We start from the raw sequence: 144,179 nt of genomic DNA, 5'->3' as shown, positions 1-144,179 counted from the left end.
CAACTGCAACCGGTTCCGTGTCTGTCGCAACCATTTGAAGTCGTTGGCATCGGTCTGTGTGGTGCTCTTCCTGTGACTCTCACCGGTAAACGATGGATTAAAAATTAATTAAATTAAATTATGGGGTTTTACGTGCCAAAACCACTTTCTGATTATGAGGCACGCCGTAGTGGAGGACTCCGGAAATTTAGACCACCTGGGGTTCTTTAACGTGCACCTCAATCTAAGTACACGGGTGTTTTCGCCCCCATCGAAATGCGGCCGCCGTGGCCGGTATTCGATCCCGCTACCTCGTGCTCAGCAGCCTAACACCATAGCCACTGAGCAACCACGGCGGGTTAAACGATGGATTGTGACAGCCGTTGACCACTTGGCACGCTACGCCGAAAGAACTTGTGTGAGTTCATCCTCAGCCTTGGAAGTTGCTGCATTCGTACTTCAAGCCTTTATACTGCATCACGATGCTCCTCGTGTCCTTCTGAGCGACCGTGGAAAAGTATTCCTCTCGCAACTAGTAGACGAAGTACTCAGAGCCTCCGGAACCACCCACAAGACTACCTCCAGTTATAATCCGCAAACCAATGGCCTAACAGAGCTGTCAGACATGCTAGCCATGTACATCGAACCAGACCACAGAAACTGGGATGCAATATTGCCATTCGTAACTTTTGCGTATAATACCGCCATTAAACGCACGGCCGGTTACTCACCACTCTACCTTATCTATGGTCGTTCGCCCTCTTCCTGTCTTGACGTCTCTTTTTTCGCGCCAACTTTCAATCGATGTCCATCCTCCTGCGAAGAATATGTGTCCCGCATTCTGCGTTGTCGCCAGCTCGCCCGCATCAACATCGAAGCACGGCAACAGGACCGCAAGCAGCATTACGACGCCTCTTATTGCGTCGTGTGCTTCCGCCCTGGCGAGGAAGTGCTACTCTGGACACCAGTCCGTACTCCTGGCTTGTGTCACAAGTTTCAGCTGCGGTTCATCGGCTCCTACAAAGTTTTGGAGCAGACCTCTCCGGTTAACTATCGCGTGGCACCAGTTATTGTTCCAAATGACCACGGCTGCCGCGCTGCTGAGGTTGTCCACATTTCCCGTATGAAGCCTTTCACGAGGCGTCCGCCGCCCCTTTTAATTGCGGCCAGGATGGCCGCTCTCGCGCGAGGGGACATTAGTCTGGGCATTTATAAGCTATTCTTTGTCATCTGTGCATGATCATCGTCATGTGGGGTTCATATGGGTTTCTTTATCATCGCTTGTGGGGCTTGGTCATGAGTGGGATCCGTACTGTGGGCGTGGTCGGTTATATATATATATATATATATATATATATATATATATATATATATATATATATATATATATTACTGGGCTAAATTATCGCATAGGAACAATCTCACTTTCAAGGTGAATGATGGCGCAAGAGCAGAAGAATAACAGCACAGGCAATGGCTCAGATCACTGATGCTCCCACGGGGGAAACAAGGATTTCGGTCTTATATTGCCGGTACGCTGCAGTTGACTAAACGTCGAGAAGCTGAGGCTGACAGATAAGGTACAATCTGTGAGTAGCGAATGTCATTTTAGTGCAGCTGGGTACGTGTTCCCAGAGAAGGGCCTGCTCGAAGCCAGAGAGCCTGGACAATCTGATGTTGTTGCACAAGAACATGCAGCTTTGTGCTTTTTGCTGCCCTTTTCACGGTCCTGTTCTTATGGCGTGGTTTTCGGGTGCAATCATTTTGTGTCGCTGCGGGTTATTTTTTTACGAGTATTTCCTATATTTATTTCACAAAAAGGACAGGAACTTTATATCTTGGATCGGCAGAAGTGTGGTGTGTGACAGCATGATTATATTATTTATATTACACGTCGTGATTATGTGCTCGTGTTGAAGTTGGAATATGAAAGATTTACTTTTGATCTGCTATAGTTTGCTGCTCACCATATACAACCTTAGACCTTTTCTCTGGCGGCACCAAATTATTAATCATAGGCCTCTTTTAAAAATTTGCGTAATCATTATTGTTTTCAACGTGAAGTGTAGACAAGAGCACAAAAGAAAATGGCCTGGGTTTGGTTCTATCCGCTTTTTAACATCAGCTGTAGACATTGTTTTAAAAAGATTTTTTATTTGTTCTATTGTCACCTGTGTTTTAATGGCTTTTTATGTATCTCATAAGCAACATTTCATTTATATTCTGGCGTATTACGGGCGAAAACCACGATATGATTACCAGGCACGCCATAGTGGGCAACGGATTAATTTCGATCGCCTGCAGTTATTTAGCGTGCACTCTTAAATTCGAATCCGAAAAAGTTTTGGCGAGTTATATCACCTGACCGTGACTCTAACCGGATAGCCTTGCATAGCGGTACAAATACTCCCCTCCCTGACAATGAGTGCCCCTCTGCGTTTAATACGCTTTTTTCATCGATTTTCAGCCGCGAGGATCATACCAATGTACCTGATGATGCTGATTATGACTGGCAATTCATGTAAAGTATTGAAATCTCGGTGGAGGGAATTGCATGTCTTATTAATAATTTGAAGTTTTCTACTTCATCTAGTATTGACAATATTAGTTCCAAGATATTACAAAACACCATTTCTATATCCAGTAACATTCTGTACCATATATTCAAGCAGTCTTTGTCATCGGGACAGCTGCCCAATGACTGGAACATGGCCAAAATCATACCCATATTTAAAACTGGGAATAAACGCTCTCCGGAAAATTACCGTCCAATTTCATTGACCTGCATTTGCTGCAAGATGCTCGAACATATAATTGCTTCTCATATTTATAATCACCTAGAGTCCAATAATTTATTTTTTCGCCATCAACATGGTTTCAGGAAAGGATTATCATGTGAGACACAGTTACTCGAATTCACGACTGACCTGCACCTTATTGCTAAATTAACTGCACTTCGAATTGACTCCTTCACTCTAACATGGCTTCGAAATTTTCTTTCGAATCGTCAACAGTTCACAGTAGTTAATAATATTGCTTCGTCTCCTACTTACGTTACTTCTGGTGTGCCTCAGGGCAGCGTTTTGGGCCCTTTACTCTTCCGAATTTACATAAATGATTTGCTACTTAATGTTTCTTCTCGCTTACGTATTTTCGCTGACGACTGCATTATTTACAGATCAATTAACAGTACTGACGACCACCTGGCCCTTCAAAATGACCTTAACCTAATTCATAATTGGTGTAACACCTGGTTAATGGCTTTAAATGTATCAAAATGTCAGGTAATTTCTTTTAGCCGTAAACGGGACAACTCACATTTTTTATACAACGTCAATAATAAAGAATTGTTACATAGAGTACCGTATAAATATTTGGGTGTTCACCTAACCGAAAACCTCTCCTGGACAGATCATATTGCAGCCGTTTGCGCAAAAGCTTCAAGGACTTTAGGTTACCTACGTCGTAATCTGGGTAATTCACCTTCCAACATCCGCAAATTGGCCTAAGCATTTGTTCGTCCACAGCTCGAGTATGCATCATCCATTTGGTCCCTACATCCTACATACTTAATCGACATGCTTGAATCAATCCAGAACCGAGCTGCCCGTTTCATTTCACGTAATTATAGCCATCACTCCAGCGTAACGCAAATGAAACTCGATCATTCCATACAGCCTTTAGTTATTCGCCGTAATATCGCTCTGTTATCCTTGTTTCACAAATATGTTTATAATGCCACACAATCCACACTACATATCCAGACCGCCTCGAACACGCCTCGTCGATTAAATAACCACTTAAGTTTTGCGCGCATGTATGGTACGACACATGCTTTTAACTTTTCCGCACTCGCTACGGCCATTCGCTTGTGGAACAATCTGCCTGATCACATTGCTTCCGAGTCAGAACAAGAAAAATTTCGTCATCTCCTACACGAGCATTGTTTATAATAGCACTTACAAATCACTTTATCTTGTTTCTTACACTTGGCAATCTGCTTCGAACTTCTTGTGATATATTTTTTTTGATGCATTGCTATCTCGCTCTTGTGAATTGCTATTTTATGCTGCGTCGTGTGTTCACTTGTATGCCCTGTATATATTATTGCTTTTTTACGTCTTTTTCCCTGAATATCACTTCAAGAATTGTGCTCCCTGATATGTTCATTTTTTGTGTATTTTACTTTTTAGTATTAATGCCTTACGTTAAGTTTTACTCATGTTATTTCCTTAAGTGTACCTTTGTGGCCTCTCATTACTTCAGTTGTTCCGGTTTCATGTTTTAATCTTGGTAGTAATGTTGATGAGCCCTGTATTGAGGTGTATCTTTTGTATACCACTATAGAAGGCTGCTTACTCTGTAACCCCCCTTACACAATGCCCCCATGGGGCCTGTAAGGTATCTTAAATAAATAAATAAATAAATCTAAGTGCACGGGTATTCCTTGCATTTCGACCCCATAAACATCTGACCGCCATGGCCGGGAATCGAACTCACCTCCTGGAGATTAGCAGCAGAACAGCTTAGCCGCTGAGCTACCGCCGCGGATAAAGCAACATTTTAATGGATGTACACTCCGGATTTTCCTTCTGATTACTGGCATAAAAGACCAAAGAAACAAGTATCATCATCATCACCAAATTGCATCTAGCCTGCCCGGCCGGGCTTGGTCATGCACATGCGGACCCTGGCTAAGCTTAGTAATGAAGGCGCGGGCCCGGACTTGGCTTAGGCTTCATAAGCCTGGCCCAATCCGGGCCCGGGCCGTAAACTTAGGCAGGTGCACTGTTTTAACTTGAAACGAAAATGAAAAAAAAACGGGATCAGTCGCTCAAACGTATCTGATTCTGAATAATTGCATATCCCGGAATTCTGGACATTCTCTTTCGGAACTTCAGGGAAGGAAGGAAGGAAGGAAGGAAGGAAAAACTTGATTGCTCTGTTTACAGCTTGCAGCGGCTAACAGAGCTCTTCATGTTTTACTAAAGTATCCGTCGTCTTGAGTGGTCGGCGCCCCTATTCGAGAGCACCGCTGAGCCTGGCCATCTTGAGAGCGTGTTCCACCAATCCTTTTTGGACTGTGAGCACGCCGCTGGTGAGCAGGCCCTCCCAGTGTTCCGCACTGAGTTTTTTTTTCTTTGTGGAAAGAGAAGTTATTTCTGCACTCCCATGTGATGTGATATAGTGTTGGGATGGCCCCACACCATGGCCTGTGTCCCTGTATTGACTGGAAAACATGTTATGTAGAATGTGTAGATTGGAGAATGTTCCTGTCTGCAGCCTTCGCCAGCCGACTGCTTCGTGTTGTGTTAAAGATGGGTGGGGTGGTTGATATATTATCCTCTTGCCTCTGTGATGGTTTGGTATTCCGCGTACGTTGGTTCCACCATCATAGTGGTATCCGGGTCCATTGACCGTCCCACTCAGTATGTAAGCTTGCGAGCTAGACTGTCGGCCCTCTGGTTACCCTCTATTCCGGTGTGACCCGGCACCCAGAATATCGTATGGAGTATCTTTTCGTTCGGAAGCCCTGCCTCGAGGAGGATTGGCAGCGCCCCTTTGTTGATTCTACCTGCCGTGTAGTTTCTGCATGCTTCTTTGGAGTCTGTGAGTATTATCAAGGATCTGTTTCTACGGTAACCCTCCGCCGCTGCTAGAGCCACAGCTGCTTCTTCCCCTTTTGTTACCGTGCAGCTCCTTAGGGTTGCGCTGCTTATCAGCTCTCCCATGTGATACACGGTCACTGCCGCAGCTCTATGTTCTTTGGTGTTGTGGTCCCACGGGTATAGGGCTGCATCCGTGTAGACCACATTGTTTTTAGAGGCCAGGTGTTTTTCTACGTATGCTGCTCGCACCTGTCTTCTGGCCGCATGCAGATTCGGGTCCATATTCCTCGGTAGGGGGCTAGCTTTCAGTGTTAGCCATCCTATCCTTCGTTGCTTCTATGTTTTTATAGCCTAATCTTTTAAGGAGCGCCCAGCCGATGGCGGACTGCTGGAGCCTGTACAGCTGCGCACCCAGTTGTGCCTCCTTGAGCTCTTCAAATGTCTTGTGAATACCTAGCTTGAGTAGCTTGTCGTTCGACGTGTTTCTGGGCAGAGGCAACGCCGTGTTTTATGCGTTCCTTATGAGAGTCTCGGCTTGTGCTCTCTCTTGTTGCATCATTTTGTGGTACGGGAGTGAGTACGTGATCCTGCTGACCACTAGGCTCCTGACCAGCTTGATCGTGTCCCCTTCCTTCGTGCCGCTCCGTCTTTGCGACACTCTCGTGATCATCCTGCTGACTTGCTCCGTCGATTGCTTGAGCAGGCCTAGCGTGGGTCCGCACCGTTTGCTGCTCTGGATCCACATGCCGAGGATGCGTATTATGTCCTTCTCTGGTATGACTTTACCTTCCAGATACACTCTATCTTTTCTTGCTTGTGTTCCTTCCAATCCTCAGAATTTCTGATTTCTCGGTTGGGCTCGCGAGGCCTCTCTCCTTGACGAATTGTTCGACGCATGTTGCCACCTTCTGAAGCTTTTCTTCTTTTTGGCCCAATGATCCCTGATTTACCGAGATCGTGATGTCATCCGCATACATGGCCTGCTGGATGCCCTCGATCTCGTTCAGTTTCTGGGCTAGCCCGATCATCGCGATGTTAAAGAAAATTGGCGAAATGACCGAGCCCTGCGGCGTACCCTTGTTAGGCGTGTCAAAGGCATCACTCCGGAGGTCTCCGAGTCCTACTGTCGCCGTGCGCTTTGACAAGAATGCCCGCACGTAATCCTGGACTGTCTTGCCGCAGTTGGTCTTGTTTAGCCCTTCCATGATTGCTCCGTGGCTGACATTGTCAAAAGCCCCTTTGATGTCTAGGACCATGATGATGTTTTCGCCTGCTTTGGGGATCTTGTTAAGGATCTCTTCCTTTATTTGTAGCAAGACATCCTGTGTTGTCAGGTTCGCCCGGAAGCCAAACATGCTGTGAGGGTACAGTTTGTTGTCTTCTAAGTGTCGCTGTATTCTTTCGGTGACCACTCTCTCGTAAAGCTTGCCGAGACACGAGGTTAGTGAGATGGGCCGCAAGTTTTCTATCTGTAGCTGCTTGCCGGGTTCGGGTATCATGACCATCTCCGCGTACTTCCATTTTTTTGGTACCGTGCCCGCTTCCCACTGCGTATTGAGGTAGTCCGTGAGTTGGGCCACCACTTCATCGCGGAGGTTGCGGATCAAGGAGTTCTTAATTTTATCGGCTCTTGCTGCCGTATTTTTGGTAACTGCTCTGATGGCGGCATGCACCTCTTCTCTTGTAATTGGCTTGTCGAGTTCGGGATTTTCCGTTCCCTGGTAGTCCCCTTCGTATTAATGCGGCTTGTCGCGGCCATAGCATTTGATCCGGACTTCCTCTAGTAATTCCTCGGCTTGTCCCTCATATTGGTGGACGAGCTTTTGAAGTGCCTTGTTGGTCGCAGCTTTGGTTCTGGTTGGGTCCATGAGTGCCTTGAGTATTCGCCACGTTTTGGCTGTGCTGAGCATGCCGTTTAGTGAGCTGCTAAACTGCTGCCAGCATTGTCTTGCCAATTGCGCTGCGTATTCCTCTGCCTTCTGGGTGGCTTCAGCGATTTTCTTCGTTAGCTTCTTGTTTAGCCTCTGTTTTTTCCATCTCTTGGTGAACCCGCGTCTCGCCTCCCATAGCTTGAGTAGTCGCGGGTCCACTACCGGTGTTTGTTTGGTTCTGTCTATTTCTTGCGTGTATTGTTTTTGTAGTTGCTGTAGCTGTTGGCACCATTCTTCTATTGAAGTAATCTCCCCATTCATGTGTTTACTGTTCTTCCGAAAGCCGTTCCAGTGCGTTATGTGGGTTGTGCCAATCTTCCTCTTGATGTTCTCGGCTTCTACAGTTATCTTCAGTACGTAATGATCGCTGCCTAGGTTCTCCAGCAAGTTTTCCCATTCGACCTGTTTTGCTCCTCTAACGTACGTTAAGTCGGGGCAGGTATCTGGGCTAACGCTGTTGCCTAGACGCGTTGGCTGATTTTCGTCCGTTATGAGGGTGCAGTTTGTGTCCTCCGCGGTCATGCTAACTAGCTGCCCCTTCCTGTCTCCTGTCTTATACCCCCAGCTGGGGTCCCTCGCGTTAAGATCCCCTGCTATCAAAAGGATGTTGGATTTTGCTAACCTGCCTGCCCCTGCGAAATGTTTGCTAAAGTTGCCATCTTTTTGTATGAGCGGGCTGTTTAAGTTTACTATGAACGTACTTTTTGCATTATGCTTTTTCTTGGGTATCACCTCAGTTATCACGTGTTCTATCCCGGTATCTGATATTTCGCAATGTGCTATGGTTACTAGTTTGTTGCTAATTAGTGTCGCCGTGCGGCCCTTCTCCTGGCATGTATATCCCCTGAGTGTTGGCGTGACATTTGTCTCTTGCAACATGATGATGTCTGGTGGTGCTGTTTGTGTGTTTATGTACTGCTGTAGGAGTCCCTGCTTGCGCCGGTATCCCCTGCAGTTCCATTGCCATATGCTTAGTGTGTTTTGTCCGGCCATGTTGTATTGTTATTGTTGTTCTTTTGGCTTTCGGATCCGAATATTCTTTCGTGATAAAGCCTGTCCCTGGCTTCGCTCGTGATTTTCTGTGTGTTTTGACTATTTATGTAGCTGCGAAAAGTCTGTTCCTTCGGCGCCATTTTTTGTTGCATCTGTGCAATCTGCTCCTGCATGGTGTGCATAAAGCTTTCCATCTTTTCTTCTAGGCTCTTTTCCCCTGACTGTGTTTGTTGTATCTGTTGTTCGGGCATGGGGCTGGGTGGCGATATCGGTGGGGTGCCCTTTCTTTGTGCCTGTAACTTTCTTATTAAATCATCGATTCTTTTCTTTAGTTGCCTGGTTTCCTCTCGGCTTAGCTCTAGCTCCCTTTTGAGTGCCTTGTTTTCCTCTAGTAGTTTCGCGTAATTCAACAGCCGAAATTAAACACACACACACACACACACACACACATATATATATATATATATATATATATATATATATATATATAATATTGTAGTGTTCATAGCTAGAACGGCATTAGAAAAGACAATCTCAGTGAGACGGGTGTCTTCCGCCGGCCATTTTATTATAACTTCTTCGCCCTACCTTCTGCCCTAGCCCACTTCTTTGTCTTCTTTCAAGCATCCAGCGCAGACCACTTCACTCTTCCGGATTTGTATTGATTAAAGCTCCTGGGCTAATACTTTAATGTGTTTCCAATAGAGGCGCACTCATTTTGACCTGAGGCTCCGGTTACCAGTCGTCCTTCAATATTGGTGGGATTAAGTTTTGATCACTTGAAATTGTCCGCACAATTTAGAATTTAAATGTACAGCTTCTTTCATTACGAGGACATTGTCTCCAGGTTGTGTGTCCGATATCTCACTACTGTGCCTTTTATCAAAGTTTATCTTCATGCGGCGCTTGTACACCTCCTATTCTTTGAAAGTTTTCCTTACTTCAGTGAGTTCGAGGTCCTCTAGGAGGTCTAGCTCACGAATTGCAGGAAGTATGGGTGCTGTGACCGAAATGGCGAAATGATGACTGCAACCTAAATCAGTGGTGTACGATCTGATGTGATGTTTCACAACGGTCTCGAGACATCACTTCCTGCTACCTGCAAACACTGGATTCATCTACAGATATGGCTTGACGTTTCGTATAGCCCGTTCCGCTAGGCCGTTTGCTGCCGGGTTGTTTTGAGAAGTATTCTTGATCATTATCCCGTGCTCCTGTGCCCATTTCGATAACTTGACACTCTGTAAAGCCGGCACTTTGTCGCACACTAGCGTCTTTTTGTGTTTAAAACATTCGGCCTTGAAGAGATCTATTAAGCGGTTTGCGTCTTCTTTGCCAGCTTTAGCCGCAATCGTCCTTATGCACTCATGTATGGAGAGCAAGAAAGCTTGCGTTCACTTAACTCCTTCCTCATTGTTACTGAGCTCCGCGAAGTCCAAATGAATTATTTCGAACAGGATGCTTGAATATTCAGGGTTTGTCATAACGTTTGTCGATTGCTTCAATTTAACTTTGTTCACCTGGCAGAGGTGGCATGTGCGGATGTAATTGCTGATGTTTTTCATGCTCGGCCATGCGAATCTCAAGAGCAATCTCTTATAAGTGCGCGAGAAGCCATCATGTCCGCCCGATCGGGGAGTGTCGTGGTGCAGATGAAGTATCCTTTGAACCATAGTTGGTGGTACGTGATACATTCCATTGATAAACTGGAGCTCTTTTGTACCTTCCCAAAGCTTAATATGATTGATTGCCTATGGATTCTTGTTTTATTCGTTTCCAAGTAACCTTGATAGTGCGTCAGCGTCAGTGAGGAGTCAGCCAGGACGGTGCGAAATACGAACTTAAACCGTTGCAGATTGTTAATCCATTTAGCAATGTGGCCTCATGGCTGTGCCATGCGCAGAAGTTGAGTCAATGCTTGATGGTCAGTGAAAAGTATGAATTTGGCACCTTCCAGGTAAGTACGAAAGTATTCCTGAGCTTTTTAATACGGCCAGAGCTTCCTTTTCAGTGGCAGAGTAATTGATTTCAGCGGGTTTCAGGGTATAGCTATAATACCCCACAACGTGGTGCTTGGTTTGATCAGGTTGTTTTGGTGGTTTCTGGTATAGAACTGCACCGGTAGCATAGGGTGATGCGTCCATGTTCAGCACGAAAGGTTGAAAAAAATCCGGTATTCTAATGATGGAGTCCGATGCTATTAGTTTTACAAGCTCGCAATAGACACATTCGCACTCTTCGTCCCATTGTAACGGCACGTATTTCAGAGTTAAGTGTCTGAGGTACCGTGTTCTCAGTGCATATTCTTTGATAAACGCCGTGCAGTGTGCTGCTAGGCCAAGAAACACACGCAGGGAGTGCATGTCATAAGGCTTTACCAGCTTGGAGCTCCTCTCTACTGATCCTTGCATATCAAACACCCTGCCAAGGAATAGTACTTATCTTGAAAGAACGCACTTTTCTTGAAGTAGATATTGAGTTAGGTAAGACTGAAGAACTTTTAAAAGATGACAACGGTGCTCTTCCTTTGTCTTTGAGCAGATAGTGATGTCGTCGATGTACACATTGCAAAATTTACCCAAGTAAGGTTTCAGAATGTCGGTCATAATGTTCTCAAGCCACGCAGGCGAGTTTTTCCAAACAAATGGTAGGCGGTTGTACTAAAAATTTCTCTATCGACACGTCTACTTTTTCATTTCTTCACTTAGTGGAATCTGCCAGATGTCCTTGCAGAGATATATTCGTGTAAAACAAAGGCAACCACCAGTTCTTATTTCATAATTTCATTATTTATTTATTAGTTGAAATGCACATAATTACATGCGCGTAGTAAACATAAGGAGGTCCTATGGTCAAAGACTGTATCGGGACCTCCGTCAATGATGTCGCTGATTCCCGGCATTTGATAAGGTATCAATTTAGTTTGACGATTGACAGTCCGGTAGTCTGTACCAAGCCGGAATGTTCCCTCTTCTTTTGGTGCAATAGTTAAAGGAGAAGCAAATGCGGATACAGAAGGCCGGATGATATCTGCATCCAACATTTCTTGCTACTCCTTTTTCAGACACATTTTTATCACTGGACATATTATAGGGGGCCCTAGGAATCATTGTTTTATCTGCGAGCTCGAAAGGAACGATATGGGATTTTATTGCTGGCGGATAGCTCTCTATGCATGTGAGCTCTGGGTACTTTCTCTTGATGCCTTCATGGTGAATAATCAGCCTTGATACACTAGGTTTTTCACCAGGATCTTCTGTTTTCATAAAACGCCCTAAAGACGAAGACGGAGGAACACATACCGCAGGACTGGCGCTTCCTGTCGCCAGTCCTGTCGTGTGTGTTCCTGCGTCTTCATTTTAGCGCGTTTTTATGACTACGGTCATCACGAACCAACTCGCCCAAAACAAAGTACTATCTTCTGTTCTTATGTTGTCTTCGGCCATTACCTTGTGGTCCCGATAGAGGTTTATCATAAGTTTTTTTATGTCTCGGCGAGAGAAAGAGAGAGTGAACTTTAATGAGCACCAGCAGTTCAGTTTGCTGGGCCTAGGCCTCCCACGATCGGACGTCGAGGTCTCGCCTCTTCGCCGCTTCGTAGGCCTTCGTAGGTATTTTAAAAATAACTAATGCTGGAATACGGCAACACAATGTATAAGGTGTCTAGTCTTTATTATTGGATGATTTTTGTGTTCTTTCCTAGTGTCCATTTCGGTGCCTATGTATGTTTTCGATGTTCTTTCCTGTAACCTTTTTACTGCCGCCTTGTAGAGGGGGCTGCGGGCCCCTGTCAAGCTGTCGTTTGTTCGTGCAGCTTTTACCTGCAGCCTCCTCCATCTTTCTTGATGGGAAATAAACATTATTATTATTATTATTATTATTATTATTATTATTATTATTATTATTATTATTATTATTATTATTATTATTATTATTATTATTATTATTATTATTCTACCTACCGCCTGTGCACTGCTCGTATTTCCATCGATGGACTTCTGCATTGCTTACAATTTGCAGTGCGAAGTTCGTGAGCACAGCAGCTCATATTGGGATGGGATTTTCTTTCTACGGCCTCCGCCTACATCTGCTGCGGGCAACGCGTTCTCCACATGACTGACACGACCTATTCACTTCATGCAGATGACGCACCACTTCACTTGCTTGCTGCAGAAGATACCGCGCTACCTCATCGCCATCAAAGCATTGTTACTATCATGTGTGATGTCATTGACTGCGGCGACGTGCTCGTATTTCCCTCTGCACGCTGTCTCGCAAGATGGATAGCCTTTGCATCAGGGCTGGTTCGGTTTGATCATGGCTCGGCACTTCTCTATGCTACAAGCCCTACATCCGAAAATATTCTCATCCCTAATGGCACTATATTGGCTTGCGCCACTGAATGGGAGTCTATCTCTGTTGTTTCCTTTAAAGCAGCTTCCTCTGAAGTTCCTTGTACCGGACGGGCCGCATCTCCTTCAGCTCTTGCAGCTGCCATCAGTTCCGACCTGACACCTTCGCAGTCACAACAGTTGCTTGATTTGCTCCAAAAACATGAAGCTTCCTTTGACGCGCATTCAGCTTCGTTGGGAAAGACTTCGATTACGACGCATCGGATCAAGGCAGATAGTACATCCATCGTGCGCTGTAGACCGTAACGCGTATCGCTAGCCGAGAGAAAAGTCATTGACGAGAACGTCCCGGACATGCTCCAACGGAACATAATACGCCCCTTTGCTAGCTCTTGGTCTTCCCCCGTTGTTTTGGTACGCAAAAAAGACGGCTCTGTTCAATTTTGTGTCGACTACCGAGCACTTAACACGATCACACGGAAGGATGTAAGCCCTATGCCGCGAATAGACGATGCCTTGGATTCCCAGCAGGGTGCCGAGTACATCTCCAGTCTCGATCTGCGTTCCGGCTACTGGCATATTCCTATGCATGAGGGCGATAAAGAGAAAACAGCGTTTTCAACGCCAGATGGGCTCTAGGAGTTTAATGTCATGCCACTCGGCCTCTGCAATGCACCCGCAACTTTCCAGCGCATGATTGACACCGTTCTTCGTCGCCTGAAGTGGAAGACTTGCTTGTGCTATCTGGACAATAGTGTTGTTTTCTCGTCAACCTACTCTCAGCACCTGCAACGTTTAAATGAAGTTGTCACGTCCCTTGCGAACGCTCGACTTCAACTAAACACCAAGAAATGCCATTTTGCAAGCAAGACGGTCAAGGTATTAGGTGACATTGTGAGCAAAGATGGCATTCGCCTTGATCCTTACAAGATTTCGGCAGTTCGATACTTCCCTCGTCCCGAAAAGACCAAAAGTTTGTGTAGTTTCCTAGGCCTCCTATTTCCTCGCTTCCTATTTGCGCCGATTCATACGAGGCTTCGCCTCAATAGCGTCACCTCTGCACAAATTACTGGTTTCTAATGTTCCCTTTGTGCGGTCTCCCGAATGTGAATCAGCGTTCGCCCATCTGAAGCGCTCTCTCACAGATGAACCAGTACTTCGCCAATTTATGAAGCAGCTCCTACCCTCCTGCATACGGGTGCAAGTAGTCACGTGTTCATGGCATTGGTGGCATTCTCCTACAGCGAGACGACACTTTAGGTGAGAGGGTCGTCGCGTGCGCAAGTCGCGTTCTGACAAACACCGAAAGGAATTACACCATCACGGAGCAGGAATGCCTAGCTATCGTTTGGTCCGTGCAGAAGTTTCGACCTTATCTTCACGGCCGCGATTTTACCATCGTTACAGATCATCATGCATTATGCTGGCTTTCAACACTGAAGAACTTGTCTGGACGACATGGTCGGTGGATTCTTCGTCTGCAAGAATACGACTTTACTATTACCTACAAGTGCGGAAACTAACACCAGGATGCTGACGCGCTGTCTCGCTGTCCGCTTCCTACGACACCATGCAATTGACCTCCAAGTACCATCCGTGACAAGCATTCGCACGGTCCCTCTTCACATGCTTTCTTGTTGGCCACTCTCGACGAGATGCCACCACACGACAATAGATTCTTCAAATATCATCAACTTGCCGACTCTCACTGTCGGCGCATCGTAGACCGCCTTCAAGGAGCTTCGTGCCCGCCTAACGCCCGCCCTCATCGACAGCTGACGCAATTTAAGATTGACAACCGCGTCCTGTACCGTGGTGTCTATTACCCTGACGGTCAACGCTGGGTTCCTGTCCTGCCACGCTCTCTGCGTGCTCATGTCCTGCAGGCTCCTCACGAGGACATGATCGCTGGTCACCTTGGTTTCCGGAAAACCTATGACCGCATCAAAGGTTGCTTCTACTGGCCTGGCTTGTCCGCCACTGTTGCGAGGTATGTCGCTTCCTGTGCCCTATGTGAGCGTTGAAAGCTCCCTACAGCCGCTCCAAGCGGACAACTGCAACCGGTTCCGTGTCTGTCGCAACCATTTGAAGTCTTTGGCATCGGTCTGTGTGGTGCTCTTCCTATGACTCTCACCGGTAAACGATGGATTAAAAATTAATTAAATTAAATATGGGGTTTTACGTGCCAAAACCACTTTCTGATTATGAGGCACGCCGTAGTGGAGGACTCCGGAAATTTAGACCACCTGGGGTTCTTTAATGTGCACCTCAATCTAAGTCCACGGGTGTTTTCGCCCCCATCGAAATGCGGCCGCCGTGGCCGGTATTCGATCCCGCTACCTCGTGCTCAGCAGCCTAACACCATAGCCACTGAGCAACCACGGCGGGTTAAACGATGGATTGTGACAGCCATTGACCACTTGGCACGCTACGCCGAAAGAACTTGTGTGAGTTCATCCTCAGCCTTGGAAGTTGCTGCATTCGTACTTCAAGCCTTTATACTGCATCACGATGCTCCTCGTGTCCTTCTGAGCGACCGTGGAAAAGTATTCCTCTCGCAACTAGTAGACGAAGTACTCAGAGCCTCCGGAACCACCCACAAGACTACCTCCAGTTATAATCCGCAAACCAATGGCCTAACAGAGCTGTCAGACATGCTAGCCATGTACATCGAACCAGACCACAGAAACTGGGATGCAATATTGTCATTCGTAACTTTTGCGTATAATACCACCGTTAAACGCACGGCCGGTTACTCACCACTCTACCTTATCTATGGTCGTTCGCCCTCTTCCTCTCTTGACGTCTCTTTTTTCGCGCCAACTTTCAATCGATGTCCATCCTCCTGCGAAGAATATGTGTTCCGCATTCTGCGTTGTCGCCAGCTCGCCCGCATGAAGATCGAAGCACGGCAACAGGACCGCAAGCAGCATTACGACGCCTCTCATCGCGTCGTGTGCTTCCGCCCTGGCGAGGAAGTGCTACTCTGGACACCAGTCCGTACTCCTGTCTTGTGTCACAAGTTTCAGCTTCGGTTCATCGGCTCCTACAAAGTTTTGGAGCAGACCTTTCCGGTTAACTATCGCGTGGCACCAGTTATTGTTCCAAATGACCACCGCTGCCGCGCTGCTGAGGTTGTCCACATTTCCCGTATGAAGCCTTTCACGAGGCGTCCGCCGCACCTCTTAATTGCGGCCAGGATGGCCGCTCTCGCGCGAGGGGACATTAGTGTGGGCATTTATAAGCTATTATTTGTCATCTGTGCATGATCATCGTCATGTGGGGTTCATATGGGTTTCTTTATCATCGCTTGTGGGGCTTGGTCATGAGTGGGATCCGTACTGTGGGCGTGGTCGGTTATATATATATATATATATATATATTACTGGGCTAAATTATCGCATAGGAACAATCTCACTTTCAAGGTGAATGATTGCGCAAGAGCAGAAGAATAACAGCACAGGCAATGGCTCAGATCACTGATGTTCCCACGGGGGAAACAAGGATTTCGGTCTTTTATTGCCGGTACGCTGCAGTTGACTAAACGTCGAGAAGCTGAGGCTGACAGATAAGGTACAATTTGTGAGTAGCGAATGTCATTTTAGTGCAGCTGGGTACGTGTTCCCAGAGAAGGGCCTGCTAGAAGCCAGAGAGCCTGGACAATCTGATGTTGTTGCACAAGAACATGCAGCTTTGTGCTTTTTGCTGCCCCTTTCACGGTCCTGTTCTTATGGCGTGGTTTGCGGGTGCAATCTTTTTGTGTCGCTGCGGGTTATTTTTTTACGAGTATTTCCTATATTTATTTCACAAAAAGGACAGGAACTTTATATCTTGGATCGGCAGAAGTGTGGTGTGTGACAGCATGATTATATTATTTATATTACACGTCGTGATTATGTGCTCGTGTTGAAGTTGGAATATGAAAGATTTACGTTTGATCTGCTATAGTTTGCTGCTCACCATATATAACCTTAGACCTTTTCTCTGGCGGTACCAAACTATTAATCATAGGCCTCTTTTAAAAATTTGCGTAATCAGTATTGTTTCCAACGTGAAGTGTAGACAAGAGCACAAAAGAAAATGCCCTGGGTTTGGTTCTATCCGCGTTTTAAAATCAGCTGTAGACATTGTTTTAAAAAGATTTTTTATTTGTTCTATTGTCACTTTTCTTTTAATGGCTTTTTATGTATCGCATTAGGAACATTTCATTTATATGCTGGCGTATTACGGGCGAAAACCACGATATGATTACAAGGCACGCCATAGTGGGCAACGGATTAATTTCGATCGCCTGCAGTTATTTAGCGTGCACTCTTAAATTCGAATCCGAAAAAGTTTTGTCGAGTTATATCACCTGAACGTGACTCTAACCGGATAGCCTTGCATAGCGATACAAATACTCCCCTCCCTAACATTGAGTGCCCCTCTGCGTTTAATACGTTTTTTTCATCGATTTTCAGCCGCGAGGATCATACCAATGTACCTGATGTTGCTGATTATGACTGGCAATTCATGGAAAGTATTGAAATCTCGGTGGAGGGAAGTGCAAGTCTTATTAATAATTTGAAGCTCTCTACTTCATCTGGTATTGACAATATAAGTTCCAAGATATTAAAAAATACCATTTCTATATCCAGTAACATTCTGTACCATATATTCAAGCAGTCTTTGTCATCGGGACAGCTGCCCAATGACTGGAAAATGGCCAAAATCATACTCATATTTAAAACTGGAAATAAACACTCTCCGGAAAATTACCGTCCAATTTCATTGACCTGCATTTGCTGCAAGATGCTCGAACATCTAATTGCTTCTCATATATATAATCACCTAGAGTCCAATAATTTCTTTTTTCCCCATCAACATGGTTTCAGGAAAAAATTATCATGTGGGACACAGTTACTCGAATTCACGACTGACCTGGACCTTAACATGAACAATAACCAGCACACCGATTGCATTTTCCATGACTTTTCCAAAGCATTTGATCGTGTAGCTCATTGTCCCCTTATTGCTAAATTAACTGCACTTCGAATTGATTCCTTCACTCTAACATGGCTTCGTAATTTTCTTTCGAATCGTCTACAGTTCACAGTAGCTAATAATATTGCTTCGTCTCCTACTTACGTTACTTCTGGTGTGCGTCAGGGCAGCGTTTTGGGCCCTTTACTCTTCCTGATTTACATAAATGATTTGCCACTTAATGTGTCTTCTCGCTTACGTATTTTCGCTGACGACTGCATTATTTACAGATCAATTAACAGTACTGACGACCACCTGGCCCTTCAAAATGACCTTAACCTAATTCATAATTGGTGTAACACCTGGTTAATGGCTTTAAATGTATAAAAATGTCAGGTAATTTCTTTTAGTCGTAAGCGTGACAACTCACATTTTTTATACAACGTCAATAATAAAGAATTGTTACATAAAGTATCGTATAAATATTTGGGTGTTCACCTAACCGAAAACCTCTCATGGACAGACCATATTGCAGCTGTTTGCGCAAAAGCTTCAAGGACATTAGGTTACCTACGTCGTAATCTGGGTAATTCACCTTCCAACATCCGCAAATTGGCCTAAGCATTTGTTCGTCCACAGCTCGAGTATGCATCATCCATTTGGTCCCTACATCCTACATACTTAATCGACATGCTTGAATCAATCCAGAACCGAGCTGCCCGTTTCATTTCATGTAATTATAGCCATCACTCCAGCGTAACGCAAAGGAAACTCGATAATTCCATACAGCCTTTAGTTCTTCGCCGTAATATCGCTCCGTTATCCTTGTTTCACAAGTATGTTTATAATGCCACACAATCTACACTACATATCCAGACCGCCTCGAACACGTCTCGTCGATTAAATAACCACTTATGTTTTGCGCGCATGTACGGTACCACACATGCTTTTAACTTTTCCGCACTCCCTACGGCCATTCGCTTGTGGAACAATCTGCCTGATCACATTGCTTCCGAGTCAGATCAAGAAAAATTTCGTCATCTCCTACACGAGCATTTTTGATAATAGCACTTATAAATCACTTTATCTTGTTTCTTACACTTGGCAATCTGCTTCGAACTTCTTGTGATATATTTTTTTTTATGCATTGCTATCTCGCTCTTGTGAATTGCTATTTTATGCTGCGTCGTGTGTTCACTTGTATGCCCTGTATATATTATTGCTTTTTTGCGTCTTTTTCCCTGAATATCGCTTCAAGAAAATACTCCCTGATATGTTCATTTTTTGTGTATTTTATTTTCTAGTATTAATGCCTTACTTTAAGTTTTACTCATGTTATTTCCTTAAGTGTACCTTTGTGGCCTCTCATTACTTCAGTTGTTCCTGATTCATGTTTTAATCTTGGTAGTAATGTTGATGAGCCCTGTATTGAGGTGTATCTTTTGTATACCACTTTAGAAGGCTGCTTACTCTGTAACCCCCCTTACACAATGCCCCCATGGCGCCTGTAAGGTATCTTAAATAAATAAATAAATAAATCTAAGTGCACGGGTATTCCTTGCATTTCGACCCCATAAACATCTGACCGCCATGGCCGGGAATCGAACTCACCTCCTGGAGATTAGCAGCAGAACAGCTTAGCCGCTGAGCTACCGCCGCGGATATAGCAACATTTTAATGGATGTACACTCCGGATTTTCCTTCTGATTACTGGCATAAAAGACCAAAGAAACAAGTATCATCACCATCACCAAATTGCATCTAGCCTGCCCGGCCGGGCTTGGTCATGCACATGCGGACCCTGGCTAAGCTTAGTAATGAAGGCGCGGGCCCGGACTTGGCTTAGGCTTCATAAGCCTGGCCCAATCCGGGCCCGGGCCGTAAACTTAGGCAGGTGCACTGTTTTAACTTGAAACGAAAATGAAAAAAAAACGGGATCAGTCGCTCAAACGTATCTGATTCTGAATAATTGCATATCCCGGAATTCTGGACATTCTCTTTCGGAACTTCAGGGAAGGAAGGAAGGAAGGAAGGAAGGAAAAACTTGATTGCTCTGTTTACAGCTTGCAGCGGCTAACAGAGCTCTTCATGTTTTACTGAAGTATCCGTCGTCTTGAGTGGTCGGCGCCCCTATTCGAGAGCACCGCTGAGCCTGGCCATCTTGAGAGCGTGTTCCACCAATCCTTTTTGGACTGTGAGCACGCCGCTGGTGAGCAGGCCCTCCCAGTGTTCCGCACTGAGTTTTTTTTTCTTTGTGGAAAGAGAAGTTATTTCTGCACTCCCATGTGATGTGATATAGTGTTGGGATGGCCCCACACCATGGCCTGTGTCCCTGTATTGACTGGAAAACATGTTATGTAGAATGTGTAGATTGGAGAATGTTCCTGTCTGCAGCCTTCGCCAGCCGACTGCTTCGTGTTGTGTTAAAGATGGGTGGGGTGGTTGATATATTATCCTCTTGCCTCTGTGATGGTTTGGTATTCCGCGTACGTTGGTTCCACCATCATAGTGGTATCCGGGTCCATTGACCGTCCCACTCAGTATGTAAGCTTGCGAGCTAGACTGTCGGCCCTCTGGTTACCCTCTATTCCGGTGTGACCCGGCACCCAGAATATCGTATGCAGTATATTTTCGTTTCGGAAGCCCTGCCTCGAGGAGGATTGGCAGCGCCCCTTTGTTGATTCTACCTGCCGTGTAGTTTCTGCATGCTTCTTTGGAGTCTGTGAGTATTATCAAGGATCTGTTTCTACGGTAACCCTCCGCCGCTGCTAGAGCCACAGCTGCTTCTTCCCCTTTTGTTACCGTGCAGCTCCTTAGGGTTGCGCTGCTTATCAGCTCTCCCATGTGATACACGGTCACTGCCGCAGCTCTATGTTCTTTGGTGTTGTGGTCCCACGGGTATAGGGCTGCATCCGTGTAGACCACATTGTTTTTAGAGGCCAGGTGTTTTTCTACGTATGCTGCTCGCACCTGTCTTCTGGCCGCATGCAGATTCGGGTCCATATTCCTCGGTAGGGGGCTAGCTTTCAGTGTTAGCCATCCTATCCTTCGTTGCTTCTATGTTTTTATAGCCTAATCTTTTAAGGAGCGCCCAGCCGATGGCGGACTGCAGGAGCCTGTACAGCTGCGCACCCAGTTGTGCCTCCTTGAGCTCTTCAAATGTCTTGTGAATACCTAGCTTGAGTAGCTTGTCGTTCGACGTGTTTCTGGGCAGAGGCAACGCCGTGTTTTATGCGTTCCTTATGAGAGTCTCGGCTTGTGCTCTCTCTTGTTGCATCATTTTGTGGTACGGGAGTGAGTACGTGACCCTGCTGACCACTAGGCTCCTGACCAGCTTGATCGTGTCCCCTTCCTTCATGCCGCTCCGTCTTTGCGACACTCTCGTGATCATCCTGCTGACTTGCTCCGTCGATTGCTTGAGCAGGCCTAGCGTGGGTCCGCACCGTTTGCTCCTCTGGATCCACATGCCGAGGATGCGTATTATGTCCTTCTCTGGTATGACTTTATCTTCCAGATACACTCTATCTTTTCTTGCTTGTGTTCCTTCCAATCCTCAGAATTTCTGATTTCTCGGTTGGGCACGCGAGGCCTCTCTCCTTGACGAATTGTTCGACGCATGTTGCCTCCTTCTGAAGCTTTTCTTCTTTTTGGCCCAATGATCCCTGATTTACTCAGATCGTGATGTCATCCGCATACATGGCCTGCTGGATGTCCTCGATCTCTTTCAGTTTCTGGGCTAGCCCGATCATCGCGATGTTAAAGAAAATTGGCGAAATGACCGAGCCCTGCGGGGTACCCTTGTTAGGCGTGTCAAAGGCATCACTCCGCAGGTCTCCGAGTCCTACTGTCGCCGTGCGCTTTGACAAGAATGCCCGCACGTAATCCTGGACTCTCTTGCCGCAGGTGGTCTTTTTTAGCCCTTCCATGCTTGCTGCGTGGCTGACATTGTCAAAAGCCCCTTTGATGTCTAGGGCCATGATGATGTTTTCGCCTGCTTTGGGGATCTTGTTAAGGATCTCTTCCTTTATTTGTAGCAAGACATCCTGTGTTGTCAGGTTCGCCCGGAAGCCAAACATGCTGTGAGGGTACAGTTTGTTGTCTTCTAAGTGTCGCTGTATTCTTTCGGTGACCACTCTCTCGTAAAGCTTGCCGAGACACGAGGTTAGCGAGATGGGCCGCAAGTTTTCTATCTGTAGCTTCTTGCCGGGTTTGGGTATCATGACCACTCCCGCGTACTTCCATTCTTTTGGTACCGTGCCCGCTTCCCACTGCGTATTGAGGTAGTCCGTGAGTTGGGCCACCGCTTCATCGTGGAGGTTGCGGATCAAGGAGTTCTTAATTTTATCGGCTCCTGCTGCCGTATTTTGGGTAACTGCTCTGATGGCGGCATGCACCTCTTCTCTTGTAATTGGCTTGTCGAGTTCGGGATTTTCCGTTCCCTGGTAGTCCCCTTCGTATTAATGCGGCTTGTCGCGGCCATAGCATTTGATCCGGACTTCCTCTAGTAATTCCTCGGCTTGTCCCTCATATTGGTGGACGAGCTTTTGAAGTGCCTTGTTGGTTGCAGCTTTGGTTCTGGTTGGGTCCATGAGTGCCTTGAGTATTCGCCACGTTTTGGCTGTGCTGAGCATGCCGTTTAGTGAGCTGCTAAACTGCTGCCAGCCTTGTCTTGCCAATTGCGCTGCGTGTTCCTCTGCCTTCTGGGTGACTCCAGCGATTTTCTTCTTTAGCTTCTTGTTTAGCCTCTGTTTTTTCCATGTCTTGGTGAGCCCGCGTCTCGCCTCCCATAGCTTGAGTAGTCGCGGGTCCACTTCCGGTGTTTGTTCGGTTCTGTCTATTTCTTGCGTGTATTGTTTTTGTAGTTGCTGTAGCTGTTGGCACCATTCTTCTATTGAAGTAATCTCCCCATTCATGTGTTTACTGTTCTTCCGAAAGCCGTTCCAGTGCGTTATGTGGGCTGTGCCAATCTTCCTCTTGATGTTCTCGGCTTCTACAGTTATCTTCAGTACGTAATGGTCGCTGCCTAGATTCTCCAGCAAGTTTTCCCATTCGACCTGTTTTGCTCCTCTAACGTACGTTAAGTCGGGGCAGGTATCTGGGCTAACGCTGTTGCCTAGACTCGTTGGCTCATTTTCGTCCGTTATGAGGGTGCAGTTTGCGTCCTCCGCGGTCATGCTAACTAGCTGCCCCTTCCTGTCTCCTGTTTTATACCTCCAGCTGGGGTCCCTCGCGTTAAGGTACCCTGCTATCAAAAGGGTGTTGGATTTTGCCAACCTGCCTGCCCCCGCGAAAAGTTTGCTAAGGTTGCCATCTTTTTGTATGAGCGGGCTGTATAAGTTTACTATGAACGTACTTTTTGCATTATGCTTTTTCTTGGGTATCACCTCAGTTATCACGTGTTCTATCCCGGTATCCGATATTTCGCAATGTGCTATGGTTACTAGTTTGTTGCTAATTAGTGTCGCCGTGCCGCCCTTCTCCTGGCATGTATATCCCCTGAGTGTTGGCGTGACATTTGTCTCTTGCAACATGATGATGTCTGGTGGTGCTGTTTGTGTGTTTATGTACTGCTGTAGGAGTCCCTGCTTGCGCCGGTATCCCCTGCAGTTCCATTGCCATATGCTTAGTGTGTTTTGTCCGGCCATGTTGTATTGTTATTGTTGTTCTTTTGGCTTTCGGATCCGAATATCCTTTCGTGATAAAGCCTGTCCCTGGCTTCGCTTGTGATTTTCTGTGTGTTTTGACTATTTATGTAGCTGCGAAAAGTCTGTTCCTTCTGCGGCATTTTTTGTTGCATCTGTGCAATCTGCTCCTGCATGGTGTGCATAAAGCTTTCCATCTTTTCTTCTAGGCTCTTTTCCCCTGACTGTGTTTGTTGTATCTGTTCGGGCACGGGGCTGGGTGGCGATATGGGTGGGGTGCCCTTTCTTTGTGCCTGTAACTTTCTTATTAAATCATCGATTCTTTTCTTTAGTTGCCTGGTTTCCTCTCGGCTTAGCTCTAGCTCCCTTTTGAGTGCCTTGTTTTCCTCTAGTAGTTTCGCGTAATTCAACAGCCAAAAGTAAACACACACACACACACACACATATATATATATATATATATATATATATATATATATATATATATATATATATATATATATTGTAGTGTTCATAGCTAGAACGGCATTAGAAAAGACAATCTCAGTGAGACGGGTGTCTTCCGCCGGCCATGTTATTATAACTTCTTCGCCCTACCTTCTGCCCTAGCACACTTCTTTGTCTTCTTTCAAGCATCCAGCGCAGACCACTTCACTCTTCCGGACTTGTATTGGTTAAAGCTCCTGGACTAATACTTTAATGTGTTTCCAATAGAGGCGCACTCAATTTGGCCTGAGGCTCCGGTTACCAGTCGTCCTTCAATATTGGTGGGATTAAGTTTTGATCACTTGAAATTGTCCGCGCAATTTAGAATTTAAATGTACAGCTTCTTTCATTACGAGGACATTGTCTCCAGGTTGTGTGTCCGATATCTCACTACTGTGCCTTTTATCAAAGTTTATCTTCATGCGGCGCTTGTACACCTCCTATTCTTTGAAAGTTTTCTTTACTTCAGTGAGTTCGAGGTCCTCTAGGAGGTCTAGCTCACGAATTGCAGGAAGTATGGGTGCTGTGACCGAAATGGCGAAATGATGACTGCAACCTAAATCAGTGGTGTACGATCTGATGTGATGTTTCACAACGGTCTCGAGACATCACTTCCTGCTACCTGCAAACACTGGATTCATCTTCAGATATTGCTTGACGTTTCGTATAGCCCGTTCCGCTAGGCCGTTTGCTGCCGGGTTGTTTTGAGAAGTATTCTTGATCATTATCCCGTGCTCCTGTGCCCATTTCGATAACTTGACACTCTGTAAAGCCGGCACTTTGTCGCACACTAGCGTCTTTTTGTGTTTAAAACATTCGGCCTTGAAGAGATCTATTAAGCGGTTTGCGTCTTCTTTGCCAGCTTTAGCCGCAATCGTCCTTATGCACTCATGTATGGAGAGCAAGAAAGCTTGCGTTCACTTAACTCCTTCCTCATTGTTACTGAGCTCCGCGAAGTCCAAATGAATTATTTCGAACAGGATGCTTGAATATTCAGGGTTTGTCATAACGTTTGTCGATTGCTTCAATTTAACTTTGTTCACCTGGCAGAGGTGGCATGTGCGGATGTAATTGCTGATGTTTTTCATGCTCGGCCATGCGAATCTCAAGAGCAATCTCTTATAAGTGCGCGAGAAGCCATCATGTCCGCCCGATCGGGGAGTGTCGTGGTGCAGATGAAGTATCCTTTGAACCATAGTTGGTGGTACGTGATACATTCCATTGATAAACTGGAGCTCTTTTGTACCTTCCCAAAGCTTAATATGATTGATTGCCTATGGATTCTTGTTTTATTCGTTTCCAAGTAACCTTGATAGTGCGTCAGCGTCAGTGAGGAGTCAGCCAGGACGGTGCGAAATACGAACTTAAACTGTTGCAGATTGTTAATCCATTCAGCAATGTGGCCTCATGGCTGTGCCATGCGCAGAAGTTGAGTCAATGCTTGATGGTCAGTGAAAAGTATGAATTTGGCACCTTCCAGGTAAGTACGAAAGTATTCCTGAGCTTTTTAATACGGCCAGAGCTTCCTTTTCAGTGGCAGAGTAATTGATTTCAGTGGGTTTCAGGGTATAGCTATAATACCCCACAACGTGGTGCTTGGTTTGATCAGGTTGTTTTGGTGGTTTCTGGTATAGAACTGCACCGGTAGCATAGGGTGATGCGTCCATGTTCAGCACGAAAGGTTGAAAAAAATCCGGTATTCTAATGATGGAGTCCGATGCTATTAGTTTTACAAGCTCGCAATAGACACATTCGCACTCTTCGTCCCATTGTAACGGCACGTATTTCTGAGTTAAGTGTCTGAGGTACCGTGTTCTCAGTGCATATTCTTTGATAAACGCCGTGCAGTGTGCTGCTAGGCCAAGAAACACGCGCAGGGAGTGAATGTCATAAGGCTTTACCAGCTTGGAGCTCCTCTCTACTGATCCTTGCATATCAAACACCCTGCCAAGGAATAGTACTTATCTTGAAAGAACGCACTTTTCTTGAAGTAGATTTTGAGTTAGGTAAGACTGAAGAACTTTTAAAAGATGACAACGGTGCTCTTCCTTTGTCTTTGAGCAGATAGTGATGTCGTCGATGTACACATTGCAAAATTTACCCAAGTAAGGTTTCAGAATGTCGGTCATAATGTTCTCAAGCCACGCAGGCGAGTTTTTCCAAACAAATGGTAGGCGGTTGTACTAAAAATTTCTCTATCGACACGTCTACTTTTTCATTTCTTCACTTAGTGGAATCTGCCAGATGTCCTTGCAGAGATATATTCGTGTAAAACAAAGGCAACCACCAGTTCTCATTTCATAATTTCATTATTTATTTATTAGTTGAAATGCACATAATTACATGCGCGTAGTAAACATAAGGAGGTCCTATGGTCAAAGACTGTATCGGGACCTCCGTCAATGATGTCGCTGATTCCCGGCATTTGATAAGGTATCAATTTAGTTTGACGATTGACAGTCCGGTAGTCTGTACCAAGCCGGAATGTTCCCTCTTCTTTTGGTGCAATAGTTAAAGGAGAAGCAAATGCGGATACAGAAGGCCGGATGATATCTGCATCCAACATTTCTTGCTACTCCTTTTTCAGACACGTTTTTATCACTGGACATATTATAGGGGGCCCTACGAATCATTGTTTTATCTGCGAGCTCGAAAGGAACGATATGGGATTTTATTGCTGGCGGATAGCTCTCTATGCATGTGAGCTCTGGGTACTTTCTCTTGATGCCTTCATGGTGAATAATCAGCCTTGATACACTAGGTTTTTCACCAGGATCTTCTGTTTTCATAAAACGCCCTAAAGACGAAGACGGAGGAACACATACCGCAGGACTGGCGCTTCCTGTCGCCAGTCCTGTCGTATGTGTTCCTGCGTCTTCATTTTAGCGCGTTTTTATGACTACGGTCATCACGAACCAACTCGCCCAAAACAAAGTGCTATCTTCTGTTCTTATGTTGTCTTCGGCCATTACCTTGTGGTCCCGATAGAGGTTTATCATAAGTTTTTTTATGTCTCGGCAAGAGAAAGAGAGAGTGAACTTTAATGAGCACCAGCAGTTCAGTGTGCTGGGCCTAGGCCTCCTACGATCGGACGTCGAGGTCTCGCCTCTTCGCCGCTTCGTAGGCCTGCTGGGTCGCCCAGAGTTGGTCGTCGAGATGGGAGCTGCGCAGGGCGGCGTGCCATCTTGACGAGAGGGTCACGGGATTAAGGTCTGGGTATATGTTTGCACTCCCATAGCATGTGGGGGAGTGTTGCTGATTCAGTTTTACAGACCTTGCACGTCTGGCTCGGGTAGATGTCGGGGTATATAGGGTGATAGCGTGTGAGGGAGGGGTATGTATTCGTCTGTAACAGGCGAAGGGTGGTTGCCTGTGCCCTGTTTAACTTGCGGTGAGGGGTGGGGAAGGTTCTTCTTGCGAGGTAAAATGACTCCAGCTTAGCATATAAAGGTGGCTTATTGCTTGGCTCAACGATACACAGAAAATGCCTCAATCAGGCACTGGTTTTAAATAACAAGGGCAACTGGTTAATAGCGACCATTTTTAGAGCGTCTGGTCAATCTACTCCTGTCTTTCAGTGCACTTCTGCCATCGTATTGGAGGCTTAGGCGCCGCTGATGTCCCAAGTTCAATTGCAGAACCAATAGCTTGGTTACCATAAGGAGGGTCATCACCAGAAACTTCTTCACTTTCGCTGACATCCGAAGGTAGTAGTAGCCTGTAAAAGCAGATATGAATTGGTGAAGTTCCCCAACGCCATTAGTTAGGGCAGTAATATTATAAAAAGAATCCGAAAAATTTATTGAATAATTATCACTTAATATTAGGTCTACTAAGTTTAACTAAAATTAAAGTGTTGTAATCAACTGTCTGTATCATCAACAAACTGATTTCGTAAGGCGACCATCAAAAGCTGGCAATATGGGGCGTTTTAATTTTTATAGTTTAATTTTGTGTCCTGAGCATAATAGCAAGAGAGAAAAAATATGTTTCTGAAGGAAGCTATAGAAACTATCTCGCGCACAAAGCTGTCAGTTATAGAGCAGGTATCTGAAGCATTCTTCATTCGTAATCAAATTCATGGTAAGAAAACAGCTCAGGAAGTATGTGTTGCCAAAGATACATCATCTAGAGCACAACGTCATTCCGAGCTGTTTTCTTGGCATGGATTAATTTGAGAAGGAAGGATGCTTTAGATACAAAAAAGCACACAAATACAAAAGCAAGAGTACCTAAACTTGGTATTCCACGAAGGTGTTATGGTGATGTTCGTGTCGAATAATGGCCATGTTGTTATATTCAATAGAGTTAGGGCGCGCAAAATAATTGCTCGCATATTTGATGAGCTGAGTAGGTATTTAAAACTACCTCACATTACAGGACTGAGTCTTCGTATGCACGACAAACTCCTTTAAAAAATGTTTCATGGCGATGCATTAAAATGTGTGAATGACTATGGAAGCATTTAAATTCCAACAAGACCTGCGGTGAAGAGCAATTAATTTCTTGAAACGCCAAATTTCAACAGGCATCCGTGTAGAAAATTCAACTTATGAGTGGCGCTATGCTGGATTCTTCTGAAGTCCATGCTCATTGCGAAGGTGCACAGCGAGAGATGAGGCTGATATATTAATGCCAAACTGCTGGTTACAAACGCCACACCTTGCCATGGTGCCGTCCGAAGATCTTTCGGCATGTTGCCATACCCAGCTCCGTAATCTGCCCACCACTAGGGATCACATGGGCCCGCACGCCGCTATGGCAGCTAGACGAGTAGATGTGGGTTTCGCAACCGGCCGGTCGGGAGCATAGGTGGTCGCTTCTCCGCATCATGACGTAAAATTGGCGTACGCTCAGTAGAACAGTTCTTAGTGGCGCATGTCGTTTGCTACTTGTGGCAGACGGCGCGCCACAAAGGAAAGCATGCAGAGTGAAAAATTGTCATCTGTAGCCGTCATTTTATGCACTGGGGCGATATAGGTCTGGGTCATTGCGTGTTTGCAAGTTACTAAGATGTGCTGAAGCTCCTACAATGAAAAGCTGAGCGGCATTGTTAGCGGAAGCTCATCTCCGATGGTGAATAACTGGAGCCCACACCAAAGAGTGGTAGTATTTCTGCTTCAGAGAAGGTCAGTACGCACATTTATTTAGTCAGTCTGAACTATAAATAATGGGGGCCTAACGCAGCAGCGGACACCACCGAGACTTTTAAGAACATTTCATCCAGCTCTATTTCACCCATGTTGTCAAATAAGAAACGTTTACCAAATGTCTATGTCTATAATGTTGCTAATTTCTGTAATATGATTCCTGAAAAATTAAGCGTGAACGTTATTTTGGAACTGTGATTACCCAGCGTTATTATCACCGCAAATCCTCGGAGAGATCAGAGCACGAAGGTGCGAATGAACCCTGCGCAAATTACGACGTCAATATTTCTCTGCCAGCCCTTGGGAAGCTTCTAATCGCGTAGCTGTTGTAGCATACTTGGTCACTGCACCTAGAAGTGGAAGGTTCTACGGCAGCCACATTTTCTCATTGGACGAAATTGGTTTGGAACATCACGCTCCGTAATTAAAGTTCGGCTGGAAGCGTGTGAATTTCTGTACAAGAAACTGACGGCTGCACCCCATACCTCTACAGGAAAGGTAAGTTGGCTTGTTCCTGAAATATTGCCAGCTACGTCGTGAACGACTGTAAGGATATATTTATGAGCTTTAAAAAGGCGAACGGCAACAAGGCCTAATTACGCGGGAGCTGTAAATTCAGCATCAAGTGCTGCATCTTTGCTCCAAACAGAGTTCTTACCCGCTGTGATGGCTCGGTGGTCATCGTTCTGTTGCTGGTGATGAGACTGTGGGTTCGTTGATGTGCCATAGCGGTCGCGTCTTGATTGGGTTGGAATACAAAACGGTCGTGTGCTTAGGTTTAGGCCGACGTTAACGACTCTCAAGGTATTCGCGAATGCCCCACTGTGGCGTCTCTCATAGCTAGCCTGTGTGCTTCTGGACGTTGAACATTATTGTTTATTTGATTAAAAGAAAACTGGGTTGCGCCAAATGTAAAAAAAAAAGTACTCAGAAGTTTACAGCCTAAAACTCCAAAATAACTCCGCACACGCTGAAAACCTCGACAGCTGGAAGGTTCTTGCGTAGGAGCTGAAAAAAATAGTTCCAGCGCTTCGTGTTTTCTGGCAATCAAAATTACGCATGCAGCTTTGCTTGCGCTTTACAGAATGGCATTTGAAGCATAACAGCGATATACTCGAACACGCATTTGGCTTCCATGCGTGCACACGCTCTTCCCAGCGCACGGACGACGACGCGTCAGGAGAGCCATTCTACTGACTGCAGCGCCATTTTTGCATCATGATGCGGAGAAGCGGTGCACTACGGTGCACATTGCAACGCTTGTGATGGGGTATTGTGTTTTTTTCTCTCCATCTCTGTCGCGATATGCCTTTTGAATAGCTATGAACCTGCTGTGGTGTCAGCCATCATCCTTATTCAGAACCCACTCTCACTTTGTCGTCCTCGTTATGACCCTCTCTAACGTCTTCGCCGTGTCCACGTGCACTTATCAGTGCGTATTAAAGGAAGGTCATTCTGCAACTGGCCGTCTCGTACGCTGTAGCGGTTCACTTTGTGCGGAAATGAATGGAACGGATGCCAAGCGCCTGAGACACGACGTGACTAATCGTCATGCTCGTCCACATGAAAAAATGTATACTTCGGGTATGTGCGACGGTATTATACGCGGAATGTGCAAATCCTACTCTCCTCCGTCCTACGTTCACCCCCTCTGCACCCGGGAGTGGTTTCTCTCCGTATTCCTCAGTGTCAAGGCCCTCTACCATGGAGCAAGAGAGAACGAGGTTACCCAGATGATGGAGGGTATAAGAAGGCCAGCCAGAGGTCAAGTGAAAACATATCTCTGCCCTTGCGTGCAGGTGCACGCACGCTGAACGTTGCTGTATTTTTGCCTCGGTGCAAACCGCTCACCCATGATGATGTATTCGACTTCTATTATTTCTTTTTACAACGCCTCGTCTTGCCTACCTAACCCTCTCCGGTGGCCTACCTGGTTCGAGCTCCAAGCAGACGCTGTTGAAGGTTCCAGAACCTCGTCCCCGTAATGACTGGTGGCCGCCTTAACAACTGCTAAGCAGCGGTGGGAGACGGATCTACTAGCCTCGTCTACGAATGCGCAACTGAATGCAGCGTTTGCGATTGTCTACGCCGAATCCTTGGCTGCAAGGTGGCGAGTGTGGGGCTTGCTCTGCTGGGTTTGGCGAGGTTTTGTTGAAGGGTTAGAATAGAACGCGTAATTCAATCTATTGATCACACCTAGTTGGGCTGTGGCAAGACAGTTGTGTACAGGCGAAAGAGCAGCACCGAAATCACCATGAATTTGAGCTTATTGCGTAAACGAGAATTGTTGGAGCTGGCGAAGGACTTGCACCTCGATTTCACTGACGCCCTCCAAGGACCACAGTTTATTGAGACTATTCTTGCTCAAGAGGCTGAGGATGATGAGCTAAAGGAATGCCTTGAGATCATTAGAGTGAAAGAAACTCTAAATATCAGGCTGAAGAGCCTGGACAACAAGAACATAAACAACAGAAATGAACGTGAAGAACGGGAACGCCAAAAACAGAAAGAATGTAAAGAACGGGAACGTAAATCACAGAAAGAGCGTTAAGAAACGTTAAAAGTGTTTCGTCCTCAATAGAGCTGTACGATAACCGACGACGACTACAAGCACCGACCTGCGTCATTCCTCTCGCCAGCGAATGTCTTCCCCTGCCCATAGGGATCTCCTTTGGCGGCGGGGCCGTCTGCTACGGTTCACATTGGTAGGCAATGAATGGAACGAATGGCAAGCGCCTGAGACACGACGTTTCTATTCGTCACGCTCGTCAACATGAAAAGACTTGTCCGTCGGGTGTGTGCGACGATATTATGATTGGAATGTGCAAATACTACTGTCCTCTTTCCTGCCTTCGCCCCCACTACGCCAGGGAGTGCTTTTTCTCCGTATTCCTCTGTGTGGGTCAACCCGACGTGACGTTTCTGTACTTTTGTCTTCGATCGATCGCACTGCTCACCCGTAATGATGTATTAAACTTCTGTTATTTGTTTTTACATCACCTTTTCTTCCCTGCTGAACCCTCTCCAATGATCAACCTGGTTCGAGCTGCAGACAGATGCTGTTGAAGGTTGCATAACCCCGTCCCGTAACAACTGGTGGCAGTCTTTACAGCCCATAGAGTCAAACATCCATGACGCTTTCATTCACCAGCAGTATTTCGTGTCCATATTCCACGATATCGAAAAGGCGTACAGCTCGACTTGGCGCTAGGATATATTGTGACGTTTGTCGGCAATGGGTGTTCGCAGTAACATGGTGGTCATAATAGAAACCTGCTTGTCGAATCGCATATTCAGTACCACAGTGGGTAATCTTCTCTCAAAGAAACGAGGCTACCGCAGGGTGGAGGACTAAGCTCTACTTGTTTCATTGTCAAAAATGAATTGCTTACGCTCTTCAATTCCGCATACCATAGTTTATTCAGTATACGTTGACGCTGTGCAAATAGGATTCAGATCGTCTTACCTCGCAGTTTATGAGTGACATGTTAAGTTGGCCTGAAAAGGGTGACGAAATGGGCTAGTGAGAATGAATTAAGATGAAATATCTCGCAATTGTCCTGCGTCATTTTCACAAGAAGAAGCCTGGTCCTAGATGGTGATATTGAACTCGATAGACAGCGCTTACTTCTTTTTGGGCGTCATACTTGACTCGAAACTATCCTCCACTCAGCCCTATAAATCTATTAAAATTAATACTTATGTCGCGAAGAAGAACAACGCTATAGTGGGCCATCTTCTCCAGCGCCTTTGCTCGGGGAACGCCGCTCGAGCAGGGAGTCTGTGCTCTGCTCTGACGGTCGGCCCAGACGCTGGTGAATAATACACACCTTTACAAGTGGTGGAGGGCGCTTCGGCCTACAACGTCAATCCTGGAACTTTGATCCTGTACCCTAGGCTCAACCATGCCTGAGGACACGTCTCATCAAACACCTCCTACTGCATTCCAGCAAGCGCCTCCTAAGTCAATCATGTGCTCAGGTGCGCCTCGCCACATGAACCCTGCCATGTTCAGTGGCGCGGACGACACCGCGTGAAGGACTGACTGGCGACATAAGAGAGGGTAAGCGCCTAAACACTGAATATCGTTATAATTTAGTCGCACGTAACATGGAGCAATGATAGCAAATGCCTAATAAACCTGTACAAGAGCCTTATATAATCCCGTTTGGATTATGGCACTATGCGGTATCGCTCCGCCGCACCGATTACTCTAGTTTCACGTATTTATTGAAAGTCTATTCGAACCTACAACATCCTTTTTACGCATCTGTATATGACATGAAGTGTGCTACACTGTTTCATAAACGCCCCACATTGAGAGAGCCTCGCTCGTTGCGTGTTAGAAGGCTTAGTGACGAAATGAGTGTTTCGCTCCTAGAACACGGTGTAAACCCCCAGCAAGGCCGTTACCTTCATGGCCCTGGAAAATCGTAGACTGTAACACTTCATCTGTAAGAGTCTGGAGCATGCTCCACAAGAACACATTTGAATGCGCTTTCTAGAACTGGAAGCAAACTATTCGTTCCAGGAATTTTACACGGATGTATCAAAGTCGCATGCAAATGTGTCTTGTCCAACCGTTAGACCATAATTTCCCGAATCTGATATTCTGCGCTCACGAAGAATTATCTTTACGGCTGACGCCTATGCCGTATTGTCGGCTGTGAAATTACTGTTATTTTTCATTTATTAGACCAAAGCTAGAGCATGCATGTACGTATATGCTCGGATTCTTACACTACGTGAAATATGATGCGTCTTTAAAAGTACAAAGAAGGGCAGTTAGGTTTATGTTTCATAAATTTTGCACAACTGGACTCTCCCTCTAAAATTATGACAGAAAATTCTATACCTAATCTTGAATCTCGCCGAAAGCAGCTAAAGCTTGATTCCTTTTCCTTCCTTCTCAGGAAGAAGCTTGAAATGAAGCCGTCGACTTACATAACGCCTGCAATAACACGGCACACAAGACAGCATCATCCTGTCTCACTAACACCCTATTATGCTCGAGATGATTTATTTAAATTTCTTTTTTTTTTTCCGAACATATATCGGACTGGAACAGGGGTTTACAGACACAGGGCGAATAAAAATTGTATAACTTTGTACTTGTTTGTTCATGATTTCTTTTCCATTGTATGTTTCTATGCTATAGACTCTCTGCTTGGACCGAAGGGTCTGGAGCATGTAGTAAATAAATCAAAATATATTGTGCAGTCAAAGTTACAGAGGTCGAATATATCACCACACTAAATAGGCGTATTTGAGGTTTCAATGTGTCTATGAAAGCATAAAAATCCTGTAAATACTCAAATCTATTCGCTTCTGCACACTATTTATGCAGCTGAACAGTGTATCGTAATATGCTGGGTTCCTTGCCACAGAAGGATAGAGGGTAATATGCTCATTGATGAATTCCCTACGTCTATGGCAACGAAAACTCCCAACGCTCCCATACTGTCGCAACTATAGATATGAAACCCTTCCTCCGGAGGAAACTAAGAAGCTAATAGGAAGACCTTTGGGCTGCTGAAGCGCCTAATAAGCTTCCTCTAATGAAACCGCAGGGCCGCAGGACAACGAAATCACGAGAATCCGATGCCTCCTAACTTGGTTTAGGATACGACACACGTACGGCACACAGAACTACTTGTTTGCTGTGGTAAATGTACTGAAGGGTTTGCCGTCAATTCACGTCTTAAGGGAATGCTGGGAAGCAGATGTTCAAAGGAAAAAAAATATTTCCTCTATATTACAAAGAACATTTCCCTCTTTATCCGGCAATGTTTCTTCTTAAGGAAGTGTTATTCAGCAGCAAATCAGATTTAGGATTTTTTCTGTGAAATTTGCCTACTACATGTTATCAGCCCAAATAATTCATAGCGCGCCCTCTCTTGAGAGGCCGCTGTTGCGATGGCAGTCTTTCTTATGGTGCACGCCTCAAGGCCGGTAATTTCGAACGGCCCTGATTAGGAAGTATTGCTACTGACAGTGACACATTTTAGTACATCACCCCTTTGTAACATAGCTTTTTTCCATCGGATATATCATTGTGCACTCTGTGTGTCATTGTCATACTTCATTTACAATGTACTTTGCGCACTCTACACCGAATGTTTTTTAGACTATTATACTGCCGCGTCAAAGATAGTCTATAACTGACAATAGCATCGGCTACATCATACTAAGTTTTGGTGTACTTTGACCATCGTGAGCTCTTGAGCCATAAAACCCCAATAATCAAATCAAAGTGAGTATGATGCTAAAATGTAAGTACTAAGGCCACATTAAATAAGGATAATTTGGGTATGCGGATTATTTACGCATAATAAGGTTCACAAGCATGGTATTATGTAATATGCAGCGCACGGGCGTTATCCCAGAAGGCCGGCCCGCAGTGATTACATTTGGAAAAGAATTTCAAAATTGCGGTTCGCTAGGATTGTGGGTACGATGACTTACTGTTGAAAACCGCTCAGAAAAAGAGTGGCGACAAACCACACCACAAACTTAAACTAATGCGAAAGTGCAGCCGCCGCTGAGCGCTGTATTAGCGGTGGCAATGGCGGCTTCGAAGCCCTATGGAAGCCGTCTCTTTCTATTGCTAGCGAGACCCGTTTCTACCAAATGCGTGATTCGTATCGCGCCCGACAGGAGCCGCAAGACTTGCGAGTGGCGTCTGGGGACCCTAGTGGAAGAGAGTCACCCAACATAGATGCGTGGCTGCCGAGACTTCTGAACAGCACAACGAGCCTCTCCTGCATAACAGGACGGCCAAGGACATCCGATGGGCATCATCGTAATTGCTCATGAAATGTGATATGATTAAGATTAAAATCAAATTAATAATAAACATGAAAATTAGGCAGGATAGAGACATATAATCAACATTTATTGAAACATTTAAAAACTGCGTACGACGACCTTGTCTTCTTTAGCGCTGGCACTTGGTGGACAATTTCCTTTTTTCGTGTGTGTGTGTGGTTGTTGGGAAGCCCATGGACACGGCCGGAGCAAAAACTCTAAAATGGTGCAATCTGGGAGGCTATGGCTGACTGCAGGAGTTTCTGAAGCTGGCGTATGGCAGCGCTCAGCAGCACGTGACTTCTCCCGCGACGTGCCAGTGAGCAATCCATCTCTCAAATTTTGTTTCTGGCCAAATTCCGCTACTTCGTGGGTGCGCCCTTCGCTACGTACGCAAGCTCTCACACCCTGCGTACCTGGGTGATCTCACAAGCCTAACCATAACTGCCTAATAAAGCAGGCCACCAAGCAGCAGCGGTGCGCCATCGGCGCCATACGAAACCCAAAGCTAGTGCGGGGAATCCGTTGTGTGCGCCGCTGTAATGAAAAACCCCACCCTTTGTTTCTCGACCATGGCCCGTTGTTCTGTCAACAGCTAGGCCTGGAGGGCGCTGAGGCCAGGGCTTACGTGCTGCATGCTTGTCATACTGAATGTGATAGTATGCCGACGTGCGTTACTTGTACATATGTATGCGTAATTGTGTGCATGTGTTGTGATTCTACAGTTTCACCTGCCAAAACTGTGGTCTGAGTAAGAGGCACACTTTAGCGAGGGGACTCCGGAATAACTTTGAGCAACTGGGTTTCTTTTAAGTGCGCCCACTGTCCGGTAGACGAGCGTTTTCGCATTCCGCCCCATCGGAATGCGTCCGCGCTGTGACAGGGATCAAACCCGCGACCCCGTACTCGGCAGCGCAAAGCCAAACCCAATGAGTTATCGTGGCGGGTGTTTGTCTATACGACATAAGCGAGCCTTGTTTTGTGTCGCCCTGCATTGCCTGCGTTGCGACCTGACGCGATGGCCAACAGATTGAGGCACAACGCTGCAGTGCTCGAGGGCCGCCGGACACGAGGATTCTCAGCCTTGCGGCCGCACCCACATAGGGGTGCAATGCAAAAAACTTTTGTGTACTTCGATTTAGAAGCGCGGTGAAGAAACCATATAAGTCGAAATTATTCCGGAGTCTCTAGTACGAAGTGTCTCATAGGCTCTTTTTTTTTTTGCTTTGAGGTGGTAAAAGCCACAATTTGATCTGACATTTCCTCACTACTACTCAGGGAGGAGTCGTTCAGCTGTCCATTGCTGCAGGCGTCCTCTACTCGTACGTGCTGGGCATGTTCCTCGAGTGGGAGCTGCTCGCCATGGCGTGCTTCGCGGTCGCCATCCTGCTCGTCGCTGCTAGCCAGTTCTCCGTAGAGAGCCCCCGCTGGCTTCTCCTCAATGGCCGCAAGATAGAGGCACTCCAGGCACTCATGAAGCTGCGAGGGATGGGTGGCAGGGTATGCAAACAACCTACAATACCACACAATTACTGTCATCCGCACATTGCTTCCGCCAGGGTCTTTCAATGCTTTTTCTGGTCATGAGACTCAGGCCAAAGTTTCATATAGGGACAGTGCATGCCGCTATTGGCGCAGCTGTCGAGGAGGGAGCACAAAACGGCCGCACGAGACATTCACAGCAATTGTTTTTCGGCAAACAGGCTGAAATTCTTTAGTGTTTGTGCTTTTGAGGGGCTGATATTTGTGCGTAGTATAGACGGTAGTTAACCCATTATTTAAGATAAGATAAAAGTCAATATTTAAACCAAGTTTTAGATAAGCACCGACGTTTCGAAACCAGCTCGGCTCCTTCTTCAGGATGTGACTGCGGGCGATGTGCAGCGCGGCTTTTTAAACCCACGTGTGGGCAAGCGCTGGGTCAATGAACGCACGCCATGGCATTAAGACGAGGGAAGATTTCACCAGGAGCGATTAACATTTCCGTGTGTGTGCTGAATGTGCCACGACTCAAGAAGCAGCCTCGATCCTGCGCGGATGTGGCTCTGTTTTCCGCACAATAGTCTTGTTGAAGTCAATCTTGAAGTTAAGCGTTTTGCAGCGTTCAGCGACTGCGCACCGCTGACAGTCCACCCGCGTTATTGACGCCGGCCGCTAGTAAACCTTGCTAGCGGCTGTTTTCTGATCAACAGCGTGCTTACTTTCTCTCACTGCTTATTATGAACAGGATGCTTTCGTACATGCGCCTAGCCTGCGCATTACTTTGCCATTATTTTCACCGCAACTTGTCTGCAATATCACAATGGAAGTTCTAGCGTGGCGGTCAGTAGCATTCATGTTCTGATTGCGGCCCTGTTAACCGAGTTCTTGCTTTTGTCAAAGTGCGTAAGATTATATACGTAAGCTTATGACTGGCGCTTACCTTGCAACAGATACTGCAAGCTCACTGACGCTGAAAAATCGTGCGCGTTGGCGGGATTTGAAGAACTTTGAAGAACTGGAGCGCGCCAGAGAAGCGTTCACATGGCGAAAACACCGGCAGTTTAAGAAGCCCTTTTTGCTGACACTTGTGGAGGTGGCAAAGCACCGCTGAAGACTCTTGCTACATGGGCCATGTATTTGTGCTTTGTCACGCGGTGACGACGAAGACGCTGGTGACAACGAGAAAACACATGAAATTTTTTATTCAGTGCTCACATGCTGGCTGTTGTCCAGCTACCGAAATAAGACAAGCTATGAGTGGCCACACATTTAACAAAATGTGTGCAGGGATCGGAAGCATGGAACAACGTGTACAAAATAAAAGCAGTTGGGACACAGAAGAGTAGATCTTTCTAAAAAGCAACATAAACTCACAAATAGACAATATCCTATAATATGCAACGATAGTATGATAACATATAAAATACACTGAGACTGAAAAAGGAATGCACACTGAGGAGCCGACAATGGCTCCTTAAATACACTCTGTCCTCCCTAGATCCCTAGGTGAGAGAAAACGGCACTTCACCGCCAATTCGGAGCGTCCAACGTCATCGTAGCCGACCCGCCTTTGAGGGGGAGGGCTCATGAACTCACTTCAGCACAGGTTGCACTGACCTCGCCGAAGTGAGTGGGTTATCGCATAGACGGTGCTGGACCCGAGCAGGCGCCTCTTTATCACCGAGTTGACTCCGCAGACAATGGCCGCCGTGTCTGTCCATTGACCGACGACTTCTAAGCGGCGTGAGGCGGCACCGCAAAGCATCTCCTTCCAGGAATTCCCCCGCTCCAACCAGACCCTGACGGTGACGGCGTACACACTAAGAATACTTGCTCCGCCGACTGCGGCTAGCCATCTCGGCGCCGTCCCTATGTTGACGTGGCGCATTCTTGTCCTCACAAAGCAGGTCGTCGCCACAGACCTGCCGGCGTCGAAGGGCTGTTGACTCGCGCATTTTAGTCCTCATAAGGTGAGTCATCGCAGCGGGCCAGGCAGATTTCGTCCTTTCAAAGCGAGTCGTCGCAGGAGACATGGTGGCGCCTTTCCGTCTTGGTTCCCCGAAGATCTCCAGGCCCCCGCCGGCCGTTCGTAACAGCACCTCCATGGCCTGTAAAATCTCGAGCAGTCAATGCTGACAACCGCTGGGCAGGAAGAGAATGGCTGGTGGCAACGGGAGGCGGGGGGGGATGCCTTGGCTTGCAGCGACCAGCTGTGAAATGACGACACCGCCCCAAAACATCCAACAAGGACAGGCAACTGCAAAACGAACCCCACAACACGGCTCTGTGCCGAGATGACGTATCTTGGACCTCACTTTAGACCCTCTAGGGTTCAAAGGAAACATAAATGCAGAAACAAAAATGCTGCATTTCGCTACGCCAATTTTTGAAGGAATTTTCGTGCTGACAAATTGAGCAATCATGGAGGGAGTCCTGCTAAATGAGAGGGGATCTTCTTCGCTTAACAAAATTAACAATAGCAACCCAAAAATTAGGCGCGATCCCCAAATGCAGAATTCAATTTAGCCTGCTCATACCATCCGCATTGCTTTGCAACTTTGCCTTCTTATGTCTAACGGAGAAGTTGTACTCTTGGAGAGTGAGGCTCGATCATAGCAAGCGGCCATTTTTGGGTGACATTTGATTGAGCCACGTCAGAGGACAGTGGTCATTCTCGAAGATGAACCTCCCTCCATACAAGTAACACGACAACTTCTGGGCTGCTCAAAATAACAAGCATATTCCTTCTCCGAAGCGCTGTAGGCTTCCTCTCTTACATTTAGTTTACGGCTGGCATAGAGGATAGGATGCTCCTCGTTATCGTCGCCGACCTAAGTACAGTGCCCATACCCCTGTGGCTTGCATCACACTGAACTAAGAAATCCTTCGCATAGTCTTGGGCGCGAAGCACTGGACGAGAAACCAATAGCGTTTTCAAACTTTGGAAAGTGTTCTTTGTCCTGATCCCAGTGCACGCTATTCGGTGCTCCTTTTCGGAGGGCGTCCGTGAAAGGACTTGCCATTTGCGAGTAATTCGAAATATACCGTGGATAGTACCTCACGACTCCCAAAAACGAACGAATGTCTGCCTTTGTGCGTGGCTGTGAAAAATCTCAAATCGCAGCTGTTTTCAGCTCGGCCGGCCGTCTCGTGCCCTGGCCGACAACATGGCCCAGATAAGTAACCTGTGAACAGCCAAACCTACACTTTTGCGCCTTCATCGTTAAACCGGCTTCCCTCAACCATGAGAACACCTGTTTTAGGTGCGATACGTGCTGTTTGCAGCTGTCGGAAAAATTGCTACATCATCAAGATATGGCAAGGCGAACTCCTGCAAGTCTTTTAGGACAATATTCATTAAGAAGCGCCGTTTAGAGAAGCTAAACGGCGTGTTCTTCAGCCCGAAGCTGAGGGAGAGAGGGCGAAAAGTGCCTAGATACGAAATAAATGTGGCATAGCGGCTGGCACTTTCTGAAAGGGGAACTTCCCAGTATCGCCGCACGAGATCTCTAGTTGAAATATATTTAGAAGCGCTAACTCTTTCGATTCATTACTCAATGTTGGATATCGGGTACAGCTGATCCCTAGCGATGACATTTATTTCCTCTAGTCAACACACTGACGAGGGTCCTTATTAGGGGTTTCTAGAAGTATTCCCGGTGACGTGTAGTCACTCTCAGCAGGCTCAATAACCCCCAACTCTAGCATGCGCCGTATCTCTGCCTCCATATTTTCTCTCTATCGTGGAGCCACCCTGTAAGGCTCTGGTCTTACGGGTTCGGTTGAAGCCAGCTCTATTTCATGCATTATTAGTTTGGTTCTACCTGGTCGATCGCTGAATCTGTCGAGATATTCTCCTAACAGCCCTCTTAGCTCATCTAGCTGCTTGGGGTCTAAGAGCGTGCGAGCTCAGCGAATGTTTTACCGCTTCTTCCACGCTGATTTCAGAGTTGGAGGTTGGAGTTGGAGGTCATCAAACTCTGTACTAGTGTCATCCTGCTCCTTGATGCTACAGTGAACGACTCCGCTCCGCTATACGTACGGCTTCATCTAATTGCAGTGGTATATCCTCACCTCCTTCCTGCGACTGGGCACTTCTTTTAATGGAGTTTTCCATGTTTCTCCTGGTTTACCCAAGCACTGGCAGGCGTCGCATGATCTTACAAAGTTTTCTACGTTTTTGAAACAGCCAGGCCAGTAGTATTCCGTAAGCAATCTTTCCTTTGATTTGTTTGTGCCTATGTGGCCAGACCACCCATTTCCATGAGAGACTCAAAAGGTCCTCCCTGTACTTGGTAGGTACGACTAACTGGTCTAGAATCCTGCCCTTTCGATCCCTGTAGCACCGATACAACAATCCGCCTCTCTCTTGTATCGTCACGTTGCGCCTAGCAATACCTTTAGCTGTGGGATGTAATTTAGCTAAGCTGTCATCATTCTTTTGCTCGGCTGCCAGTTACTCTCTGTTCACACGTAACAGCTCATCAAAGTTCTTTGAGGCCGTTGATATGAACAACCCTGTCTCGCTTGCGAGTGCGTCAGCTGGCTCTTCCTGCAGGCGTGAACTTTTACACCCTAGTGATACGCTCTCATTGAGCTGTTCAGCTGTCAGGCTTTCCTCAACCGTTTTTCCGTCCCTCGAGCCTAGCTCGGATTCGGTTACTGAAGTTACCTGTTTTCCTACTTCTGCTGGAGCAGCTTTTGCGTTTTCTGCCGGAAGCGACGCGATTTTGCGAGCTAGGCCTCGCGTCAGCACCTGCACTACGCCCTCTCCCAGTTTAAGCCCTTTGTCACGCAGTAACTGATCCGACCGATTCGAAAAAATGTAAGGGTACTGCAGCGACAAGAATTTGGAAACTGCAGCCTCAGTCGCGAGCTCCCCGAACGGTCCACTCATTTTGACTTTGGCCATGGGCAGACACACGCTGTGTCCTTCTACAGCCTGTTTGATCCATGCTACTTCTCCCGCGAAGTTCTCTTCCGTCACGTAAGACGGATCAACAATGCCCATAGTGGCGGCACTGTCTCGCAGCAACCGGCATGGTTTCCCATTAACTTGCAGGTCGTGAAGATATGGACTTAAAGGTCCCTTATTCCGTCTTTTTCTTCCACATAGAAGAAAACTACGCTAGGCTTCCCGCAGTTTACAGTGATATGTCCAAGTTTGTGGCACTTATAGCAGCGGTTCGGTCAAATTTTCTTTTGTGCTCGTTTTGTACGGTTTCCTCGTTTGATTTCTCCTCGCTCTTTTCTGAGGTCTTTTCTTCCACGTCAACAGGCTCAGGTCCTCTAGTCTGCGAACCCTTTTTGAATGGAAACGGTTTCCGTGGTCCATTTTGGCCCTCCCAATTTCCGTCCTCGGCGTTGATCTTTCTACGAGTTGCGTACTCTTCGGCTAATTCAGCCGTCCTTTCCACAGTGTTTATATTTCCTCTCTCTTGCACCCACAGCTTCACAGATTGTGGGATGCTTCTGTAAAACTGCTCTATGCACATGCATTCAATAATCACGTCTATGCTGTCGTACGCTTCCGCGCTTTTCAACAACTCGACTAGGTTGGCCTTTAAGTCGTATGCAAACTCCGGATATCCCTCGATATCCTTCTTGCCTGTGCTTCTAAACCTTTGCCGAAATGCTTCGGCTGAAAGGCGGGACTTTTTCAAAAGGCTAGCCTTAACTATCGCATAATCAATGTATCACGCGCATTTAGTGTGGCGATTACTTCCGCAGCCTCACTCGGCAACATAGAGAACAACCGCTGTGGCCATGCACTCGGGCCGAAGTTCATCTCGCAAGTCGTTTCAAACTTTCCTAGGACCAAGCCTATGTCGTTCCCGACCTCAAATGGCTTTAACAGCCTGTCCATGCGGTATGATTCTGCCTTACTTGATCGTCCCAGAGGGCCTTCACTTCCTTGAGACAACTCCAAACGTTTTCTTTCAAGCTCAAGTTGCGTTTTTCGCAACTCGCGTTCCTCTCTGTGCCGTTCTTCTCTCTCTCAGTCCCGTTTCTCTCTTTTCCTAAAAAGTTCTAGCCCAATTTCAATGTCCTCCTCACTGGCGTTTTCGGAAATCAACTTCACTAATTCCCATTTTTGCATTTCCTTGTGTACCTCTAGGCCCTATTCCTCACCAACAATCAACAATTAATCTCTCAGCAGTGTCCCTAACTCCATGATTGCTGCTTTACTGCCTTGGTCCTGCTCGCTAAACCTGCCTAGGAAAACACAACCTAGCTAACAATCAACAATCTAGCTTCCCTACTGTTCTAAACTGAACAACCACAAAATGAAGCCTAGAGAGTCAAAGCAAGAACCAAGCACTCACCGCAGACACAGCACCACGTCGTAAAGTCCGTCTCACCGCTGCCAGCCAGTTGTGAAGTTTGGGAGGTAAAATCTCACCACTGGCCACCAGTTGTGATGGTTGGTGTCGGGCATGAAATAGATGGCAGCTGGCCCATGCCGTCATCCAACTTATCCACGCTGAGGACTTTGTTGAAGGGAAGGACTGCTTCTCATCGAGAACGAGGAATATTGGAATTATTTACAGTATCTACATGAGAACGTTACAGTTTATCAGTCTAACATGATTGAAAGAGGAGTGCACACTGAGGAGCCGACAACGGCTCCTTAAATACACCTTGTCCTCCCTAGATCCCTAGGTGAGGAACAACGGCAGTTCACCACCAATTCGGAGCGTCCAACGCCATCGTAGCCGACCCGCCTTTGAGGGGAGAGCCCACGCACTCACTTCCGCACAAGTTGCACTGACCCCGCCGAGGTGAGTGGGTTGTCGCGGACACGGTGCTGGACGCGAGAAGGCGCCTCTTTATCCCAGAGTCGACTACGCAGACAATGACCGCCGCGTCTGTCCATCGACCGACGACTTCTAAGCTGCGTGAGGCGGCACCGCAAAGCATCTCCTTCCAGGAATTCCCCCGCTCCAACCAGACCCTGACGGTGACGGAGTACACACTAAGAATACTTGCTCCACCCACTGAGGCTAGCCATCTCGGCGCCGTCCCCATCTTGACGTGGCGCATTCTTGTCCTCACAAAGCAGGTCGTCGCCGCAGACCTGCCGGCGTCGAAGCGTTGTTGACTCGCGGATTGTAGTCCTTACAATGTGAGTCATCGCAGCGGGCCAGGCAGATTTGGCCCTTTCGAAGCGAGTCGTCGCCGCAGACATGGTGGCGCCGTTCCGTCGTGGTTCCCCGAAGATCGCCAGACTCCGCCGGCCGTTCGTAACAGTGTTCGGTAGCCAGTGTTTCCTCTGATGATGTTTGTAGCAGACTCTATGCTTTGCAACACAGGGCTAGACAAAATGTAATTTTGCTACTCCCGCAAATGGCATGGCTCTGGCATGACTGTGGGTAGGTTCACGCAGAAAGGCTGCGGCCTGTGCACAATACTGTTGCATTGTTAATCATTACTGCCTGAATAATGCTAGGTTCTTTGGCATTTACTGGATTGGGTCCGACCTCACGGAATTCCATGATAAGACAAGGTAACAGACAAAACACAAGGAAAGCGCGTTGCCAGTGGACGGTCTTGCTGTAACCCTTCAGCTAAGTAGCCCAATGAGTCACTTGCATTTGAAGTGTATCATTTGAACTCGCAATTTTTTATCAATTAGGATTTTCACCTCCTACACGCGAGTTCGTGACTTGTGCGGATAGATGTAGGTTCTTTGGATATTTAATTTAACGACTGAGCTTCAAGTTTAAACCAATATAAGCGCTGCGAGAGACATCATACATTAGAGCGCCCACAGAATTTGCGCCATTTGGGGCTGTTACTATTAAAAGTACGGTACCCGAGCTTCTGTGCAGTCCCCCCAATCTTATATCTCTGGTGCCTCCAGTAGTGGAACTTGTGACCTCATTGCGTTTTTCTGCCATGCTTATTTATAAACCACAAAAATTACACAGGCCCTTATAGAGAGCTCTACTGCATTTCTCGCTTTTTATCTCTTTAATATTTGCGCGAGCTACCTGCCGCAGTGTGCAGTGCCAGAAACAATATTCCGCACAGCGCTTTATGAAACTGAAATGCACACAACTTGATCAATTTCTCTATACCATCGCCGCGGTCACGTCCAGTGAGAAATATACGAAATTAGCAATTTTTCTTGATGTCTTTTTTTATTTTAGACAGAAAACATGAGAGAAATAGTTTGGCATCATTGTAGTTTGTCACTTGTGCAGAACAGGATGCAGAATGAACGAAAACCATGTGAATAACGCCCATATTGTAGTAGCTGCCAGAGGCGAGTACTCTCCCTGAAATCATGTCAGCCGTCGCATTTCTTCGCCACTACATGCCGTGTTCATGTAAAATGGCCCGTGTATTTTTCTGAGAGTGGTAAACCACCTCAATATTTCTCTCGGCACTCCTACACGAGGCTAAGGAACGAAGGGCGCGTGCAGGACAGGATGAGACATATAAGAGAGCACTGGCCTGTCACGTTAAGATGTCCATGTACCTACTGGATGCGTCCCTTCCACCGCGCGGTCGCCCTTTGTAACAAATAAACACGAACAGGGTTTCTTAGTGAAAACTTGTGATTATCTACCTTGTCGTCGCATCATACCTTGCTCATCATCCGGTCTTGTGTACAAGACCGCCAAAGAAATAGCTGATGCGCTTGCTGATTTCTTCTTTAGCAGCGAACTACAGACACCTGCGCATGACAATTCCGTGCCCCAGCGCCTGCCACAGTATTTCTTTTTATTTCCAACTACATCCCCGGAAGTTCTAAATATTATAAACAACATCAAAATAACCGGCGCCAGCATCGATAAATTACACCCTTCCCATATAAAATTAAATGCACCCTTATTAACAGATGTCCTTGCAGACATAATCAACATCATGTTTAAATGAGGCAGTTTCCCACAGGAACTTAAACAAGGCAAGATCGCCCAATTTTTGAGAAAGGTGAGCGCTCTTTAATTTCCACTTATCGCCTCATCTGTGTATTACCTTTTTTTACCAAGATAATTGAAAAACTTATAGAAAAAAGCCTAATTACCTTGCGAAATTTAACATTCTCTCACCATTCCAATATGGCTTTCGCTCGGGTTACTCGACCGAACTTGCTCTTGTTGCGCTAATCGATCGACTAAAACTCGCTATCGATGAAGGCAATTATGCAGCTTGAGTATTTGTAAATTTAAGCAAAGTGCTTCAGAAAATAAATCATCACACCATATTTTGTAAGCTTCAATCATTCGTAATTACCGGCCCAGAAATTTGTTACTACAAAATACTTGACAGAATGCAGGTAGAAACTATTACAGTCGTTCAGTCTAAAACCATGTTCGCTAATACTAGGTCCTCTTTTATTTTTATTATATGTCAATTATCTACCTAACTGCCTCTCTTCTTCGAAATGTATACTTAATGCAGATGATGCTACTATCATTAAATCCGATGAATGTCTTACAACTTTAGTATCTATCCTTAATTGCGGTTTACGCAGCCTGCTGGAGTGGTGCCATGCTAACCAGCTACAGATAAACCCGTCGAAAACAAAAGTTGTTGTATTGACTTCCCAACAACGAACACTTCACTCCATTCCTCCTATCTTTCTTGGCACAAGTCCTATCCCTGCAAGTTTGTCGCGAATTTATTTATTGCTTGCAAATTTATTGTTTGCAAATTTATTCAACACTTAACCAAAGTAAAACAGAAGATTACCTACGGGATTAGGGTGCTTCTAAAAGCATGAAACATATTTAACCATCAAATATTACTATCATTATACTTTTCATTTATTCATTGCCACATTAACTAGTGCGTTACTGGCTGGGGAAACACTTACGCCACCCATTTAATCTAATTGCAAATCCTACAGAATCAGGCTATTAGGATAATTACATTTAGCCCATATAATGACAATGTCTCATATCTTTTACGACCTAATGACATTCTTTCAGTCACACAACTAGTTAAATATATCCTAGGTGCCTTTTTGTTCCATCAAATCGATTACGATGCGATAGCTTGATACCACAATCTTCTCTAATAAATACTAGTTTCACCAGGTTTGCAATAAATAGGAACTTCATTTTCGCCAAAATACATACTAATTATGGCAAGCAGAGTGTATATTTTTCATCTATCGCACTCTGGAACACTGTACCATTAGATATAAAAACACTTAAAATTAACGAATTCAAGAAACGACTAGAGGATAACATTCTGTGGAAAACTGTTGCCTAGTTCATACTCACAACCATTCTTTCAGGGTGCCTTCATTTCATGTTCATTGTCATACAATTATGTTTCTGTTTTTGCCTTGTATATTGACATGTGCACTTGTTTATCTTTTCCGGGTGACCGCTTGTCACCGCCTAACAAATGTTATCGCACAGCGCAGCACGCGCCTGCATGTATCGGAAGTTTCTCGAATATTCTCGCTGAACTCCACGGCGCTATCAGTAACAAACTCATACAGGTACCTAGGAGTCGAAATAACTAACAAGCTAACTTGGGTGGACCATATCACGAAACTCTGTGCTAACACTTCCAGAACACTTGGTTTCATCCGAAGATCTCTGGCTATGTCCCCTCCATCCATCAGGCAACTAGCATACGAAACATACGTCCGCTCTAAAATGGAGTATGCCTCACCCATATGGAACCCTCACCAGGTTTACTTGATTCAGTCGCTCGAAGCCATTCAGAACCGGGCAGCCCGCTTCATAACTTCCCAGTACTCACCTTGGGACAGCGTTACTGACATGAAATTGACTCTCGGACTCGAACCCCTAGCACTCCGCCGGAAACTGGCAATGCTCTGTCTTTTTCATAAATTATACTTTAACTTTCCTGCACTGCGCGAGAACTTACTACATGCTCCGATACGCTCATCTCACCGTTTGTTTAACTCCCTTAGTATACAGCGTTTGCATGGTTCTTCCAACGCCTTTAACAAATCCTTCCTCCCCATCGCCATAAAAGAATGGAACAATCTTCCCGAAGCCGTGGTTTTAGAGTCAAATCCCTCCAAATTTAGACAGTTAATATCAGACCATTTCAATCCAAAATAGCCACTTTTCCTCACGTTACCTCTCCCAGCAATCCGTCTTGCTTGTGTCATTACCTATTTTTCCTTTTCTTCTTTTTTGCCACTTACGTTTAGCATGTTTCACATTTACGTGTACACTTTTCTTTCAATTTATTGCTATTCAGTTTGAGATATTTTCATTGTTTTGTTTATACCTGATGTTTTCTACAATTTATTATTTATTTTTCTGTTGCCTTTGTTTGCATTCTTTTTTTGAGCTAATGTATGGCACTTTCACATCGCTGTTTCCCCCCCCCTTATGTAATGTCCCCGAAGGGACCCTTAAGGGAATAATAAATGATGATGATGATGATGATGATTATCGATGGTTCTTTGTCTTGCGTTACAGTTAGGTCTTGGCGACGGATTACGGCTGCATCGCGTTGACCTATGGCTTGAACGTGGCGTCGTCAGGTCGTCTTTCGTCGGCGTATTCTCTGCTTCTAGACTTCGTCGGGACGGTGGCGTGTCCCTGTTATGTCGTCGAGGTAGTCCCTTCGGCGTCTTCGTCAGCGGCGGAGGATCTTCGTCAGTTCGAAGAACAGCAACCGCACCTCCGTCGGTTGCTGCTTTTAGTTTTCCGGATACGGGCTTACAGAGCAGCCCCAGGCTGGACCAGTGTATGGACGGCGCTGTGCCGACAGGTAGCGGCCTGGTGATGGCGAACGGGATGGTCGTCGAGAGCTCCACTGAGTAGCGGCGAGGTAGGCGGCTATATCGCGAGGGCGTTCACCTTGCTGCGGGCACGGAGAGTTTTTCGCGGTATGGGCATCGGCGGTAGATATGTCCGGCTTCCCTGTAGTGACAGCAGAGCGGGCGGTGGTAGGGGGCGCGCCAAATGTCCGTTTTCCTCGCGTAGCTGCGCTGGGCGGCGGGTGGGCGTGCTGGCGGCGGCGGCGATGGACCACGGAATTACAACGTTACAGGGCCCTGGTGCGGTCGCGGAGGGGGACCTTGACGACGGGCGACGGCGGCGTAGGTCATCGCTTCCGGCACAGGAAGCGACGATTCGGGCTGCACTTCGGTAACGCCCAGGGACCGTCGAAGTTCGTCCTTGACGATGTCAGTGACTGAGGACACCTGAGGTTGCGAAGAAGGAAACATCTTGCGCAGTTCTTCGCGCACAATGGCCCTGGTAGTCTCTTGGAGATCACCGAAGCCTAGTGTTTGGATGGCTCACTGCGGCGTGAGCACTTGGCGATGCCTTGGCACTATGCCTAGTGTGCATTTCTAGAGTTTTCAATCGTCGTTGCTTCTGTCAACGGTCTTCGGTGGGTTTCGGATCAGTCCGGCGAAAAGTTCTTGCTTTACGCCTTGCATGAAGAAATGCACTTTTTTTCTCTTCGGACATATCCGGGTCGACGTGCCGGAAAAGACGGGTCATCTCTTCCGTGAAGATGGCGATGGTCTCATTGGGTAGTTGGCCTCGGGTTTCCAGCAGAACTTCGGCCCTTTCTTTCGGAGAATGCTCGTGAACCTCCTCAAGAAGTTACTGCGGAACAGGTCCCATGTTGTAAGGGTGGACTCCCGGTTCTCGAACCAAGTCCTCGCGGCATCTTCCAAGGAGAGGTACACATGTCATAGCTTATCCTCAGAGGTCCAGTTGTTGAAGGTCGCGATCCTTTCGAAGGTTTTGAGTCAGGTTTCCGGATCCTCCGATTTAACTCCTACGGAAAGTAGGGCGCTGTCTGGGTTGTTGAAGCACGATGGCTGACACTGGTGCTGCCATTGTGATTGTCTTGGCCACAATCTTCTTGGTCTTCTTAGGTAGAAGTCCGTGCTCCGGGGGCAGCTTTTGTAGACAGCGGCTTGCACGATGGTCCGGGACTACGTTGGTGTTAGTGATTATACGTTCGAGTTAGCAAATTATACTGTGCTCGTCACGTCACTTACGATGTTACTTTATTAGTTGTCAACGAAATTATGTTAGTGTTTTTTGTCATGACAGTTATGCGCATGTAATTCTCCAGTCATGCTATTCATACCAAAACCTGCAATTATTCCATGGTAATAATTTGTTCAAACTGCTGTAACTTGCGTTTTATTATGTTTACTCTGCGAAGGAGGTCCCATTGCAGTCTTTGACTTCGGGACCTGCTTCTGTATATTAACATCTTGTAATCTTTCTAATCCTCTCAATAAAAACCGATTCTGATTCCGCGCAGGTAGACAACGAGTGCCAGGCCATAGACCACTTGTTTGCAGTCTTGCCCACGCCCGTCTCGAACGTCCTGCTCGCTGTGCACGTGTACTTGCTGCAGCAGTTCTCAGGTATCACCATGGTCATCCTGCACGCTCACACCGTGCTCTCCGCGCCCGGCGTTGCCGTGAGCGCCTCCACCACGTCCATCATCATTGCCAGCCTTCAGGCGAGCAGACCTCACTCTGTCTTTGTATTGGCTGTCAGCATGCTGTGTGAGCTCTCCGTTGTCGGAGGGTTTAATTATTTCAAGTTTTCACAAAATTTGACTATCACTCGCTGCGGTGACTTGACGGCTATTTCAGAGAGAGCAGCCCGTGCGGCTGCTTAACATGGGTCCACGGGTCCACTTCGCCGTGACCGCGGCTGCACTGCGCTCAAAGCGAAAACGTCTTGTTGCGTTTTGCGTCAGACATATCTTGCGGTTCATAGTTCAGACTCGGGCATTGCTGATGCAGATATGAATTGCAAAATAAAAGGAATAGAGAAACGGGTTTATTTACATGTATAAATATTAACTGGGCCAAGCGATACGGGCGCCCACTTTAATTTGGGCCACCGTACACGTCCCTGCAGACTCTCATTTCCGCCTGCTTGCCTGAAAGATGCGCGTTTTTACATTTCCTTTTCCCCGGCATTCTACGCAACAGAAATTCTAGAACTTGGTTCCGGTCAATCAGGAGTGTCGAAGTGTTCACCGCATCAACCAGGGGGTGCGAAGATCTTGCTGAAATCCGCCGCCGACGTTAATCACCGACTGTTCAACTTTCTCGAATCTAAAAAATTGCTCGATCCTTATCAATGTGGATTTAGCGAAGGTCGATCCACAACTGATCACCTCGTGCGAGTTGAGGTATACATTCGTGAAACTTTTGTTCACCAGCATGTCTTCCTGTCGGTGTTCCTTGAGATTGAAAAGGCTTATAATGATTTAACAAACCTGGTTGCTCAGGTATTGGTTCATGACTTAAAACAAAGGTTACGGTGCTGAGCAGACAAGGACGAAGTGAGACACCAACGCCCGCATGTGTCGCATGTGTCTCACTTTGTCCTCGTCTACTTAGCGCCGTAACCGTTGTTGTTAAGCTTATAATGAGTATGAACGCCCTTCACAACTCCTACGAGAGTTATAGGGTCCCACCTTCATACCATACCCAATGTAAATACCTTCATGTGACCAATAAAAAACTTGCGAAGAACTTGACCAACTTATGACACCACTTGTCGTTACAGAATTTTGCGTCATCTCTGAAATCGGTATTCATGACAACATACATAACGTAATAGAAAGCTACTTATCGAATTGTAGACTATGTGTTAGGGCTGGCAATGTTCTGTCCAGACCATTTATTCATGAGACTGGACTACCACAGGGTGTAATACTTAGTTGTACCCTTTTCATTGCAAAATGCATTCGTTACGTACATACATACCGGGAAGTATATTGTATGCTACTTACGTTGATGACGTGCAGATTAGATTCAGATTATGTAGCCTCGCATTCTACAAACGACAGGTTCAACTTCGCCTGAACAAAGTGTCCAGATGGGCACAGGAGAACGGATTTGCAATAAGTGCGCTGAATAGCTGCTGTGTCCGGTTTTCGAGTAATAGAGGCCTGGTCCCAGACCCCCATATTGGGCAGCATGACCGAAATTTGCCTATAAGCAATGAGCAAACACTATGACAGCGAAGCTGTTAAACGCCAGGTTCTGGCGGTTTGTGTGCTTAGGGAAGAAAGATGGCGGCCACCTTAGAGCTAAAAGAGCTGAAACATAAAGCGAAAGCGTATCACCGGGTATGCCACAGCTGCATTTAATTGCGTGAAGTGTAAAAACTTATTTTGAGAAAAAAAATGCCGTAATGAAAAACCGGAATAGACACTGTTTGGGATGGATTGCGGTTTGACGTCACGGGCTTTATAGGCAAGCCACGTAACCTTATCTCAGTTGCCTTCTACCTATGCAATTGGTAGGCTACGTGCGTTGTGGACTGTTGAAAAGCAGCGCGCCTACATTGAACACCGTCATGAACAGAAGCGGGAATGGCTGCGGTGAATGCGGGTGGCACGCAATACAAAGATCGTGCCACAAACGCCAAGCGTATGCACATTTGGTTGGATCCCCCCTACCGACTCCACTCCCATCGTAATCGTGGTTGATTTCAGCATAGACGTGTCTCGGCCAGATCGTAAAGTGGTTCGTGGCGTTTCTCCTAAAATGGTTCGGCATTCAATGTTGCACAAACATCAGTGTGCCCACGATGCGTCATCGGACTTGTATAGACCTGACATTAGCCAAGAATCTTTCCAGTGTCGCGACAGAGCCATTGGCCGTATGTCATAGCGCTCATAAAGCGATAGTACCTTGGTGATCAAATAATAAATCCAAAAAAGCGAACAAAAGAAGGTTAAAGATAAAAAAAGCGTTGAGTATGCAATTTAGTAAAACAGCAATAAATCGTGAAAAACGAAAATCATTGTGGTATGTGTCTTGTTTTCAATAAACATAATAATTAGGAACATAATTATCCTTATATATACAACTCTGCTGGTCATCCCTCTTCAAAGAGTGGAATGGCTTTGAAGTTTTAGTCATTATGTTAGATGCAAAAAGTACCTTTATAGAAAACCTGAAGTACACTTAAAACAGATGCCTGAACAACATGAACATTCTATAAATCCTGTCCCACACAACGTGGGGTAGTGACAGGCAGTGCATCATGAGCATTTACAAAGGCCTCACACGAACATGTTTAGATTACGGGGCCATAGTGGATCAATCGGCTTCTCCTAGCACCTTGAAGATGCTGGAACCTGTCCATTACCTAACTATCCGCCTGGCAACCGGTGCCCTGAGGGCAAGTCCTACAGAGAGTCTCTACATTGAAGCTGACAAGTGGTCGTTCAATCTTCAGAAGGCGTACTCCAATCTTTTATCTACTTCCTGAAAGTTAATGCAAACCACGAACATTCCTCTTATGTAACCGTAAACGACTCATCATCTGCAACACTGTTTATTAATCGACCTGCAGCAAGAGAACAATTCGCTTTGCACACAACAAAACTTAGTGAAGAAGTGTGTGCTACACTCCTGGAACATCGTCTGATGACCCCAGAAATGCCATTACCGTTGTCGTAGTGGCAGCTCATAGAATGTGATACACTGTTTGTAGTCGTGACAAAACACGCTGCAGAAGCACATATTAAAATGCATTTCCTAGAACCCCACTACAACTCCTCGTATACAAACTTTTACACTGACGACTCTAAGTCACATGCTGGAGTAACCTTTGTAGCCTTCGGTTCATACTTCGGGGAATCCGATGTACTGCATTCGGAAACCAGTGTATTTACGGCTGAGGCCTATGCAGTATTGTCGACTTTGAAGGATGTAAAAAAATCTGAAATTCAAACGCATCTATATATACAGATTCCCTAAGCATCGTAAAAGCCTTAAAGGGAAGCTGAAAGGTTTTCCAGAAAAAATGAGTGAACATCTGTACATAATGGTTTTCAACCCTCCGAATTCGAATATCGTATCGAAATTGAGCGAAAGAAAGCGCAAATATATTTTATTTCGACGAAAAGTGCATCTCGCGCGTCTCGTTTCCGGCTGTGATTGGTCGGGCGCCTCGTGAAGTCAACTCTAGTAACCGACCGCTGCCGCTACACATGAAGCGCGGTGCCAGGTAGTTTGGTGCTGTTTTTCTGAGACGGTAATGGAATATTTAGAGAGACTGCGTTTTTCTGAGGAGTTCGGCGTTACTCCCTACACGTACGAGCCGATTGCGAAGAGCCGGCCTCTCGAAGAAGCAAACGATGCTGGTGCGAGCAGTGCTTTCGACGCGAACGAAAGCAGTCTTGGGATCTCCTCGTGTTGGAATTGCTCTTTGGTGAGTATGTTTTTTGCAAAGCGATCTAGTGATCTCGCCGACCTTTCGCCGATCTAGTGAGCTCGTTTCCGGTCAAACAACTGTAGTGTTGTGTTCCTGCATGCCTCCTCGTGGAACGTAAGCGGGGATGCGATCGTCGCCATTTGTGCGCTGTCCAAAGCTGTCGGCAATCTACAAAGACGGTTTAAACGCGTGAAAAGCTTCCCGGTTCATGCAGTACGTGTAGTGACCTTCATCTGTTGACTACCACGTTGACTACCACTCACGTTGATTACCACTCACGTTGACTACCACGCACGTTGACTACCACTCTACATACACGCAGACGCACCAACAAAGGAATGCAGGGTCGATCGAAGCAGATTACGATGGCACGCACGCAGAAACAAGCGCGGTCAGGCACGGTCGCGGACGCTGCGAAGGAACGAAACACTAGAGTTGACGTCACAACACCGCGGTTTCCGGTCTCCGCTCGCATCGTCAGCGTCAGCAGCAGCTCGCGGCATTCGACATGGGGCGGAGCTACAGCGCAATTTCAACCGACGATTACGTCGCTCCTAATTGAAAAAAAAACCGCGAAATTTTACCTACATGGTTTATAAGGTTCCCGCATCCGTATATGAGCGTCTTATTGAATTCGACAGACTCTTCAGCTTCCCTTTAATGTCACTCGGTAAACAAAAATATTCTGCACTTATTGATCTCTATTCTGTTCTTTGTAGAGCGTATATATGTAACCAGCATGTCGTTATATGTTGGGTCTCTGGCCATACAGGCATCGAGGGTAGTGTGCTAGCAGATGAAATGAAGACGGCGATAATATCACACACAATTAACCCTAACGCTGTTCCATCCAGAGGGATAAACCATTCTTGTGAAAGAAACTGCGAAGCCACTGGCAGCACATGTGGGACGCTGAAACGAATAATCATCTTCATTTGATTGAGCCCCATTAGGGTTTCTGGCCCTCCGTAGAGAAAATACGTTGAAAAATACGAGAAGAAACTGATGTCCAATTCTGTCATATCCGAATAGCACAAACATATTGCACCCGCAGTATTTTGCTGACTGGAAATGAACCACCAACGGGTGGTAGATTTGGTGGGAGGCTGACCACCATCCACGGCTTTCAGGAGTGTCGGGAACCTGAAACAGAGATAAAGCAACATTTCCATCTAGCATATCCCACTCTTGTCCCTCTCCATACCGTTATATTTCTTCGGAAAGAACCACTTTTTAGCGCCAAAGCAGCCTAGGTTTCTTGAACGATGTCTTACACGTTATTAGCCCAATAAATTCATAGCGCATCTTCTCCCCAGAAGATGCCGCTGTGATAGCAGATTTGCATAGCATGCGCCTTCGGGTCCTTGGGTTTCAATGGCTCTGCTAAGGCCGTTGTGCTTCTTCAAAATGTTTACTTCTGACATATTTTAGTATATCATCGTTCTTTCACAATATATATTTCATGTACATAGCATACTTTATTAGCCATTACCATAATTTCATTACATATAGGTGTTACGCACTTACAGTGCCCGTTTTTAGGGCCCCTTACAGCCCTGTCACATTCACCTCTCGTAATTCATCGCTCCACTTCGAACTCATTAACACTGGCTTGGTGCTCTTTGGCCATAGGGAAACATGTTAGCTACATCATTTACAGAAGGAGTGGAATTAAGCAGGACAAGCTAATCCTCAATATGTCTAAAAAGGTTTGGTGCTCCTCGCTTCAGACATGCAAACTTCTATGACCTTGTCATGATAGGCCAAGAAAATATCACTAAGTATCAGTGCCAGACACGACCAAATGTAAACCCCTCTCTTTTGAACATAGATGTGTCGATCACATTCCTCTTAGGTTGGCTTCAAATAGAACATGAGAAGGTCTGAGAACCTAGTCGCTGAAATGCCTTATAGTTTGAAACCCAATCACTGCAAAATTATCAATAAATTCTTCACCACATGCCAAAACGTGGCTTTGCGGCATGGAGTAACATAAGTTCTTCACGTCAATAGAAATTGCTGATATGCCCTTGTCACAATTCGTTTTAAAGAACTGCAACACCTTGCTAGAGCTTCTTGCAATAAACGAATCATGGATGTTCAACAAGCGAAATGCATCTTGAAGAAAACTGGCAACCGCTTTCCGCAAAGTGCCTCTCTCTGACACTATCACTCTGAAAGGCCATTCGGGTTTGAGAGTTTTCACAGCAAACATGACATTTAAGTGAAAGTCCTCCTTTTTGTCCGAACACTTTTCTAGCGGAGCTAGGCTGAGGCGAGAGCACAATTTTTTACCCTCAGACTTTAAATTCATTAGTGAAACCCTTTCGCATCTTTTATTACGGAAGATACCGCTTCAAACGCCCTTGCCAAAAACTCAGCCTAAGTGAGGACGACAAAACGACCGTCTTTATTCACTGGTAGGACGCACAGGTAATTATACTGCAAGAACGGCTGCACGCGACGAACATGCTGATGGGTCGACGCAAGTTTCTTTCCGGACACCACATTAACAGAATCATTTCGTTTATCGCAAGATGCTCGAATGAGGTGGGGCAGTTCTTTAGAATGAAATGTGACAAGGGCATATCGGCCTTTTGTATTGACGTGAAGGAATTATATTAGTCCATGCCGCAAAGCCCCCTTTTTATATGTCTTTAATAATGCATTGATCATTTTGGAGTAATTGCGCTTCAAACTAAGACAGGCATTTCAGTGAGTGGGTTATTAGAACTTCTTACGTTTTATTTAAATTCAACCTACGTGGAATGCGATGGACACATATATATGTACAAAAGAGGGGAGTTCGCATTGGGTCGTGTCTGGCACCCATACTTAGTCATATTTTCTTGGCCCATTATGTCAAGGTCATAAAAGTTTGTATGTCAGAAGCGAGGGTCGCCAAAATCTGCAGATATCTTGACAGTTATCTAGTCCTGTTTGATTCCACTCATTCTTCAAATGATGTAGTTAACATTTTTTTTTCGATCTCTTGACCGTGTGAAAAAAACACATGAAATACTAGTCAATAATTAAATCCTGTTTTTAGACTTGACAATTTCTTGTTCGAGAATCATGTATATTGGGAATGTCATTCTCGCGACAGTAAGATGCTGCTTCCGCATCATTCATCTCATTGTAAGCTAGTGAAAAGAGCAATCACTAACCTGTTTTTTGACAACGCGCTCCGCAAATCATGCCCCTATAAATTGCCTAGAAGCTTTGACCTACAGAAAGAGCGTCTATCGGACGCAGGATACACTGACCACGTACATGTTTCAGTAGCAGGGCGTGCGTTAAAGAAGTTGAAGAAACAGAATGGCGCGCACATGAGCACTTGTGATAATATGAAAAAAGGTGGTTGTGCTGTATTTGCATAACGTTTTACACACACTGAAGAAACTCGCACGAAATGTTAAACTAGATATGGTATTTTCCGCTTCGCAGAACTTTCTCAGGTTATGCAGTGCCTCAGATCAGTCTGCCAAAAAGCGCGCAGGTTATAAAAACAATCGTCGGCCCCCTATTGTATCTTACGTAAAGAATGTGGTGTACCGCTTTCCGTTATGTGCGAAGGTTTACATTGGGCAGTCTGGGAGATGCCTGAATGATAGGTTAAGAGAACATAACCAAAAATAGAACTGATACCGCGATGGTCATGTGTCTGTGAATTCTGCATTGTGCATTGTGTCTGTGTCCGTGCATTCCGGTGATTGTGATGTCAAATCCTTGCTTGATAAGTGCTCTGTTTTGTAAAGAAATGTATATAAAGGTACGCCAGAAGTTGTTTAAGCTGGTTTCATAGCGAGGGCTGCTGATAACTCCACCAGTTCCCCTTATGTTGCTCTCACTAAAAGTGACTTTACGTTCCTGGAAATGGCTGGTTTTCATATGCGGTCATTGGGCCTTTCCAGTGTGCGGCCGAACAACCACGGTGTTTTCTAGAAATAACTACTCAATTTAAAGATAGTGCTCGACCTGTCTTCTCGTTATTGCCCTTGTCTTCAAGCGCTATGACCACCATTGCAATTGTGATGAGACTCAAACATTATTTTCTTTTAGGGTTAATAATTTAAATAAAAGTTTTTACTTTGGAGAAAAGTTACTGAGAACACTTATAATTGTTTTAAGATTAAGATGTCCAAATGTGCTGCAAATTACAATGAAACATCAATACTTGCACTCCACAAGTCCTGGTGAATGTGTACGCAAAATTTCGCCGAGGTTGAGTCACACAATGTAGACTAATGTTTGTCGGTAAATAGTAGAAACAGGGCAAGATTGCAAAAAAGCAAAACGACCACAGTAAGTTGAAAGCTTCTAACATGCGTGGTACTGTTGTAGATCAGAAATTTGCATAAAAATTTCTCCAGAACGCAGATCGTTCTTTGCGAAAGAAGCATAAAACTTCAGCATTCTCCTGCGTAGGCGGTTACACTCAGAACACTTCGAAGCTTATTCCTCCAGGTGGGCTTTCTTCTGCAGTGACGAAATTTCCGTTGAGCTCTCTGTGTTTCAGAGTTCCCTGTGACTTTTCTGTGGTTTTGTATGTGCTATATGGTTGCTCAGAGAGATCAATTCCCGAGTCGGAAGGATGCACAACTTCTCTAGAACCTCCTAAATGACTTTGAAGCCTTTGTTGAACCTCAGTGTGGCTACAGATGTGACCATCTCCACAAAAGTAAGGGAAGCTAACTTTCATTTGAGATACCTCAACCACGTCTCGGTTTTGAGGGACTTCACCGCATTTTGTCATCATCATCATCATCGTCCGCCTGGTTACGCCCACTGCAGGGCAAAGGCCTCTCCCAAACTCCACCAACAACCCCGGTCATGTACTAATTGTGGCCATGTCGTCCCTGCAAACTTCTTAATCTCATCCGCCCACCTAACTTTCTGCCGCCCCCTGCTACGCTTCCCTTCCCTTGGAATCCAGTCCATAACCCTTATAACCATCGGTTATCTTCCCTCCTCATTACATGTCCTGCCCATGCCCATTTCTTTTTCTTGATTTCAACTAAGATGTCATTAACTCGCGCTTGTTCCCTTACCCAATCTTCTCTTTTCTTATCCCTTAACGTTACACCCATCATTCTTTCCAAAGCTCGTTGCGTCGTCCTCAATTTAAGTAGAACCCTTTTCGTAAGCCTCCAGGTTTCTGCCCCGCAGGTGAGTACTGGAAAGACACAGCTGTTATACACTTTCCTCTTGAGGGATAATGGCAACCTGCTGTTGATTATCTGAGAATGTCTGCCAAACGCACCCCAGCCCATTCTTATTCTTCTGATTATTTCCCTCTCATGATCCGGATCCGCCGTCATACCTGCCCTAAGTAGATGTATTCCCTTACCACTTCCAGTGCCTGGCTACCTATCGTAAACTGCTGTTCTCTTCCGAGACTGTTAAACATTACTTTAGCTTTCTGCAGATCAATTTTTAGACCCACTCTTTTGCTTTGCCTCTCCAGGTCAGTGAGCATGCATTGCAATTGGTCCCCTGAGTTACTAATCAAGGCAATATCATCAGCGAATCGCAAGATACTAAGGTATTCTCCATTAAATTTTATCCCCAATTCTTCCCAATCCAGGTCTCTGAATACCTCCTGTAAACACGCGGTGAATAGCATTGGAGAGATCGTGTCTCCCTGCCTGACGCCTTTCTTTATTGGGATTTTGTTGCTTTCTTTATGGAGGACTACGGTGGCTGTGGAGCCGCTATAGATATCTTTCAGTATTTTACATACGGCTCGTCTACACCCTGATTCCGTAATGCTTCCATGACTGCTGAGGTTTCGACAGAATCAAACGCTTTCTCGTAATCAATGAAAGCTATATATAATGGTTGGTTATATTCCGCACATTTCTCTATCACTTATTGATAGTGTGAATATGGTCTATTGTTGAGTAGTCTTTACGGAATCCTGCCTGGTCCTTTGCTTGACAGAAGTCTAAGGTGTTCCTGATTCTATTTGCGATTGCCTTAGTAAATAGTTTGTAGGCAACTGACAGTAAGCTGATCGGTCTATAATTTTTCAAGTCTTTGGCGTCCCCTTTCTTATGGATTAGGATTATGTTAGCGTTCTTCCAAGATTCCGGTACGCCTGAGGTCATGAGGCATTGCGTAAACAGGGTGGCCAGTTTCCCTAGAACAATCTGCCCACCATCCTACAACAAATCTGCTGTTACCTGATCTTCCCCAGCTGCCTTCCCCCTTTGCATAGCTCCCAAGGCTTTCTTTACTTCTTCCGGTGTTACCCGTGGGATTTCGAATTCCTCTAGACTATTGTCTCTTCCATTATCGTCGTGGGTGCCACTGGTACTGTATAAATCTCTATAGAACTCCTCAGCCACTTGAACTATCTCATCCATATTAATAATGATATTGCCGGCTTTGTCTCTTAACGCATACATCTGATTCTTGCCAATTCCTAGTTTCTTCTTCACTGCTTTTAGGATTCCTCCGTTCCTGAGAGCATGTTCAATTCTATCCATATAATACTTCCTTATGTGAGCTGTCTTACGCTTGTTGATTAACTTCGAAAGTTCTGCCAGTTCTATTCTAGCTGTAGGGTTAGAGGCCTTCATACATTGGCGTTTCTTGATCAGATCTTTCGTCTCCTGCGATAGCTTACTGGTAGCCTGTCTAACGGAGTTACCACCGACTTCTATTGCACACTCCTTCATGATGGCCACAAGATTGTCGTTCATTGCTTCAACACTAAGGTCCTCTTCCTGAGTTAAAGCCGAATACCTGCTCTGTAGCTTGATCTGGAATTCCTCTATTTTCCCTCTTACCGCTAACTCATTGATCGGCTTCTTACGTACCAGTTTCTTCCGTTCCCTCCTCAGGTCTAGGCTAATTCGAGTTCTTACCATCCTATGGCCACTGCAGCGCACCTTGCTGAGCACGTCCACATCTTGTATGATGCCAGGGTTAGCGCAGAGCATGAAGTCTATTTCATTTCTAGTCTCGCCGTTCGGGCTCCTCCACGTCCACTTTCGGCTATCCCGCTTGCGGAAGAAGGTATTCATTTTCCGCATATTATTCTGTTCCGCAAATTCTACTAGTAACTCTCCCCTGCTATTCCTAGTGCCTATGCCATTTTCCCCCACTGCTTTGTCTCCAGCCTGCTTCTTGCCTACCTTGGCATTGAAGTCGCCCATCAGTATACTGTATTTTGTTTTGACTTTACCCATCGCCGATTCCACGTCTTCACAGAAGCTTCGACTTCCTGGTCATCATGACTGGCTGTAGGGGTGTAGACCTGTACAACCTTCATTTTGTACCTCTTATTAATTTTCACAACAAGACCTGCCACCCTCTCGTTAATGCTATAGAATTCCTGTATGTTACCAGCTATATTCTTATTAATCAGGAATCCGACTCCTAGTTCTCGTCTCGCCGCTATGCCCCGGTAGCACAGGACGTGCCCGCTTTTTAGCACTGTATATGCTTCTTTTGGCCTCCTAACTTCACTGAGCCCTATTATATTCCATTTACTGCCCTCTAATTCCTCCGATAGCACTGCTAGACTCGCCTCACTAGATAACGTTCTAGCGTTAAACGTTGCCAGGTTCATATTCCAATGGCGGCCTGTCCGTGCTGTTCAGGCCGTGCTGTTCAGGCAACTACAAACGAGAACGCTTCCAAGTCCGGCGCTATTGCATTGGATGTACTCAGAATCGCACCCCCATGACAAGTGCAGAGCGTGCTGCAGGGAGACGGCCACATTCGAGCACATGCTATGGGATTGCTCTAAACATCCAAGCGAAGCAAACTCAGGACGTATACCGCCGCAGCTTGAGGAAGCAACGCGGAGCGACGACCAAGAAAGACAACTCCAGGCCGTCCAGCAGGTCATCAAGGCGCTGGCTAGACAGGAGCCTGGCGAGCCGGCAACGGCGAGCGGGGATCCTCGCAGAGCACCCGCCACGATGACGACGTAGGCCACGTCCGAAGCGCGCCTTCGCGCTTTGCTGCAGGCTCAATAAATATTTTCCCAATCCAATCCAATTACTTATCCGCGTTTGTCCTGCATGCGTCTGCGGTGAAAACAAGAAGCAGGTATGCATAGAAAATATGAGGTGGCGGCGGCAGGTGGTAGCGCAGAAGTTAGCATGCCCAGCCCCTGCACGTACTTATATCTGCACTGACATGGCTTCGCGGTAGTGATAGCGACCAAAGCTCTACTTTTTGTGCGCGCTCTAGCCATTGTGAAACTAAGAATGTAGTTAGCATGCCCAGCCACTGAATGCAAATTGCAGCAGTTACGAGTGGTGGAATCCCGCTGGGGCTGATTGTGAAGAAAGCTTCCTTTCTCTGTCCACTCTCGCGATGGTGAAGCTAAAATGAGGAGGAGGCCTGACGGACACAATGTTGATGATTACCATAACAGAATGGATGGACGACGTGCGGAAAGGACAAAGCACACCAAGTTTTTAGTACTTGTCTTAGAGTAAAGCGCTACAATGGCTAGTATGTCCTCATGGGGATGGTAGGCCGAACTGCTTCTCACTGCTAACACTGGACTGATACTAAGAAAATATTCAGTTCGCAGACACCACGCTACACTGAAATTAGCAAAACAATATCAGTTTATAAACTGATAGTGTCAATTATCTGGTGTCCTTGTGTGTGTGGAGGGCATAAAGGTCCTGGCAATGGACCTTTATGTATCTTTGTTTTTGTTGCAGTTGCACACAAACAAAATTCGTTGAAGTGATCAGACAGCGATCTACCAGCGGAGAAGACCAACCTGCATATTAAAATAATTGCTTGTTTCAGATCTTCAAATCTACTTTGCGCTTAGCTACTATCTGTACTATTTTTTGTGCTCTTATGAAGAGGAAAACTCCACATTACTACAATATCAACAACAGTACACAAAATAGACTGACTGTGAAGCTGTGACCACGCACCGCATTTTTGTACATTCAGCACATGTAGTATTGGGGCAACACGTTTGAGCTATATGATTAGGTTTTCGGTCAAAGCAATGTGACAGGCGGGTAGAAATCGTTGTCATGCCGCGTCGAAACAATACCATCTGAAGTCTCATTTACTCATACATATTTTTTGAAAAATCACTATAACCCTTTATACATTTGCTTTGTATGAGTTATATACTAGCTTGCCTCGTCAATCTCAAAAATGTGTTCTCTTTGTGGGAGAAGGCTTTTGTGAAAAACGACGCAACATAACAGTAAAACATCCAGCAAGGTTCCTATCCAGATGATTGGCGAAATTGTGCACGGAGAACGTGTCGACTAGCGTGCGATTAAAAGTTGAATTATGATCGCTGTAAGCTTGTGTTGCGTCTAGCACGAGCGAGTAGTGTTAGCGATGACATTTGTGTGAAAATGGTCAGCTCGGTCTGCGATTTGTTCTTGCGGATCTCCGCATTGAACGTCGCAGTCGTCACGATGAGAGCACTCCTGTGACGTTATTAGCCCAGTGGGCTGGGAAGGCTCGAGTGGTAGCTCACCTTGAGGGGTATTGGCTAACAATTATTAATGTAAGTACTTTGCGGTGATGAATAGGATGCAGAAACACCACTGGTGTTGTCTAAGTATTCGCAAACAGGCCACCAAATTTCAATTGGCCCACCCCAAACATTAAGTAGGCCCACCCCCAAATTTCAAGTTGGCACACCCTCAAATTTAAATAGGCCCACCGCCAAATTTAAAGTCGGCCACGCCCGATTTTCTTTTCGCCCAGCCTTAAACTTCAAGTTGGCCCAATCCCAAATTTCCTACTCTCTAATTTCAAGTTGGTCCACGCACGAATTTCCATAAATCGTCCTCCAAATTTCGAGTCGAAGCACCCCAAAATTTAGGTTGGTCCACCCCCATATCGCCCCCAAATTCAGATTGGCCGACCCCGAGATCGCCCCCACATTTAGGTAGGACCGACCCCATATCATCCCCAAATACAGATTGGCCCACCTCCACAACACCACCAAATTTAGGTTGGCCCACTCAATACCACCTGTAAATCGAGGTTTGCCCAACCCCATATCCGTCCCCAAACTAACGCTGGCCCACCCCTCGATCACCTCAAATTTAAGATGGCCCACCGCAAATCACCCACCAATTAAGGTTAGTCCACCCATATATCACCACCCAATTCAGCTTGGCCCAGCTGCATATAACTCCATGGTTAGGTTAGCCCGTCCCCATATGTCACCCGCAAACTTAGGTTGGCCCACCCCCATATCATCCCCAACTCCAGGTTGGCCCATCCCCATATGAGCGCCAAACTTAACCTGACCCACCACTCTATCACCTCAAATTTAGGATGGCCCACCGCAAATCACTCCCACATTTAGGTTAGCCCATCCCCATATCACCCCCGATTCAGCTTCGCCCAGCCCCATATCACCCCCATGGTTAGGGTGGCCCACCCCCATATTCCCCCAAACTTAGGTTTACCCACTCCTATATCGCCTCAAATTTAGGTTGGGCCACCCCCATATCAGCCCCAAATTCAGCTTGGCTCATTACTATTTCACCCCAAATTTAGGTTGGGCCACTCCTATATCACTACCAAATTCAACTTGGCCCATCCCTGCATGACGCCCAAATTTATGCTGATGCCACTTCCAATTTCAAGTTGGCCACCCCAACCCTTTTTATAAAGACCTATGTATTCATATGGGAAATGCGTCAAGTTTTTTGGCGTTACAGACACAATTTTGCACGATTTTGCTACCAAATTGCTGGGGTACTCGCCAAAGAATGCTGCACATTAAAAGCAAATGCACCGCACGAGGGACGCCATACGTTGATCCTAAATACTGACGGCTAGCCAAGCTAGTTTCTCTGTAGAGCGACCGGGGCAGACACAGCATGGGACATCTATTTAAATGGTTTTTCTACGGCCACACCTACGGATTCATACCACTTGGCTGTAGGGAACACATTAACAGTAGCTATTAATCTACACGCTGCACATCTTCTCTTAGTTGGTGCATTTCTTATTTGAATGAATCTTTAGAAATAACGTTCGGGCAGCGACTCAGCCTAGCAGACCCTTTGTTCCACACGAATGTTGGATAGGAATGGCACTGGCCATCGGGTGGCATTGTGGCCCAGGTGGACCTGAATAGCTCGGAGTATGTGCAATTAAGGACAGGCGAAAGTCGAAGAAAACAGACCTTCGAGAAGAAAGCAATAAGAATAGCCATTTTGTCCTCCCATGTCCCACGCTACAAAGCACAAAACTTTTTTTTTTGCCCAACACAAAGCTATGTGCAAGCTTCTAGTTGTGATGCCCAATGAATAAAATTTGCATAAATGCATTGACGGGACGGTCGTGGAGGGCTCCACTGAGTGGCGGCGAGGTAGTGGGCGATATCGCGATGTCGTTCGCCAATCTGTGGTCGCGGCGCGTTAACGGCGAACCCTCGGAGTCCCATCTCCCGGTATGGGCATCGGCGGTAGATGTGCTCGGCTTCTCCGCACTGATAGCAAAGCGGACGGTGGTCGGGGGCGCACCAAGCATCAGTCTTCCTTGGAACCCCGCGTGAGGTGACGGGTTGGCGTGCTGGCGGCTGGGCTGGTGGTGGACGACGGAACTGGGTCGTCACGGGGCCCTGCCGTGGGCGCGGAGGGGGAACGTGACGGCGGGCTACAGCAGCGTATGTCATCGCTTGCGGCTGAAGCTGCGGCGATTCAGGGGCTACTCTGAGTTTTTGTTGGAGCTGCTCACGTACGGCGTCGCCAAGCGAAGCCACTTGAGGCTGTGATGATGGGAACATCTGCTGTAGCTCCTCCCGCACGACCACTCGGATAGTCTCGCGCAGGTCGTCGGTGACCAGTGATTGAACTCCGACGTAGGTTGTCGAGTTCGTGCGGCGGTTGAATTGCCGGTTTTGCATCTCGAGCGTCTTCTCGATGCTGGTGGCCTAGCGAAGAAACCAGTCGACGGTCTTCGGTGGGCTTCGTAACATTCCGGCAAAAAGTTCCTCCTTCCCACCACGCATGAGTAGGCGGAGTTTCTTCTCTTCGGGCATTTCAGGGTCGGCGTGGCAGAACAGACGGCTCATTTCTTCCGTAAAGATGGCAACGTTCTCGTTAGGTAGCTGCACTCGGGCGTCCAGCATAGCTTCGGCCCTTTCCTTGCGCACAATGCTCGTAAAGGTGCGCAGGAAGCCGCTACGGTACTGGTCTCATGTTGTCATGGACGACTCCCGGTTCTCAAACCACGTTCTCGCGGCGCTTTTTAATGCGAAGTATACATGCCGCAGCTAGTAGTCGGTGTCCTAGTTGTTGAAAGTCGCGATTCCTTCGTAGGTCTCCAGCCAGGATTCCGGGTCTTCAGTAGCTGCTCCATGAAAGGTCGGTGGGTCCCGAGGTTGCTGCAGGATAACGGGGGACGCTGGGGCAGCCATTGGGGTCATGGGAGATGTTGGTTTTGTCCTCGGGCTTGGATCGCGGCTTTGCGGGGGCGTTCGGTACATGAACGCACAAGCACCTCCACCAGATGTCACGTGGTGGTGACGTTGAAGAACAGAGTAGCAATGCTGTGAAAGACAAAACTAACTTTTATTGGGCGAACCTGTGCCCACAAAAAGAGGCTACACTTATAGCACAACGATAGCGGCGAACACGGTCGGCGATCGTCGAAAATTTGATAAGCGGGTCAAGCACGTCGGCTTTTATACAGCAGTCGTCGAATGTTCCAGACTAATCGTTGTGACCCGCGTGCCTTCCACAAAGTTCCACACCATTCGCGTCACGCGATGAAATCAGATAACACAAGGTTCGGCGACAACAGACAGTGGATAGAAGCATCGATAACTTTCCAGAAACTTCGGATACATGCAGGCGCGTCCAGCGCTGTGCGATAACATTTCTTAAGGCTGTTTCACATGGCGCGATTTTCAGTCAGCGACACAGCGAATTCCGTCGCTCAGCGACCGCCGCGACGTCGTGGGCTCTCCGCGACTGGATTCCAACAAGTTGGTCGCGCCGTCGCTCAGTCGCAGCGATCGGCGCGATGTGGGAGGGCCAACGTGTGTTTCACCGCGCGCTAGTAGCTCTGTGGAGCAATGTCGCGCGTCAGTTCTAGCTGTGTTTAGGGCGTACCCACCAGCGTTTGCGGCTTCATACATTTTTTTCTTTCGCTTACACAATTCATTTGAAAGGAGAAGCTGCACGCTGTCCAGATCAGGAGAAGGACGCCGCTTCAACATAAGACACGTACCCACTTGATTGCCGCCGTCGTCAACCTATTCATCCCTACAAATCGCGCCAGCTGCTTATATGCATGCACACTCAACAGCAGTTTGTTCTTCTGCAAAAGCAAATACTCATTCAGTAAAAAAAGTTGCGGCCTCCATATAACAACGAAACTAGAGTGTACTAAACGGAACCACCCCACCGACGCCGCGCAAGCCGCACGCTCATACTTGCGGTTTGTGCAGCGCCTCACTCACCGTATCTGCAAGCTGTTGTAAAGTCTCAACGCTTTTAAACGTTAAAAAATGGTGTGCCTATTCTATTATCGAATAAAAATAGGAAAATTCGAATATTTGAATAGTTTCCATGTTTTTTTTTAACGATGCAGGCACGGATACTTTGTGAGCAGGAGGCAACCTTGCGCATCGCTGCGACGGATATCGCGCTGCCGCAAACGCATGTGAAAGCGGTGAGCGAAAATCGCTCTGCGACGTGCGCGGCAGAACGATTTTTTTCGCCCCAATCGCGCCGTGTGAAACAGCCATTCGGTGGCGAAACGTGGTCGCCCGATAAAGATATACACGTGCGACTCCGATAGAGCGCAGCTGCCGAATTAACTGCAGCGCACACAGCCGACAGCGTTAATAGAGTGTTTTAGTTGAGCGTGTTTACGCTCCGCTAAACAGTTAAGCGGAGCGGAAGCGTGAATGCGCATGCGCCGTCCGCTTAGCTGTAAGCGGGATAGCGGAGCGAGGAACACGGGCCGCTTAGAAGCTGCCTGAGCGGAGCGTGCCGCGCAGCACTTTGGCTAGCGTTGGCGTCAGAACGGATTGGATTGGATGCAGAAAGCAAGCGCGCTGGCTAACACGTGGCGTTCCCCAAGACGGCACTTTATTTTCCATTGAATAAAATGGACCGGTAACGCCTTACAAGCGCACGTCTAGATACTTCATGGAGAAACGAGTTATATATATACATATATACGTTTTACGGTATAAGAGTGATCATAAAGTGTTTTTATTTTGTTTCATTACCCTGAATTTAGCCAGGGGGCGCTGCAACTACGAAAGGTCCGCTCCGCTACGCCGAACGTATAACTAAAACGTGAAAATTGCCCGCCGCTCCGCTGTGGCTTTGGAGAGCGTACCGTAAAGACGCTCAACTAAAACACTAATGCCTGAACCACACTGCCGGTTTCGGTTTTGGGCGCGCGCGTTTTCAACGAAAGCTGGTACGCGTTGCGCCGGCTGCGCCGATCAACGCGATTTTTTTTTTTTTGCTTCTACAGCTCAACCGTGTGCGGTTCTCATGCGAAATCGTTTTCTTATGAAGAGAAAATTATGCCGAGCGATCATTACAAGCCTCCATCAAATATATGCCACGTGCAATTTCATAAGGACGCAAGACACCTTGTGAAATGAGGAAATGTTTATTTTATTCTATATAAATGGCCGTTGTGGGCTTTCTGTGCATTCATCCAAAGTTGTGGTACCCGGTAAGCAGCAGTAGTTCCCGTACGAAGCTCCACCGGACGACGTCAGCTGAAAAAACTAAATTACAAGCATGTGTTATTTTGGTATTAACACATACGAATAATGCGTGTAGAGGCGAAACGCGCGAAAGTGGTGAATGGGTGGCATTACAAACAAAAGCAGTTCGCTTTTACATACATGGTGTAGAAAATACCCTACTCTTCCAAAAAAATACCTACCACGAAAACATCCAATTTCCAAGCATTCCCCTCGTCCTCGAACTTATTTCCTGCACTTCAAGAGCATGAATACACGGACTACTGCGCGTTTCCGAAAGAACTTGGCTACCATCGACGCGATAGTACGCTACGAATACACAGAAGTTAGTTAGTTAAATGGGGTTTAATGGCGCAAAAGCGGCTGAGGCTATGCTGCGCCAAACACGAGGTGTTTTAAAATCCAGTTTTTAAAGGAAAAGACTTTGTTAATCTATATTTTATGTAAAAAGCCAGTGTCACCTAGAAATTTACGGATGTCACATAATGGTACTAGTGGATTATCACCTAAAATTAGAGCAGGGTGCAATGGTATGTGTAGTTGATATAGCTTGTGTAAAAGTGCTCGTCTGTGTGTTTCAATATGTGTACATGTCAGTAATATGTGCATAACTGTTAGTGGTTCTTGACATTTCTCGCATGTTGGTGCGTCTTCTTTTGTAAGTAAGTAATTGTGTGTGAGGTGTGTGTGCCCAATACGTAGTCGGCATAAAACTACTTCGATGAACCGCTCTTGATGATAACACGACTTCCACTCGCCAAGTATGGGTTTAGTGAGATGTAGCTTGTTGTCGCCACAACGGTCCCATTCGCGTTGCCATTTTGCCGTTAAGGCTTTTCTAATCGCACGGATGCTATCTTTGTACGGAAGTATTGTGTTTGTTATCTCTTTGTACGCTGCCATCGATGCACATCTGTCAGCTGCTTCGTTACCCGGTATCCCAACATGACTTGGAACCCAGCAGAAACGAATTGACCTCCCGTATTTGTTAAGCGCCAACATATATAAAATGTCTCCTATCAGGGGTTCACACTCAGATTTGGGATGTAGAGCCTTTAGTGTGCTTAAAGAATCTGTGTATATGACTGCATTTTTGTGTTTATCAGTGACAATCTTTTTCACAACAACCCAGATGGCGTAAACTTCAACCGTGAAAACAGAAGCGTGTTGTGGCAATCGAATACTTGTTTCCCAATTTTCCTCTACGGCCCCCACACCCACGTGATCTTTTGTTTTAGAGCCATCAGTGTAATATTGGATGTTATTTTGATATTTGTCCTGAAGTGCACGGAATTCTTGTTTAATGTGTTCGTGTGAGATGTCTCTTTTCTTTAAATGTGTTAACGTCCAATCACATAAGTGTGTGAAATCGTACCACGGGGCCAACCGTTGTGGTTTCTTGGCAACCTGGAGGACTTCGTGGGGAATGCCATAATCCCGACAGTATTGCTCATACCGCAGGACAAGTGGCCTAATCGTGTTCGGTTTATTTGTGTAGTGTAAGCGTGTGTTGCATTGTGTGAGGATGTTGTAGCATATGTGTTGGGGTGATGACTGAATTCTGAGTACGTAGGAAAAAGTGAGGAAAGCTCTGCGCTGCTGTAAGGAAGGTTCATTACACTCGACGTATAAACTTGGAATAGGTGAAGTTCGGTAGGCACCACTTGCCAGTCGCAGTCCAAGGTTATGTACAGGATCAAGTCGTTGGATGTAGGACTGTCTGGCTGAGCCGTAAACCACGGAGCCGCAGTCTAAAAGGCTACGCACAAGAGACCGGTAAACACGTAAAAGGCACGTTCGGTCGGAACCCCAGTGCTTATGAGACAAAATTTTAAGGATATTTAGAGCTTTATTTGCTTTAACCTTTAGCGCTTTTATGTGAGTTAGGAAATTAAGTTTGGTGTCAAAGGTTACTCCTAAAAACTTATGGTCTTGTTTCACCGGCAGTATGGTGTCGTTCAATTTTAGGACTGGATCGCTGTGTAGCCCTCGTTTCTGAGAGAACAAAACAGTAACTGTTTTCTGTGTGGAGAAACGGAAACCATTTTTGTTAGCCCATTGTGTTAGTTTATTTATTGTCATTTGAAGCTGCCTTTCACAGGTTGGCAAATTTGAAGCGCGGCAAGCCACTTGGAGATCGTCTACGTAAACGGAGTGCATAAGAGACGACGGTATAATCTTATTAACTGAATTCATTTTTACTATAAAGAGTGTCGTGCTGAGAACACAGCCTTGTGGAACACCATTTTCCTGTTTGAATGTATGTGATAGTACGGAGCCCAGACGTACCTGAAATGTTCTATCAGACATGAAATCAGCTAGGCAGTTCAGCATTTTACCCCGTATGCCGAGGTCAGCGAGGTCTCTTAAAATTCCATATCTCCATGTGGTATCATAGGCTTTTTCTAGATCGAAGAAAATTGCAAGACAGTGCTGTTTGTGTAGAAATGCACATCGAATTTCATGTTCTAGACGGACAAGATGGTCAGTGGTTGAACAACCCTTTTTATATCCACACTGATGGGGGTCAATAAGGTTTCCTGATTCTAAAATAAATGACAGCCTTATATTGATGATGCTTTCATATGATTTTGCCAAACAGCTTGTGAGGGCAATAGGTCTGTAGTTACTTGCGGATGTGGGCGATTTATCGGCTTTTAGAAATGGAACTACTATTGCCTTTTTCCATTCTTCCGGCATTATGCCGGATTCCCAGATTAAGTTAAAAAATTTAAGGAGAGCATTTACAGATGCTTGAGATAAATGAGCCAGCATGGCGTAGTGAATATGGTCGTGACCTGGCGCTGTGTGTTTCCCTGCTGAAAGAACTCTGTTTATTTCTTGTTGTGTGAGGGGGGAATTGTACGGTTCGTTTGATGCGCCAGTAGTGGGCAGCTTCTGTTTTTCAGCAGACTGTTTGTATTGTAAAAACTCCTTTGTATAATTCCCTGAACTGGATACATCGCGGAAATGTTCTCCAAGTATATCTGCCTGTTCTTGTATTGTTGTTTGTGTGCCTAGGCTTGTAAGTAACGGTATTGTGTAAGATGAATACTGTCCTCTAAATTTCCTCACCTGGTCCCACATTCGTTTCGATGTTACCGTACTATTAATTGAAGAGATGTATTTTTGCCATGAAGATTTTTCAGCATTTCTTCGAATGAATCGTGCTTTGGCTTTGGCTCGCTTGAAGTTTAACAGGTTGCTATAGGTGGGGTATCTCCGTAGGATTCCCCAGGCCTTATTTTGTTCTTTTTTAGCGTCGGTACACTCCTTCGTCCACCAGGGGTTTAGCTTTTTGTGCACTATACCCGATGACAGGGGTATCGCCTTTTCTGCCGCTGTGATTATGACTTCAGTGATTTTTTTATTAAGTTCATCAATACTAAGCTCTGGCGAAAAGACATTTTCCAGTTTCGCGTTCTCCATAAAAACCTGCCAGTCAGCGAGCTGTAATTTCCATCGGCGTGGTCTAGTTACTAAAGTTTGTGGTGATGGTAGGAGTTTGATGAGTGCGGGTAAGTGGTCGCTGCCATATGACGTGTCGAGGGCTTCCCATTTAAAATCAGTAAAAAGAGAGGGTGAACAAAAAGCTAAATCTAAACAACTAAATGTGCGGGAAGTCGGTGAGAAATAAGTTGGCGCACCTGAGTTTAAAAGACAGATATCATTTGATAGAATAAAATCTTCAACGAGTTGTCCTCTTTGGTCAGTCTTGACGCTGCCCCAAAGAGTACCATGAGCATTAAAATCTCCTACCAGGACAAATACACAGAAGTGGCTACAACACAGGCCTTTAAGCAGACCATGCTGGACGCTCGCAGAATTCCTCCTACTCGCACTCAAGACAAATGCGTGGGTTCAAAGCCTGTCTTCACTCGTTCAGAAGACAGGATTTTCGAGTTACGAGTTGCTGGTGTTTGCGCTCTTTGGTGTTATATTTTTCGCGTTCTTCTCTTTCGCGTTCGCACAAGCAACACACTACCCTGTTACCACTCTTGGCAATTGGGAATCGTGAGTACAGAAAGGTTTAAAGGGACAATAAAGCGAAACAATAAATCAGTTTAGATTAATGAAGCATTGTTTGAGGACCCTGCAGGCAATCATTTCAAAAATATAGTTTGATTATTAGGTAAGAAAATGAAGGTCCAAGTATCAGTATTTGAATTTCGCACCGAAACCCCAGCGCCGGTGCGTCAGCGTGGCGTCAGAGCTTCCAAAGTATGTTTTCGCATTTGGGCCACGTTGGCTGAATAAAGGCTCCCGAAACTTGCCATGTTTAATATTTGGTTCCTTTAGGACACAATGTAGTCAATCTGTACCGCTATATATAATTAGTAGGTCCTAGAAGATGCCATCAAAATCCAAGACGTCACAGCCTCCAGGTGCGGGAACTTTAGTAGGCGTCGCCACCCGTATTTCGTTCTTGCGCTTTTTCTGGCTGACCAAACGTCTTATCGTTGCAAGAATGGTGTTTTTGGTGTCCAAGAACGGTAATTTACTGATGCAGAAGAAATAGTTTTTCACTTTAGTGTGCCTTTAAGTTGTTACGGGGCCATAAAAATTGTAACAAGCTTGTCGCAGTAAGATTCAGTACACACCAAACTAACTTTGGCACCATGGCCGAGGTGCTTTTCGCTGCGTCACGACAGGCGCAGCAAGGGTGCCTCGAAATTTTCCGAAAATGCAACGAAATTAATTACAATTATGTTGGGGGTCAGAGAAAGCGTCATGAACTTGTCCCAGTATGATACAGCACACGCGAAAAAACTGCGCCATACAGCCGAGCTGCCTTTCGATAACTGCCTCACAAGGCCAGGCGTGGCGAGCGTGGCTCACAAGTAACAAAAAAGTACCGAAATTAATTTTCAACAATGTTGGCTGTCGGACAAAGGGCCACACAGTTGTCTTGTCAGTGCATTAAAGCGCGAAACTGCCTTCTAGGGCCGAGCAGCTTTTTGCTAACCGCGTCACAACGCTAGGCGTGGTCATTGCGCTTGAAAAGTGCCCTAAAAAGCAACGAAATTAGTTACAATAATGTTTGGGGTTAGAGAAAGCGCCCAAACTTGTCCCAGTAAGATTCAGTGCACGCGAAACTGCGTCACAGTGCCCTCTGTGACGAGCATGGCCAAAAAACTACCGAACTAAGTTAAATTATTTTGGGCTCATAGAAAGCGTCGCAAACATCTCCCAGTACTACTCATTAATTCAACTTAACTGTGCTACGACAGCCGAGCTGTTTTTAGCAATTTGTGTCATAAATCTTGATTCCGTGCCGCAAGCCTAATTGCTTGAAATGCGTCGCAAATTGTCGAAGAAAATGTCTCACCTTGCCGTAGTCCAATAGTACAGTAGTGCCATGTCGAAGTTCAGAAGGAACGCCGGAATTCGCCGGGCGCCCACCAAACCAGGCTAACTCCAAAAATAGAAACACAGGCAGCCAGGTCACCGAACGGGCCAACGTTCCGATGCGCAGCCGGCCTCGGTCACTTCGGCGGTGCGTCTGACGAATGCGTCTGGCTCGTCATTCGCCGATTCACCTGTCACTAGGCGACGGAAGTAAGTCGCAAAATTTAATTTAATTTATACGCAGATATTTTTATTCTTGCCGGAAAAAGAATAAAAAATTTAACAATTTCGGTTAACCTCATTTTATGTTCTCTTCTTTTTTTCCATGCTCGTGGCAGCAAAGGGCCGGCGTTAATACTAGCGTTACGTATTTCCTGTTGCCAGTTTTCGCCGTGTGTCCCCTCTTGTAGAATTTCTTTCTCTATGCGCGTCGGCTTTTATACATGAATCATCGAAGGTTTCAGAGTAATCGCTGGTGCCCGCGTGTGTTCCCGAAAGTTCCGCACAATTCACGTCGCACATGAAATCGGATTACACAAGCTTCGGTGACAACAGACAACGGATAGAACCATCGATAGCTATCGAGAAACTTCCGATACATGCGGGCCCGTCCTGTACTGTGCGATGACATTTGTTAGGCGGTAAAATATGATCACCCGATAAAGGTAAACAAGTAGACGTGTCAATATTGGAGCCGCACTCTGAAACTTCAAGGGAATTACTCATGCCCGGGGTATCACATTGCGCATCAAAATCACATGCCAGCATGTCTTATGGAGTACTCGGAATATCTTTCTCGAACTCCGACATTCTGCACTACGAGACCAGTATCGTTACGGCTGAGGTACAGGCAGTTCTGTCGGCTCTTAAACATAATTTGATAACCAATAGACAAATAGTCATTATCTACATCTTCATCATCATCGGTCTATTTTGGTAAATGTAGGATGAAGGCATTCCCTGCGATCTCCAATTACCCCTGTCCTGCGCCAACTGATTCCAACTTGTGCCTGCGCATTTCCTAATTTCATCATCGCACCTAGTTTCTGCCGTCCTCGACTGCGCTCGCCTTCTCTTGACATACATTCTGTAACTTTAATAGTCCACCGGTTATCCATCCTGCGCATTCTATGGGCCGTCCAGCTCCACATCACTCTCTGCCTGCCTCTTAGCGTTACGCCTAACATTTTGTCCCATCGCTCTTTGCGCGGTCCTCAACTTGTTCTCGAGCTTCTTTGTCAACGTCCCAGTTTCTGCCCCATATGTTAGCACCGGTAAAATGCATTGATTGTACATCTTTCTTTTCAACGATAGTGGCAAGCTCCCAGTCAGGACCTGGCAATGCCTGCCGTATGCGCATCAGCCCATTCTTATTCTTCTGTAAATTTTCTTCTTAACTTCTTATCTACACGCACTATTTAATTGTTGTAGCATTCGTCCGTTCGTTCCATAATAGTAAAAATCCGGTACGAAATGACCTTTATTCTCTGCTCTGTGCAACAAGCGTGTCTTATCAGAATGTCACACTATTCTGGGTTGCTAGGAATAGAGGCATCGAGGGCAATATGCTTTATGAAAAAAACGCCATATCAATGGCAACAAAGCCACAAACTCCTCGATAGCTGTCCCTGTCACAGCCTTGGAACCTTCCCTCCACAAAATCTATAGAAACTATTTGCATCTAATCTAATTAGTTGTATGTCTAATAACATCTAATAACATCTAATAAGATGCATGTCATTTAACTAAATCGTCCACCCATTTCATATATGCGAGGAACCGAGATCATCATCTGTCGACCTAAAATCACCCATACGTTATGACTCACACTCGTAGATGTTCACTGGCAGTGAGCCAGCTTTCTCTGGCATGTTGGAATATTGTCAATTAGAGGCTCACAGACAAAAACACTTTCGTTTTACTGCACCGGCAACAAGTTTCGCTACACCATGCAATGTTCCCAAGCAATGCCCCGCCCGTTGTCTTAGCACCCAAGGGATACCTTGCACAGCCTCAGAGACTGACACTTGTGATAGTAGTATTTAGAGCACGTGATTCCTGACCCTTGCGCGCAAGGGCCCAGGTGAAGGATTAGTGCTCCTTCTTGCATATTCTTATATTTTTATCTTATCATCACTTCACAACATATATTTTACGGTCATAACACACCTCACTTGTCATTGTCATATTTTAGTCCTTATATATTTTACGCATTTATGGAGCGACTCATGTTAGGCTCTTTTTAGGCCATATTACATCCTTGTCACCATGTACCATAGCTAATGCATTCCACTATATGTTTGGCGCTTGTTGGTCAAAACTAGGCATTAAGCTAATTAATCAATCAATTGCACACTGTTAACCAAATTGGCCTATATGGGATTTTTTGTAGGTGATATGCGTAAAGTTGACCATCTTTGAATATACTACAAAACGAAATGGCACTCTGCCGATAGTTTCTGTACTTGTTAAGAAAACCGCTCACTGCAAACGATTCAATGGTCTGTCACGTGATTTCTGTTGTTTCGGCGTTTCTAAAACAGTTCTTGTGCGTATTACGTACATATTACTCCAACCTTACTTCTAAACCATATTTCACACAAACAAGCACTTTCACAAAAAAGCGAGCCCTGAGTGGTATTGCCACTGGTTACTATCGAATAGAGGCATTCTACGTCTATTCTCGATCGCGTTGTCGCAGAACCCCATCTAAGTAGCATTCGGTCCTTTAATTAGATGAAGCAAGATCAAAGTAAAAATTTAGCCGCCGTGGTTGCTTAGTTGCTATGGTTTTGGGCTGGTAATCATGATCTCACACGATCAAATCCCGGCTACGGCGGCCGCATTTCGACGGGTGCGAAATGATAAAAAAAACGCCGTGTACTTATATTTAGGAGCACGTTAAAGCACTACAGGTGCTCCGTTTTATTCCGGAGTCACCGACTACGGCGTTCCCCGTAATGAGAACGTGGTATTGGCACATTGAATCCTGTGATTTTTTTAAAGTAGAAATTTGTATTTTCTACTGACACGACCGAAATTAGCATTTAAACGTGTGCAGAACCTCGGCATCTTATACGACGACGTAACTCGCGCTACCAATTTGTAAGATTTCATTAGTGATCTGTGTAACTGTATGATTAAAGCAGTCTCTCGAAGAAGCGTCAAGAAAAAACTGCTTTGAGCGACAGTGCGAACGGCAAGACAAGGGTCATTCGCACCTGTTCGCGAACGAAAACTAAGACGACCTGAACGGAGATGAGTGGCACTATAACTGCACAATGAGTAGCGCTACTCTGCTTACATTAGTTAACAATTCTGTTGATTTACGTATTGCACTTTCGAATTCGACGTCTTCATAATTGTGAAATACTGCAGCGCGAACTGATTGTCAGCAATCTCTTAGCAGATTGGTAGCGAAGCGTTGCAGGCAGAATTGCTCTATTTGCGAATAGCTCGCGTTGCCATAGTATGCCGTCGAGGGGCTCAGGATGGAATGCGTTTTTTTCTTTCTCTACAAGAGCGCATCACCGCTTAATGGAAGCAGATCCGGCATTTGTTACAACAATGGTGAGCACACCGATCTGCTCGGGCTGTGCCATCAGAGCCACGCTACTCCAACACAAACCGTGACAGACGCACAAAATAAGCGTTGACGTGAGGGAGACATGTACAATCTTGATCTTTTTGAGCATGAACACGGGACTCTGTGACATTCGCTACTGTCAGCGCAGTCTATTGGTGGTGCCGCAACGTTTTTCGCATACTCAGTGCCCCCCCCCCCCCCCCTGCAGCATACAGCAATATTTACTTCGCCTGCGTGACGTCACGTCATCGCGCTCGTCGCCTGCTGCGTCCAGTTTTACGGTCGAGAAGCAAAACATTAGCCTCGGGAAAATGTACATCGAGGTGCATGAAGGATCTGCAGTGGAACGTCAATTTGTTCTACCACTGGGTACTAGGGGTGAACATTTGTTTGTGAACACTAGGGAAATCGGGGAGCAGACATAACTTAGTGCCTTAAATTTTGTGTACACTTTACTCCCGTGTAAAATGGTACAAAAGGTTCCGGCCGCAGAAAGTTTCTCCGAATATCCCAGTGCAAGCAGTGGTTAATTACGTACAGTCAGCAGCTATTATATTCCTAAATGTGCTTAAACTATTTACAAACGTGAACTGAATGAAGAAAACAGTGTGTAGCTTCCTTAGTGCACCTTGTTTCTCCCTCTCTTTCTAAAATAGCAGTATGAATAAATTTGCGGTCGAAAGTGACAATTAAAATTATGCTCCATGGTAGTTGGTGCTGACCACCAGGTTGAGGAATGCACCGTTTCATCTTGTAGCTGCATAGCGTGGCGTATGTGTTAGCTGCGGCCCGCACTCAAGGAGCAGCATGTGAGCGCTTCGGTTCGTTCTTACGCGCGCGAAGGAAGGGAACTCTCGTCACACACGCGCACGACGATGCGGCGGTGTCGTGAGGCTGCGCTCGTAGTGCTGAAAGACACGCAATCCCGTGTACACCCACAAAAAGTGCAAGATAGTATGTAGCTGTTCAGCGTGCTTATGCCCGACGTAGCCTAACCTGAAACATGTAGAAACCAATGAGAAACGTCGGACGTACTGGCATAAAATGGCTGCCGGATCCCGTTAGCGCACCTCTAAATAAAATTCGTGGGAGACGTCGGACGTACTTTAGCATCAATCCATTACGAACTATTTGTAAACAATTGAATATTCGACTATTCAATCGCATTCGATTCAGTCTCGAAAATTTGGCTTCGCACACCCCTACGTCCCCAGAAAAAGGGTTTGATTAAAAAATTCCCAGCAATACATTGCATTGTCTCGGTAGACAGCCGCGGTAAATGGCAAAAAGTACTTGTGCCATGGCCAACAAGTTGACTGTGAAAGTCTCCTGGAAAAACAAAGGTGTGGGAGGGGGGATTCCTCGAAGGGTTAAGAATTGCGTACAACTTAAGACATGTTCAATTGGCCATGTTAATGCTAATGTTATTTGATGTTCATTAATGGTAATATTATTATGTTACTGTCGGGCTAATGTTAATGCGCCCGTATTTCTGTATTAGAGTTAAGTTTTTCCCGAGGGTGCACAAAAAGTGCACGAATATGCTATAGCTGGGGCTTGTACATATTTTATATCAGATTGTGTTTATTTGGAGTGAATAATATTTTAGTTTGTTTCTTTCTTTGAGACGGCGAACTTTTCGCACGTCTTGTTGTGTCGAGTGAAATGGAGCAGCCGGCATCAGCTATAATAACGGCGTCCCTTACAAAGACATTAACTAAGAGCGTTTCCGAAGCTTGGATTGCACGATCATTGTAACCCACCCATTCATCACATGAGTGCTGGCGAGCGCAGCGCCATTGCGCCTCATTTCGTCAGTGCTGATGTGGAGAACGGTGACCTTGAGACATTTTCAGTTAGCTGTATTACGGGCCGCGACATGACCTTTTATGCTGAATATGAGGGCATCCATTCGACGAGGCCCTCTCTGCCTTTCAGGTGACGGCAACTTTGTGCACAGTATCCCTGATGGCTGTCGTGGGCAGGCGCCGTCTTCTAACCATCTCTTCGCTGGTGTGCGTGCTGGCTATGTTCGCCGTCGCGGCCTTCCACAGTGCTGAAGCCACAGGAGACTCGCTTAGCCAACGACTACCCAATGTCTTCCTTGGCGTATTTATTATAGGTGCGGTTAGTTGCCCTACTATTTCACAATCTTATTAACGGAAGTAAACTTCTGGTTCTTTATCCTGACTTCAGGGCTTTCTTTTTCTCAAAGATTTTAAGAGAAGTTTTTGTAGATATGCTAGAACACAACAGAACAATTCAATACCGTTCTGGTCTATTTGAATGCTTGATCGGAGTACAAGCATTGCTGCATACTTTAAATAGGCGCTACAGAATGCTGCAGCTCGAGGAGAAGGACGCAGGACGAGCGCTTTTTAACAATTGGAGTTTATTTCGGACAAAACAAAAAAGCAAAACTCCACCCCTGCGTGCATGCCAATATGTGACATGGGATGTTCAGACAGCTGGGTCTCCATCTACTAAAGGTATAGAAGATGCCTCTACACAATCTCGCTGCCTTTGTGTATGGAAAGCTTCTATGAGTCCATGCGCTCTTTTGTCTTTGTGCTTGGTGAGGATTTCGGTTCTATCTCACAAAGCCTTTTAACAATATGCGTTACCATTCCCGAGGTGCAAAGCCACCACGGACATCGCATTACCTAAAAAAATGATTCATACTAAACGTTTATTTTAGCTGTTTCCCACTATGCTTCAGCGTGAAATGAACCATTGTTACCTCTGCACCTAGTAAGAGAGAGAACTGTGGATACCCGCCCTGGTGGTGTAGTGGCTCCAATCGGCGTTGCGCTGCTAACCACTAGGGCGCGGGAGGGAATCCCGGTCGCGTCGACCGCGCTGCGATACGGGCGAAATGGAAAAAACGCCCATTTATCGAGCATTGTGTACAAGTTAAACAACCCAAGGTGCTCGACATTATTCCTATGTCCCCCACTATGGCGCGCATCATTTGCATATGGTAGCTTTGGCGCGTTATAGACAAGTACATATATATTGCCACGTGGTGGTGACGTTGAAAAACACAGTAGCAATACTGTGAAGGACAAAACTAACTTTTATTGGGCGAATTGTGCCCACAAAAACAGGCCACACTTATAGCACAACGATAGCGGCGAACACTGTCGGCGATCGTCGGAAATCTGATCAGCGGGTCAAGCGCGTCGGTTTTTGTACAGCAGTTGTCGAATGTTCCAGACTAATCGTTCGGACCCGCGTGCCTTCCACAAAGTTCTACACCATTCGCGTCACGCGATGAAATCAGATAACACAAGGTTCGGCGACAACAGACAGCCGGGTAGAAGCATCGATAACTTTCCAGAAACTTCGGATACATGCAGGCGCGTCCCGCGCTGTGCGATTACATTTGTTAATTAGGCGGCGAAACGTGGTCGCCCGACAAAGATAAGTACACGTGTCAATACCTCCCTCTTAAAAAGCATCGGCCCGATGCTGCAAACAAACGAAAGTAATCAATGAGCACTCGTAGCAAAAAAAAAAGTAAGGAAAGTTCGTTACCGTCCGTAAAACGGTTTAAGACGCACCACGTGGACCACTTCAGGTCGTGCGCGACGTCGCTGTGAATGCGAAATGCCGTCTGGCACGACCTCGTAGTCCAGTGCGCCAATACGTCGGATGACCTTGTAGGGTCCGAAATAGCGTCGCAATAGTTTCTCACTCAGTCCTCGTTGGCGTATCGGGGTCCATACGCAAAAACGGTCGCCGGGCTGGTACTCGACGAAGCGTCGTCGGAGGTTGTAGTGCCGGCTGTCGGTACGCTGCTGGTTTTTGATCCGTAGGCGGGCGAGCTGTCGGGTTTCTTCGGCGCGCTGGAGATAGGTAGCGACGTCAAGATTCTCTTCGTCAGTTACGTGCGGCCGCATGGCGTCGAGCGTCCTTGTCGGGTTCCTGCCGTTAACCAACTTGAACGGCGTGATCTGTGTTGTTTGTTGCACCGCCGTGTTGTAAGCGAAGGTTACATAAGGCAGGACCGCATCCCAAGTCTTGTGCTCGACGTCGACGTACATTGCTAGCATTTCGGCGAGGGTCTTGTTCAGGCGCTCCGTGAGAACATTCGTCTGCGGATGGTAGGCAGTTGTCCTCCTGTGACTTGTCTGGCTGTACTGCAGATTGGCTTGGGTGAGCTCTGCTGTAAAAGCCGTTCCTCTGTCGGTAATGAGGACTTCTCGGGCACCATGTCGCAGCAGGATGTTCTCGACGAAAAATTTCGCCACTTCGGCTGCGCTGCCTTTTGGTAGAGCTTTAGTTTCAGCAAAGCAGGTGAGATAGTCCGTCGCCACGAAGATCTACTTATTCCCACATGTTGACATCGGAAACGGCCCCAACAAATCCATCCCAATCTGCTGGAATGGTCGGCGAGGGGGTTCGATCGGCTGTAGTAATCCTGCTGGCCTTGTCGGTGGTGTCTTGCGTCGTTGACAGTCTCGGCATGTCTTGACGTAACGGGCGACGTCGACGGTCAGACGCGGCCAGTAATACCTTTCCTGTATTCTCGACAGCGTCCGAGAGAACCCGAGGTGCCCAGCGGTTGGATCGTCATGTAGGGCGTGCAGTATTTCTGGACGCAGCGCTGACGGTACACCAAGAAGGTAGCTGGCGCGGACTGGGGAGAAGTTCTTCACGAGCAGGTTGTTTTCTAGCGTGAACGAAGACAACCCGCGCTTAAATGCCCTTGGGACAACGTAGGCGTTCCCTTCCAAATACTCGATGAGGCCTTTTAGGTCCGGGTCTGCTCGTTGCTGTTTAGTGAAGTCTTCCGCGCTTATTATCCCAAGGAAGGCGTCGTCATCCTCGTCGTCTTGCGGCGGGGGATCGATGGGGGTGCGCGATAAGCGGTCGGCGTCGGAGTGTTTTCTTCCAGACTTGCATATTACCGTGACGTCATATTATTGTAGTCTCAGGCTCCACCGCGCCAGCCGTCCTGAAGGGTCCTTTAAGTTAGCTAGCCAACACAACGCGTGATGGTCACTGACGACTTCGAATGGCCTCCCATAGAGGTAAGGGCGGAATTTAGCTGTAGCCCAAATGATGGCGAGGCATTCCTTTTCAGTCGTAGAATAATTGCTTTCCGCTTTTGACAGCGACCGGCTAGCATACGATATCACCCGTTCAAGTCCTTCTTTCCTCTGGACTAGGACGGCACCGAGGCCTAGGCTACTGGCGTCAGTGTGGATTTCGGTATCCGCGTCGTCGTCGAAGTGTGCAAGTACCGGCGGCGACTGCATGCGTCGTTTGAGTTCTTGAAATGCTTTGGCCTACGGCGTTTCCCACTTGAACTCGACATCACATTTGGTTAGATGTGTTAGCGGCTCCGCGATGCGAGAAAACTCCTTGACAAAGCGCCTATAGTATGCACGTATGCCAAGAAATGTGCGCACTGCCTTCTTGTCGGTTGGCTGCGGGAATTTGGCGATGGCAGCTGTCTTCTGTGGGTCGGGGCGTACTCCTGATTTGCTGATGACGTAGCCTAGGAACAAAAGCTCACCGTAAGCGAAGCGGCACTTTTCCGGCTTCAGAGTGAGCCCTGATGACTTAATGGCCTCTAGTACGTCGCAAGCCGCCTAAGGTGATCGTCGAAATTTCCGGCGAAGACAACGACGCACGTCTGCCGCTTCAGCCCGGCCAACACCGTGTCCATGACGCACTGAAACGTTGCAGGCGCTGAGCACAGTCCGAATGGCATGACCTTGAACTCGTAGAGGCCGTCTGGCGTGATGAAGGCAGTCTTTTCGCGATCTCTCTCGTCGACTTCTATTTGCCAGTAGCCAAACTTGAGGTCCATCGACGAGAAGTATTTAGCGTTGCAGAGCCGATCCAATGCGTCGTCTATCCGTGGAAGGGGGTACATATCCTTCTTCGTGATCTTGTTCAGTCGACGATAATCGGCGCAGACGCGTAGGGTTCCGTCCTTTTTCTTCACCAGGACTACAGGAGAGGCCCACGGGCTTTTCGACGGCTGGATGATGTCATCGCTGAGCATTTCGTCGACTTGTTGCCTAATAGCTTCACGTTCTCGCGTCGAAACTCGGTAAGGGCTCTGGCGGAGTGGTCGAGCGCTCTCTTCGGTTATTATGCGATGCTTTGCAACTGGTGTTTGTCGAATCCTCGATGACGTGGAAAAGCAGTCTTTGTATCGTCGGATAATACTTTTGATTTGTTGCTGCTTACTCATAGCAAGACTTGGATTCTCGTCGAAGTTTGGTTCGGGGACTATGCTCATCGGGGTAGATGCGGCTGAATCCGAGAGGACAAAGCATTGCTGGTTTCCACAATTTCCTCGATATATGCGATTGCCGTGCCCTTGTTGATGTGCTTGAACTCTTGGCTGAAGTTGGTTAGCATAACTTGCACTTGCCCTCCGTGGAGTCGAGCGATCCCTCTTGCGACGCAAATTTCGCGGTCGAGCAGTAGATGTTGGTCGCCCTCGATGACGCCTTCTACGTCAGCGGGTGTTTCGGTGCCGACGGAAATAATAATGCTGGAGCGCGGCGGGATGCTGACTTGATCTTCGAGCACACTCAAGGCGTGGTGACTACGACAGCTCTCCGGCGGTATCGCTTGATCTTGCGACAGCGTTATCGATTTCGACTTCAGGTCGACGACTGCGCCATGTTGATTCAGAAAGTCCATGCCGAGAATGACGTCTCGTGAACACTGTTGGAGGATAACGAAGGTGGCAGGGTAAGTCCGGTTATGAATGGTTATTCTTCCCGTGCAGATTCCAGTCGGCGTGATGAGGTGTCCTCCAGCGGTCCGAATTTGAGGGCCTTCCCATGCAGTTTTAACTTTCTTCAACTGCGCAGCCATGGTCCACTCATGACGGAGTAATCGGCTCCTATGTCCACTAAAGCGGTGACTGCGTGGCCGTCGAGAAGCACGTCGAGGTCGGTGGTTCTTTGTCTGGCATTGCAATTAGGTCTTGGCGTCGGATCACGGCTGCGTCGTGTTGAACTGAAGCTGGAACGTCGCGTCGTCAAGTCGTCTTTCGTCAGTGTAGTCTTGGCTTCCTGACTTCGTCGGGACGGCGGCGGGTCGTTATTATGTCGTCGAGATGGTCTCTTCGTCGTCTTCGTTGGCGGCGGAGGATCTTCGTCAGTTCGACGAACAGCAACCGCACCTCCATCGGTTGTTGCTTTTAGTTTTCCGGATATGGGCTCGCTGACCGGCCCTGGGCTGGGCCAGTGTATGGTCGGCGCTGCGGCGCCAGGTAGCGGCCTGGTGACGGTGAACGGAACGGTCGTCGAGGGCTCCACTGAGTAGCGGCGAGGTAGTCGGCGATGTCATGAGGGCGTTCACCTTCCCGAGGGCGCGGTGCATCGACGGCGAACCCTCGCAATCCCAGGTCGCGGTATGGGCATCGGCGGTACACATGGCCGGCTTCGCCGCAGTGGTAGCAGAGCGGGCGGTGGTCGGGGGCTCGCCAAATGTCCGTCTTCCTCGCGTAGCTGCGCTGGGAGACGGGTGCTCGTGCTGGCGGTGGCGGACGACGGAATTGGGGCGTTACAGGGCCCTGGCGCGGTCGCGGAGGGGGACCTTGACGGCGTGCGACGGCGGCGTAAGTAATTGCTTCTGGCTCGGGCTGCGGTACGTACTTGTGGTTGCACCTCAGGAACTCCAAGCGATCGGTGCGCCTCTTCTTTACCGATGTCGGCGATCGAGGCCACTTGAGGCTGCGACGACGGCAAGACCTTGCGCAGTTCTTCGCGCACAATGGCCCTGATGGTCTCGTACAGATCGTCCGTGGCCAGTGATTGAATTCCGGCGTAGCTTGTCGGCTTGGTGCGTCGGTCGAATTGCCGGTTCCGCAATTCCAGTGTCTTCTCGATGCTCGTCGCCTCACGAAGAAACTCGTCGACAGTCTTTGTTGGGCTTCTTACCATTCCGGCGAAAAGTTCCTCTTTTACACCACGCATCAGTACGCGGACTTTCTTCTCCTCGGATATTTCTGGGTCGGCGTGGCGGAACAGACGGCTCATTTCCTCAGTGAAGACCGCGATCGTCTCATTCGGCAGCTGCGTTCTGGTCTCCAGTAGAGCTTGGGCTCGCTCTTTTCGCACGACGCTTGTAAATGTTTGCAGGAAGCCGCTTCGGAAGAGGTCCCACGTCGTCAACGTGGCTTCTGGATTCTCGAACCACGTCCTGGCGGCATCCTCCAATGCGAAATAGACAACTGGGCAAGCTTGTCGTCGCTTGCCCAGTTGTTAAACGTAGCGACCCTCTCATACGTTTCCAGCTAGCTTTCCTGGTCCTCAAATGTGGAACCGCGGAACGTCGGTGGTTCCCTGGGCTGCTGTAGCACGACGGGGGACGCTGGGGCTGCCATTGGGGTTGCCTTGGTCATAATCTTCTTGGTCTTCTCCGGTAGAAGTCCGTGCTCCGGGGCAGCTGTTGAAGACGGCGGCTTGCTCGATGGTCCGGGACTACGTTGGTGTTCTCTTTGCGGTTCGTGCTTGGATCACAGCTTGTCGGGGACGTCCGGTACATGAACAAAAAGCACCTCCACCAGATGTCACGTGGTGGTGACGTTGAAGAACACAGTAGCAATACTGTGAAGGACAAAACTAACCTTTATTGGGCGAACCTGTGCCCACAATAACAGGCTACACTTATAGCAGAACGACAGCGGCGAACACGGTCGGCGATCGTCGGAAATCTGATCAGCGGGTCAAGCGCGTCGGTTTTTATACAGCAGTCGTCGAATGTTCCAGACTAATCGTTCGGACCCGCGTGCACCTCATTACGCCGACTGGAATCTGCACGGCAAGAATTACCGTTAATGACCGGACTTACCCTGCCACATTCGTTATACTCCAACAGTGTTCACGAGACGTCGTTCTCGGCATGGACTTCCTGAACCAACACGGCGCAATCATAGACCTGAAGTCAAAATTGATAACGCTGCCGGAAGATCAAGCGATACCGCTGTAGAGCTGTCGTAGTCACCACGCCTTGAGTGTGCTCGAAGATCAAGTGAGCATCCCGCCGCGCTCCAGCATTATTATTTCCGTCGGCACCGAAGCACCCGCTGACGGAGAAGGCGTCATCGAGGGCGACCAACATCTACTGCTCGACCGTGAAATTTGCGTCACAAGAGGGATCGCTCGACTCCACGGAGGGAAAGCGGATGTTATGCTAACCAACTTCAGCCAAGAGTTCAAGCGCATCAACAAGGGCACGACAATCGCGTACATCGAGGAAATTGTAGAAACGAGCAATGCCTTTGTCCTCTATCTACCACGATGAGCATAGTCCTCGAACCAGACTTCGACGTGAATCCAAGTCTTCCGATGAGTAAGCAGCAACAGATCAGAAGTCTTCTCCGACGATACAAAGACTGCTTTCCGACGTCATCGAGGATTCGACAAACACCAGTTGCAAAGTATCGCATAATAACCGAAGAGTGCGATCGACCACTCCACCAGAGCCCTTACCGAGTTTCGACGCTAGAACCTGAAGCTATTAGGCAACAAGTCGACGAAATGCTGCGCGACGACATCATCCAGCCGTCGAAAAGCCCGTGGGCCTCTCCTGTAGTCCTGGTGAAGAAAAAGGGCGCAACCCTACGCTTCTGCTTCGATTATCGTCGACTGAACAAGATCACAAAGAAGGACGTGTACCCCTTCCACGGATAGACAACGCAATGGATCGGCTCTGCAACGGTAAATACTTCTCGTCGATGGACCTCAAGTCTGGCTACTGGCAAACAGAAGTAGACGAGAGAGATCGCGAAAAGACCGCCTTCATCAGGCCACACGGCCTCTACGACTTCAAGGTCATGCCATTCGGACTGTGCTCAGCACTTGCAACGTTTCAGCTCGTCATGGGCACGGTGTTAGCAGGATTTAAGTGGCAGACGTGTCTTGTTTACTTGGATGACGTCGTTGTATTCGCCGGAAATTTCGACGATCACCTTGGACTTGAAGGACTTGAACGGGTGATATCGTATGCTAGCCAGTCGCTGTCAAAAGCGGAAGGCAATTATTCTACGACTGAAAAGGAATGCCTCGCCATCATTTGGGCTACAGCAAAATTCTGCGCTTACCTCTATGGTAGGCCATTCAATGTCGTCAGCGACCATCACGCGTTGTGCTGGATAGCTAACTTAAAGGACCCCTCAGGACGGCTGGAGCGGTGGAGCCTTAGACTGCAAGAATATGACGTCACGGTAATACACAAGTCCGTAAAAAAAACATTACGACGCCGACTGCTTATCACGCGCCCCCATCGATCCCCCGCCGCAAGACGACGAGGACGATGACGCCCTCCTTGGCATAATAAGCGCCGAAGACTTCACTAAAGAGCAACGAGCAGACCCGCAGCTAAAAGGCGTCGTCGAGTATTTGGAAGGGAACACCGACGTTGTCCCTAGGGCATTTAAGCGCGGGTTGTCTTCATTCACCCTAGACAACAACCTGCTCGTGAAGAAGAACTTCTCACCAGTCCGCGCCAGCTACCTTCTTGGTGTATCGTCAGCGCTGCGTCCAGAAATACTGCACGCCCTACACGACGATCCAACCGCTGGGCGCCTTGGATTCTCCCGGACGCTGTTGAGGAAACAGGAAAGGTATTACTGGCCGCTTCTGACCGCCAACGTCGCCCGTTACGTCAAGACATGCCGAGACTGTCAGCGACGCAAGACACCACCGACAAGGCCAGCAGGATTACTACAGCCGATCCAACCTCCTCGCCGACCATTCCAGCAGATTGGGATGGATTTGTTGGGGCCGTTTCCGATGTCAACACCCGGGAATAAGTGAATCGTACTGGCGACGGACTATCTGACCCGATTTGCTGAAACTAAACCTCTACCAAGAGGCAGCGCATCCGAAGTGGCGAAATGTTTCGTCGAGAGCATCCTGTTTCGACATGGTGCCCCAGAAGTCCTCATCACCGACAGAGGGAGGGCTTTTACAGCAGAGCTCACCCAAGCCATTCTTCAATGCAGCTAGACAAGCCACAGGAGGACAACTGCTTGCCATCCGCAGACGAATGGTCTCACAGAGCGCCTGAACAAGACCCTCGCCGACATGCTAGCAATGTACGTCGACATCGAGCACAAGACGTGGGACGTGGTCCTGCCGTATGTAACCTTCGCTTACAACACAGCGGTGCAAGAAACAACACAGATCACGCCGTTTAAGCTGGTTTACGGCAGGAACCCGATGACGACGCGCGATGCCATGCTGCCCCACCTCACTGACGAAGAGAATGTTGACGTCGCTAGCTATCTCCAGCGCTCCGAAGACGCGCGACAGCTCGCCCGCCTACGGATCAAGAACCAGCAGCCTACCGGCAGCCGACAATACAACCTCCGACGACGCTTCGTCGAGTACCAGCCCGGCGACCGTGTTTGGGTTTGGACCCCGATACGCCGACGAGGACTAAGTGAGAATCTATTTCGCCGCTATTTCGGACCCAACAAGGTCATTCGACATATTGGCGCACTGCACTATGAGGTCGTGCCAGACGGAATTTCGCATTCACAGTGGCGCCGCGCACGATCTGAAGTTGTCCGCGTGGTGCGTCTGAAACCCTTTTTCGGACGCTGAGGAACTTCCTTCTTTGCTACGGGTGTTTTCTTTATTACTTTCGTTTGTATGCAGCACTGGCTCGATGCTTTTTAAGAGGGGGTTATTGACACGTGTACTTGTTTGTCTTTTTCGGGCGACATGTTTCACCGTCTAACAAATGTTATCACACAGCGCAGGACGCGCCTGCATGTATCGGAAGTTTCTGGAATGTTCTCGATCCTTCCATCCGCTGTATGTGACCGAACCTTGTGTGATCTGATTGCATGTGTGCGCGACGCGAACAATGTAGAAGTTTGTGGAAGGCACGCGGTTCCCAGCGATTACTCTGGAACATTCGACGACTGATGCATAAAAGCCGACGCGCTTGACCCGCTGATCAGATTTTCGACGATCGCCGACCGTATTCGCCACTATCGTTGTTCTATAAGTGTAGCCTGTCTTGTAGGCACGGGTTCGCCCAATAAAGGTTAGTTTTGTCGGCCACAGTATTGCTACTGTGTTCTTCAACGTCACCAGCGCGTGACAATATATATTGCCAGGCGACCGTCTCATTGATAGAGTCCGTCTTGCGCCAAGAATTGGCCTACGTTGGCTTGACCAACGTCTGCTCAGTTATTCGGCCTGACTACACTCCTTCCAGCAGTGTCATACGCACCCGCAGCCTGAATGCCCCAACGCGGTATCTCAACGCGGCGGAATCGCGTGCTCCAGACGGCAGGCCTATATGCTCCACTTGTGGCCGTATCGGCCATATTTCACGTCACTGCCGGTCTTCGTGGAATTCGACCTCCTGGTCCTACCTTCCATCCCACCACCCGCATGCTGCTCCTCGGTTACCCCCTTAAACGCAGCCATTAAATTCTGGCGATGCTTCTCTTCCTACCCGCTCTAGCCGCTGTCCGTCGCCACATCGCCGCTTCTGCCGATCGCCCCCATCTTGTCGATCAGCGTCCCCCAGCTCCTTCCGGCGCACCCTTCCGGAAAACTAACTGGTGCAGCATCTGGAGGTGATCCTGCCAAACCGATCCGACGAAAAAATCCTCTTTTGACCTTGCCCCCACATCGGAACCTCATTAACGTGAACGTGGATGGTGTACCGGTTACGGCTCTGATTGACACTGGCGCGCACGTATTTGTGATGAATGCTCAGCTTCGGAATCGTCTCAAGAAAGTCCTCACTCCTTCCCCTTCGCTTGTGGTCCAAGTCGCCGATTGTGGAACACCAGCCGTTATTGGCATGAGTCCGGCTCGCGTGAGTGTCGCCGGACATGATACTTGACTTTGACTTGACTTGACTTTCTGTCTGCACATTCCGCTTTTATAGACTGTTCTGCTTGTGCTGTGCAACTCACTCTACCTGCTGCTATTGACACTTCCGATAGTGCTCGGATACGGCTATGTTGCACAGAGCATATTCGCCTCCCTCACCGTGCCGTTACCTACATAGGTGTCTCCCCCGTTCCACCTGTACCAGACGGTGACTACATCGTATCTCCTAATCCGGATGTGCTGCTCTCGCATAACGTCGCTTTTCTTCACACCGTCATTATCATTTCGAACAACACGTCCTGCCTTCCGCTTGTGAACTTTGGACTTTGTACACAAGTACTCCCGCGCGCAATATCCCTGGCGCAAATAAGGCCAGCCAGAGACTACCACATTTTGGCTTTAACTTGTGACAGCTCTTCGTGTTCAACTCTTGCTTCGCCCCCTGTCCCTTCAGACTTGAATGCCCTAACAAAAATTATTGCTCCCGACCTGCCGCCCCAGCGTGCTCAAGAACTACGTTGCCTTCTTGCCTCATACTGGGACATATTCGACCTTGGAGAGCGCCGTCTAGGACAAACATGTGTCGTGAAACATCGAATAAACACCGGGGATGCGAGCCCGATCCATTGGCGACCCTACCGCGCCTCACCTACTGAGCGACATAACATCCAACATGAAGTTGACAAGATGCTTACTCGAGGCATCATCGAACCTTCTTGCAGCCCATGGGCATCCCTGTTGTACTAGTTACAAAGTACAACAGTTGGCGATTTTGCGTCGATTATCGACGCCTCAACAAAGTAACAAAGAAATGCGTCTATCTGCTACCACGCATTGACGATGCCTTGGATTGCCTGCATGGAGCACAATATTTTTCGTCCATCGACCTTCGCTCCGGCTACTGGCAAATTACCGTCGATGACATGGACAGCGAGAAGACCGCTTTTATTACTCGCGATGGCCTGTATGAGTTCAAAGTGATGCCTTTCGGATTATGTCGTACCCCGGCCACATTTGAACGAATGATGGACGCCCTCCTACATGGTTTCAAGTGGACCATCTGCCTCTGTTACCTGCATGACATGATCGTTTTTTCTCAGACTTTTGCGACTCACCTCGAACGCCTATCGACGATACTATCTGTTTTCCATCAAGCGGGGCTACAACTAAATTCGTCCAAGTGCCACTTCGGTCGTCGTGAAATTTATGTGCTCGGGCATCTCGACGATTGTACTGGTGTCCGCCCTTATACGGGCGTATAGGCCCGTATCAAATACGGGCCGTGAAAGACTTTCCCGTGCCAACATGTGCCAAGGATGTTCGCAGCTTCTTGGGCCTTTGCTCCTACTTCCGTCGGTTTATCCGAAATTTTGCGAACGTTGCGCGCCCACTCAATCAGCTTCTCAAGAAAGACGCTGCATTCATTTAGGGCCCTGAGGAAGCTGGTGCTTTCACCGAGCTAACACGGCTGCTTACGTCCCCGCCCATTCTCGCTCACTTTGATGCGTCAGCTTCAACAGAAGTCCGTACCGCTGCCAGTGACCACGGTACTGGAGCTATCTTGGCACAGAAACAACAAGGGCGAGAACATGTTATTGCCTAAGCCAGCCGCCTTCTTTTCTCTGCCGACCCGCCGCGGTTGCTCAGTGGCTATGGTGCTGGGCTGCTGAGCACGAGGTCGCGGGATCGAATCCCGGCCACGGCGGCCGCATTTCGATGGAGGCGAAATGCGAAAACACCCGTGTACTTAGATTTAGGTGCACGTTAAAGAACCCCAGGTGGTCGAAATTTCCGGAGTCCTCCACTACGGCGTGCCTCATAATCAGAAAGTGGTTTTGGCACGTAAAACCCCATATATTATTATTATTATTCTTTTCTCTGCCGAGCGCAAGTATTCTATCACCGAACGCGAATGTCTGGCTCTCGTTTGGACAGTGGGTAAATTCCGCCCCTATTTGTACGGCCGCCAATTCACAGTCATCACTGATCATCACGCACTGTGTTGGCTTTCGTCCCTCAAAGATCCTTCAGGGCGCGTTGGCCACTGGGCTCTGCGCCTTCAACAATACAACTATTCAGTTGTATACAAGACCGGACGGTTACATCAAGATGCGGACTGCTTGTCGCGCCATCCTTTCGACCCTCCTGACGTTTCGGCGGCCGGCATACCTGTCACCGTTCTCCCTGTGGCTGCTTTTCGCGATATTGGAGCCGAACAACGTCGGGACGCCTCCTTGCAACACCTTATTCAACGGCTCACTTCAACGACGCCCGATACTTCCCTTGGCATGTTTAAACTTCGAGATGGTATATTGTACTGCTCTAACAAGCGCCCGGACGGCCCTGACCGACTTTTCATTGTGCCTGAGCATCTGCGTCATACTGTTCTCGCCCAGCTTCATGATGTACCGACTGCCGGTCACCTTGGCGTGTCACGGACTTATGAACGCATTCGTCGGCGCTTCTTTTCGCCTGATCTATACCGTGACGTCTGCCGTTATGCCGCGGCGTGGGACCTTTGTCAACGACGGAAAAAGCCGACCACACTCCCTGCTGGTCGCCTTCAACCACTTGACGTACGATCAGAACCATTCTTCCATCTAGGTGTTGATATTTTAGGCCCTTTTCCTACGTCTGCTTCGAGAAACAAGTGGATTGCTGTAGCAACAGACTACGCCACCCGATATGCAATCACACGGGCTCTTCCGACAAACTGGGCAACCGATGTCGCCAACTTCCTCCTACAAAACGTCATCCTTCACTACGGCACCCCTCGACAACCCCTCACCGACCGAGGTCGCTACTTTCTCTCTAAAGTTGTGATTGACATTCTACGCTCGTGCGCGACTAAACACAAACTTGCTACTGCTTACCATCCACAAACGAACGCTCTCACCGAGCGCCTTAACCGCACCCTTACTGACATGCTGTCCATGTATGTCTGCGCTGACCATTGCGACTGGGACGTTGCGCCGCCGTGCGTTACTTTCGCCTATAATTCGTCTCACCATGATACCGCAGGCTTCTCTCCGCTCTTCCTATTGTTTGTCCGCGACCCTACGCTACCTTTCGACACCGTTGTGCCTGCTAGTCTGAAATACACATCCGAGTACGCCCGTGAAGCCATACTCAAAGCACAAGAAGCACGCCAATCACCGGCGCTTATATCACGCCCGCCATCGTGACGTCCATTACACACCGGGCGCCCTGGTTTTCCTTTGGTCGCCTTCGCGACGCGTTGGCCTCTCGGAGAAGTTACTTTCACACAACTCTGGCCATTACCGTGTCTTGCGTCAAGTAACTGGCGTCACGTACGAAATGGCCCCTCTTGAGCCAACCGTGGATTCAGCATCGCTCCGACATGGTCCACGTCGCGCGTCATAAGTTGTATCCCTCGGCCGTCCCCTAACCAGCACCGAGCCGATGCTTCAGCCGCCGGGGGTCATGTGATACACTGACAAAGATGTTTCCATCTGGTGGGAAGAAGATGACGCTCTGGACTTCGCGCGCTGTCTGACATCTTGTCAGCTGCTACAATTATTGTAAATATCCTGGAAATATACGTCCGACTGGGATTATCCCCTCAAAAAAAAAATATATATATATATATATATATAATATGCGGCAAGTTGTTTTTTATCCACTTTTATTTGCATTAATTTATCTTTACTCTATTTCATTTATTAAGCACCATTAATTTTCCCTATGTTGTCCTTGGTGTCAGTGTCAGCAACGCTAACTGGAAGTAGCTTTTTCATCTCGTCTTGGCCCCTATGAACTAGAACAGTGCCAGAAGACTGAAGAAAGTCGCGAAAAATGCTATGGAAAAGCCTTGTTCGCCTTTGTGGTTCGCGCTTTAGCGCTATTCAGTAGGTCATGCTTTTTCTCTAACTCATCTAACATTCAGGAATTTAGTTAATCAGTGTAGATTCGTTCATTGACGCTTCCAAGGAAGCGATTTCCGTATACTAAAGACAATCAGTGCGGATAACGTCATATTATTAAAATACATTATTAAGAAAATTTGAAAAAGGAAAGTAAACTCAGGCTATGTGCACTCTGGAGTCATTTCTTTTTGTTAAATTGAAGATGTTTCCACTAACCCCCCCTATCTCACTTCTTTTGCATAATCTTCAAGTTCACTCTGGAAATCCCGGAATTCCCTGATTCCGTTACACTAGAATTCTCTTATAGTTTGTGCAAGTCTTTCTTTAAGCCAGCCGTTAAACACGCAATATTTGGTACGTATTGACCTAATTCCACAAGTTAATATCGCCACGAGTGCTTCAATCAAAAGATCATCGGGTATGATGCAAATGGTACTACTGCATCTCTTTCTATTCCGATAAGGAGTTTTGGGCGCAAAAAAGACACGGACTACGAATAGACACGAAGAAGCGCACACTCGCCAAGGCCGAAGCCAGACGTTAGCCATATTCGGTGGGAATGTCCGGGCCTTGAAGTACCGCTACGAAGACACAAGCCTGGACATGTCCACTTTCTTAACGATTGGATGTGCCCGCCCACGCGCATGGACGCCCGAGCTGTTATCGGCTCCCTCTGAGAGTTCGTGACAGTTGCGTGCCTTCCGGGCAGGCATTAATCATTTTTTTCCACGCAGGCCTGCGTGCCTCACTCACTCAGTCACTCACACGCCAATGAATTCATTCTTGGACGCTGCACTATATATAAGCTTTACATGCGCGTGATAATGCAATCAACGTCTTAAAAACAAATTGACAACGAATTTTCGAACCCGATTATTTATAAAACAAACTCCGTTGAGTAAAGCAACAATGAACGTAGCCTAGTGCATCTCGCACCAAATTTTCTCATAAAGGAGGCCCCTGCCAGTTCATTTGCCACGGTAACCTTATTTCTAAGATACTTGTGCTCACCAGTTGTTATTCCCACGGGCAAGCTGTGCAGTGATACGGCAAGTTGTTAGAATGGGGCTGGCTCACACTGAGGCACCATTGCTTTTGATCTTCTCTGCAGGAGCCAGCTAAACTTACACGACATTGTGCTCCCCTGCTTTAGGTGGCGCCCAACAAAGGACACGAGTGATTATACATATGCCCCTTCAGATTGTAGTCATCGCAGGGAAGAATCTAGCCGACGATCATACGCTTAGAAAGACGCGCGCACGCACGCACACACGCACGCACTAACGCACACACACACACACACACACACACACACACACACACACACACACACACACACACACACACACACACACACACACACACACACACACACACACACACACACACACACATATATATATATATATATATATATAGGTCCTTTTACAGCCACGTTGCACCACATGTATATTTTGCACTTTTTAGCGAATATTTTAGGCCACTATGCACCCGTGTTTCATTACTCCCCGCAATTAACACCCATATATCATTGAGAAGCACGGATCATCGACTTGGCGCTCTTTGGCCACACCTGGCCCTTGCGTTAATAAACTCTACAAATCAATCAATCAATATGCATATATATTATAAGCAGCCAACAAACAATGACACCAAGGACAACATAGGGGAAATTACTTGTACTTACTAAGTTAATTAAAGAAATAATCAATTCATGGAAATGAAATCGGATGAAAAAACAACTTGCCGCGGGGGATGGGAACGAGCCCGCTTTTTTTGCATTACGCTTGCGATGCTCTACCAATATACCATATATATATATATATATATATATATATATATATATATCATTATCATCATCAGCCTAGTTACGCCCACTTCTCCAACTACCCCGGTCATGTACTAATTGTGTCCATGTTGTCCCTGCAAACGTCTTAATGTCATCCGCCCACCTAACTTTCTGCCGCCCCCTACTACGCTTCCCTTCCCTTGGAATCCAGTCCGTAACCCTTAATGACCATCGGTTATCTTCCCTCCTCATTACATGTCCGGCCCATGCCCATTTCCTTTTCTTGATTTCAACTAAGATGTCATTTACCCGCGTTTGTTCCCTCACCCAATCTGCTCTTTTCTTATCCCTTAACGTTACACCTATCATTCTTCTTTCCATAGCTCGTTGCGTCGTCCTCAATTTCAGCAGAACCCTTTTCTTAAGCCTCCAGGTTTCTGCCCCGTAGCTGAGTACTGGTAAGACACAGCTGTTATACACTTTCCTCTTGAGGGATAGTGGCAACCTGCTGTTCATGATTTGAGAATGCCTGCCAAACGCACCCCAGCCCATTCTTATTCTTCTGGTTATTTCAGTCTCATGATCCGGATCCGTGGTCACTAGTTGTCCTAAGTAGATGTATTCCCTTACCACTTCCAGTGCCGCGCTACCTATCGCAAACTGCTGTTCTCTACCGAGACTGTTAAACATTACTTTAGTTTTCTGTAGATTAATTTTCAGACCCACCCTTCTGCTTTGCCTCTCCAGGTCAGTGAGCATGCATTGCAATTGGTCTCCTGAGTTGCTAAGCAAGGCAATATCATCAGCGAATCGCAAGTTGCTAAGGTATTCTCCATCAACTTTTAGCCCCAATTCTTCCCACTTCAGGTCTCTGAATACCTCCTGTAAACATGCTGTGAATAGCATTGGAGATATCGTATCTCCCTGTCTGACGCCTTTCTTTATTGGGATTTTGTTGCTTTCTTTGTAGAGGATTACGGTGGCTGTGGAACCGCTATAGATATCTTCCAGTATCCTTACATATGGCTCATCTACACCCTGATTCTGTAGTGCCTTCATGACTGCTGAGGTTTCGACTGAATCAAATGCTTTTTCGTAATCAATGAAGGCTATATATAAGGGTTGGTTATATTCCGCACATTTCTCTATCACCTGATTGATAGTGTGAATATGGTCTATTGTTGAGTAGCCTTTACGGAATCCTGCCTGGTCCTCTGGTTGACAGAAGTCTAAGGTATTCCTGATTTTATTTGCGATTACCTTAGTAAATACTTTGTAGGCAAGGGACAGTAAGCTGATCGGTCTATAATTTTTCAAGTCTTTGGCGTCCCCTTTCTTATGGATTAGGATTATGTTAGCGTTCTTCCAAGATTCCGGTACGTTCGAGGTCATGAGGCATTGTGTATATAAGGCGGCCAATCTTTCTAGGACAGTGTTCCCACCATCCTTCAACAAATCTCCTGTTACCTGATCCTCCCCAGCTGCCTTCCCCCTTTGCATAGCTCCCAAGGCGTTCTTTACCTCTTCCGGTGTTACTTGTGGGATTTCAAGTTCTTCTAGACTATTCTCTCTCACCTTATCGTCGTGGGTGTTACTGGTACTGTATAAATCTCTATAAAACTCTTCAGCCACTTGCACTATCTCATCCATATTAGTAACGATATTGCCGGCTTTGTCTCTTAACGCACACATCTGATTCTTGCCTATTCCTAGTTTCTTCTTTACTGCTTTTAGGCTTCCTCCGTTCCTGAGAGCCTGTTCAATTCTATCCATATTATAGTTCCTTATGTCCGCTGTCTTACACTTGTTGATTAACTTAGGAAGTTCTGCCAGTTCTATTCTAGCTGTAGGGTTAGAGGCTTTCATACATTGGCGTTTCTTGATCAGATCTTTCGTCTCCTGCGATAGCTTACTGGTTTCCTGTTTAACGGCGTTGCCAACGACTTCTATTGCGCACTCCTTAATGATGCCCATAATATTGTCGTTCATTGCTTCAACACTATGGTCCTCTTCCAGGGTTAAAGCCGAATACCTGCTCTGTAGCTTGATCCGGAATTCCTCTAGTTTCGCTTTCCCTCTTACCGCTAACTCATTGATTGGCTTCTTATGTACCAGTTTCTTCCGTTCCCTCCTCAAGTCAAGGCTAATTCGAGTTCTTACCATCCTATGGTCACTGCAGCGCACCTTGCCGAGCACGTCTACATCTTGTATGAAGCCAGGGTTCGCGCAGAGTATGAAGTCGATTTCATTTCTAGTCTCACCATTCGGGCTCCTCCACGTCCACTTTCGGCTAACCCGCTTACGGAAAAAGATATTCATTATCCGCATATTATTCTGTTCTGCAAACTCTAGTAATAACTCTCCTCTGCTATTCCTAGAGCCTATGCCATATTCCCCCACTGATTTGTCTCCGGCCTGCTTCTTGCCTACCCTGGCATTGAAATCGCCCATCAGTATACTGTATTTTGTTTTGACTTTACCCATCGCCGACTCCACGTCTTCATAGAAGCTTTCGACTTCCTGGTCATCATGACTAGATGTAGGGGCGTAGACCTGTACAACCTTCATTTTGTACCTCTTATTAAGTTTCACAACAAGACATGCCACCCTCTCGTTAATGCTATAGAATTTCTGTATGTTACCAGCTATGTTCTTATTAATCAGGAATCCGACTCCTAGTTCTCGTCTCTCTGCTAAGCCGCGGTAGCACAGGACGTGCCCGCTTTTTAGCACTCTATATGCTTCTTTTGGCCTCCTAACTTCACTGAGCCCTATTATATCCCATTTACTGCCCTCTAATTCCTCCAATAGCACTGCTAGACTCGCCTCAGTAGATAACGTTCTAGCGTTAAACGGTGCCAGGTTCATATTCCCATGGCGGCCTGTCTATATATATATATATATATATATATATATATATATATATATATAATATGTGTGTGTGTGTATGTATGTATGTATATAGGGGTTTTCTTCAAAGGTCAGCACGCAGGACCCGACGTAACATACGCAGGAAAGAGACGACTAAGTTTTTGGAAGACTTCTTTACTTAACGTTTTCGGCTGGTGGACCAGCCTTCGTCAGGTGGACCAGCCATCTGACGAAGGCTGGTTGGTCCGCCAGCCGAAAACGTTCAGTAAAGAAGTCTTCCAAAAACTTAGTCGTCTCTTTCCTGCGTATATATATATATATATATATATATATATATATATATATATATATATATATATATATATATATATGACCCGCCGTGGTTGCTCAGTGGCTATGGTGTTGGGCTGCTGAGCACGAGGTCGCGGGATTGAATCCCGGCCACGGCGGCCGCATTTCGATGGGGGCGAAATGCGAAAACACCCGTGTACTTAGATTTAGGTGCACGTTAAAGAACCCCAGGTGGTCGAAATTTCCGGAGTCCTCCACTACGGCGTGCCTCATAATCAGAAAATGGTTTTGGCACGTAAAACCCCATAATTTAGTATTATTTATATATATATAGGGGGTTTCTTCAAAGTTAAGCATACATATATTTACGCACACACACACACACACACACATATATATATATATGAGTGTGTGTGTGTGTGTGTGTGTGTGTGTGAGCAATGAGCCACTACAGCAGCCATTGCTGCATTTATCTGGTGCATAACGCTTCATCAAAAAATCAAGAAAAGGAAGAAAAGCACATGGCACCACCATATTCCATAGAAATCAACGTTTCCTGTGGAAGGCCGCCGCTGTGAAGCTCTCTCTTTTGCAAGCTGCTGTGGCCGCTCATGCTGCCGCCGCCGCCTGATAACACAGCCCACTCCACAACACAGCGAAAAAATGCGCAGATACTCTTGCACAGGATATAGCTGTAATATGTCCTTGAAATTCACAAAGCAGTCATGCAACCCTTAACTGTTGTGGCTCAATAGAGAGCACAATAGCTGTACTGCGAGCCAGAAGGACATCTTCCCTTGAACAGATTCCAGACTTGCCACACTACGTGCACTTATTGCTATCGCAATCCTATTATGATAACAAAATATCACTGTTTTATTGTTGTGACGCCGCAGTTTTAGGACAATAGCCACGGTAACCTGTTCACGTCACTGCGTCTGGCTAAGTGAGCTAATCCTACCAGAACCTTCAAACAATAATATCGGATCCATGTGGCCATTCACAGCTAGAAGTACCAGGTGTGGACAAATACATCGGCTTCGCTTGCTTTATTTTCTCTGCTGGACGTCTGCAGTTAGGCGAATCCCCTATTATGAATGTATTACTTTTTTCGCTCTCAGGTACATCACTTACTGCCATCTTGTCCTTTTGGGCAAGTCTTTGCTAATATAAAGTCCAAAGTTATTGCTGAGGAAGCCACGCATTCAAGAGGTCGCAGACGCGGACGCCAACATTTGCAGCTACTATTTTACAGAACAGATATGCTGCTCATTCCTGCGCTATTTGACGCAGATATCCGCGATATTACAACGACAGCTGATGTGACTAAATTGTTGTATTTACTCGTTGATCGGCTTCGCCTAAGCACAATTTATTGGCGTGGCTGAGGAGCGTCACAGAGAATGGCGTCTGCTAGATACCTGGCTCTCTGGATTCAGTTACAGCGCTCACAGTTCCAGCACATAAACCTTTTTGCGCTCCCAGTCACCTCTACACGGGCGCCGCGTGTCGTACAGCGAAACACCATAAACACCGATGCACCGTGGAGGGCCTCCCTTCTGAGATCCTTCAGAAATATGCGCAGTTCGCTCTTGTGGAACTGCGAAATGACGGATGGCAACACAGAATACACGCTGGTTTATTCATTCAGAAAACAACAAACATAAAATGTTTTACAGCAGAGTGTGGCAGCTGCGCTGCGGCGATCCACGACACGCGCAGCAAATCTTTTTTCAGTGGTGCGTACGGCGTGCTGCGGCTTTCCCTTGGCACGCAGCCTGCCTGTAGCAGCTGCTGCTGGTATTAGGGCTGCGCGCAGGCATGGAAGCTGTACCAACCTCGACGAAGCGTTGACGAGGCTCCAGCAAATTAAGCTCTGCGTGCAGCTGTGACGATAGCGCATCGCTCCACTTTTCTTTCATATTCAATCTCATTTATTTATTATTCAATATTTTAATTGACCAAACATTGATTGGCACACCTTTTCATTGGATTCTGCTCACAGTATTGATAACACAATCTTTGATACTGTATTCACGTTTGACTTACTGCAAATGGTAAATGATCTCACGAGCGTACAGGGATCCGTAGGCTCAATTCGACTTATTTTTTGTAAGTGGCGCCATCCGAAATGCGATAACCTTTGAAGTCACAAACGGGATTGCTGATCACAAAGCTGTGCTGTTGAACCCGTCAAATGTCTACCCTGGTCTCAAAAACAGTGTTCATTTGTTTCTCGATTTTTCTCGTGCTGATGATGAATCTATTCTGGATATGCTTGCATTCTACTTCGATGACTTCAGAAACAACACTTGCAATATAAATGACTTATGGCTTTCCTTTAGGGGAATTGTCTCTGAATGTACCCACCTTTCGTTCCCAAAATTGCAAAATCTTCTGTGCACCGCAACCCATGGATTCCTCGTGAGACGTTACGCTTACAGCGAAGGCTTAAAAGGTTAAAAGCGAAATCAAGAACAAATGTAACCTTAAAATCTATTGTAGAAGGCACTTCATACCAACTAAAACAGAAAATAATTTGCGACAAAGAAAAATATTACGGAACAATCCTGCCTTCGTTTTTAAAACGTCTCCCGAGAGATTATGGCGCCAAATCACACCTAAATCTTCCTCCACCAGTGGGTTCATGATAGACGGCAAATGTGTAAGTGATGAGACTGTTGTGTGTTCTGCTTTTAATAATTTCTTCCAGTCAGTATTTACCAAAGATAATGGTTGCCTTCCCAACTTCTCTATATCGCTTCCTGTTATATCTGGCGTTCTTATTTCTGAGAGCGGCGTTTTTAATTTGCTATTGAACGTTGATACTAAAAAGTCACCAGGACCAGATAATATACCAAACGCGTTTTTAAAGCGTTATGCGGAATGGTGTGATAAGTACCTGTATGTCGCATTCACCAGATCTTTACGCGATGGTTCCCTACTGGATGACTGGAGGACGGCTGAAATCAAACGTTTACATAAATCCGGAAAAAAACACACATAAAGACTTACCGACCAGTCTCTCTTACATCTACATCATGCAAAATTTTAGAGCATATAATTCATAAACATATATTAGGTTTCTTAGAAGAGCACAAGGTACTTACAGATGTCCAACATGGTTTCAGACATATGTTTTCTACATGTACTCAATTTATTTATTTTTTTATTTATTTCAAAGTACCTTACAGGCCCCAAGGGGAGCATTGAGTAAGGGGGGCGTCATTGAACAAATGACAAGTGAAAACAGATATATGAGCGCTAAAAATGTGAGAGCTAAAAATTTTTATGATGACCACGTTCTTGCAAAACAGTGTAACAAATAAAAATGCTAAATAAATACAAAGAGTTATCGGGAAAGGAATGAAAAGTACAAATAACGGTAACATAAAAAGCGATGTAACACTCGCGTAAAATAACGTACATAGCGCGAGCACATAAAGCAAACAAAATTGAAACAACAATAACAACAACAAAAAGAAAGTCATGACCCATATGTGACACGTATTATATAACATGACATATGTAGAGATGAATATATTTGTTATGATGAAGAATATAGGTTCAGTAGCTGTCTGAATTGATCATTGCTCATTTGAGCGACAGTGCTGTTGGGAAGCGAATTCTATAACCTAATCGCTCGTGGTAGAGCCGAGAAGTTAAATGCGTTTGCGTTGCTATGAATGCGAGTGAGGCTTAAATCATTATAAAGTCGTCGTCATGTGCAAGACGCACGTTCCAGTGGCAAGTTTGATGGCTTCATTTGGTGAACATATCTATGGAGCAAGGACAGGAGTGCTATGTCACGTCGGCTACTCAGTGATTGAAGGGAAAGGTCGAGTTTTATTTGAGTAATGCTGGACTGGTAGCTGTAATTTCGGGAAATAAATCGACTAGCTCGGTTTTGGATGGCTTCTAACATGCGGATTAAGTATTCATGGTAGGGAGACCATATAGGAGACGCGAACTCAAGCTGAGTGCATACAAATGATACGAATGCTAATTTACAGATGTTAGATGGACAATTACGCAAGTTGCGACGAATATACCCAAGAGATTTGGAAGCGTTTGCGCATATGGTTGCAATCTGAAAGGCGCAGGAAAGGCTCAGTGTAAGATTTCATCATCATCATCATCATCATTTATTATCCCTTAAGGGCCCTATTGGGCATTACATAAGGGGGGGGTTAACAAGAGAAGTATTCACGTGGTCATATAATTATAAAGCGAAATAAAAAGACAGACAGGCAAAGTAACGTTATACATTGTTATGGAACCTTGGTTGAAGGCAAAGACGCAAAGAACACGCAAGCAGTTGAGCTCCGCATATGTTTGCAATTGAATAAAAAGGTGGCAATACAATTCAATATAAAATTCAATTCAATACAATATTCAATTCAATACAAAAATGCAATTCAATACACATATATATACACACAAGTCAAAGCAGAAAACGTGACATATATGTTATGTCCCATCTTAAGGAAGAGCCACAAAGTGAAATACGCGTTGGATATATGAAAAAAAGCTGGAAATGTTTACCGATTATGAGATTATTTGGCAAAGTGAGCCGATATTAGCTGCCTGAATTTTGAGTTGTCACGTTCATTGACTAATGGTTCTGGAATCGAGTTCCATTCTTCAATCGCCAATGGTAAGAAAGACTTATTAAATGTGTTTGTCGAACCAGTTATGCGTTGTATACGCATAGAATTGAAAAGACGTCGTGATGACCGTATGGGTGGCACTAAAAGGGTGGTTCTCAGGTCAGGGCGATTATAGTATAGATTTTGAAACAGGCATAGCCGTGAAATCTTCCTTCGATGAGATAACGATTCAAGATTAATGGATGATTTAATGGCACTAATGCTAACCCGTCTATTATATTCGGAAACGATGAAACGAGCAGCCCGATTCTGAATGCTTTCAAGTGATTCGATTAGATATTGCTGGTGAGGACTCCATATTGAGCTGGCATATTCAAGTTTCGGCCTAACGTACGCCTCATAGGCGAGTTTTCTGATATAACTGGGGGATAAAGAAAGGGCACGCTTAAGAGGAAGCTTTAGCTCGGGCCCAACTCCGACGCGGCCTATTCAAATACATGTAAAAACGCAAAAACGTTTTTCTGAGATAACCCCTGGACCGATTTTAATGAAATTTGTTGCATTTGAGAGAGAAAGTTAAATTCTAGTGACTGTCGGAAGCGGAATTTTGATTTAGGGCTTGAATTTTGTTAAAAGGATTTTCAAAAATTCAGACGTTTGATAAAAATAGAAGCACGAAGTTTACAAGCTAATAGCTCTGCATCAAGAACAGATATCGCGATTCTGTAAACGGCATCCATTAGACCATTCAAAGCGGACAAATTTGATATGTCAGTTTACATCTTACGTGAGTTTGTTACGTTGTTTACGAGGGTTCTGCAAAAGCTGTAATTACGTATTAATAAATTTTTTGAGATTCATGTATAAGATGTCAAATTTGTCCGCTTTAGATGTGCTATTAATTACAATTCACAGAATTGCGATATCACCAATTCTTGCTGAGTTACAGAGTTGTAAACTTGATAGTTTTGTTTTCTGAAAATTTGCGATTTTTGCCAATTTTTAATAAAAAATTGACGACCTAAATCGAAAATTCGAAACCAACAGTCACTAGATTTTAAGTTTTTCTTTTAAATGCAACAAACCGCGTCAAATTTGGTGCTGTGGTTGCCGAGAAAAACGAATTCTCCTTTTACATGTATTTAGATAGGAGCACCCGAGCTAAAGCTTCCTCTTAATGAAACCAAGTGTTTTGGATGTCTCTGCCACTAATTTCGTGATGTGTTCAGACCAGTTGAGTTTGTCAGTGATAACAACACCTAAGTATCGGTACGATTCAACACGTGATATGGCAGTGGAGTTTAACGAGTATGAAAAGTTAAAGGTGGAAAGCTTTCGAGATATTTGCATGCTCTTGCATTTGGATATGTTTAGATTCATCAGCCAGGTGGTGCACCAAGTTTCTATTATATCAAGGTCTTTCTGGAGGAGTCTCTGGTCAGAGGTGGTAGTTATGCGACGATAAAGAACGCAATCGTCAGCAAAAAGGCGAATTGTGGAGGAGATATTTGTAGGAAGGTCGTTGATAAAGACTAAAAATAAGAGTGGTCCAAGGACAGAGCCTTGCGGAACGCCTGAAATGACTTTGGAGGTTTTGGAGCGGTGGTTACCGATAACAGTAAACTGGGTGCGGTCTGAGAGGAAGCAAGAAATCCATGACAATATTAAGGGATCCAGAGAGAGAGAGGAGAGTTTAGCCATAAGACGTTGATGTGGAACCCGGTCAAAGGCCTTAGAGAAATCCAGGTAGATGATATCAGTTTGAAAAGATGAATCTAAGTTCAGGTGAAGGTCGGTAGTAAACTCGAAAAGCTGGGTATCGCACGAAAATCCAGAGCGGAATCCATGTTGTTCGGTAAAAAGGAAGGAGTTCCTGTCCAGGTGAGAGGAGACTTGCGAGTATACGATATGTTCGAGCATTTTACAAGCAATACATGTTAATGAAATTGGTCGATAGTTTGATGGATCAGAGCGGTCACCAGCCTTGAAAACCGGGACAACCTTACTTAATGTCCAGTCATTTGGAATTGCTGAACTTGAAAGTGATTGACTGAAAATTATTTGTAATATCTGGCATGAAATATCTCTTGTACCTTTTAGTATCTTGGTAGTTATGTCATCCGGCCCGGGAGCGCTTGATGGCTTCAAGTTATCAATGAGTTTAGCTATGCCTTCGACTGAAATGGAAATTGGAGGCATCTGGCTGAAATTATGACTGGGATAGCTGGGTACGTTTAGGACTGGTTCCCGAGTGAAAACTGAAGAAAAGTAAGTGTTCATGACATCTGCGCAGTCTTCTGCGGCGACGTGCGAGCCATCTTGGTCGTGCAACATTATATTTTGAGGCGAGTTTCGGTTTGGCAACAGGATGTTCCAGAACTTTTTAGGGTTATTCCGAATAATGTTATGCAAGTCTTTATGGAAAAATTTCTTTTTGGAATGCCTCAAAAGATTTGTATAACCCCGGAGGCATTCAAAGTACTTGTCCCATTTTGAAGCAGAGGCAGAATTTTTGGCAGCTCGGAAAAGTCGTTTTTTTTTTCTTAACAACCGTCGAAGGCCGTTAGAAAACCAGTGCTTATCAGCATCTCCGCGAATACAGATCAGCGGGACATATGTTTCCATGAGCGAAAGTATTTTTTGCTTGTAGAGTAACCAGTTACTATTAACGGTTCGGTTGTGAGCAGTTTTACTAAAGTGAGAAAGAAACGCCTCCAGTTCAAGGTTAATTTGCGCATAGTCGGCTTTGTTATAGTCACGAATATATTTTAAAGATGGCTTGCGGGTGGGAATGGGAATAGCCAAATCAAAAAATAGTAGTTTGTGGTCACTAAGGCCACTACTAGCACACGAGAGAGACTGACATAACTCAGGCTTTGAGACAAATACTAGATCAAGGATGTTGGTACCACGGGTTGGGATTCTAACAGACTGGAACAGGTTAAAGGTGAGAATTAAGTCAATAAATTGCTTCGACTGACGAGAAGATGCTGATAACAGTTCCCAGTCTATATCCGGATAATTAAAGTCTCCGCATAGCACCAAGTTCGCTCGCGGAAAGCGGGTTTGGAGGTGGAAAAGGACAGAATACAGCTCATCAACAAAAGAGCAATCTAAATCTGGCGGACGGTAGCAGGCGATAAGCAAGATGTTACCAAATTTAAGGGACAGGTTAATACATAGTAGTTCAAGGCTGCATTGGACGGGTACCAAGTGTGAGACTACCGTTGATTTAACGAGAATCAGGACACCACCTCCTCTTCGGCCAGCTCTGTCAAGTCTGTAGACACTAAACGTTCTACTAGCCTCGAGCAGCTCACTGTCCTGAATGTCTGCGGTAAGCCACGACTCGGTAAAGACCGCAATATCCGAGCAATTATCATCAAGAAGCGCTTCCACAGCTTCCTTCTTTGGTAAGTAGCTGCGAACGTTCGTGAACATGACAGCCATTTTACGATAAGATGGAGTGACGTGTGAGCTTTGCGAAGGCTGAGCTAGCTGTTTATATGGAACCTTGGAAGCGGGTGGTGATCGCTATGACGAAAGTTCGATTACGCGATCCGTATTGGCGTCATATATGTATTGTTTTTTGTCGATCTCCAGTTTGTCGTACCGTATTTTGAACGTGGCGTCCCTTTCCTTACCAAAAGAGTACAACTTTTTCCGGGCTAACCGAACATGCGCAGAATAGTCCTCACGAACAGAAAATTTTGATTTCTTCAGCTTCGGCCCTGCTGTCAGAATTTTTGACTTCACCTTAAAATGTGCCAGTTTGACAATGATTGGGCGGTTTTTTGATTCTTGGAAGCGGCCCATTCGATGCGCACGTTCTATATCATCAGCATTTATCGACACACCAAGATGCTCCGAGCAGAAAGCGATTACATGCTCCTCTGATTGCTCCCAGGTTTCACCGGCCGCATCTGTGATACCAAAGAAGATCAAGTTCGACCTGCGCAAACGATTTTCTGCGTCATCGCACTTCTCTGTGAGGTTTTTAATCTCGGAGGAAAGCCTAGTAACTTCATCGTTCCAGCCTGGTTCTGAAATTTTTCCGCCTGCTTGACCTGTGTGTACTATATTTTCTAAAGCATCAACCCTCAGGGAAAGAGTGCTGACGTGATTTTCGATGCTAGTCTGAGCACTACGTATGTTTGAAAGCTCAGTGAGTACAGTGTTTTGTGATTGTTCAAGACGCGATATCGCCTCAGCGATTGATTCTAGGGTCACGGGTCCTGGGTTTAGTTCAACGTCGCCGGAGAGGACAAGCAAGAGGTGAACAACATAAGCATTGATGCAGTGTAAGCAACTTTGGTACATCAATTTGCGGCAAGAATCGATATACTCAAGTGGGCACGACACCGCAAATAAAAAGGGATTGCTTGTACGGGTGCAACAAGCATGCGGTAAATAACTAACCTGCACAGAGAGCGGTGTTGGCATGACCGTGTTTGATGCGGTGACGTGCCCCAAGTCGAGCCGGTGCAGACGTGGATTAAGTAGGCATTCCGTTGCAGCCGGTTGCCAGATGAAAGGCTCATTCCAGGCGGGAAAAAGCGGGAAAGCGCTAGCTTCTGCGACGTCCTGAATCAGAGGCGGGATGTGGAGTGGCTTGACAGGGCGGTGTTGATCGGGTATCAGCAAGCCAGCGAAGCAAAACGGCAATGTCGAGACGGTCCATATCAGGACAGCCTGCACAGAGAGCGGTGTTGGCATGACCGTGTTTGATGCGGTGACGTGCCCCAAGTCGAGCCGGTGCAGACGTGGATTAAGTAGGCATTCCGTTGCAGCCGGTTGCCAGATGAAAGGCTCATTCCAGGCGGGAAAAAGCGGGAAAGCGCTAGCTTCTGCGACGTCCTGAATCAGAGGCGGGAGGTGGAGTGGCTTGATAGGGTGGTGTTGATCGGGTATCAGCAAGCCAGCGAAGCAAAACGGCAATGTCGAGACGGTCCATATCAGGACAGCCTGCACAGAGAGCGATGTTGGCATGACCGTGTTTGATGCGGTGACGTGCCCCTAGATACGCCTAGATATTTATATGCTGATGCCTCACATACTATATTTGTGTTTATGTAGTAGGAAAAGCTATGAATCGATGTTTTTCGCGTGAATATCATTAGCTGGCATCTAGATGAGTTAAGTTTCATTTGCCACTCTTCACACCATTTGGTAACGAGATGAAAGTCCTCTTGAAGAATGCGATGGTCATCAAGGCTGCGAATTGGTCGATATAATAGACAATTATCGGCGAAAACATGCATGCAGGATGAGATGTTACTGGGCAGATCATTGATGTAAATAAGAAAAAGCAAGGGTACACTACCCTGCGGTACACCGGAACTGACATATGCAAGGGGTGACGTAAAATTATTAACGACTGTAAATTGATGACGATTTGTTACGAAGTTACGAATCCAGGAGAGCGTATCGAAATTGAGAACGGATAACTTGGAAATTAAACGGCAGTGAGCCACATGGTCGAAGGCTTTGGATAAGTCGAGAAAAAAAGCAATCTGTTTGAAGATTACGGTCCATGTTAAAATGCAAGTCTGTAGTGAATTCTAGTAACTGCGTCTCACATGACAAGCCTTTCCTAAACCCATGTTGGTTAATAAAGAAAAATTATTTGATTCCAGATGATGATATATGTGATATGCAATGATATGTTCAAGTTAGTTTAGACTGTTGACGATCTCGCACAAGCGATTAATGAAGGGAAACAAACAGATATTGTGTTCATGGATTTTCGTAAAGCATTTGAAAGGTGTCACATAACAAATTAATCCATAAATTAGGGTATTATATAAAAAATGAACAGATACTTACTTGGATCAGAGCCTACCTTACTAACAGACACCAATTCGTCACCTTAAACAATACTTCTTCTAACAATGCAGAGGTTGCGTCTGGAGTGCCCCAGCGATCCGTTTTAGGACCACTTTTATTTATATTATTTATAAATAACATAGTCGCAGAACTTTCAGTTTTCGTGAAACTTTACGCAGATGACTGTATTTTGTATTAAAAGATATCTTCTGTTGATGATCAGGTGCGTTTAAATAATGACCTGGCAAAGGTCACTGCTTGGTGCGAACAATGGCAAATGTCTATTAATTTTGAAAAAAACGGTTTTTATGAGAATCACAAATAAGAAAAAACCTCTTGGATTTGCTTATAATGTTGACAACGTATCTCTATCACAGGTAAGGGAGTACGAATATTTGGGCCTATGGATAACCAATAAGCTTTCCTTGACGAAGCGCATAGATACTGTTATTGCAAATTCTTTGGGTAAACTGTTTTTCTTGAGGCGCTCACTGAAATCATCTACGTCTAGTGTTCGTTTACTGGCGTACAATTCCTACATTCGTCCCTTGCTGGAATATGCCGTAATTATTTGGGACCCATTCACTTTAACCAATATTTAAAAAAAAACTGGAACGTGTACAGCATAAGGTAGTTAGGTTTGTTTTTAATTCAAACGGCCGTGCGTCTGTTGGCCAGCTCACAAGACGCAGTGGATTACCTCCGGTGACTGTGCGCAACCGTATCTGTCGATTAAAGTTCCTTTTTCAACTTGTAAACGGCCATTATAAGGTTAACACTTCCAAGTTCTTTACTTATACTCCATCAGGTTATACTCCTCCTCTCTTAGTAGATCGCTTACAGGAGACGAAGGCATGCTTTATCAATAACCCCCATGGACGCACGGAATAACTGTTTCAAATATTATTTTTTTTCTAGGACAATAACAGACTGGAATAATCTTAATACTGATATTATTACCCAGAATTCCTTATCAATGTTTGAAAAATGCTTGCAAATGTTATGAATTTCTGTGCTTTTTTTTGCTTGTTTGTTATGTATTCTTCACCAATGTTTCAAAATGCCTGCATATCTGATGAATTTTGTATGTGTTTACATGCTTGCATATTTCTATGTCTACCCACCCTGCCATAATCCGATTTCAGATCGCAGTATCTATAAATAAATAAATAAAATAAATACATAGTGCAGACTACAGGTCCAATCAAGGTGTATCAGAATAGAACAGATCATACAATGTAAGCGAGAAAACAGTGGACAGTAATTTATGTAACTGTTCGCGGTAAGCATTTTCAGTCATGTATTGTAAGCGAGAAAAAAGAAAACCTGACTCTGTCTGTTCGTGCAAAGAACGTTGTTAGTAGGCACAATATCATGGTGTTGTCACGTATATCTGGTCTTTAAGGGTTACGGAAACGGTGATGGTTTAATTATTCTTTATTAACAGGTACCCTGAGGAACCACAACCTCAATGTTTTCTTCGTACTACGAGTAGGTTTCTCTTATGGTGCTGCATTAGTTGTTTGGCAGAATCTGACATCGAAAATGTTGTAAATATTGACCTCACAGCCTTCCTTCAGACTCCTTGTAATTTTTTGTTGCTTATCTTGGGCTAAGGGTCCAAAACGGTACATGTAAGTATGAATTCAGGTCTGATTATTGCGTGGCATCCCAGTGATTTAGCTTTAGTGGGGGCATATTTAAACTTATTCCTTAACAGGGTGAAAACCTTCATATTTAGAGCACTAATAAATGGGCACACAGAATGAAAAAGACAGGACAAGCGCCCGGCCCAGGCACGTACCCAGGATTTTTTTTCGGGGTGGGGGGGGGAGCCGACCCAAGGTAACTTTTCTGTGCAAAGGAGGGGGGGGTACCTTTACTAGTAGAAATGTGAATAACGCCCACCATTCGCCATAAAAACGCGCAGACCTACAAAAGAGAAATGAAATAAAGTGTATTTTAGAGGTACGCCTGCGCGATGCACCTCTCCTTTACTTGGCAAACAAAGAACCACGTCTAATGGACTCGCACAGGAAGACCACTGCCAAGGACAAGTAAAGAAGCGAAAGTGTAAAATAAAGATTACTTTAGTAGAATAGAACCTAAAAAAACAGCAGTTGGCAACAAAGGCACACGGACCGCGCGGAGTTGTGTTACTCCGCCAGCCAATCACAGAAGCAAACAAAACCGTCGTCAAGCAGCCTTTTCAAAATGGCGTCGTACTTGATACCTCCGGAGCGTCTGCTGTTCTTGAAGAGACTTTTCATCGGCGGAAGCAATGAGGTGTGCAACAGACATGGACAAAATGTAGGGAGTCTGAGCATTTCACTCTTCAAAAGTCTGCGGAGCAGTTCATTTCACTGCTGAACCCATTTTACTCATAAAACTTCACTGCCATCTGAAGTGAAACTTCACAACAAAGAGTTGTAGCGTAGCAAGCATGTTATTTCAGTTCAATAAAAAATTCGGCATTCGCCATTCCACTATAATAGGGGAGGGAAAAGGTATAAAACTACGCGCTAATAATTTTGTTTTTGTAGTTACCGCCTTATTTGGATAGCAGGAAAATTTGAAGTACGAAATATTTGCAGCCTTCCGGAGCAACAGTGGCTGGCGGTTATGAGGGCGTGGGCGGGGTTTCATTGCACAGTCAAGTTGTATCCGACTACAGTAGCGTTTTTTTAATTAGCTCTGGAAGAATTATACAGAAGTATATATTCGCGGAACAATCACAGTTCTTTTGGATCCCTCGTTTACTGCTCTAACCATTATGCAAAAAAGAGGCGAGGCGTGCAGACAGGTCCCAAGAGTAGAGAAGTGGACAACACGAACGCCGAATGCTCTAACCAGTTAAGTGCCACAACCGACTCGTATTGTTATTTGGGAAGTTACGTAACGATGCGTGGCCGCCAGTCGCGTATTGCGCCCACCGCGAAAGGTTAGAAAAACACCTACATAAGCACAGCAGAGAAGTGGCTACGTTAGGCGGCTCGAATGATAACTGTAGAAGCGTCATTCAGAACACACGGAATTGTCCTTCACTTCCGGCGGCGTTTTCTCTACTTCCTTTTTAAATAAAAAGATGTTGATCCGTAAACATTTTCATAAACAACGGTTAAATTTGTTACTTTTCGCTCTTCCTTCCCGTTTGGCTGTTGCCTTGGCTCTCTCTCTTAGTAGATCGCTTAATTTCTGAAATCCTTGCGATTCTTTTTTCCAGTTGGCAATTTTGCACGAAAAGAGCTGCACAATTAAGGAAAAACCAGACGAGTTAACGGGCGAGTCACATTTCCTATGAGTTTAAGGGTTATTGCAGGGTTTGATGATGGACGCTGTCTCGCATTATTTTATTTTCCACCTTACCTAACCCATATCGCGGGAATATGGTTCCGAGTATCTGTCAGCGTCGCGGCGAGCCGTCACTCGAGGAAATAATGAAACAAAAAGAAAACTTAAACCCAATTGGCACTTTCTCTGGCCGAAACTCGTTCCACGTGCATACAGACTAGCTGACCACGAACTGAATCCCTTTCCTGGTCCCTGGATCAGTCTAAATGAAGAAGGTTGAACTAACGAAGCACTAACGATGCGTGTGACGGTTGAATAGACGGTGACAACTGAATGCATCTCGAGTTAATCGCGGGGGCACCGAATTGATGAGGAAACTGGCCTTCACATCCCAGGAGAGGCCGATAACTGCTGCCATCCAAAAGGAGTGAAAAAAGGCAGCAAAATGTTGACCGCCGAATAGCTGTCAAGTCTCAACATTGATTTGGTGGTGCTTTAGGAATGTGTGTGAGAAGTGGTGACGAGGGCGGCGAAGGGGTGGGAGTATGCGTCTTAACTTCGGGGGGGGGGGGGGCCGGGCCCCCCCGGGCCCCCCCGGGCCCCCCATTGGGTACGTGCCTGGCCCGGCCTGTCTGCATGTTTCATGCCAGTTTTCTAGCACTGGAGATATGTCAGCATACTCAAAAGGACTAGACCAGCCTTCTGCCTTAACCACTTGGGGCGATCCCTGTCGCAGGGTATTCAGTCGGTCTGGGTCCCGTGGTATGGACACTGGGCGCCGAGCTCGTGCCGTGCCGGGACAGCGGTGTCTTTCTGGGCACCGCTACGGCACTCAATTGGACATGTGCGCTGGGTGTCACGTGGATGTCGCACGCACTGGTCGAGACCCGCCACTTCTCTGCGCTAGCCACGTTCTTCGGCGTGACAACACTTGTGGGCACCCTGCTGACCAGCGTCTTTCTGCCTGAAACGCGGGGCCAAACTCTAGAGCAGATCCTCATCGGCCAGTTGTACGAGCCGCACGAGGAGCAGTTGTCAAGGCATTCCCAGTTGGGGAGGAAAATGTGACAAGTCTGCTGGTGCCGTGCCAACTAATAACGGAAGCTGAATTTTGAAACCACCTCTTCTGTATCTCGAAAACACATGTACACATATTGAAAGAATATATTTGTTCGATTATTGTACATTCATTTCCTTGTCATTCTTCATATGGCATGCTCACGTTCGAATTTCTTAATCGCAAGTTGTACTTTTCTTAGAGACATTGCTCGCTATGTTATATATGTATTAAAGAAACCACCGCTGTCGGGTTGTTGTCATTGTACATTATTTTAAGCTGACGATTTCATCTTCCCTCTCAGATAATGCGCAAAGTTACCAGCAGGGTTTTCAGCATGTTTGACGTTTCTATCCCCACCTAAACAGAAAGATCCGCTCGCGGAGAAACATTGCTGAGCCAACTAAACAAATGATGTACCTTTTTTTCAAGCGACATTGTACACGCAGTTCACTGCGCCGAAATGGCAAGTTTATCCGAAATCCCCGTAGAATAAACAATTACAAAACACTCCATGTAGCAGGCTTGCGAAGGCAAAAAATAGCGAACTGAAAAAGAGAGCACAACCAACTTGCCACAGAGGACCGTTGCTTTTCGGCATTTAAAATTAACCGTCAATTACAGATCTGCTATAAAACAGCATCATTTGTTTGGCGCTAATTAAACAGCTTAATTAAATCCCTTATCGATTATTTTGGAATAATATAAACCCCATCCTGTCGTATATGCTGCCTTAACTTTGGTACCTCAAGTATTTTTGAAGCTCACGAAACTAAACGCACAACTAGCAGTGTCGTTTCTGGCACCCTGGAGATGCTAGTTGTGGGTAGTTCAGCAATCCGATCACTAATCAATTGCTGTAGTAACTAAATTTTGCTCCAATATTATTTTATTATGCTTTTTAGAAAAATGCACGCTTCATAGTGAGAAATAAAGGTAGACAAGTAACATTTCACGACCTGGAACTGTGCTTCGTCATTAGAAGGTGAGCGATCGGACACGACGTAGCACATATAAGAAACGCCGTAATGATGAACTGTGACAGGACCGCGGACGTTATGTCTGTAGATCAACTCAAACGGTGAGAAGCCCAACCATGTTTGTGAGACAGCGGTAAGCAAACAAGGGTGCTAAGTAGTGGTCCAAGGAACGTGGGCGATCTTGGCACATTCATTTCGTCATTATTTAAAGTTACTATTGCACCTTTCCACGAGTTCATTCACCATTGCATAGCAAGGCGTCAATTGGAACCTTAGAGACAACAGACGACCAACTTCTTAAATGAGTTCTGATGCGAAAGTCTTTTTTTTTTTTTTTGGTCGTTGACTATGCCTCTTGGAAGACTAACGCGTGAAAAAATTATCTACAAGGGCTTCTGCAACATGTGCTTTCTCGATAGAGGCAAGGCGATGGCATTGGAGTAGCGAGTTGCGAAATTGACTACTATCTGTAAGTGGTAATTTTACATCTCAGATCTCGAAGAAAGGGAACCGACAAAGTAAACAGCCATGCGTTCAAACGCAGTACAAATAACTGAAATTGGACCAATAGGTGCCTCGGCAAACAGTCCTTGAGTAGTTGTTCGATGACTGACGTCAAACTATTTTACAAGTCGCTTAACATCGTCATGTGCATCTGGCCACCAAATACTTCTAAAATGCGTTCGGTTGATCACCGAAGGCCTAATTATCCGCGATTATACTCTCGTGTGCAAAGTGTAAAATTAATACTCCCAATCTCTATGGCACGACAACGTTCTTCAACTCTCGTCCAGATTCCAGACAGTATTCGCGGTAAGCACAGCTCGTCACATAAAAAATGAATATATGTGGCTTTTTCCCGACAAACTTCCAGCCGCCTATAAGAAAACAAGTGTCCAGCGAGTTTCCCTCGCACTGAGATTAGCCTTTGTCGTGTGTGCTGTTTTACAGCAAGGGACACGTAGGGAAAATGAAACAGACTCGGTCTGGCAGTGACCGAAACCAAAGCCGTCTTCTTAGGCATCGTGTCCTCTGTGATAGGATCATCCATACATGGGTCTTCGTGTACTGTAGCAGGACTGTTCCGCTCAGTCTTGCTCGCCTGGATGCTTGACATTTGGAAGAGTTCCCGAAAGACGATCATGTGGGACTGGGCACATAGAGCACTGTCACGTTACATGTGAAGTGCACTTCACAGGTAACGACAATCGACAGCCTACATGTAGGCTGTCGACTTCAATGAACGTTTATGGATGACACTTCAGGGTCTCATATAACAGCTTTTAACTCTTAGTATGTCCAGAAAGGCAACAGTGGGGACAAGGCGACGTCTAACGACAACTACTAGAGTGTGTCACCGAGCGCTAACAGGTTTTTGGAATACCCAATCTTGAGCAGCACACAAACACCTGGAGGCTCGTGGCACTTTCTATTTTTTTTTTGCGTCGCGTTTCATGCACCGGCAACGCCGAGCAGATACACATTTCGGTTTGCGTATCTGCGCTTTTCCTGGTGACGATGAAGTTGCGGCACAACACGCAAGCTATTCCTTCTCCATTGCGCATAACCTACAGTTTTCTTCGGTTTGGCCAGCTTTGTTCCACAGCGGACATTAACCAGTCCTTGGGATTTCTGCAGTGAGTAGCTCGATATCCAATTCGGGTGCGCAAAAGACACAGCTGCTTAATCTTTCTTGGTGAATCAGCTATTGTTACTACAGGCACTAGATACGAGGTGTGACACAAAAGAAATGAGACTAAGTGTGTAGCTTGAAAAAAGAGTGGAGCTGGCAACTACTGTTTTGCTGACGTAATCCCACACACCTCCTCTATTCATGCGTCCAGTTTCGACGGAATCGATCACGCCAGTTGGGAGTGCTGCGTCATTGAGTGAACATGTGCAACTGCATTATGCCGGAAAAACGTCCAATGTAAAAACTGAACAGCGAATCAACATCAAGTTTCTTGTGAAACTTAAGAAATCAGTCACGGAAACATTTCAAATAATAACCGAGGCTTATAGAGATGTAACGTTTTCTCGTGAACGTGTGTTTGAATGGCATAAGCGGTTTTCAGGGGGAAGGGACAGTGTGGAAGATGATGAACGTGCTGGGCGCCCAAGGTCAGCGATTACAGTCCAAAACATCGCCAAAGTTCTTGATGTGATCAGTAGTGACCGATGATTAAGTGTTCGTGCAATGGCCCAGTTGGTTCACTTGGATAGGGAAGCTATTTGACGCATTTTAATGGACGAAAAACACATGAGGAAGATTTCTGCGAAGGTCGTTCCAAAAGTTCTGTCCGTGGACCAAAAACAGTGCCGTAAAGACGTGTGTGTGTGGACATGTTAGAACGCATGGCAAACGAGCCAAATTAGTTGGAATCTGTTGTACCATGTGATGAGACATGTATTTTTACCTATTACCCAGAAAGTAAGCGCCAGTCAATGCAGTGGAAGTCTCCAGGATCCCCAAGACCCAAAAAAGCACGCATGTCAAAATCAAAATTCGAGGCAATGTTAATTGTCTTCTTCGACATTAATGGAATTGTAATGATTGAGTGGGTTCCCAGTGGTCAGACTGTTAATCAACACTACTACATTGAAGTACTAAAAAGACTTCGTGAAAAAATTAGGAAAGAAAGGTCACAGTTGTGGAGTGATAGATGGCTGTTGTACCAGGACAATGCACCCGCTCACACGGCCCTATCTGTCAAGCAATTTCTGACCACCAAAACATTACTGTGATGGGGCATCCTCCTTATTCTCCTGATTTGGCTCCATGCGACTTTGTTTTACTTCCTAAAGTTAAATCTTGCTTAAAGGGAACCCATTTTACCTCAGTTGAAGAGGCTCAGGCAAAAACGGAGAATCTCCTGAAGGGCCTTCCAAAAACCTCGTTCGAGACCGGTTACCAGCAATCGCAGCACCGAATGCAGAAGTGTGTGAATGCTGAAGGGGACTACTTTGAAGGTGATAATGTCACAGAGAACTGATTCAGTAAGTACAATAAGCGCTTTGTCGCTAGTTGTGAAACGTACCAACGTCACAAGCGACCGACCCCCGCCGCCCCGGCTCCCCTTCGGCCATTGATACCGCCCAGTACGCCGTTCGAGCAAGTAGGCATTGACCTTTTGGGTCCATTCCCGTTATCCAACAACAAGAACAGTGGAATAATTGTCTGTGTAGACCATCTTACACGGTATGCAGATACTGCAGCTATACCGTCTTCCACCGCTGCTTGCGTGGCGGTCTTCCTGCTGCGTTCCGTGGTCCTTCGTCATGGCCCACCACGTGTCATCACCAGCGACCGTGGTCGTCAGTTCACTACTGATGCCATTGAAGAGTTACTTCGTTTGTGCACTTCACAGTTCCGTCATTCCACGCCGTATCATCCACAGACCAACAACCTCGTTGAAAGGACAAACACAACGCTGACCAACATGCTTGCCATGTACGTCTCCTCCAATCAAAAGAACTGGGACGACTTCATCACTTATGCATACAACACGACGAAACACGAAACCACGAACTAGAGCCCACTTTACCTCCTGTACGCAAGGTTACCGCGAAGCCCTCTGGACAATTTCTTACCCTTTGTTCTGCACAATGACGATTCTGTATAGAATACTTTGTGTCTTGCCGAAGAAGCCCGTCGAATAGCCGGTCTTCGTACTCTGGCCTCGGAAAGTCGTTCCAAAGAGCGACACGACGACCGTAACGTACAAGTATCGTTCGAGAAAGGTGACTTGGTCCTTCTTTGGACACCGCAATGCAAGCGTGGATTGTGCCAAAAGTTCTTGTCACAATATTCAGGCCCATTTGTAGTTGTGGACCGCCTGAGCGAACTCACTTACGTAATAGCTCGTGCGATGGTCGACGATCAAGCAGAACTCAGCTGACTCATATTGTTCGCCTGAAGCCTTTCTACCCTGCTTGTCCATCCTGACTCGCCCCACGGCCTTCGTCTGCTTGCGGGGAAATGTAACGGATACGAAAGGCAGGGACAAGAACAAAGAGGAGAAGATGAAGAGAGCGAGGAGTTTGAGAGGCCGGAGTGCGCTACGATCACGCTACGATCATCGTCCATCTCCTGTAAATAAAACAATTTCTTCGCAACTCTTCCTAACAATATATTGACAAAAGGGTATTTATCTGGGCTATTTGGTTCATTCTTCGAGGATTGTAGCAAAAGAACTTAAGGAACACGAACACAGAAGGAACGACTTGACGAGGACGCAGCTGCACAGTCAACCGATTTCTTTGTAGAAACTCCCACTCTTATTTATTTCGTCGCCATATCTCTTATCTGTCGGAGGCTGTCTCAAAAAGGTGACTTCCTTTCTTGTCAAGGCGACTGACGGTGCGCTTACATATTGCACTCCTGTTTTACTTATCGCAAATTCCTCAAGAATCTCCCGAGTTAGCCTATCGTTGTGCCTTTTCAGGACTTGCACTCTATAAAATTTGGGGTGCACGTGCTTACTTGCTTTCTTGTCCCTTCTTGTTCATTTCGCAACGTTTGCAGTGGAAGACCAGATTGCTGCCAGGGGTCCCTGAAAGTGATGATGCGTGCTCTGTTCGATCAATAAAGCATCTTCCTGTTTGCTCTATGTATGGTTTCCCACAGGACAGGGGGATGGCGTAGACTACTCCTTTCGTATACCACTCCTTTGATGCAATCGCAGTCAAATCGAAATGAGCAAGAAGGGCCAAGATAGCAACGTAAGCACGTGCACCCCAAATTTTATGGAGTGCAAGTCCTGAAAAGGAACAACGATAGGGTAACTCGGGAGATTCTTGAAGCCTTTGAGATAAGAAAAACAGGAGCGCGATGTGTAAGCACACCGTCACTCGCCTTGACAAGAAAGGAATTCACCTTTTTCAGACAGCCTCAGACAGATAAGAGAAGCGATATGGCGATGAAATAAATAAGAGGGGGAATTTCAGGTTATAAATCAGTTCACAGTGCAGCTGCGTCCTCGTCTCGTCGTTCCTTCTATGTCTGTATTCCTTAAGTTCTGCTGCGCACAATCCTCGAATCATATATTGACCATACCAGTTGTTTAGTGGTCTTCATAATGTGTTACGTGCATATGGCTTTTTATCAGAAAATACAAATTTGTGAAGAATCAAAAGGAAGTATCTAGTTTTCACACATTTAATGCTCATCATGCCGTGCCACTGGTGTTTGCACAAACAGTGTGTACTCGGACACTAACAACAAGCAGCTGAATTTCTTGCACATGCAAGGCGCTCACATCCCTCAGTATAAGACTGTATGCTTTGCTTAATCTAGAAATACGCCTCAGGATTTCTACTCATAACACCAATGTTCACATGACAAAAATGAAGAGTGCCGGAAGTTTGAGTTCATGAGAACAGTGCATAAGCCTATCTCACGACAGCGCGCACGTAATCATGTAACTTTCAAGCTGTTCCTTATATTGCCCTCACCGATTATAAGCACCTTCATAGCACAGAAATACCTTCTGAAAAACACAAAAGATAGGAGAACGAGGCAGAAAGGGCCGGAACCAAAACTCGCCCGCAACGCTTATGCACGGCTCACTTCAGAACATATGCATATTGCATGAAACGAACACTTATACGCCTAGCACCACTGTGACACATGGCACGTAAACATCACAGTACGCTTTCGCTTCATAAAAGTGAGAACCCTAGCGCTCTAACGTTCTGTACGTGTTCGCGGTCACCAAAGTGCATCGCAGCCCGCAAAACAGCTCACACGAAGCAAGACACAAACAGCACATTACGAATGACTGCGATGACACGACAATGAAGCTCATCGCTACACATCGTGCCCACACTTCTTAACACTGCACAAACTTACAATCTTCGTTTCTATGAAGCACGCACACAAAACACCTACGAACACCATATCCTGAGGTGGGCGATCGCAATCTTTTCATTTTGGCGCGTACCGAACTAGCGTCATGCTTAGAATGCAGGTGTATGCAATGGCCTTCGCGTTTGTAATGCACATGCAAAAAAAAAACGGCCTAAAACACACGAAATCGTCGGCTTCATTCCTTCCGATCCTCGCGTAAACACAACACAAACCCGTTTGCTTCCTTTGGCGATGGCACATACTGAAGAGGTCAGGAAGAGTACAGCGGCTTGCTGCGTTCGACAAATAGCTTTGCAGGGGCTGAACAGCTCTTGCAATGATCACAATAAACCACAAAAAAAAAACTGCCGCTGCAGCCTAGGGGCATAGGCTTCGCGCTCCGCTTCGCTTCGAACCATCGCCATGTTTGTGCGGTCGTCGCACTGAGGCTAAAGTTCACGACCGCCTCCCGTGGCGGCATGTCGGCCATTACTGGCCGACCGCCCGCTTGCGGTGCAGCGTGCGGCGCTGGGCGACTCGAGCTTATATCGGCCCTTAGGTGTTTCAGAGAAAGCATGCAGACTGGGCACGTCCGTCATTCGTTGCAAATGTGCCTGCATTGAACCGCTGGGTTCAGTTGCACGCCTATCAGGCAAAGAATGGAGTTCATTTTGGCTGAGTACCACAGCCGGACGTTGAACTGCCACTTGAATAGAATCCTGAGATCCCGTGAAACGCTCAGCAGTCGACACTGCTAGCGGAGCATTCTTACTGGGCACGTCAGTCAGCAAAAGTAATCGTGCCTTAGTCATTTTGCATTCCGGCCGAACATGAAATACTCATTGGATCTACTTTACGAGCTGTATGAGAACACACTCGCGAATGAGAACTGCACTGAAGTGCAAAAATCAATGAAGGCATATCTGAAGTAACTGCTGCATCTGACTGTTTTAGAAAAAACTTAGCAAGAGGGGTATATGCGCTAGCATGCGTGCGACTATAGAAAAACCTGGTAGGAGTGCGCTCAACACGCGAATTGACCCGTGATGTGCAGTCCACCTGGGATATCCGTGAAACTTGCCTTGGAGACACTTCAACTGGGGTGACGCTCGGTGGCGTTGAAGTTTGACGGAACTTCAGACATTGCACAGTTCCGAAGTCCAATGATGTGTGTAAGTCCCAAAAGGTAGAATGTTCCAACACTCTACGCCTGTTCACTCTCGCTGGTGGTGAAGTCAAACAGGTGTTGGCCTGCAGTGCACTGTCGAAGTCTGCTGCACCGTATAAGTTCAGAGAAGTCGGATGATATTCCGTGCAGCGGCAACCAATGTCGTAGTGCGGTGGTGAAGATGAGGCTTGGACACCGGACTAAGTCGCTCCATCGATCACTACCTCTAATGCCTTAATAGCATGAAGTCCAAGAAGTGACTAACCAAGTTCAGTGACGTCATAGTTCAGCAAAGCTGACTTGTTTTGAAATTTGACAGTGACGTTTAGAAATCTCAAGTTCTTCCCCACTTGGTCCGAGTAGTGCTGGGTGGTTAAATGCGATTGAAGTAAGCGGATATGTGAGAAGTGCCACTTATAGTCCCGAAGATTCATCAGCGTCACAACCACTCAGGTATCAACCACAAACTGCAGAGTCACGTTGTTCATCTGTACGGGAACGCGCATAAGCGATCGGGCGCCGAAAACGTCTTCAATGAGTAGAATGGTGGCTGTCCTTATAGCAGTATTCTCTTGCGTTTCCAGCTCGTTGACTGGTCCCGATGTATTTTCCGGTGAATGGCACAGTTGGAAGAAATTTCCCTTCTTGCCAAACGTCTGGCAAAATTTGTGGTGGCAGGACAACCCGGAAAATTCGCCCAATGATGCGGCGAGCCGCAGCGGAAGCAGCCGCCGTGCCGAGCCGACGGCCCGGAGGCAGAGGAGGCGCCCGGTTTCCTCTTTCCCTCACAGGGAGGCCCACCTCCTCACTCTCGCCGTCTGCCATCTCGGCTCGGTCGGGGGGTAACACACGGGGGACGCGGCTGTTCACATCCGCCATTTTGTGGCTGCGGACGCTGCTGCATTGTTTTATCGGTGGGTTCCTCTTCCTGAGCAATTTCCATTGCTTTCTTGACGGTAAAGCATCGGCGGGATTGGATGAAGTGGCGGCGAAGCTGATGCAACTGCAAGCAGCAAACGATGTGGTCTTGAACCATGAGGTTGGTAGCGATAACAGACTTGCACGATTTGGCGAGCCGTTGAACATCTTGAATGAATTCCGTAATCGGCTCCGCAGGACATTGTACTCTGCGTTAGCAATGGACGCCACTGCAAAATTCGTCCTCTTCTTCACGAAAGTGCTTGTGGAGCACTTGAAGCGCCGCTTCGTATACCTCAATTGCCTTGGAGTCCCCTGTCCCGTCATCGATCCCGGCATGCGTCTCTCCCTCGATGAGGTTGTAACAAATGTTGACGCCTTCCACACCCAGCGCGTTGAGCACAAGAGCTTTCTTGTGGTCCAGTATAGCGGTCTTGGCGGCGGCATCGACATTCGCCTGAAATATACGTCACCACTTAAGCCAAGGAATGGCCGGTACATGACAAGAAGAGGGGGGTGGGGGGAATTGCCGCGTTCATGTTGCAGAAGTGGCAGGCAGGAACCAGGGGTGCGGACAGCCGTAAAGACGACGACACAGTAGGGTCGAATGTCAAGCAGATGACGTCGCAGTCGCGTCAAAAAGCAGAAAGTGCAGAAATGCTGCTTGAAAGGAGGGCAGCAGAAGTGGAACATACGGTGAAGAGACAGGCTGGGAGTCGTAACTCACATGTAGGCGCGATGTATGTGGCTATCCTCGTCGCCAATGTGATGTCACGAATAGCGGCGGAACGCTTTGCGCCGGTGCAACGCTAATAGCATCCGCGGCAGCAGAATAGCAGAATGGCAGAATCAGCTATTCTTGTGGGCCTTATGGCAGCAGTTGACGACGTGGAGCCCACACGGAAAGTTAACCCTCGTCGCCAATGGTATGTCGGCGTGGTTCACATGATCACGACGCCGGGCACGCCGAGACGGCGGCCTGAAAAGAGACGCAGACGGGGACCGAGGCTGAGGGCGAGTTTATCGAAAGCGCGGAGCCTTAAACAGGGCCAGCGTCGCTATCACAGCGCCCCCTGAGGGCGAGTGAGTTTCGGTCTCGAAACTGAAACCCCGGTGTAACAATAACGCTGCCTACTCATAGAGTAACATAGTAAACGACAAGAGTGGACACTCGAGCCGTTTTGCAGCCGAGGTATGTAGCTTCACCGATTCCGCTAGGTGCCATAGCACATCAAGGAAAATGTTGCTGCGGCCGCCGCTGCGGCTAGCAGCTTGACAGGCGGCACGACCCAACTCGTGCGAAGCCTAGTCAGGCACTGTCGCCGGACTCTTTCTGCAAAATGAACCTGAGGATCGTTGTTGGGTTCTTCTGCCAACGTCTGCTTCGTCGCCGTTTCATGGTAAGGCCACAGGAAGTTCTTTTTGCACGTTGTTAAAGACATTCTCTCCGCATTTCGTTATGTCACTGTTAGCCGCATGAACGAGTGACGGCGGCCTTGAAGCTATAAAAAGATGCTGCCCATTTGATACGCGGAATTTCATTTCGCATTTTTCGTTATCATGCGCAGCAGTGAGTAGTGATGGTAGCGATAAAAGCGACGCGGCAGCGTCCGAGCTGCAAGGCACGTTCGATAGAATGATGAAGTTAGAAAGTAAAATAAAATTATTTGTTACGAAATGCGGCCTATGAAAACATGCCATTCTGGGCCGAGAGCTTTATGCTACGCGCAGCGACTGCTGAAAAAGTATGGTGCTCCACTTTTGCAGAACAAATGTAGCTATATCTGAAGCGGTACACGTGCAATATTTGCAGTATGGCAATGATGCGCGCTCTCTCAACCTTTGTAGTAGGCTATGTGCGCTCGAGCTTTGTTAGCTGTTTTGCATTGGGCTTAAGATACGTGTCTTCATGTTTTCATTGTGTATGCAGTCGTTACCGTGGAAAGATAATTGTGTCTTAGCTTCTATAACAGTGCTTCCTTGACTTTCGATAAAAAAAAAACATGCATTACCCGAAGGAACGCAGCATCTTCATTCTAAAGCTTTGATGCCTCCAGTATTGCTTACTTTCCGTCTGTCATTGTACGTATTGCAGGAATCTCCACTATTCCCTCAAGATACACTGTACAGCCAAAGGACACCTTGCATATTCAAGGTAAAAATTGCAAGTATCAGAGGACGATTGCAAGGCTTCGAAGACTGCAGCTGAAGACCCCCAACACCAACTGCTTAATTGCAGCTTTGTAATGACGGACGCACTGGCTTACACATTCGAGATAAGGATGTTGGTGCGTGCCCAAATATTCTTGTAGCCATTTTATTTTGCCACACAACCTCAGTCACATAATTTTGCTACCTTAATTCACCGTCCTTCGTAGAAGTACAAGAAGAAGCGTCATATTTTTTCTCCTTCTAAAACAATCCCATTTTGAGCAAATTGCTGGCGTGTCTTTGATGTTTTTTTTCATTATTTGGATAGTTGGAAAGACGTCTTCTATGTGTTTTGCTTGTGCAAAGTTATTGCCATCCCGCCATTAATTTCTGACTATTCTCTATTACACCGATGTCACACGACGACTTTCGATCGCGATCAAGCCCGATCCGGATAAAAATTCTCGACTGCTATAGGCTCCATCACGCAGCTTCCGCAAAATAACTAATCGTGACCGAGAAATTCAAATCGGATTGGGCTTGATCGCGTTTAAAAGGGCGCTGTATGACACCCGTTTTACTTGAATTTCACAATTTCTTCTCGTTTCATGTGTCTGCGTCTTACAATGTTGCTGCAATAAATTGTTGTCTCCTATTTTCGTGTTCTTGACTGTGCAGCAAGTTGATTTATATTTAAGGAACGTGGCATACTTATTTACGATACTCATTTTGGCGTGAGTTACTAGACTTACAGTATCATAAGCGATAAAGTCCTACTTCCTCAACAGTTGGCATGATTGTTGCGCTAAGTTACAGCTTGAAACGGCAAATATGAATTTAATTGAAACTAACATGAAGTAAAACCGCTTTGCTCGCTCATCGTCACGTCGTCACAACATATAAGCAGCGGCACAGACGCCTGCATAAAGTCACTCGATTTAAGCAACCTTATGGGTCACAAAAAGATAATAAAAGAAACGAAACAGAAATTAAAGCCTCCGAGATTGGGCGGCTTGCGGCGACCGTCTTGGAGACTGGTTCGTATCACCGATTCCGCTAGGTGCCCTGAGAGCCAAAGTCCGCCGCAGGCGCCTACGGGAGTGTCCACTCTTTAAGTTTACTCTATTACTTTATCATCTACTTGGACATGTTCTTTCTTATTTTTTTGCCATAGAAGAAGCGGGCAGCACGCAAAAATTGAGAGGGTGTAGGTGAGACAGACCTAGTGCCGGTAAAGTAGGAAACCGGATCAGGAGGATGATGTCAGCATCTCAGATTGGCCTGCTTTTGTTTGATTAGCGGCTAGAAAATCACGGCAGCGTGAAATTGAAGGTTAAAATTGTCACTAATATAGATTATCAGCGGAGAAGACTTGGTAGAGTGGTTTTGCATAAGTGCCGAAAGGGAGGAGCAAGGTTATACTTCCACGTAAACATTTTCACTATCCGCAAATAAATCCGTTCTCCCCAGCAGCTCTGATCAGCCATTGGCTCGGTAGGCAGACGTCTTGTATTCCTTTCGAAACGGGGCAGCATCAGGCAATTCAGTTTTATTTCCCTTATTAATGCATCTGTAATGGGTACATGCCACTTTGGTGTGGTGAGCTCTCGTGGTTTTGTGACGTCGCCTGGAAGAACGGCGAAGTGGGCGCATCTGGAAAACTTTTGACCAATAGCAAAGTGCTAATGGCGAATAGGTTTGGAAGCGGAGATAATTATTTTACTTGTGTTCGGTGTAATCATGCATAATCTGTGTGCACATTTCACAACAGATGAGGAGTTCTTGCGGTTTTCGTGACTCCACGTGACCGACAGGCGAAGCTGGGGTAGCGCGAAACATTTTTGACCAATCGTGGAGGGCTAATTATATAAATTGAATAAAAGCAGTTTTGAATAGCTTTATGTTGCAACACCCCAGCTTTATACTCGATTAAATCTGCAGAAATTTTGATCACTCAACTAGGTCATGGCCTGCTAGTATAACAGTACAACAGAAAAATGCTATCACAGAAAAGTGATAGTACAACAGAATAATAAAAGAGATACAAGGTTGGCTAATAATCAACTACTCATAATTCATCAATGAATTGACCTTTGATGTGGCATTTATTCGCTTACGAAAATAGTGCATGGACAAGAACCATAAAAAACTACTACTTGCTCATGACAATAAATACGAATTCTCGCAGACATCGCATATAGCTTGCGCGCACTTTTGGCTTTGCATTAAAACATAATGCATACATCTGCAGGTATACGGGCGTCTGCGGTAGAAGGCATTTGATTTGTTGCGACAGCACATACCTGGGCACATGGGGTCCGACTCTCTTGCCTGTTGCCGTGCGCGGCTTAGCCGTGTCCGGGAAACATTAGTTCCAGGGGTTTGAGTTTATGCCGGGTGTATGAAACCTTAAGACCACTCGGCGGAGGAAACACACCTCTTTGGCATCGTCTTCATGTAGCTCATGTTCTGGAACGCACCCTTCATTGGGAAATTGGCCGGCGCCTTTTCCTTTCCGTTGTCTGCATCTTTTGCTTTGCCATCAACTTTCCTTGGTATCCTATCGTCTCTTTTATTCCTAATTTTCCTGTCTTACTAGGCGGCTTGGCTTAACAAGGTGCGGTATGTCTAACCTCGTGTATGGAGCATTAGTTAGAGCAGCGATGCACGGTTGGCGTGTACACGTCATTGCTATGTCATAACTTGCAGCATAGCATTTCTGAGCTGCGTGATGAGTAGCTGCCATCGTTCCTGATGTAGCTACAACCAAAGATGCATAGGGCTCAATTTCTTCGCCTACCCGATAACGCCACCTTAAATTGAGTACACTTCAAAGACTGCTTGGAATGTTTCGTCCAACACAAAAAACTATTCCTAGATACTACGCCAACCACAGTAAAAAACCCAAAGAACCTGTAAGACGTATTTCACCGCTTCTCCAAGCTAAAGGTTTGCCCGATACAACTGGGCCAGGCTACAAAGTTACCAAAATGACAGGCCTCCTTGATATTTGAAACAAGCTGCAAACGAAAAAGCTCGCCAAACTGACAGCCATTCCGTTAACAGTGACCACACATCGTTCCCTTAGCATGATAAGTGGCGTAACTTCAGAAGCAGGAATTCTGAAGCCAATGCAGGCAGAACGGCTGGAGGGCCAGGCCCTCCAGCAGTTTAGGTTAAGAAATTCAATCAGTGCAGTGAATTGTTTGCGTCACATGAATGACCTGGGTATGTGTGGTTCGGAAATTTTCTTGCGACGCGACGTCTGACGCCGGGTTTTCTGCGAAACAGGAGCCTTAGCGTTATCGCGTTAATACCGGAGTTCCTCGATCAAGGCATGCTATGCCAAAAATCATGACGCCATACCCCAGGGGGGAATCGTGTCTCAGAAACTCCGCCGCTTCGCTGGCAGAGGTAATTGGCGCCATCCATCAGGAGGGCGGGAAAGTCAATCCGCTTACCTTTCACGACCTCCTATACCGGCACACGCGGGCGCCCGCCGATCCAGGAGGGCATGCCCTTTCGGCCCTCAAGTCAACTTCTTTCCCCTTGCCCTCATTCTCGACTCTCACCGTCAACTGCCTCCGCGCCCGCCCGCCGACCGGCGCCAGCTTTGCCCGCTGCCTGAGATTTCATGTTCAGTTATCTACTGTTATCGGGAAGCCGTCGCTGCTGTGCCTGGGCCGGCGTGGGCAGTTTCATCAGTTTTGTGATCCTCCATGAATGTGTGCTGGTGCTCCGCGATGTTTCACCCGTTTCCCGACTCGCACCGCTCGTGCATGGTGCAGTGGTGCACAAATACATCAAAACCAAGCCCTGCAAGGTTCTTCCTAAAGACAACAGGTGAGCGCACAGAGCCAAGGACATCAGAAGGCGCATGTACACGAACACGGCCCTGTGCATGTGTGCTCTATTAGTCGCCGGACGTCGTCGCTGCTTGATACCCTATTGCTAAAACCAACGTCTTCCAGTGAGAAACCAGCGCGTTTTTTTCACATTGGATCGCACTGGGTACGCTGGCGCTCGCTGGGACTCACTGGGACACCAGTGAGAACGCTGGATAAGAGCTGGGTCACACTGGAAGAGACGCTCGTTCCACTGCCATGACGCTGGGGCGCACTGGTTTGTCCTGTACAGGCGTACAGGCGCTCGTTCTCGCTGTAGTTCGCTGGTTCGCACTGGAAACTGCGCCGGTTGTGTTTGTGCCGCACTGGTTCGAGCACAGAAGGACGAACGCTGCTGAATATTAAATGCTTTATACAATTTCATCGCTTGATACTGGTCTCTTGTCCTAAATAACGCTATATCTTGGGGTCATAAAACCCTATTTCGTGTCGCACCTTGGAATAAAGGTGCGTGAGCTGCCCTGTTTATTCATGGACATTTGACACTGAAGATCACTTTCGTTGTTTTTTTTTTCAATTTCCCTTTTGACTGGCCGTATAGCTAAATTGAACGAAACCACGCAAACGCAGAGGACGCCGCGTTTTTTAGTAGTTCGCACGTAACATATGACTGGGAGTTGTCGCCGTTGTCGCAGTGTTGTGGAGTGGACATGAAATGCAGAAGTAGTTTAGACGCGCGCGAATGGACCCCGAGTTCGAAGCCTATCGCTGACTGATATTATCGCACCGATAACAAAGCTGAGGTGATTCGTGCGCTTCCACTTTCCCTATTGTACTAAACAAAGTTATAAGGCTCAAATACACACATTCTAGTTTTCGCGAGCTACCCGCGCCGAGATCGGTCCTCCCCCCCCCCCCCCCCCCCCCGAAGCTTAGGCCTAGCGTATCCGCCGAGTCCGTCTACACGCTATCGGCGCGTCTGGGATCAGGAATCAAGAAGTCTAACAAAGATAAATCACTGTACAGTTCAGCTTTCCCATCGGTGTTCTCAAATAAACAATTTTTTAATGTCTACGGTGCCAGCACAAGAAGCGATGACGGCCCATGTGACGCGTCATAAACACAGGTATATGTGCTATTGTCGAAGGCTTCCAGCACTAGCCTGCGCTTGTCTGACGAAGATATGTGACTACACAGGCGTGTTGACTGAAAGGCATCACTGAACGAAGAAAACGTTGCATATCCATCCCGTGAAGAAGAGGAAACGGCTATCGAAATCGGCAGTAACAGCCCATACTGCGTCCGGCTCGGCGGTTCATTTAGGACTTTTTTCCAAGTTAAAATATCAATCACAAGTGAAAATCGATGTTGTGGCACTTCCGAGCAGGCTACTGAATACGGACAGCAAATTTTTCTTCGTAGTACAGGCGTAAGTTTTAGTTGATGGGCGATAGCGCATCTACCATGTCTGTGCGAGAAATAGCTCTGCGAAACTAAAACTGCTGCTCGATTTTGACATGGCAAATTATCAGTCTATGTTTGTCTGCTGGCGTGACGTAGCGGTAAAGTGCAGGTCGGACGATCGAATCCTCATAGGAGCAGGTTTTTTTCTTCTTTTTTTTATTGCACTAACCCGCTCTTTGTTCCTTGCTGTATTCAAGAAAGCATACACGGTGTCCAGGCACCGCATATTTACCGCGCTAGAACTGTTTTTCGCATGAGTAGCCAGCGCCTCCCAGTAACGCCCCGCCTGCCCAGCGCCCCAACATCCAGCGCGCGGCACTGGGCCCATAATCCGGCGCACTGGGTCCCAGTGGCACTGCGTTTTGCAATAGGGTAGGGTTATACTGCCCTCATACCAGTAGAGAAAGCTGGCAAAAAATGTTCCTCCTCATTGTCACCTAGTCTATGAATCGTGTTTTTCTGTACCAAGTCTCGTTCTGCAACTTCAGTAACTCGCCCAGCTTTCCATACCGCTCTGAATGCTTTTTCTGTGTGTCACCATTCTACAAACCTGCTGCAAAATTACTGTTCGTATTTATGTATTATTTCAGTAATTGCCGATGAGAAAACCGCACGAACTACCATCATTGTAGGCATGATACACTTTCTTTTTCTTAAAAATATCAGCATTGCAAGTGTCCTATATGCAGATGTTTGCAGTTCGCGTTTACTAGACAAAACCACACCCACAAGAAAGGAGACCACACGGGCGCATTCTTGTGTGTGCGGTTTTGGCGCAAAACTTGTTCCCACGCGTAACCCTCATTTAGTGTAAAACAATGAAAACAAATGGGTCTTAAGTTTCACAAACTCAGCCTAATGGGCAAAGGTACTTAATAACTATTTCAAAAAGTATTTAATAACACTTTTCAATAAAGTTGACTAACAGGAACATATAATGCGTAGGAACAATTCGATTATTTAAGAATTGGAACAAACTATAGGCAAAACTACTGCACATTTTGAAAAGAAAGTTGAAGAAGAGGCAATCGAGCTGAAATTGGGAATAACTGTAGCTTGTAATGAACGGTCACACAGGGTAGGTCGTAAATGCGAAAAGAAAACACAGCCTGTAATTATAAAACGTCCTTAATATCTTGGCTGCCGCGAAAAGCACCCGGTTCTAAAGATATCGCATCAGTTAAAAGCCATCGCGCCATCGGAAGAATTTGCTAAGCGTGTACGTTAAGTGCTAAAAAAGCTGCGCGAAACCTCAGTCGCAGAGAGACAACATGGATCCCCTTCCATTCACGAGACCCTCACAACAGGACCCTTACGACGAGTCAGTCATTGCAGTCAGCCGTTGCAGTCATTGACTTTGGGACCCTTGTCTGCATTCTATTTGTTACGTACTCATTGTTGTTGAATGGAGAATAAACTGAAAATGAAACTGAAGTGAAAGTAGAACTTATATTTGGATAACTGAGCAATGATGGAATGTTTTTTAGTCGGAATGACGCCTAGAGCTATCGGCTAACCGTAAACAAAAAACAAACATGACACCGTATACATCAACGGCCCTCACTGAAAGTGCTCAAGTTAAACTGTAGGAACAAAGCGAATAAGCTTACATACTTGGAGGCTCTCTTATTTTCTTATAATCCCCATATGCGTATCTCGAGAGAAATATTGTTGGCGTCTTCAGTTTATGAGAGCGAGCTTGTTCCGAGTGGATAGCGTGCGTACAGAAGAAATCGTGAGGCAAAGGTGAGGGAGAGCACGGCAAATTGTCAAGAACTCAATCCACGTAATCTGTACGCATGACGTACTATCGTCGTCAAATGAAACGAGAGCGCATAAGTGAAGGTATACGACACCCCCTCCAGTCATCAGTATCTACAAGCGCGCACATCGGTTTCCACCGCGCTCCGCAATGATGTTCCGCCTATGCTGCGATATTTTCGTTTTTGTTCTGGTTCTCCTTTATTTGAAAGCGAGAACCGATGACGGCCAAGTAGTTCTGACAGCGCAAACTGCACCCCTGTCCGCGTTTTATTTCGCTCCCGTACGGTGACGTAGCCAGAAATTTTGGTCGGGGGGGGGGGGGGGGGGGGGCTCAAGTTATAACTCGGTCGCCTCCTTAAGAGGAAGCTTTAGCTCGGGTGCTGCGCTCTAAATACATGTAGAACAAGAATTCGTTTTTCTCTGCAACCGCTGCATCAATTTCGAAGAGCTTTGTTGCATTTAAACGAAAAACTTAAATTCTTTTGACTGCTGGTTTCGAATTTTTCATTTACGTTCTCAAATTGGCCAAAATCGCACATTTTCAGAAAACGAAACTATCAAGTTTGGAACTCTGTAGCTCAACAATGAAAAAGGATATCATAATTCTGTAAGTTTCATCTAATAGTACATCTACAGCGGACAAAATTGACATGTTACGCATGAATCTCAACAGAATTTAGTATTATGGAAATACAGCTTTTGCAGTACCCTTGTACACAACGTAACGAATTCACGTAAGGTACAAATTGACATACTAAATTTGTCCGATTTGCTGTTTACAGAACCACAATATCTGTTCTTGAGGCGGAGCTATTAGATTGTAAACGTTGTGCTTCTATGTTTTTTCGCACTTTCGAATTTTTCGAAATATTTTAAACAAGATTCAGGTCCTAAATCGAAATTCCTCTTCCAACAAACACTAGAATTTAACTTTCTCTCTTAAATACAACAAATGTCATTCAGTGCGATCCAGGGGTTATCTCAGAAAAGCGTTTCTGCGTTTTACATCTATTTGAATAGATGCCGTTAAAGTTGGGCCCGAGCTAAAGCTTCCTCTTAAACAATTTGTCGAGGGACCAAATACATGAATATTAATTGCATGTCCATTGCCAAAGATGTTGCAAACGAATTCTTGAACGCTATGCACTGACAAAACAAGCAAGGTATGTATTTTTCATAAAATAATATACTCGAATGTGCCAAAATGTTGCCCAAAATAACAGATATCAATGCTTCCATGGTTTTTTTTTTAATCAGTAAAGAATACATCACGCGAACTTTATAACTATATCAGCTTGAAACTAGCAAAGCAAAGCAGTGCATACCGTTGATATGAAAAATGTAAAGGCTATGAAATGAACAAGTTGAGGACGAATATGTTAATATTAATTAATTAAATTGTGAGGTTTTATGTGCCAAAACCACTTTCTAATTATGAGGCACGCCGTAGTGGAGGACTCCGGAAATTTCGACAACCTGGGGTTCTTTAACGTGCACCTAAATCTAAGTACACGGGTGTATTCGCATTTCGCCCCCATCGAAATGCGGCCGCCGTGGCAGGGATGAATATGTTAATATCATTCCTTCTTATATATCTTTGTCATTCAAGAACCGTGTTTACATTCTTGTACATATGCAACGGCCAGTGAAAAATCTCAATGATGCTGTCATTTGTTCCAATGTATTACGCAGTAGGAGCTGTCACCGGTCGTGTATCGTGAGTAATTGCACCGAAATTCTAGTTGTAACAGAGAGCACGTATAAAAAACAGTTCTGCAAAATGTACGAGGGCAAGTCAAATGAAAGTGAGCCAATGCGAATATATGACAAACGGGGTACTTTTTTTAAAAGTAGTCTGCATCAGCATTTAGACGTTTGTCCCATTGACTAACGAATGGCGTGATTCCCGTCTCATAAAATTCCTTGGGTTGCAGCTTCAAAAAATCTGTAGCTGACTCTTTCACGTCATCGTCCTACACGAATCTGGTTCCCTTGGGCTGTTTTTTCGGTTGCCCCAAAATGTGGAAGTCGCAAGGTGACAGGTCTGAGCTGCATGGCGGATGTTACAGTGTTTCCCACTTGAACTTTACCAGTTTTGTATTAGCCACATCAACGACGTGGGGACAGGCAATGTCGTGGAGCAAGATGACATCAGTACTCAATTTTCCACGTCGTTTGTACTTGATTGCGACACGCAGCCGTTCCGGCGTTTCACCATATCGGAAACAATTGATATTCCCTCAAGATTTAACAAACTCTATCAGTAATGGCCCCTCACAACCGAAAGAAAAAGTCAGCACCTTTCCGGCCGAAATGACGGCCTTTGCTTTCTTTGGGCGTGGTGAATTCGAATGTTTGCACTGTAAGCTTTGCCGTCGTATGTCAGGCTCGTAGTAGTGGCACCATGGTTCGTTCCCGATCACAACTGCAGAAAAGAACACGTCACCCTCATTGTGATACCGGATCAGATAAGTCAAGGCAGCGGCGAACTTCTCCGTCTTCTGGCCGTGGTTCAAAATCTTGGACATTGATTGCGCACACAAGAGCCGATAACCGAGATCTTCATGAATTATGGCGTGAACCGAATCGTGATTTATGTTCACACGCTGCAAGTTCATCGATGCTCGTCCTCCGTTCTTGTCTGATCAGCTCATCAACCTTTGCTATTTTGTTGGGGGTGATTGCACGACGGCTTTGGCCTGGTCTTGAATCGTCTTTGCAACTTTCACGTTCTTATTTGAACTGTTTGCTCCAACACTACACAGTGGACAATGAAATGCAATGTTCAACGTACACGGCAGCCATACGGCGACTAATTTATTTTTGCGAAATACCTTCAGCTGTCAAAACTGCACGGCAGCACGCTATTCAACTTCTGGAGTGTCATTTATGTCACGCAACCATGGTCAACCCAGTGTATGAGCATTAAAAACCTTTATCCTCACACCTGCCTGTCACTGTTGTGAATGAGAGATGCATCTCTGCTTCGCGCATGTCTCGCAGATAATGAACCAAACCATTATTGCGCGGGGTGGGTTGGCTCACTTTCATTTGATTCGCCCTCGTACATTAGAAATGCGAAGATATAATGGGATATACAAATGCGAAGATACAGCTTGATAAAGGGCAAAAAAGTGTCAGTGCAAAGTTAATGCACGTATACTCAAAACGTGGCAACAAGATATATAAATATACGTATAACTCTCCAAAAAATCTACGTATCTAAGAAAAAGTCACTGTATATAATGCGTCAAACAAGGCAAATAAGCATGTTGCGCAATCACAAATTCACAGAATCCTAGATTCCCGCCCCCATTCCATCCACTCCCCCTGATGTATCCCGCGCGACGCGGTTTCTCCCCGCTTTTCTCCTTTGAGCGCACAAGACTGAGTCACCATCATCGGCTCACCGATTCACCCCCCCCCCTCCCTTACGCTTTCACTCGTACATACAGCATGCGGCACTCGGTCACGATGTTATCGCCCTTAGACTTTATATGAAACGTGAAGCAGACGGCAGGAATGCGCCTGGCGTGTCCATATAACAGGTATCGGAATAGTATAATAAGAGTATTCGGCAACTGAAGCGTACCGTGGCCCATTACCTTCCGCAAAAGAAGAAGTAACCAAATCGAACTTTCACCATGCGATAATTCGCTGCGCCGCAAACAATGTTTTTTTTTTTTTTTTCCTCTTGTGGGGCCGGGGCACCGAAATGAAGAAACGCAAAGGGAAGTATGTTGGCTGCAATTGAATGCCTACTTTGGGCACCTAATGTTACTACCGAAGGAATATCAAAGAAAACGTGAGACGCTTGGTTTACTGAGAACCATACGCATACTGCTCAACATCCTACACCGGCGAGACAAGACTTAACGGAAAGGCTGCGCTCAAGCGAACGCGGTGCAATTCGTCGAGTCCCCACAGTGATGGCGGCGAGTGACCATTGTTTCTTTTTCTCGTCTGCTAGCCAGAAAGCGTCCAAAACTCTGCAAGGCGAAAATCCACACTGCCAGAGCAAACCGAACATGCACCGAAGTGCGCCGCGCGGTGGTCGGCGCAACACGAGAAAAAACGTATGCGCTCTGGCTGGCTCTGGTAGCTTGCGGGTAGGGTAACGAGAACGAAAAAATTGAAGAGGCTCAATGTGTCCACGCGAATAAAAGTCAAAGCAGAAAAAATAAATAAGAACGTAGTTACCTTGGCTGGCTTTAGTGTCTTGACATGGATGCTTTGGCGTAGGTGAAAAAAAAAATGTTGGTATTTCTTATGTGACATGACGGCACAAATGATCCACCACAACGCTTCGTCTCATCGGACCTCGCTGCCTGCTTTGTGAACTTGTCTGATAGTGTGTTGACTTGGACTGTCTCGTATGTTCCGATGTAAGATTTTAGAAAAGTCAATGCCCCTTTGTCGTCAAATGCTTATAACAGCATTCAACCCACATGAAAATCTAAAGCACAACTTTGGAAATGTCAATGTACCTCTCACATGAAAAGTTTATGAGATTTATACCCATGAAGTTTTGGAAATGACATACATGCGCTCCGTAGATTCCGCAGCCTCCGCCAGGTGCCGCGGCGAGCCCGTTCGCCATCAAAACGCCCTTGAAGCTTTGTGCTCTAATGGGGCTGACTGCGTTATGTGACTCCCGGTACATTGGCGTTGCCTCGAAATCCAGCCCGACTTCGCAATGTACGCGGTGAAATGTCTTTTCAAGCGAGAAAAGACATTCTAGACAAAATCCAGAATGAGTTCCGGCACAGGGGGTTGCTTTGGTCGGCGGTGCATGGAGAGCGCTAAAGAATATCGGGGGGGTGGGGGGCTGAAGCCCTATAAGCCCCCCCCCCCCTTGGCTACGCCCCTGCTCCCGTAGCTCATACCGTTGCGCCGCACTGGGCGATAATACTGTCTCTTCACTGATATTTGAGATTGAGTTTGATTTGATTTTTCTTCTCTCCTTTTCAAATATAAAGAGCGCAAGAACAGAAATGCAAAATGGGGACATCATCGCGCAGTTGTGGAAAACAAGGTGCTGCACACCTGTCAAGCCCTCGCCCCCCCCCCCCCCCCCCCGATGACTGCAGGGCACGCACTACACATTCATTATGCTTCTCGCTGTTCGAGTTTCATTTGACGCCGCTAGCCCTTAATGCTGAATGTGTATTTTGCGAGGCCTACCACGACAAGGTGAGATATATTATCGAAGCCATGTATAAACCCACTGGTTCTTCTCTTAGCGTACCAGAGGACCCTAATAACTATCTAATCATTTATGTGCCAAATGTGAATTGGTCTACTATTTCGCTTAAAGATTCCAATTCTAATATGAAGAAGCTATGTTGCATATGGCATTTCATTTAGATTTTTCGCAAGTGATAGACAAATTTACTAGAATAGAGTATAAGTATGAGTCGTCTCATGAAATATTTTTTTTTATTTTAGCGGGAATATTACCGCTAAATACAATTGTGACGTAATTTCTTGCGTAGCCGACCACTACACAGCATTACCTACCCTATGTTATGTTTCTCTAACAGAACATATCAAGCTGTTCTGGACATGAGGGGTCAGTTAACGTGAGTGCCACCACAAGGCGTAGTGACCTTACACGTTGCAAACTTCCCGCGACGACTTTATGATCGCGTTATCAAAAAAATTAAAAGAAATAAAAGCTATCCCTGCACACTGAACTTGACCCCAAAGCTTGTCCCGCCGGCGTTATGAGTCTTCTTGATATAGCGTAGGCGCTCGTCGGCTGGAAATGACTTATCATCCTAAAAGCCTTTAGTCGCGATGGTTCTGGGCTTTTGAAAGGCTTCCCGAAAGGCACCCACGGTTTTGTTCTTTTATGCTACGGAGTAAATAGGTTAGGGTACTCGTCGGAAGCACTCTGCGGCAGCTTTTGCTCAGTCAGCAAACATTCTTATCGCCCGAATCTCGCAAAGCGTCTACAAGAGATACCCTTGTGGACGGCTTTTTATTTTGACCTGTCGGTTTCGTTAAGGTACCCGCAACTACTTCCCTGCCGACTTTGCTATCCGCACTCATCGGCTGCCGCAGCACCTGCAAATCGAGATGCACTTCACCGTTGAGATGCACACATTGATAAGTTGGTTTGGCACCTTGAGGCAAAAGGGACGACACGAGAATTGTGCAAGCTGTTTGTGTCGGCATCTGTTAGCATGCTATGGCCGAAGCTGCTCACAATATTACGTCCGATTTACTGTCCACCAGGCCACATACACCATTGGGTCTGACACATACAATACTTGCAGTTATCAAAGTAATGTCCTGTCATGGTTATCCACGTGCGTGAAGGATGAGCGCTATTTAAGTTTGTTGTGTAGTAATGCACGCGGTATTTGTCTATTCTCCATATTGTCTGCCATGTTCCTCTTCCGTCTTAATATAGCTGCAATTATGACTAGCAGATATCGAACGCCAAAAGGCTGCCCACATACGCAAAGGCCTCGCACACATCTCGTTGTCTTACTAATATTCTTGTGCGACTATCAAGGATATTATTAAGGAATGTTGGAAATTTGAGGAAGGTGACTTGGCACGAGGTAAATTGTTCGCACCATCAATGCGCGAGAGTCGGTACCACCCGTCAAAGAATGACATTGTAGAGTGCATTGTATTAATGTGATGGAGTCCGCGTCCCAAATTAGAGACCCGATTCAGCCTGTAACGACTGACGACTAGGCATCTGGCTTATATGTGTAGTCGCCCGACAGTTCGTGGGCGTAGGCTACCGGACATACTGGACCTCTCCTCAACACTTGCCGACAATTCTCGCATTAGTTCACATCATCAGGTATCAGCTGAACTAGTCCTACAGCCAATTTATTTGTCTCAAAATTTGGCCACCCTGTTAGCGTTATGATTTCTGTTAGCTTTATCTTTAATATTTAGGTTAGTGCTGTCCTGACATTTCAAGCGATTTCACCTTCCTCAAGATGCCCGCATTTTAATTCGTGAGCATTCTTTGGCGAGTATACCATCAAACTATATGTCACGCGAAATATATAATACCTTGTATCTATACAAAAATGCATCATTTGCGAAGTTAAGATATTTAAATCTGATAATACTGTCAATATAGATGATTGGTAGCATTATACGCGATAACAAACAATCGAAACAAAAAGAATTGATGAGAATACCCATATGACTAGATTTATGCATATGCTTAGGGATACACAGGGCTCCATAGAATATGCATGGGAAAGGCTATAGTACGGGTGGGTCAACTAAATTTTGTGGCTGGGCCAACCTGAAATTGGGGGGTGGGCCAACCCAAATGTCGAGGTCGTCCAACTTGAAATTTGAGGGTGAGCCAACTTGAAATTTGGAAGAGGTCGAAATTCTTATTTGGAAGTGCGCCTACTTAAATTTGGGGGTGGGTCAACTTAAATTTGGGGCAGGGCCAATTAGAAATTTGTGGTTGGTCCAACTTAAATCTGGCTGTGGGCCAACTTGAATTTTAGGGGTGGGTCAAATTGAAATTTGGCGTTGGGCCAACTTCTAATTTGGGGGTGAGCCAACTTGAAATTTAAGAGTGGTCCAACCGAAAGTTAGGGTTGGACCAACTCAGAATTTAGACGTGGGCCAACTGTACTTTATACGTAGGTCAACTTGAAATTAAGGGGTAGCCTAACTGAAATTTGGGGGTGGGCCAACATGAAATTTGTTGATGGGCTGACTTGATATTTAAGGGTTTGCAAACTGGAAATTGCAAGTTTGAGGGTGGGCCGGCCTGAAACTTGGGGGTATGCTTACGCATACTTAGACAACTAGAGAGGAGTTACTGCATACTTTTTGTACGCCTCTACATTTTTGGGGGGATTTTCGAAAGACATCATAATCGTAGCACACCACCTGACCGTGCTGCTGAAAAAAGTGATTTTATTTACATCAGGCCTTCTGCAAGCTTCTGCATACTTGCCGTTCATCAGCCTCCTGAATTCAGTATCAACTGAAGCCCATTTTTACGACTACGATACCATGGAAGTCCGCAATGATGCAACGGTCGTGGCATTGAAGCTGTTTAAATCAACGTTACTGTGGACACGACAGCCGCTTTTTCGCACTTGGAATGAAACTATTCCTCTAGTGAACACGATTCTTAAGCATATACGTGAATTCACACTTTAAACAAATTGTCTTAATTTCTTCGCCTACAGCCGCGTGTCGTCATGGTGTCATTGCGTACATTGCGGGATTCCATCTCTGCGAGAGCCAACTTGGCCGACTAGACCACTAGGTTTATTGCCTTCAGGAGCAAGTTTACCTTTTTTTCCAAGACGCCAATGGTCTATGCCGTTTAACACAGACATAGAAGACTGTGTGTTTTTTGAGCCTGTTCATTATTTGCGCCCTTCACAGCTATACTGTAAAGGTGCTTCCTCTTTACTGCACTATACTAATAAGTCAGCTTGTCTTCGAATTCTATTTGTTTAATGATCTTGTATTCTTGTTATCGTTGTCTCACGTCACGTACACAGAATACTCAGGCACCCTGAAATGAAATATTTTACCTTCTTCCCTGAGCACGCCCTTCATTGTGTTGCTAATAAACATAACTTGAACTCATTTTGTCCGAACTAAATGCTGCATTACGTGCTTACGTCATCCTGAACAAGGTAAATAAGGGTCGTAGTACTCCAACTTTTAATGCCTCTATTCGCAAGCTTATATTTATTTCAGGATGTCACCTTGTACCGTAGAAACATCCCCTGATGCGTCTGATGTGTTGTTATTTTTGAATACACAATATAAGCAGTCATGCGCAACACCATGATGCCCTGGTGGCAGGCCACCATGGCGTGCCACACAAGTATGACTACGCCGATTCATTTCTATTGGCATATAGCATTTGTGCCTAGTTACCTCGCCACATATTGCCTGTGCCGGAGCTTGAAAGGCTGTCCATCTAACCTGACTGTCTTCATCAGACTCCTGATATACCAAACGTCTTCTTTGATTTATCTAATTTTCAACTCACTCGGCCCTTTCCCACTGTTTATTTCGCGAAGTTTGTATCTATCGCTGTGGGTACCAAATACGCCCAACAGTAAGCTACCACTCAAGCCTTCTCTGGCCACCTGAGCAAGCGATGTCACAAGCTTTATCCTGCCCGGCGTTAGTGTTCAATATGGCGATTATCAACTACTTTTCGTGGACATAGCTCACCGCTTTCTCTCCAGTGTCGTCGCTCACACTACTCGCTCGTGCTAGACACAACACAAACAGGCGACTACCTTAAGGAAGTATCAGTTACATGCTAGTTGACATACTGTCGATGTACAATTCCGCTGATCACCTGGATAAGAACGTGGCCTTGTTTTTAGCGAGATTCGACAACCTCGCTGTACAACACCACTTGCGATTCATCACTTTCTTTCCTGACAAGAGCACACTGTATATTCTCTGAATATACTTTCGGCTTTATATGCGACTTCTGAGAAGACTAGATGCTCATGGTGATGTGCCCTAACCGATCACACAGGCGAACTCACTCCTACCCACTTATCCATTTAACAGCAGGACCACAAATTTTTATGCGGCAGCCAGGCCTCGAGCGCCTCCTCATCACCAGAACCAGCTGTGCTTGTCAGTGGACCTAACTGCGCCCTGCACCTACGTTCGTGTTGTGAGCCTGGAGCCTAAAGTGCTTCACTCCTACATCGAACCAATAAAGCACATCACTTCCTCGTGTTTTTGTCGCTTAGAATCTCTCTATCGCCGACAACTGCACTTTTATATACTGCAAAAAAAAAAAAATAACAGACATCCGACTTTCAAGCGTACGAACGGATGCGCACCACAGGACCCAGCAACGCGTCTGTTATTCCTTTCTTTCATTTTTTTTTTACTGATGTAAATCACTCGAGTGTAACTTAGAGATTGCCGTACGTTTTACTTATGCGTCGTTCTTCCACAAGCCTTCTGTCCGAGCTGTAATGACTTTTTCAGTATAGTGAAGCAATAATATGCAGTTCATACACAATAAACTTGCAAGGGATTATTATCATCTTCCAAAATAATTACATTATGTGATTTCAAAAATAACGTTGGCGGCCGGCTAAAGGCTGATCTTAGCACATCATTGCTATACCTAAAGGTTTAAAAGAGCTGTCATATTGCCCCAGTTTCGTGCCTGAATTCCAACATATATCAAATGCACAAAAAACCAGTGCGCTCTGCCCGAACTTCAACGCCAGGCTCACCTGTGTCACGTTGGCGAGGTTACATTTGTTCGCAGATTCATTCTTTACCCAAGCAGAAACTGTGTAGTCCGTGGTAGACATGGGATCTATAGTGAAAGCTACATTGTGCAGGGAATCCTGTTGGGCTTCCTGCCTGATTGAATTCGTATTTGTGGTTTTTTTCCAATTTTTTTTCTATGCCGTGAGGCAACCCTCCTCAACAAGGCAACAAAAAGTGCGTACTACATTTTCAAAAGTTTCAAACAAAATGCCCTATCCAGGCCTATAAAAAAAGCACAAATGTAGACTTGATTTCTTCTTAGCAAAAACGCACAAGCCGGAATGTCCCCTCCAAGTGATAGTGACAAATAACGCAACCTGTCTGAAACGTTTAGCGAGGTTTTTAGAAAAGTTCTTAATGCTCTTGCCGATCGAAGACCCATTTTTGGTAACTAAGTCTGAACAAGTAGTGGAATTCTTTAAAGACTGGCAAGACAGGAACATTGTCGCTTTTTTAATTGATTAAGACACATTTATTATGCTCTCCCGCAGAATGACGTAATGAAATGTGCAACTGACTGCAATGACAAGTTTGGAGCGGTTCAATTTCCAAATGCTTCCGGTTTGACTTTAAACAGGTTTTTAGAACTTCTTAGTTTTTATGTGTACTCGACTTACGCTACTTGGGAGGGAAATGTTGTCAAACAGAAAGATGGCATGTGCATTGGGTAATGTATGACCATCACCATTAAGAAGCGTGACCAGGTTCTTAATGAACCCCTGAAAAATAACGCACAGATTTTTCAAAAGTGTTCATATTTGTTTTTAAATATTTTGATTAACGAATGAAATAATTTTGACTCGGTGGTTTCAAAAACCGTAACCTCGTTCACTGAAGTGTTGTCCCCTTCCTCGGTGACACATGAAGTCCCCGCAGGCAATTTCATAAGGTTTTTAGATTTGAGATTGTACTTTGCACCACAAAGAGGCGGTTGGAGTTTCAGTTTCAGTATATTATTCTTTAAATACAACGAAGGGGTAAGATACCGTATACAGACGAGGGTCTCAAAGTCAAAGACTGCAACGGGACCTTCGGTTAATAATAGCAATGTAGAGATGTATTAAAGAAGAGCAAGCTAACTAAAATAAACGAA

General features: G+C 46.2%; 1 protein-coding gene across 1 annotated transcript; it reads left to right on the top strand.

Annotated features, from left to right (window-relative positions):
* Positions 1-33,009: 33,009 nt before the first annotated feature.
* LOC140219903 (facilitated trehalose transporter Tret1-like) lies at positions 33,010-114,681 on the top strand. Its single transcript, XM_072290037.1, has 5 exons — positions 33,010-33,085; positions 36,169-36,230; positions 37,190-37,411; positions 50,633-50,882; positions 114,350-114,681. Exons 1-5 carry the CDS (start codon positions 33,010-33,012, stop codon positions 114,679-114,681), a joined length of 942 nt encoding a protein of 313 aa, XP_072146138.1.
* The last annotated feature ends 29,498 nt before the right edge of the window (positions 114,682-144,179 follow it).

This window comes from Dermacentor andersoni, chromosome 1 (genome assembly GCF_023375885.2).
Source record: "Dermacentor andersoni chromosome 1, qqDerAnde1_hic_scaffold, whole genome shotgun sequence".
Lineage (NCBI taxonomy): Eukaryota > Metazoa > Arthropoda > Arachnida > Ixodida > Ixodidae > Dermacentor > Dermacentor andersoni.
The sequence above is the reverse complement of the archived record's forward strand: the minus strand, read 5'-3'. Positions and strand labels throughout refer to the sequence as shown.

What these genes read in the sequence shown, in the direction of transcription:
- LOC140219903 (XM_072290037.1), top strand. Translation starts at nt 33,010, where the DNA reads ATGCCTGAGGACACGTCTCATCAAACACCTCCTACTGCATTCCAGCAA. An exon ending in TGCGAGGGATGGGTGGCAGG is followed by an intron (nt 37,412 to 50,632) that starts GTATGCAAACAA and finishes GATTCCGCGCAG; the next exon opens with GTAGACAACGAGTGCCAGGC. An exon ending in ATTGGCTGTCAGCATGCTGT is followed by an intron (nt 50,883 to 114,349) that starts GTGAGCTCTCCG and finishes TCCCTGTCGCAG; the next exon opens with GGTATTCAGTCGGTCTGGGT.